At 39.1% G+C, this 144,179-nt stretch overlaps 3 protein-coding genes and 1 long non-coding RNA gene across 7 annotated transcripts; 1 reads left to right on the forward strand and 3 right to left on the reverse strand.

The window, feature by feature from the left end:
• Window positions 1-8,453: 8,453 nt before the first annotated feature.
• Window positions 8,454-28,997, reverse strand: slc6a2 (solute carrier family 6 member 2). 3 transcript variants are annotated; one of them, XM_077228849.1, is made up of 15 exons: window positions 28,745-28,997; window positions 28,000-28,473; window positions 26,491-26,622; window positions 25,884-26,121; window positions 16,114-16,252; window positions 15,799-15,933; window positions 15,569-15,672; window positions 14,609-14,733; window positions 14,295-14,407; window positions 13,908-14,036; window positions 13,322-13,421; window positions 11,930-12,030; window positions 11,302-11,469; window positions 10,551-10,622; window positions 8,454-10,417 (listed from the first exon to the last, which is right to left on the reverse strand). In XM_077228849.1, exons 2-15 carry the CDS (start codon window positions 28,295-28,297, stop codon window positions 10,394-10,396), a joined length of 1,878 nt encoding a protein of 625 aa, XP_077084964.1. In that variant the 5' UTR covers window positions 28,298-28,473; window positions 28,745-28,997; the 3' UTR covers window positions 8,454-10,393. The 3 variants fall into 3 exon arrangements, with proteins under 3 accessions (XP_077084964.1, XP_077084966.1, XP_077084965.1); XM_077228851.1 differs by having other exon boundaries at window positions 28,633-28,972; XM_077228850.1 differs by having other exon boundaries at window positions 28,668-28,948.
• Window positions 28,998-41,014: 12,017 nt separating this feature from the next.
• Window positions 41,015-51,101, reverse strand: lpcat2 (lysophosphatidylcholine acyltransferase 2). The gene is made up of 14 exons (XM_077228853.1): window positions 50,426-51,101; window positions 49,452-49,594; window positions 48,476-48,693; window positions 46,966-47,078; window positions 46,502-46,562; window positions 45,640-45,698; window positions 45,256-45,290; window positions 44,820-44,874; window positions 44,543-44,625; window positions 44,286-44,411; window positions 43,667-43,820; window positions 43,341-43,439; window positions 42,951-43,092; window positions 41,015-42,017 (listed from the first exon to the last, which is right to left on the reverse strand). The coding sequence occupies exons 1-14, from the start codon at window positions 50,534-50,536 to the stop codon at window positions 41,830-41,832; spliced, it is 1,587 nt and encodes a 528-aa protein (XP_077084968.1). The 5' UTR covers window positions 50,537-51,101; the 3' UTR covers window positions 41,015-41,829.
• Window positions 51,102-51,666: 565 nt separating this feature from the next.
• On the reverse strand, window positions 51,667-71,761 carry mmp2 (matrix metallopeptidase 2). Its single transcript, XM_077228852.1, has 13 exons — window positions 71,307-71,761; window positions 70,614-70,840; window positions 68,275-68,423; window positions 67,466-67,594; window positions 67,204-67,377; window positions 66,842-67,015; window positions 65,372-65,545; window positions 64,995-65,150; window positions 64,695-64,821; window positions 60,996-61,132; window positions 55,181-55,340; window positions 54,133-54,242; window positions 51,667-52,672 (listed from the first exon to the last, which is right to left on the reverse strand). The coding sequence occupies exons 1-13, from the start codon at window positions 71,457-71,459 to the stop codon at window positions 52,569-52,571; spliced, it is 1,974 nt and encodes a 657-aa protein (XP_077084967.1). The 5' UTR covers window positions 71,460-71,761; the 3' UTR covers window positions 51,667-52,568.
• Window positions 71,762-109,504: 37,743 nt separating this feature from the next.
• LOC143737448 (uncharacterized) lies at window positions 109,505-124,496 on the forward strand. 2 transcript variants are annotated; one of them, XR_013203655.1, is made up of 3 exons: window positions 109,505-109,634; window positions 109,774-109,869; window positions 124,142-124,496. It is a non-coding gene; the product is annotated as an uncharacterized LOC143737448 (long non-coding RNA). The 2 variants fall into 2 exon arrangements; XR_013203656.1 differs by lacking the exon at window positions 124,142-124,496 and adding an exon at window positions 119,490-120,865.
• The last annotated feature ends 19,683 nt before the right edge of the window (window positions 124,497-144,179 follow it).

Below are 144,179 nucleotides of genomic sequence, written 5' to 3' on the forward strand. Positions count from 1 at the left end.
CCTTTTTAAGCCTCAGTGGGAGTCTATTTGATGACAAGTGTGTTTTTGTACTGTTGTGTGTTATTAGGGTAGAAAAGCAACTTTGATTGAGTGTACTTCTCCATTAATGTAACAAAAACACCCACCTTATATGTTCACAACTTCATTTAGGCCTGTGTGTTCATGAACATGGGTGTCTCAATTTTGTACATCAAGATTTGACAAATCTCTGTCTCTCTTTCTGCTGTCTCTTTCTATTATTGCTAAATTTGATCCTTTTTTCTACCAGTTTACAACTGCCAATTACTTACACACCAGGGAGTCCTTGAGTTAGGAAAATTCCCACAGCAGTACAGGGGTTTTGATGTTATCAGTTGGAGCTTACATCTTTGTTGTGAAAAATCTGTCTTCTGTCTCTGCTCATAACTTTCATTATCTCTTCTCTGCCTCTGCTCTGATCCCCTACTCTCTCCAGGAACCACCGATTGCATCCTCATATGGATAGAGTAATATTCTAATATTATTGCAGCTTTCTTTCAGCAGGTATTCAAACTTTGTGAGAGCAATTTTTCAAATATGCAAATGTATTACAACAACAACAAAAAAAAACTTATCCAAATGTGTCTTCTGTAGATATTTTAATTTGCACAGGGTTATTATTGCTAACTCAAATAAATTAAAAACCATGAAAAACGTTATTACTTGAAGTTAAATAAACATTAACTGAAATAAAAATAAAATAAAACTTAAACTTATTTTATTTCAGCAAAGAAAATACTTCTCATTTTTTTTAATGATAGTACTAAAATGACTAAAATGTCTCAGGTTATGTTCGTAGGGGAATGAGACGTTGTGTCATGGCTTTGATGCTATGGAACTCTTTCTGTCTAATTTACACAACAAAGAAATGTGTAATAAATAAAATGAATGTTGTCACATTATGAAATAAATGTTTTTCTACAAAACACGTTGGCCACAATTATTGGCACCCCTAGAATTTTTAAAATATAATATTTAGTCAAATATCTCTGAAGTATATTCCCATTAATATTTACCTTTTTTAGCACATCAGGGTGACTAGGAAAATGAAATTGTATAGCTATGACTTCTTGTTTCGCAGTTGTTTAAATATGAGGAAACACAAAGGCCAAATGCCATCCATCACAATGAGTAAAACCAAAGAATATAGTTCTGATGTGCATAAAAAAATTGTTGAGCATTACAAAATAGAAAGGGGCTGTAATAAAATAACTAAAGCCCATATAGCTAAGCTAATTAGCCCATTTTGACCATCGGGGCAATAATTAAGAAGTTCCAATCAACTAAAGATTTTACGAATCTGCCAGGAAGAGGACATGTGTCTATATTGTCTTAATGCACAGTGAGGAGGAAAGTTTGAGTGGCCAAAGGCTCTCCAAGGATCACAGATGGAGAATTGCGGCGATTACTTGAGTCTTGGGGGTCAGAAAGCCTTAAAATATATATAAAACAACCCCTACATCACCACATGTTGTTTGGGAGGGTTTCAAGAAAAATCCTCCTCGCTCCTCCAAAAACAAACTCCACAATATTCAGTTGTCAGACACGACTGGAACTTCAAAAGGGACTGGATTTTATGGTCAGATGAAACAAAAGAATTTTTTTTTGCAGCAAACCTACCAGATGTGTTTGGTGCAAACAGGGATAAAAAGTACCCCATGCCTACGGTTAAATATACTGCTGGATCTTATATGTTGTGGGCCTATTTTATTTATTTTTTTGCTGGAGGTCTTGGACATCTTGTTCAGATATATAGTATTATTTAGTCTAGCAAATACCAACAGATAAAAAATCAAAAACTTACTGCCATCTTGGCAAAAGGAAGTTGCAAAAAGTATTTAATAACAGGGAGCCAATTATTATGACCAGCGTGTTTTGGAGAAAAGCGTTTATGTCATAATGTGATATACCCCCCACTTTCAATTCTTTCACTTCAATGAAAGGTTCGATTTGTGCTAATTTTTTGAATGAAAGATTGAAAGGATAAACAATGCAGATTTATTTTTTACAGACATTTTTCATCGTATTTACCAGGGGTGCCATTCATTCTGACTACCACTGTATATAACCAAAACTTCTTTAGCAAGGTTGCAATAAAAAAAGCCTTTGGTGACATTAAATAAAAATCTCATGCACCTACAAAAACATCAGAGGTAGACATAAACATGGCAATATAGAAAAGTACCTCATCCCTGCTGTAAAGTATGGGGGTGGGTATTTAATGCTGTGGGGCTAATTGTCTTCCAAAGACCCTGGGCTATTTGTTGGGATTGTTGGGAACTCAATCCAGTACCAGCACAAATTAAATCAACACCTGACAGACCCTGTCAGGAAGCTTAAACTGGGCCATAGCTGGATCTTCTAGAAATACAATGATCCAAAGCAAATCTAAAAATAAATAACAGAGTTGTTCACTGGCCACATGTGGTTTTGTCATGGACATAGCAGACCACTGACCCTAACCCCATAAGAAAACTCTGGGATTAGCTGAAGAAAAGAGTCCACAAGCATGGCCCTCTGAATCTGAAGGATCTGTAGAGAATCCTTCAGATTGGGTCCTGAATACTATCTATAAATATCTGGAATTTAGCTTTAGGATCCAGAATGGGGTCCTCTGAGTTAGCGGAGAGTCTCATCCGTCTCAAACCCTGCCTCCATTTACATTCATTTAGCAGACACTTTTATCCAAAGCGACCTACCAATGAGACAACAGAAGCAGTTAAACTAACAGTAGGACAACAGTATGCAAGTGCTATGACCCTTCTCAGTTTAATCTAACGCAGTATATGTAATTTTTTTTTTTTAGAGAAAGTTTTTTATTAATGAATCAAGTATTGCTGAAAAAGATGCGTTTTCAGCCGTTTCTTGAAAATGGCTACGGACTCAGCAGCTCTGGTTGAGTTTGGCAGATCATTCCACCAGCAGGTAACAGTCATGATAAAGGTCCGAGAAAGAAATTTTGTGCCTCTTTGAAATGGCACCACACGATGATGGCACATACGTCTGAAGTAATGAGTTTAGGTAAAGGGAGCAGAGCCCGTGGTTGTTCCGTAGGCAAACGTCAGTGATTTGAATTTGATGCGAGCAGCAGCTGGCAACCAGTGCAATTTTTTGAGGAGAGGAGTGACTTGCTCTCTTCGACTCGTTAAAGACCACTCTAGCTGCAGCATTTTGGATCAGTTGCAGAGGTTTGACAGTGCAGTCTGGAAGACCAGCCAGGAGAGCATTACAATAGTCCAGTCTGGATAGAACAAGCGCTTGACAAGGAGTTGTGTAGCATGCTTTGATAGGAAGGGCCTGATCCTCCTTATGTTGTACAAGGCAAAACTGCAGGACCGGGCAGTTCTAGCAATGTGGTCTGTGAAGTTCAATTTAGTTGAAAGTGGTGGTCCTTCATTCAGCCAGACATGTCTGTCAGGCAGGCTGAGATGCGAGCAGCTACGGTCGGATCATCAGGCCTCCACCAACTCAACCTGCAAATATTTTTTCAAATAATTGTACAGTAAAACATTTGTCAATTGTATGTAGAGTTGGTAATTATAATTTCTGTCCATCAAAAATCTCTTTATTTAATTCAATTATTTAGATTATCAGACATAGAAAACAATTCAGAATATGCAGTTCTACTTGTGTATAGTTTACTTTTAAGTGTCTCAAACACACTATGGGTATCTCCTGTTTGCTTGGTGAGAAATAGGCATTGGGCGATCAATGACGTCTACAGGGTCTACGGGGTGCCATATGAGGCTGAAACTAAGCCACAGCTGGCAGTGAATGAAGCAGATGATTTGTTTGTATGCTAACTGAATGCCTACCATCTCCTTTACAGAACTTTCTTAAAAAATAAAAACCTCCAATTGTGTAATATTATTATTATTTTATGATGTACAAAATGCATATAAGAAAAATATAGCACATAAAGAACCTAAAATCCACACTGATGCCCTTTCACTAGAAGTTTGAGCACTTGGATGGCTGTCTGAAGTCACAAAAGTTGTGGTGTCTGAGGGAGTAAACAGGAAACACAGTTGAACATCACCACCAATCTTTGTTCAAGAGAGTGGAACAGAATCATGGCAGGAGGGAATGGTTGGTAATTAAAAGCACCCTCAGTGGCCACAATCGCTTTTACTGTAAATTCCTCAGTGCGCAACGGCCACAGCATGTGCTGATCCAGTCAGAATGTTTTCTTCTGGCCAGCTGAAGACCCATCAGCCCTGCATTAGCTGCTCATTTTCAACAATCAGATATAATGTTAAGGCTCTCAAGCATATCTGAATCACTGAAATGAACCATACAATATTTATTAAAGTCTGAGCAGCATTTTATGTATCCTAAATAAATAAGTGATTTTAATACATTTTTTAAAATAGATTTATTAATTAAAAAAAATAACATGATTTTGATTAATTATTTTTAATAAAATAACAATTTTATTTTATTTGTAATTCTATTTAATAATACTAATACTAATTATAATAATTTAAAATCATCTTCATTTGTATTAATAAAAATCAACCCCTGGCACATAAAAAGTTAGTAATCTTTAGTGCTGAAAGTTGAATTATTGTTTGAATTTACAATTTTTCAGGAGTCAAAATGTATCACATTCAGACTGTAAAGTGCTTCATACATATTTAGCTTTTCCTTTTTTCTTTCTTTCTTTTTTTAAATGCAGGCTTCATGGAAAAAGTAATAGTGCATCCATTGTTTTGAATTTCTCCAGACAACAACATGGCTTATCTGGGAGCTGCAGTACTGCTACACATGCAGCATGTTTGGCCCACCTCACTGGAAACTAAATGGAATATTAGCATCTACCGGAAAAACAAAATTCCATATCCCTCATTTTCGCCAAAATCAGTTATCTGCACTCAACCTTGCAAAGGTAACTGACTGATCCACCCCAGGAATTTGGGTCCATACTTTTACTTTCTGGCACAGCCTAACAAAAATAACCACTGGAATTATTTACTCTACTGAAGAAGACCATTGATTCCTGGCTTCCTCTGTTACACCCAAATAGTCCCCTTTAAGGGAGCAAATGCCCTACAGTGACCCTGTTTTCTAACTTTTAGAGATGCAGTCCTCTTATGAAAGGCCATTGCATTGGCAGATGTCATTCCATAGGGAAAACCAAACGGTAATGCAATTTTGTTGATCCTAGAACAACATTCCAATCAACCAATCAGATTTGAGGGACATGTTTACAGATATGTCAAGTTTAAGCTTACAACGAGGGTAAGGTGCTTCCACATCTGTGTTATTCATCAATTCCCTCTGATAGGGTTAGGGTTAAGTTTAGGGGTTCCCTCTGATATGGTTAGGATTACATTTTCAGACAGGACTGTTGTTTCAGAATTAACAAAATATTTTGACCCAGGAAAGCGTCTAGCTCGCCAAAATCAGGACGTGCAAAGTAGACTGCTAATACTAAGCTCCTCTGAACCTGTGGCCTACTATATGATGGTAGAAATGAAGTAACAAATATATCACTTATCAGTAAGGTGAACCTGGATTATCATACAGCATCTTATTATTTTATTTATTTTATTTTTTATTCAATTTAACAAACCTCAGTTTCTTGCAGTGTCAGATGCTCATACTCCATGCCATATTGTTTACCCATTCAGAGGGTAGAGATTCTGAGTGCTGCATGTTAAGGTCATTTGTTAGTGGTGCTTAAATCGGAAATTTATTTACAGTCTTTTTTGGGAAATTAGAATCTGTGCAATTAAAAATAATGAGAGGAATTATCGGGAGATGATTTACCGCTATGGAACGTTTCTTGTCAGCAGGGTTTTTCATTTTGGCTTTTGCTAAATGTTGAATTAATCTTCTTCGGACAACAACACACTCTCTGTCTCATTTGGCGGATTTAGGTCTTCTCTGGCTGTCGACAGAAAGTATAGATTTTATCAATGCGGTCACATGGATTAATCTTCAGCAATTGGATTACAAGGAGAGAACAAGGCCCTCAATATTAACACAACCAAAAAAACTCTTTAATTGCATTACTGCTGCAGAGAGTCTGCAATTAGACGGCTGTCTGTGAAGAGCCGGTTTGACTTTTATTGGCTAAGCAAATCTGATGAAAGTTTGTGGTTTTGACCTTTTTGGTGCATTAAGCAAGAACGCAGGGCAGACCACAGCAGATAAGATGAAAAAGAGTTGGGCAGAGAAGAGAGAGAAAGACATAAGCATAAGGAAAGAGGCAGGAGGAAGTGTTATCAGCACTGAATATCTGTATCAGGAGCGCTGGGAGAACAGAGTGCGTAAATTCAGAACAGGTCATCTCTCTCTCATCAGTGGAGGATACACAGACTGGAATAACTGAGTTTAGGAGGATGTCCAAAACACAAATAAAATAAAATATAAGATATCCTGCAGCTGAATTCATATAATTCATCCTGAGTTTAAATAGTCTTATCCTGGGAAACACAAGACATTATAAAGATCTGCGATTGGCCATAGTCTCCACTATTAAAGTTTCTCTAAACAGCTTTATTCAAATCAATTATAGTTAACAGAAATTTGTCAAATACATTTGTTTGTTGTTTGGTCTTACCATTCACGTCTCCTTCAACCATCAGCATAATCCTAAAAAATGTACAGGGAAAGATGGGCTTTATTTTATTTATCAGAAATACTGACAATTAACGCAATTCAAACAATTAATTACTTTAAATGCAAAAAAGTCCTGATTGTGCTCATAGCAAACACATTCAAAGTGATTGTTAATTAATGATTAACTTGAAATCACTCCTAAGGAATGTTAATCTTTTTTTGCAATTACCACGTACATTTTCAATTACTGCTGCACGATGCAATTCTGACTCACACAGTTTAAATTATAAATCAGTGTAAGTCTTGCTACTGTTTGCCTAATGTGTTTTTGAAAATCTGTATTGAAAAGCAATTATACAGTAATCTGACTCCAGCGCCTCATTTATGCACACAGACACTCTGCAGGGGAGAGTTGAAGCATTGGTGACCCATTATACCTTGAGGACACATTACTGTAAGCAGAGATGGAGAGATCTTTCACCTCCAGGCTCCCTGATTTGTGGCATTTGAGTAGTTTACAGTTCATTTGTATTAGTAATAGTACATGCTGGAATTTCTACTTTAAACACATTCTGTCATGCACCACCGGACACTCTCATGTTGGTTGTCTTTGAGTTTTCTTCATGTTTTTCTTTATGCAATGTTCTCCCTGTCTCTTCCAGTCTGCGTTCATCTCTCAGTTGCAAAGCTTGTCATTTTCTCTTCTTCATTCATTATTTTCTGTCCCAAGATTAGACAAAATGAAGCAGAATAAAGCCTCTAATCTCCTTTCAGGCACTTAATTCCTGCTGTCTCCTGCTCATGTCTGTTTGTCTTTCAGACTAATTGGTGTCGTTCCCACTTTTTTTTCTTCATAAACAAATCATTAAAACCTTGTAATTTCTCAATACAAGGTCAAGGGGACATTGTCTCATTTGTCCTGTAAGATTATACTGTGTGCATGAGTGTCTGAGAAAAGAGAGAAAGAATCAGGACCCTTCAGTCATTCTAGAAACTTTGCTCTAAAACTCCCTAACATGCATAGATAACCCTGTAAAGCCTAAGTCAGTCACAGTCAGAAAAATCTTCTTCTTTTAAATGATGGAAAACCATGGAACCGTGAAAATTTTTTTTTGAACGGTTAATTGACCCTTTAGACAAAATATAAAATAAATGTTTTTTTTAAGTTTGCAAAAGAATTTGTTGAGCATCATACATCAGGCTTTTATGGCTCCTATGATATAGGATAATAGCTCATATAATAGCTCAAAATAGATGTTTTTATGGCAAAAAATGAAGATGACATTCTGATAGCTTTTAATGTAAATCAATGAGATCTTCAGCAGATTACTTACATAAAATACATAATATCTGAGGAATATGTCTTAGTAAGATTATATTTAAATTAAGTTTTATAATCAAAGCTCTGTAGTTTTTACTAGTTTATAAAAATACTTGATTTAATGTATTTATTGCAAAACCTAATTGTTCAAAACAGTTTAACTGTGTTACACTGTTCAGTGGATATTATGAGTACCACAATGGATCAGTCAATCCATCTGGCACTAACCTTCATTGAGGAGGAGAATCTTCTAGGTTATGAATTACAGTGAAGGCTCAGGGGCATTGTGTGGCACACGCTCGGCCTCTGTCTAGCTGAGGTTTGGCTTTCATCCGGCAAAAGACGGGTAAACAGAACACACACAAAAAGTAGAATGCTATTGAGAGACAGAAAACAGCGCTGTAAGCCTATGCTCAGCAGGACATTAACACTGTTGTAGTCTCTCATCAATATTACCAAGGGCCACAAAAGATGACGACTGTCATGTGTGTGGTCAAAACAAAACAACAACAGGAAATGCTCCATTAAGAAGACAAAACACTCTTACTTTATTTGTGTACTGGAAATGACTTTATTGTTATAATGTGCATATTTTGACTTCATATATATTTGTCAATCACAATCAAAAGGACAAGTTTGTAGTTGTACACATTATTCTGTAAGCATCACTCAGAAATGCCAGAGCTGCTCCGTTTACAATCATGTGGCTATGTCACCCCCGGTTACAAGGAATAATACATTTCTGAATATTTATATCTTCACCGACATCACACAGCATGATATAACAGTAGACACTTTGCTTAAAATGTTTTACATTCACATTTTATAAAGAATTTGATACATACAATATTAGATATATGACAAAAGAATATATTTTTATCTCTTTATATTTCATAATCCACATATGTTGCTTGTTTCCTACCAGAGATCATGTTTTCTGTCTTTATTTTTTTGTATGCAAAATTATCCTACACAAATAAATAAAACACAAACAAACATGACGGGAGTTAATTTTGGCACTTAAAAATGTTAAACCATTGAAAACCTAAGAAACCTAATCTGTTATCTATACTCTCACGTGGACACACACACACACACACAACCCATAAAAGGCTTGAAATGTTCAAAGAGACCATTTGATAATGGGACTGTACCACAAGAGCTCAATTGATAGAATTGTAAGTGTTAATAGATTTTCAATGAAACTTTTGTCAAATCAAACACAATTCGAACTAAATGAGCTAAACCACTGCCAAGCGTGTCCAAACACCAGTAAGCTTTACATGGTCCGGTGGACTTCAACAAGTCCTTAAGTTCAAAATATAATGTTTTATGAGTTCTTTGTTATATGTTTCAAAAAAAATGTTGACACACAATAAGCTAATAGGTCCTAATGATAATTGTTGCTCTAATCCAAGTTCATAATAAAAGCTTAAAATATTGATCCAAAAAACTAAAAATCCCTTTTCCTTTATATATAAATATAACAACAGAAGAGCTCTACTTGAGGCATATCATTGGATCTCAGTTTATTCTGAAAACTGCAATTATAAATTTCCCTTGGCATGGAGTTAATTGAGACTCTTTCTCAATGAGATGTTTTAGTTATAAAGAACGTCCCTGCACTCTCTTCACGAGGATGAGAGGCTTAATGACAGGAAGTTTATGGCTAGATAAGGCACTGACACATTGGTGTATGTCTGCTTTGTGAGGTGTGTCAAAAAGGGAAAAGATGTGCTTGAGATAATTCTTGGTGGACCCTTGATGTAAGCCAGCTGTTGCAAAATCAAACCATTCTTGGGAAACAAGGTAAAATGTGAGAAACTCACAGCTGCATGCTAACATATACTGTACTGTAAACTCAGAACGATCCAAGCCTGTTATACGACGTGGAAGATTTCCTGGAATATCAAGGAGGTTTCCTTTTCTCAGTGTGTCACCTACAGTAAACCTTAAATCTGGGGTGTAAGTTAACCTGTCACACCCACTTATTCCATATACAGACACATTCAACTGCCCAGCCATAGAGGATAATATAGCTTCAGTGTGTTTTACATTTTCACCAACATTGACCTATAACCATCACAGAAATGCAATTCTAGAACCAAAAAATTATTTATAAAAAGAAAAAACATCTTAAAATGTTTTGAAATGCAAAAATGAACTGTTTTTGAGGTCTTTTGAGAGGTGTTCGGCATAACACATAAGGGTATGATTTAAAAAAAAAAAAAAAAGTACAGGCACAACATTTATTTTGCCCAACAATATAAAAAAGCCAAGTCAACCACTGAACACAAATGGAGCAGACTGGACAGTAACTGTACTGGATGAGAAACGCACAAAGCCATGGCTTTATTCTGTCCTTTTCTCAGGCGACACTTTTCATTCAGTAACAGACCTTTGCAGAAACCTTTCTCGCTCACACACACCATTTCTTCTCCAGCATTCAAGTAGCATTTGAGAGGGAAATCCCACCTGACCCCTTCATCAGATGGATAACCAATGTCTGAGCTGGAAAAACAAGACAAAAAGGACAATCTTTTTTTTGTTTAAGGATGTTTGTTTTGCAAAAGGGCTAGGCTCTCTTTGCTAAATATTGGTAAACTGTTCATTGTAAATGGTACCTTTAGCATTGTGCCCTTACCTTGAACTGTCTGACATTACCCTCAGCCACCATGTGATGTTCATGTTCTGGAGTAATGCAGTACGCTATCCTCTGCAATGGAAGACATTCAAAGCACAAAGTGAACTAGCAGGCATAAATACACAGCAAAAATGAACCACAAATCTAAACAAAAACTCAATTATCTGCTTCGACATATGGCAATGTGGCATTTTATTCTTCATGTGTTAGATGATCTCTGAAACCATTTAAGGTAGAAAGCCGCTTGTGGAAAATATGAGTGTGAAAGCACTGAGCCAGATGCCAGTGGCATGTTTGTGGCTTTGGGAAGTGACGCATTTACAGATGAAAATATCTCACAGTTCTAGGACCACACAAAGTTATGAAGCAGATGAAAGTCAAGGACAGATTTATTGAGGACATTGAACACATGATGGGAATCAAACAAGGAATCTACTGGAGGCTCTGCTGGAAGTTTGTTTATCCAGCGTTCTTACTAGTGAGTGAAAATAAAGGGGTGTACTAATGTAAAACCTACTGTAATCTGATTTGGTGTGTGTGTGTGTGTGTGTGTGTGTGTGTGTGTGTGTGTGTGTGTGTGTGTGTGTGTGTGTGTGTGTGTGTGTGTGTGTGTGTGTAAAATTGTAAAAATCTATTAAGTTTTCTGTTATGATTAGGATGTGGGTTCTATAACTTGCTGTATGTAAAAACAATAGAAATGTATGTGCCCATTTGGATAGCTAAGTAAACATGAGTGTATGTGTTTGCTTACCTCTTTAAATGTGCCTGGCATACTAAGGAATTTGTAGATGGCGTAGATAGGTACAAACAGCATGGAGGACAAGGCTATGGACCAGCCCACAGTATTGGACCAGTAAGGGAAAGTATAATCATCATATTTCAGGTCACCGGAGGTAACAATGCTGGCGATCACCACAAACTGCACAGAAAATAGATGTTAGGAAGTACAGAAACATTAAAAAGTAATTTACTATTCTGTACAAAAGAATCAGATTTGTCTGCATAAGAAAATAAATCAAGTTATTGTTTGGTTGAAACTATTTGATTGTATCAGCTGTATTTCAATTCCAAATGAGGTGCTTGTTTTATCTGAACAATGACCAAAAATGTTACCATCTAGCCTGTAAGAACTGCTTTGGTAGGTTAGGGTACATCCCAGAAGGAATACATCACCTCTACTCATATCAGAAAATATTACAGACATGCGTAGTATTATTCGCTTTACTTGTGTAAAACCACATAATTGATGATACCAGATAAAGTACATTTTTAGGTTATCCGAGAAAACTGGTTTAAAGTGTAATCTAACAGGGGGCAGAGAAAGGACATTATATTCCTAAAACTCACATCAGGTCTTATGTTCGTTCTTTTTCACTCACCAATAAGAATGCTGGACTGACAAACTTCCAGCAGAGCCTCCAGTAGATCCCTGGTTTGAAGCCCATCATGCGTTCAATGTCCTCACTAAATCTGTCCACGCCTAAGAGGCAAACACACAAAGAAATTAGCAGCATCTGGACATCATGTTAAGATAAAGGAACCAGAGAACTTTCTCTGAATTGTGGCTTCTCTTCTTACAATATCAATGATGATCTGAACTCTCTGTACTGTAATCTTAGACAGAACTGTGTTCAAAAGTTATGTAATGTAATTTAAAGGAGATATGAGAAGTGTTGGATGTCAGGAAGCGATGTCACGGAAGGCAGTGCTGATAATCTTGACATTTTTTTAATCCTGAGGCATTGAACTATTTGTACATGTTTGCTCTGGGGGGAGTAACTGATCCTTATATTTATGAAGTAGCCAAGGATCTTTCATGAGTTATTGTCAAAATAATATTACCGATAACAATCTGAAAGTAAACAAACAATTTTAAAAATTCAAACATAGTAGGACTATAATAAATGTCCTCCCATTCCTTACATGGGTTGTCTACCGCAACAAGAACTACATATGCTTTGGAATAATATTAATATACTGTATATATACACACATTAATGAGATAGATTTTTGTGTTTCTCAATCCTGCTGGAAGATGCAAAAATTACATCTGGGGGCAGACTAGTGGTGGGGGATATGGCAAAAATATAATTTTCAGGAAAATCACAATTCACAATGTTATCAAAATGTATGTTTATGTAAACTTCACTTCACTGTTTATGTAAACATTCAGTGTATTTGACAGTTTAAGTGCAATAAAACGCAAAAGATAAATTAGTATACTGTAGTACTCGCATTGGTTGTCAAGCTTTTAGTGTGCGCTTTGGGTGTACGCACACAGAAAAGCACATCAGAACAGTGTGCGAATAAAACGTTTAACAGGCAAGACTTTAAAATACATTCAAATAATCAACTTTTGTGGTTGTGAATAAATGCAAAGAAAAATTATAGTGGATATATTTGTCTACATATACAGCTACTTTTGAATGGTTGTCTGTGGAGAAAGATGCCCCCAGAATCCTGAACCAGCCATCTAGCTAAACTGCCAAAATCTAAAATGAATGATGCTGAGGAATCCCTGGGAGTAAGACTGAGAAGCAGATACAGGAAGGCTATAGCACACAACACCACACACACTGCAAACCACAATAATTTTACTAAATGTAAGAAATTATGTTATCAATTTGGGAAAACATGAATGAACATACAGATTACATGGAAGGATCATCATTATATGGTTTATGCAACGTTCATGTAAATGTGAATTAGTTTGGGTCAGTAGTGGAAGATGGTCTATAAACATTAATGTATGTATGTATCACCATGCTCACCATAGAACCAAGATACTCCAATGGCCTCAATCAGCACCCCAAATAGAATGGATGTCCCTGCAGCATACTTGTCCAACAAGGTCAACACATAGATCCCACCCTGTCATGACCGAGATACAAGACAAATGCTACTGAATAAAGGACCTTTATTGATTAATTCATCATCATATTGTTTGCATGTAATTTTGTATTGTGGATTTTGCCTGCTCATGATGTAATCATATACAATTTTTGCCTGCTCATGATGTAAATAATCATATTAAAATTTATTCACAAAACACTATGCTAATTTCTTATTTTGACTGTAAGCCAATGCATGTTGAAATCATCCACAGTGTGGCTTCAATTGATGCAATCACATGGATGACATCACTGACTCTAAAGACAAGGAATAAATGTTATGCAGTAAAAACAGCACAATATTTACAATCCAAATGTACAATTTTGGAAATTTCATATTTATAATGTAACAAAAAACAAATATCGACAAGTGTATTTTCATATTGTGATACTGCCTAAACACTTGGAAATTGACTCAAGCAATTGTTAGATGCAAAATTAAATGACACAGAACCAACAGACTTACATTTGTGACACAGAGAAGGGCAACTAGGAATGTCCCAAATACTGTAGCAAACGTAAATATCTTTCTATTCCTCTTGAGGATTTTGAAGTCATCTGAGAGCCCAGTGATTACTGCTTCCATGCCACCCATCTAAACAGTACATTACATCAAAAAAAGGAATATATTTTACTCTTAAAGATAGGCAATATATATAGCAAACCTTTTTTCTAGTTGTAGTATTAATTAGTGTTTTATGTATTATTATTATTTTTTTGTCTATTCAATTTCATGCGAGATGGCGCTGGCAAGTAAAAAGATGTTTAACAAAAAGACCTCTTAGCATGCCCTTTACCATACAAATACAAAATCATCTGAACCTAGACAATAGCAAGATTCATTAATACTCACAGAGCTGTCAATTCCAAGAGTCAAAAGCATAATGAAAAAGACTATCGCAAAGAATTTAGATCCAGGTAGAGTTGAAATCGCTTCTGGATAGATAATAAACACCAGTCCAGCTCCTGCACACAGATATAAACAATTGAAAACACATATCAGCAGAAAGACACTGCACTACTCCCCCAAAAAAGAGTTTGTTTAGGGTCACACTCTGGTTAACCCCAAAAGAAGAAAGAAAAGTACACAGTGTAAAACTGAGAAACATGAAAAGGTTGAGCAATACATAAAAAAGACAGGACAGTGAAGATGTGGGAGTAACAAACCCTCGGTGGCCACATCCTTTATGTTGACACCGTGCTGTTTAGCCATATACCCCAGTACTGAGAAGATGGCAAACCCTGAGAAGAAACTGGTTATGCAGTTTATTGTGCTGGTCAGAAGAGCGTCCCTGCAACAAAGCACAAAATGAAAGTTTACATTACATCTTAAGTCTCAAAACTGCTGAGAAGACACATAAACACTTAAAACCCAAAGTGAGGCGATGCCAAAGCTGTTGTTAAAACCCATTGTGGATCCGCTCAAATCTCTATCAAGACTCATTTAGATGGTGTCTGTGCAAAGGACAAACTGAAGTTTCAGGTTTGCCATTTTATTTTAAAACCTTGTTTCCATGTTCCCACAATGTTTGCCAGTTTCAACGACTAGACATTACAATAGCCTAATTCATAACCAAACAAAAGGTCTAAGGAGGATTATAACAAATCATGTCTGATTTTAAACATTTCAAAGTATGTGAACTAGGGAGGAACCATTTAGTGTAGTCTGTGAAGAAGCACATAAATCTGAGCAGCCATCTGCTTGCAGCATTATGTCCTTTTTTTTTTAAATAACTGTAGATGCTGGGTCTTAGTTTTAATGTAATTGAGTATTATGAGGTTACATCCTCAGTGCACAACCGATTGAGTGGTGAAACATCTTGACCTCCTGAAAATCGTAACAGACTGTTATCCACAAAGCCTTGTCTGTGGAAACAGCATGCTGGATTTCCATGAGAACTTCAACCCATAAGCAAGCAAAGCCAGAGCTTCACAGTCTCAGTGGACTACCATTGTTGAGCTGCAGTGTGAAATGGACATGGGCTAACAGATCAAGCATTAAATCAACATAAGCCTTTATGTACGAATATTTTGCTCACGTTGGAACCTGTTTTTAGCGACCGCTAAGGAAGAATTGGAAAAGTTATTTTTAGAGAACTTACCACTTGTATCAAAGACTTGTCGTACCTGTAGCAGTTATTGTCAAATTTATTGTAGCTAGCGAAGGCAATAAGGACTCCAAATCCAGCTCCTAGAGAATAGAAAATCTGCGTAGCTGCATCAATCCATACCTGCAGCAAACAAAAATGAGTGACAATCCACAATCCAGAAGTCATTGTGACTATTTTTTTGAGGTCCATGATATATATCTGGAATTAGTTCATCAAATAGGTTGAGCCCTGTTGGCATGAACTTACTTGAGGGTTATTGAGCTTCTTTAGGTCAATGTGGAGATATGCCCTAATTCCATTCATTGCACCAGGGAGAGTTATGCCTCGAATCAGCAACACCAACAAAACTATGTAGGGCATAGTAGCTGTAATATACACCACCTAAACACACACAAATAAAGCTTTGTCCATTTTTGCCCATTGATTTGAGATCACTTTACAATGAAAAGTGCTACTGTATATAAATTGAAAATATTATTATAAAATAGAGAGAGAAAAGTATTAGGAACGGACAAAATCAAACAACTATATACTGCAATTATCATTTGAGAGTTTTTGCACCTTTCCAGAGGATTTGACTCCCTTCCACAGGCTGAAGTAGAGGATAAAGACGACCACAATAAGGCAGAGGCAGAGCTCCCAGCGAGGAAGTCCCAGGTCATTGATGCCTTTACTCTCATGTATGTGCAGCACTCCACGCCTGGAGGACGAGAAATGGTATGGAAAATGGAAAAGTACTGCCCTAATGTGAAATTTTGCCATAAAAGCAGTTTCACTGTATATGGCATATTTTACATATTAAAAAAATATATATATTTTGGAATAATATAACATCCTTTTAAGAGAAATGTAGAGTGGTGCGTCTTGTTCAAAGGCTCTACAGTAGTAAAGGAAGTGTCTTGGCCACAATCCTTTTGATTGTTTTCCTCATCAGATTATGGATAAATCTTATCAATGTATCTCCAACAAATAAAACATCCATTATTATAACTTGCTCTATTTCAAGTCATACTCCAAGAGAATAGTGTAAAAATATGAATCTTCACACAAAAATTGGTTTTGAAAATATACTGTACAGGTCTACTTGTGTAAAGAACACATGGTTGTGGGGGGCCTCATTCAGTTACAAACCACTGAAATTCTGGGAGGATGTAGGAGTTGCTTGTTACTTGATGTCACTGCTCTTATGATACTTGGAAATGGGGGTTTTAAGTATCCCTTTTGAATGTATTAAGTAGAAAGGGATGTTCTCCCAAGTCATTGTATAATAAAACCTTGTCCTGAAAATTGAATAACCTATAAATAATCTACAACTACAAAGATTTTATTCCATGTCAACTCTGTCTAGGGAACTATATCTTGTTTTTATAGCACATTCTTACACCGTTTTATGTGCTTTATGTTATTTTTACGTTCACTCACGTTTTACGGTAGTTTCCTCAAGACAGTCCTCTCTGTCCTGATGTTTATTTTATACTAACATCAACCTAATCTTGACAGAAGCTTTTATAGATTTGATTAAAAACATTATTTAGCCAAATTATGAGCCTTTCAATTATATGATATTAAAAAAAATTGTCTCTCACTAGAGCAACAATGATATCTCAGAAAATATGTACTGTAGCACTGGATCCAAATGCAGTGTCTGAAATTATATAATATAGAAGGAACAGAGAAACAGAATTAAGCTCATCAAACAATACACCCGTGAGACCTGACAAAGAACACTGGAAACGCAAAGGCTTACAGTATATACACAAGGGCTAATTGGTAACAAGACACAGGTAAGAACAATCAGGGAATAACAAGGAGACAAGAAACCAGGTAGAACCACAAACTAAAAGTCCACACAACAAAAACAGTCAGACATACAACCATTACAGTTAATATAGCCAGACTAGTACAAACACACGCATTTTCAGTCTATGTCACACAATGTGTTTCTTCAATCGTTTCAAAGGTTTTTCCAGATCGTAAATTACCCATACACCCCTGTTCCCCTCATGTTCTAGCTCCCCAAGAGGGATGACCTATTTTTCTAACATTTTTATGGCTGCATAAATAAAAAAATAATATTAAAAATGTATATTATTGCTGGTTTCTAGAAAAAATATCTGGATACACCGGACCCCATAAAAAGAGTCTCTGTAGAATGTGATCTGAATGATTCCTGTGCTGCACTTCCCAGTGAGGTTCAAAGAGGAGAAACAGTACAGGCCATTGTTCTTATATTATAAATAAACCCATATAGCACAGCCAGAACATTTCTGTAGCTTTTCCTTCTGAAGGCGGTATCTTGTAGAGGAAAAACAAATTCTGCCCTGTTTGAATACACTTTGTTTAGTTCCAACTTTAATAGCCATGATACGGAAAGAAGCAGACTTGATTCATCTCTATTTTACCTTTAAAACTTTGAAAACTCAGAATATTAGCCTTAGGACAGTTGTCAAGTGGCAAAATTGTCTTTAAAAGCAACACTTTAAATTTTAAGTTTAATTTGGTAATTTGGTCATGCAATAAGGGGATAAACATGAGTGTGATGTCTACAGAAACACAGATGATGAAGCCACCAAGGCTGAGTTAATGAGGAAAAGGAAAGCCAGACAAACCCTCTAGCCTCAAGAGAAAGGTGACGTCCAATCCCTCTCCACTCATTCAAAAGTGTTTGAAGTTTCCAATTTGCGTCATCATTGCCAATGACATCACACTAGAATTTGTCAATCCACCTGTCCTGCAACAGCTTGACCTTCAATCACTCTCTGTGATTTGACCCCTGGATCTTTAACATACTTACACGCTATACAAATCTATTTGATTAGATCAATGATTCCAAGTCTTTTTTTTTTTTGGCTTGCTCACCAGGGGTATTAAGGCACTATGTTATGTAAAGCTGCTTCCTGAAAAATTTTTACAAAACTAAAGCAGACAAGACTTGACTTGTGCAGTAGACTCCAGGTACAGTAAAAAATGGCCAGGAATTTACAGGATTAAAGAGTATTATTTTACAACAAATTACTGTAGTCAAAAAATGAACAGCGAAATTAATGCATGCTGGGCCATTTTCTAACAAATTATTGTTAATCAACAGCAAAATGATGCTGACGTCCCAGTAATTAGGGCCCGAGCACCGATGGTGAGAGGACCCTATTTGAATTGCTCCGTTTATTAACTCTTGTTTTACTGTGAATTCACATTATAAAGTTTTCTTTAACCATGCCACTGCAAGAAATTATATTGTTTAGTACTGTAATTGTTTTGAAGCCACTAAAACGGTGATTCATCAGTCGTGTTTCATTTGCTTGGGACCTTGTATATTCATATTCACATTTCTGATATAGCCAAGTCAGAGGTGTGACAAATGAAAAGATTTTTTAAAACAATGACAAGCTAGAATATAAAATAAGTTAATTAGCTGATTTTAAGTTAGCCAAACTATTCTATTATTATCAGCATAAAGATTAGCCTGTATCTAATTTCAATGGATATTTCACAATAGTAAAGCAGCTGCTGATATTTATATTTGAAAGGTGTGACATCATCTTGCAACACAAGAATTTTTTTTTCAAATCACCTAATGATGCACATACATCAATACTCAACATACAAAACACAACAATGTGACACTCAACAAATAATAATAATAATAATTAAAAAGATAAATTCTGAACATTACAAAATAAACTAACAACACAAACTGCTAAAACTGAAACAAAAATAAGTTCAGCAGTACAGGTAAAACCAACAAGAATCCAGAGACTACACAGCATAATCTATTCATGCCACACTGCTTGCTGGATACCTTCAGAGTACATATGCACTGTAGAAATACAGTATGATATCCCAAGAGTGCAGTTAGATACAAGAGAAGTCCTACTGTGGAAATATTGAGAAAGTCAATTATTAAATCCAATTATTAACCTGGAATATACTGTAATTTCACACTAAACATTTAAGTGTATAACAAAACATTGCATGTGACATCATTTTTATTTTTATTCTTTTTTGCTCATGCTTGTTGAAAAGTTAATTATATACACAATTATATTTTCAACAAGCAAAAAATAATAATTAAAAGTAATAAGGCTAAATCATCATGCTCACCTTTTGTTCATTCTTTGACCTTGGACTTTCGCATGCACTTTTATGCTGCCTTTTAAAGGATCCCTTGATTTGTTATTTATAGCAAATGACAATCTCAAATCATTGTGTTACACTATGACAAAAAGCAACAGTCATAATTTATAGTCCAAGAACACACAAACAGAAAAACTGTCCTGAATAATCTTCCTAACTTCAAAAACAGACCACGCTTTTTTATTTTGTGGCAGCAGATCTGGAGCTTCAAATCAAAGTCTGTGTGACAGCAGTTTGGTCAGACCAGAACAGATGTGAACCTCCCCTAATTGAATAATTGCATTAGATTGGTGAGTATCTTGGCAAGTGTTTCCTCTGGAGTTCTTAATTCGTCTGATGTCCTGTCCTTGCCAAGCTAAATCCAAACACCTATGATTTCAACATATCATATCCTCAGCTATGTACTCTAAGCCAGAAAATGGCCAAAGAAGAGATTTCTGATGGCATGTGGGGTCTCATCACAGCTTGCTTAACTCTGGAGCAAATTATATTTGTTTTCATAACAGGCAACAGAATGTCCTAATATGTGCTTGTGAAACTGCATATTCAATGTGGTTATGGACCTCTCGGGCTGACACGAGTTCAGGGTTGTTTATATATTTTTTTATATTTCCTTCCTTTATATTTTTGTAATTAATTAAATCAAGCATTGCAAATAAATAGCATTTTTAGACGATAACCTTCATATCACATCACATGTATAAGAGTATTTACCCCATGGCATTTGTTTTCATGATAAAAAAAAAAATCAAACAAGCACATTATAATTAGTGGTCGTGTAACAAGTATAATTAGGTACTGCGCCTTTAAGATGGAACGTACTCTGTTACTCCATCACTCAGAGTTTGCAGTCGATATGAGAACCGCGAGCTGTGAACATCGCATGTAGGCTATGCGTGCAAGCCATAGACTGTAAAAAAAGATGGACGACGCCCCTTCGCTCTCTCTTCCATTGGCGAGAAGTGAAGCCGCCATTGTCACGATATGGCGCTGACATATTGGGACTTGAGTCTGCGCAGTTGCGATTTAGGGACCAGACACAAGCAGTAGAGAGCAGGAAGCTTAAGCCGCGAAATCAACGCCCCACACTCACTCTCGCTGAATCAATCGCAAGCACGTGCCTCTGCTGCAGAACAACCCATTATGACGGTGTGAAATAACTAATTATAGAAATTTAGATATTAAATTTAAAGCTCCAATCTCCTCAGTCCTACAAAAATCAAGAAAAAAAGTCTGTTGTTGCTTCAGTGACTACTTCGCTCATAGAACCTGTCAATCACAGCTGTCAATCATGACGCCACAGCGCCGTTTTTATAGCATCAAATAACTAACTAAAAACAAACTTATTTTAAAAACAAACACTTGAAATTACATCAATGTGATAAAAACTACAGTAAATGACAGAAACCTTCTTTGGAAAATATATATATGTGAAGTGTAATTTAATTGTTTAGTTGGTCTCACGTCCCGTTGAATAACATGGGGAGGCGGGGTTTTTGAGCTATACTAGGACCGGTCACCGGGGGGCGATCGAGACGCTTTGGCTTCACTTTTCAGGGCTTGTGCAGCACGCTTGGTGCAAGCCCGTTTTATAGTTATGTTGTTCTTATTCTGCTTTTATTTCTATTCAGTAACGCAGTTGTTGTTGGCGGTGTGTTTTGCAAACTGCCCATGTGTGCGTGGGACTGACAACGACGCTGATAATAAATCACCACGGGGAATATCAATTACGTCTTGTGAGCAGGGGTGTAGTACCAAATTTTGGGCCCTGGGTACAAACCATCTCGCTGGGCCCCCCGCCACGTACTTTCGATTTGAGCGCGGCGACTTCTCCAACGGGGGGGGGGGGGGGGGGGGGGGACGATGGGTGAACGTACTTTTGACTTCAGCTCGGCGTCTTCTAAGGGCCCCCCCCCCACCTCGGGCCCTGGGTACCATTTTCCCCCCCGCTACCACGCCCCTGCTTGTGAGTCTTTGCTTACACCTGACTACAACCATTTAGGCAAGCTATCCGGCCCCTTTTTATTAAAAGCGTTACAGTCCTTTAGGCATTATTTTAAATATCGGCATCGGCCGATTAGTTTTTCTGATCGGCCGATGTGTTGGAAGCGGTACTTTCATTTTGACGGCGCTCCGGACAGGCGGCGCCTACGGCAGCGCCTGATCACACAGCGCACTCACATTCTGTCGCCTTCATTAGTTTACAATCTCTGTCAGTCATATCTAATACTTTATTATACAGAACTGGTAAACAAAGAAAGTAAATAATATGCGAAAAAGCGTTTGCTTTTATATTATTTGTAACAGAAAAGGCAAACAATCAGGCTAGAATACTTTCTCATATAACATTCAGCAAATGCACATCTACAATTTAAACAAATGTCTGAATATCTAAGAAACATTTAATTTCACAAAACTTGCAGATTTAATCAAATCCACCTGTGATATATTGTGAAGTGTGTATTTGTAGCTTGCATAAACGTGTTACTGCGAGTGACGTTCGGTCCGTGCGAAGTGAGAGAATGCGAACAGAACATCAGCTTCACAAGAGACGCGATCGAAAAACTTTAAATCCCAATTTTTAAATATGCTGTGGTATATCCAGTTGCCCCCTGTGTCATATTCATATCTTTTCACTTTGTGCTGTATGTAAAATTAGCGACCTTGTCTTTATTTGAAAAAATATGATTACCAGTGCACACGAAATTACCAGATTACTGAGTGCCCTGTTTACTTCCTTTTTATCCACATTTTAATATATTTTTAAACAGTTACTTTATTTGTGAAAAATACTGTAATAGGATTGTAGATTCAAGAAGTTGCCATCTAAAGTAGCCTAGGCTATAAGCATGTTTATTTTAAAGATTTGTTTTCTAATTGATTTAATATTGATTAAAATAAATATAAAGGCAATATATATATATATATATATATATATATATATATATATATATATATATATATATATATATATATACATATATATATATATATATATATATATATATAAACAATATTGGTCGACCACAAATTATAATGAACCTATATTCTAAAAGTTTATTATGAGCTTGCTTATTATTTGATCAATTTTCATTGATTCTTATTTAAAGGTACAATAAGTATTTTACAAATCTCTGTCTTGGCTTTCCAAATGATTATATGTTTTCCTCAAAATCCACTATTTCTGTCTTCATGACATCAGTCGGGTGTTAAATCTGAGACTGTGTGTGATAAGACAAGATTTCAGTAATGACGGAATAATTAGATTTAGGACACCCGCTGTGTAAAACAATACAATGGAGCAGTAACGGTTCATTATTCTCAACAAACAGTGATTGACTCGAACATTTCAAGATCGGCAGAGACAGCATAGTGAAAGGATATGTGGGTGGCGCACAAGATGATGAAATTCGCTTTGTTGAGCTTGTCATGTTTTGCTTTTGTCTGGTTGTCGGTTGTTTTAGAAAGATGTGTAGCACGAGGGTTAGTGTAAGACCAATGAATTTGACTGGGTTTTATCTGGGGCGTCTGGATTGATAGCTACTGGTTCAACAGCTTTTTCTGTGATTGGTTTGTAGCTATTCTGAGCAAAACACTGCTTAATCTAATATTTAGTGTATGACACACCTGCTGAGCATGTGAGTCTGCTGTATGGGTGAAGGTAATGAATATTCTCTAGTGCCCTGTGTGCTGTCCCATGATGGCAGGATTACTGGTGGCCGAAAACTATTATAATGGAGCGGCATGAGGGGGAAGAGCGGAGGAAATGACAGCTTTCCACATCCCCTCACATACAGAAGACAGCTGGGGAAATGACACTTCAAAGCACTGCTGGGTGGGAAACCAGTCCAAAAGAGGGTAAGAGCACAGGAGAGGGAGAAAGTGAGAAAAACAGCTAGACAGACTGAGAACGAGACAAGCAGTAAGTTCAAGAAGTAGATCACCAGGAAAGACAGGAAAAGAAGTAGAAGAAACAAGGAAGAAACAAGTTGAGGGTTGGAAGAATTACAATATGTTATATGTTAAATATATATATATATATATATATATATATATATATATGACACTGATTCATAGCGTGGATGTTCATCTATATATATATATATATATATATATATAGATGAACATCCACGCTATGAATCAGTGTCATTTCAGGGCAAATCAAATTTGTTATCCTTATCCAGGATACTTTCTAGAAAAAATATCAAAACATTTTAAGCTAATTTAAAAGCTTTGTAATCATTTAAAATGAATAAATGTTTGCTTCAGCTAAAGTTTGTGTCTGTATTTGGAGCTGAAACATCTATATTTCTGTGTATTATACTTTGAAAGATAATTGGCAACAATTTATTTTACAGTGTTTGTTACACACAGTTACTGTAATTACTATAAATTACATGCAACTAACCTAAACCACACTCTAACCCTACAGTACATGTAGTTATTTCTTATTACTTTTAAATTTATTTAAATGTATAATTACATCATAAAATAAAGTGTGACCTAATTTTCACAGTTAATGTGCATCAGAGAAGCTCTACCAGTGATGTTAGACTCTTTAAGAATTTCTGAATATGGGCTACAAACAGCATCAGATTTAAGCAATAAACTGAAGGAATGAACACACAGTGACACTCACAAGAATCTGATGACTTGTCTATGATTTTGCGCGAGTGATGTGGGTTCTTCATTGTTCCATGCATTCTTCTGGTTTCCCCAGTAAATGATGACAATTTTAATTTGTTGTTGAACTTTCCTTTTAAAGATGAAAGATCTCATGAATGCTCAGTTCCCAGATTTATTTCCTCAAAGGCTTTCTAAGTTTGAAATAACTCTGAAATGTGGCAATATTACTGAATAAATGCAGACTGAAAACATTTTTCTTTGCATTCCTCAGTGATCACTAAACCAACAAACTTATCCAAATGGGTGCCCTCTGATACATATGCATCTAATGTCTGACAAAAAACAAAACAGGTTTTGTAGCTTCAATGTTCTAGAAGATATTACAACAACTGCTTTTAAAATTTCCTTCAGCAAGGATTCGAATTCTCATCTAGCCACAAAATTATGATAGCTGCTAGAATGGCCGGAAATCAACCCGTCTTCTACTAGTAAACTAGCAATGGTACACCTCACCGGTTTAGTCTTTCATAGCTTACTCCTCATTCAACTACGTATTATAAGGGCTGCATTTATGCATTCTAGGCACATGACTAGGTGGAGATATACATTTTTTTTCATAATTATTTCACTCTAATGCTAAAATTCTATAAGACAACATCTAGATAATTTTAAATATCGGCCAGAATATTCACAATTGTTTTGTTGCCTAAATCATTACTATTGGTCTCATTTTACGTCTGTCTGTGGATTTTTTAAAATATTTAATCAATGAAAAGTATTAAAAAGAGCTTCAGACTAAACCTCGTATCCCCTTGGATCCTCAAACTGTCAGTGAAACCTCATAACTCCACCCCGCCTCTATCGTGAATGAAGTGCTGCACGCAGTTTAAACCGTTTGCAAGGGTAAATAAAGATTTGATTCTTTGAATAAGTACAGTTTTATTTACTCAAGAAATACTATATATATAAATTATTAAGTTGTAAGTTGATGGAAACGTAATGCGATACACTTACTGTCTCAGGTGCAGCAGTTCTAATGATGAACAAAACATTCGCTGGTCAAAAACTTTGAAACTCTTTGAGACTTTGAAACATTTAAGCTTGATTTTGGTAAAATGTTTATAATATAATAACACAGGCAAGTGTTTGACTAAATATAAAGCCACAATATCAAATTTGAATACAGTGGCCCAAAATGTATTTTGCCTATGTATGCCACAATATGAGGTAAATCAGGCCCTGGTTAGCAGTAATGATTAAGCCCAAAACCCTTCTTCAACACAACCTGACAGAGACACAGGCACAGGACAGGTTTGAAAAGGTTTTTTTTTTTCATCTTTTCCTGTCTGATCTAAAAGATATCTATGTGTTTGGAACACCTGATAAAATAAAATAAAAGAGTTTTTTTTAATAAGCATGGTAGAAATCTCAAGCTGATTGCGGTCATTTAAATAGTGAGCCTTCACACCTAAAACTTTGTTTGCTTTTATGCTACTGTAAATAAGCTTGTGCAATAATACACAACTCAATTGCAACTGCAAAGCTACAGAGCAAAAGATTTTTGGACTCACTCATAGAACTCTGCAGCCGGTGTGTTCTTGTACTTGGCATAGGAAGTTCCATTACCCAAGAAGGTGCCATTGATGAGATTTGGATTTGTGCAGTTGGGGCTGTTCCACGAGTTATTACAACTGAGCCAGGGCAGCTCACTCGTCAATGAAGCAAATAAGTAATACAGAGACCAGGCTATGATGACGTTGTAGTAAAAGCCCACATACAATGCAATGACGATCACAGTGTAGCCCACGCCTGAGGAGGAAAGTCACAAATATTTTGTTAGTATATGGGCAAAAGTTTTGCTTTATCTGTTTCAGACCTCTGTTGGCTTTAATACATTAAGTTGAAAGTATGCCCATTGACTTCAACGTCACATCAGAGCCAATGTATAACCTTGTTCACTGCCCCAACAAACACCGTTTGGCTTTTGTTGGATCAGTGAGTTAACCGGTTTGTGTTCGCCAGGTCAGTGTGAAAATGAAACATCCAAAAAGCTATTTTAGAACATTTGTTTTGCCATTCATTGGGTAGTGAACTAGCAATATATGTTGCAACTCACAGTGTTTTGATAACATGGTTCATTTCATCTCAACATCTTTTGTTTACAAATTTTCAACGTACCTTTAAATACAGGGCAGATCTTCCAAAGAGTGGCTGCTCCCTCTCTGTTATACTGGCCCAGGGCAAGTTCCATGTAAAACAGAGGCATCCCAGCAATAAACAGGAACAGAATGTATGGGATCAAAAAGGCACCTGGAGGACACATTATAGAATTTTACATTTGATTGCTGACAGAATTCTACAGATGGCCAAAGAATAAATGACAACTGAACAATAGACATTTGTCATTGTAGCTGCTAATGTAGTGAATGGTCAATCTACAGTGGATTTAGAATCGGTTTGATATAATCAGTTCTTAACTCTGACTTTGCGTAGTTTGCATTATAATATGTTCAGATGGGAAAAATGATTCATGGTGTAGCCATTACATTAGAGGTAAATTGTATCATGTCAAATGTTACCTTCCCATGAAACTGCCTGACCCCTGACCCATGATGTTTTCAAAATCAGAGATGTTAGCAACCTACCCTGCTCTATTTGTCTTTGCAAAAGCCGGTTTCAATATTATAGTTTTAATTTTATAATTGGTGCTTTGTTTATCACGCACAAGGAAACATTTCGTTTAGTTTACTAAAAGGCCAGTGATTGTCATGATGCATTTAAATGAATACACTTTTGCAAAAGTCTCAAACCTTACCTACATGCCTAAAGAGTGAAAATTATATATTTAGTTACTCATACAAAGTGCTAGCAGGTTGTTCAGAGAAACAACTGGTTCATAATCTTGAATGATTTATGTCATAATGATTGGAATAGATTGGCATCATGCAATTAACTTTTTTCATATATTTGGTCAAAACCTCTTGTGCCTAGCATGATTTTTAACGTCTAAACAACAAACACTAAAAAAACGCTTCTTTTTTATTTGTTTCACTTAAAAAAAGGTTACATTTACAGTACAAACTTGCAGTTGTAGTTAACTTCATCTTAAAAATTCAGAGATGCCGTAACAAGCATTCTAGGACGATATCTCTGTGACTGCACATGTAACAGTTATTAATGTGTCATTCAATGATATTATGTTGATATGCTAACCTAACATTTATAGTTTAAAAGTATAAGTATTGCTTTGTTAAATGTAAATACAATAAAAATATAAATAAAAAAGATATTCTCCATAAAGTATAGGGTAATTCATACTTTTTCTGAAAATGTAAAAACTTTAAAAAGTAAAATGTTTAATCTTTTAAAAAACATTCTAAAACAGCAGTTAACAAATGGACAGATTTGACTAGCATTTTAATTGCATTTTTCATTTATTTTAAGATCATATCATCAGAACAGCAATACATTTATTTAACTCAAATCTATTTCTGAAACACAGGATGTGTCTTAGAAACAGTTTGAGACAGTGTGTCTGTTATACAAATATGCAATTCAAATGAATTTCAAAGGCAAAACCTAATAGTGTGTAAGCTGCTCCACCAAATTGTAGTTTATTACGAATTACGCATAATAATTAGCCAGTATGTAAAGTAAAGGGTGACCTTCAAAATAAATAAATCTTACCTCCTCCATTTTTATAACACAGGTAGGGGAATCTCCAGACATTGGCCAGGTCCACAGCAAAGCCTATTACGGAGAGTAGAAAGTCCAGTTTCTTGCCCCATGTCTCCCTTTCCACATCCTCACCGGAGCCTGGTGTGCAGCCGTGGGAGCTCGGAGAGGCCACAACAGAGGAGTTCGTGTACTGGACCCCGTTCTGCTCCTTCACCAGGATCAGCTCCACTTCCCGTTTCTCCACGTTAAACTGTTTCAACGGGGCCACCGAGGACAGTTTGTGCTCAGGTAGGACTTGGATGTTCATCTTTGCGCCCTGGCGCACTCGTGGCCCCGAGGATGTGGAGCAAGTGAGATGCGTGCCGCTCGCACTGACGATGATGATGCTGCTGCTGAGGATGATGATGATGATGATGATGAATAGAAAATGCTACAGCAGTAGCTCTCCCGGTGAGGTAGAGATCCTTGCCCAGCTTTCACCAGCTGAAAGAGAGGAGAAATTAAAGTTCACGGTTACTGTGAGACATTAAAGCATTCCATGCACCATTAAAACTGTTAAACAACGGAGCGCGCAAAACGATTTACAATCAATGAATGTTCGAAAGCGTTGTGTTACGGTTAACGAAGAAAAGAAAACTTTACAGTGACAATCACTCGAAATTTCCTGTTGGACGCACCACACTTCATGGAATAACTGTATGTCTGCATAAAGTTTCTCTTGTGGAGTCTGGAATACTTAAAGATGAGTCTGTACTTGTCAACATGAGGGGGTCCCTCCATGATCCGTCCCTCCTGCTTGATCCAGAAAATAAGAGACTGCTGCTTCTCATGGAAGTTTTTACTCTCCCCTCCCTTCCAGTTGGAGGCTTTAAATTGCGATCATTTAAACAAACATCCAGATTTTCCACACGTGATATTTTCTGTATGATCATCATCACCGTCGTCAAATTGTTAGTATTTTTGAAGCTTCCCCTCCACCCCCGAAAGCCACACTCATCTACAAACATGCGGTGCGCCACCGCTGGACTTAAAAAATAAGCACCTTACCAGAATTTTTTTTTTCTATAGTCTTCTATAGGAGTTTGAAAACATATCCTCCAGGAATAGACTTTTTTCCACTGTATTGGACATTATATTTTAGTGAATTTCTCTGACATCATATATGTCTCAGTGTTTTTAGACATAGCCTACCAAATGTTTGGAGGCCAAATGTATGGAAAATGATAATATTGTGTAATTATCATTTAAATTACTCATTTTCAAATTGTTTTTCATAAAGCAAAATCTCGGGAAAATGTTATCGGTTTTCTAAGCAAGATATGACTTTCTGTTACAAAACTATTGTTTATATGTCCACTGTAGAGGACAACAGGAGTTCTAACATGTTTATCAGGCATTTTGGGAGACACAACAAGTGAATAGGGAAAGAAATTATATATCAATATTCCTTTGAAATATTAGATATTATTACAAAAATGTTGCCAATTATTACTACAAATTATTACACATCTTATTTTATTACGTGTTGCCCCTAGAACACATTAATATGCAAATTAGATACAGTGTAGAGAAATTGTATTGAATGGGACTTCCCATTTATGGCCCTTTTATATTGCATTTAGAGTGAAATGGTAAATCAATGAATTCTGTTATATTACATTTGAGAATTATCTTTATACAAAGCTTATCACATATTTCAATGTAATGTCATGAAAAAATACTAAATTAAAAAAAAATCTGTTTTTGCCGGAGGATATATGGTGATTAAAGCTTTGCTTATAATTTAGAGTTTTTTTAATTAAGCCAAGAGTGCAGTATAATATTTTTAAAAAGTTAGTAAAGAAATATAAAATTAGCATGCAAATCATGACACCCCTAGCACCTTTATAACTAACAGTCGACTTAAAAAACTTTTACTAAAACACTTTTTCGTGGTATATAGGCTATAATAAATAATACCCTAAATGACTTAGGGGCCATTCACAGAGAAACTGCAGAGCCAAAGCTCTAATTAATACAAAAGGCAGGGTATTAAGACAAGTTTTAAGTTTAACCTGTTTTAATTTGTTACGTTTTAAAAACACGGCGCTCATGCACAAGACGCTAAAACAAAACAGTGGACGCGGAACAACCGTCAAATGGTCAAAAGAGTGAAGGCGTTTGAACATTGAACTTTTTTTGGCACAAGCTTCAAAGTCGAATGTCACATTACTATTGTGCAATGTGGCACCTGGAAATGCCTCAAAATCAAACAGCATGTACTACATGTTGAGCCCCCATGTGGCGATCTGCTCCAAGTAAAATAAAACAGCTTTATGTTCTATGAATTAAATGTATGTGCGCATGAATGCCTTTAAACACATGTTCAGAAAATACTGCTCACTTCCCCATATAGTAAGGTCAAATCCCCCCAAATCCCTCTCTTAATTCACACTTGAGTCATTTGTCAAGAAGATATACATAAAAAATGAATTACAACTGTATTTGATCCATCTCCCATCTCTACTACAGTTTTAGTCTGTTTTTATTCCACCCTTGAGTTGCCTGTTTCTTCTCTCTTCTTCTACATAGATTCAATTAGTTGTTTTCTAAGAAGCAGTAAAAGCATTGTGTTCCACATGTAATCTAATTCCACACCCGCTTTAGCCAAAGGCGACGATTTCTATTAGATATGGGCAATCAGTTCATCCCATTAAAGTCAATGAATGTCCCCTTAAAGCTCTCCAGCGTTTCTTTTATGAAACCTTTAGAGGCCTGTTTTTCTGCAGTTTTGTACATATTCTGGTTCAGATTAGATAATAAAAGTAAGAAACAGGGTTTTAGAGGCTAATTTATTTTTTCCTTAACTCACATTCGTCTTCCAAAGGAGCTGGAACCTCTCATTTCTATTTCAGGATGTTGCCATACATGTGGGAAAGGGTGATGCTAAAGAAGGTCACCTTTAGAACAAAGCAAACTTTCCCTGAAGCATGATTGATATTTGCATAACATGCATCAATATTGCAATTCTCCATTTTACAGGAGTTAGCACGGGTATTATCAGATATATGAGCCACTACCATAATCTCAGGGCATCGTATAACAAGTCAGTCATGTTATAAACACACTCCTTAACCTTTGACCTGTCAGTCTCACATAGACTGTAAAACTTCAGAACACGAATTACAACCACTTTTATCTATCATTTAGACCCACTCAATTTCTAGAAAGGATTTTGTATAGTAAAGCTTCTAGTTCTAGGTCACATGTATTTAGATAAAACCCAAACCAGTGGTTTCCCATATACATTGCCAGGGCTCACAGCAAAATCTCACGTATTGCACCAGGTAAGGACCTTGATATCAAGACATTAGTATTCTTGACTTCCCCTAATTATGCAGTTTCCAGTTCTGTGACAGTTCAATATCACAAATATAGGGTCATGTGTGTCATTCAGTTCAAGACTGATGAGATAGGATCAGTTTTGCCCTTTTTGTTTTCTAATGATTGTATTTACATGTACTTTGGATATAATCTTGCATCAATAGACTTAGACAATATTTAATCGGCAGTGTTTTGCAAAGCATTAACCATTAAACGCATATTAACATTCACATTAACTGAGAGAGAATAGTTCATCAAATGGACAATAGAAACATTGATCATGTCAAGAAGGTTTTGGTAATTTTGATTTTAATAAGGAAATCCAGTATATTATGATTTAAAAGGAGTCAGTGGCATTCTAATCCTTACTAATCATGTAGCCAGATTAAAATTAAGGTTTGTTACAGTGTGTTAAACAGATACATTAAGTCCTTATTTTTAAATCCCATTCCTTAGAGTGTTATGCATGCCATTAATGCAGCCTATAGAGTTAGAAAAAGAATTCCTACATCACCACAAAACCATCACTCCATCACCTAATGTTGGCTAAATCGACCCTGACTCAACATCACTCTTCTGTGTATATCAGCATGAGATCAATGTTGATCCCAATGTTGATGTACTGTACATTCCTTCTCATTACGGGTCTATAATTACACAAGTTTATCAGCTTTCAGACTTATTGACAGGTGTTTGAAAACCAACTTTTCAGCATGACTCTTAAGTTAGGAGTAATCATTTTTTCAGTAAGAGTTTCGGGCAGAATGAACAGTGAACCTACGCCTACAAGACCCAGCAGCATGCAGCTTTCGATTTAACTAAACATCAATATTAATTGATCCATATTTCACAACTGTCAATAGTTGTACAAGTAAAGAACTTCCTTCTAATTTCCTCATCATCAAAACTGAATTGAAATTAAATTAGCGTGAATGAACAATTAAATGTGTTTTCTAACAAATGCTGTTCTTCTGTTTATCAAAGAATTGTGGGGAAAAATAGCATTTCCACAAAATATTTAGCAGCACAACTGTTTTCAACGAGCATAAAAAAATATCAATAATGCACTATGACAATATACAATAAAATCACAATATTACTGTTTTTACTCTATTTGTGATGAATGCAGCCTTGGTGAACATAAGAGACTTCTTTTTTAAACTTATTAACAAATTAGTGACTCAGTGTCAACCAGTCACAAGCCATCTAAGGGCATCAGACATCATCGTTTTCTGAACAACAAATGCAAAAAACAAAACCAAGAGCAAGAACAGGTGTGGTGATGATATGCATGAAATTGAATGTTGTGCTTAGCTTGTCCTGACTGAGAGTTGAGTACATTAGCATGAGTTCATCCAGCGGTTTGCGCAAGGATAGTGCATGGTTTCTATGTGCACTCACTGAGAGGAACTTTCAGATGCACCTTGCCAAGGTCAGGCCCTCCTGCTTTGTGTGTGTGTGCGAGAGTGAGTGAGTGAGTGAGTGAGTGAGAGAGAGTGAGAGAGAGAGAGAGAGAGAGAGAGAGAGAGAGAGAGAGAGAGAGAGAGAGAGAGAGAGAGAGAGAGAGAGAGAGAGAGAGAGAGAGAGAGAGAGATTTTTTTTGAGAATTCACAAAGCTTTTATTTACAAAAATTCATCTTGTTACAATTATATAGCCTCCAAAATAAAAAAAACAGCAAAAACAAAACTTAATATAAATCAGTAAAGTGTGAAAATTAATTCATCTTCAAAAATAGCACATAGAGCATCATTACAGCTCAAAATATTTTCAAAGGAAAGCAAATCACCAATAAATTTATAATAATAAAAATCAATTAAGATTCTAGATTGTACCAAGTTAAAAAACAATACAAAAATGTTTTGTACTACATCCTGTTCAATTTTTTTTTCTCCTGCTCAAATAGATGGCCATTTTTGCTTGTCCCACCACAAAATTAAGCAGTTGACACACAACCTTTTTCTTTAAGACATATTTACATCCTAAAATAAAAATCTCTTGTGAGAATACCTCATTGCATTTTTTAAAAACATCTTTTAGAACAGCAAACAATGGTTCGAGTCTATAGCAGTTTTAAAAAGCATGAAAAATAATTTCTCTGTCATCACAAAAAGGACACGTATCAGTGCTTTCAGGATTTAAAACAGAAGTAAAAGCATTGACTGCAATAACACCATGAACAATTCTCCATTTTAGATCTCCTGTCTTTTTGGTCAATGGCGGTTTGTAAAAAACTCTCCATTCTGGTTTTTTGTCTTCATTCAACTTGAAAAAACCACTCCAAGGTGTATCTATCCTATTATTTAACTTTACCCTGTTAAAAACAATTACACAATATTTATACAAAAGCTTTCTGTCACAGGAAAAAAAATCAACACTTAAAGAATCAGCTTTTTCAATATAACAACCAGAGCACCCATCCAATTTAAGAGCAAACCTCAAACCTGGAAAAAACTCTTCCGAGTCTGGATTACACAATTCGTTTTTATAATCCAATAACAAAAGTCTCTCTTGATCACTTAAAGCAGATTCCCATTTCTGAAGAAGTTGACCTATAACACGAGTAGAATTGATTCCAAGACGTCAAGATGTTGCTTCCTTGTTTTTAAAATCAAGTCCAGCTACTTCCAGCAAACGGCCAAGAGTCACTATTTTGTTGTCAATAAGTGCTTTGTTTAGTCCGGGAAGGAAAAAATTGTTCGTTGAGTCCAAACGCTTACCATGGATTAAAGGTTCTTCTAATAACCAGTAAAGAGATTTTGAGTCCTCCATTTTTTGAAAAGTTAAAAGATTCCACACTTTGAAAACATTCTTATAAAAAACAGGTAATGTAGGAAAACTTAATTTCAGTGGATCCATAAAAAAAGTGTCCTGCCCACATTAAAATTACCCAACCTATTCAAAATCAATCTTGCTACAGAATTCCAATAAAAAAACATCTGAGACAGTTAAAAGTCTTTGCAAAAATTGTAATCTAAAAGCAGCTATTCTAATTTGTAGATGTATCAATCCCTGAACACCTTTTTCTTTGGACAGAAATAAGACACTTTGTGGGACCCAATGCAGCTTATCCCAAAAAAAGTCCACAAGCAGTGCCTGTAGTTTTGTTAACAAAGCTAACGGGGGATCTAGACAAGCAAACTTGTGCCACAGCGAAGAAGCCACCAAATTATTAGCAATTAAAACTCACCCTCTAAATGACATTTTTGGAATCAGCCATTTCCATTTCCCAAGTCGACCTTTAACTTTCTCAATTATACCCTCCCAATTTTTTTGTGTAACTACTTCATCTCCAATAAAAACTCCTAAATATTTAAAACCAATTTTTCCCCACTCCAGGCCCATAGGAAGTTTTGGTTTATTATGTTTCCAATCCCCTATTAAAAAAGCTTCACTTTTTCCCCAGTTTATATTAGCAGAAGATATTTTTTTAAAAAGCTTTCAACAAATTTAACAAAGCCTGAATATCACTTTGTCCATTGATACACACAGTCACATCATCTGCATATGCCGACAGGATGAATTTATTCCTACATTCTGGTAAAATTACACCTTGAAGTTTACACCTTATCTGATTTAACAAAGGCTCAATTGCTAAAGAATATAACATACCAGATAATGCACAACCCTGTCTTATGCCTCTAAAAACTGTAAAAGGAGTACATAAACCACCATTGACCTTTAAAATACTCTCCACATCATTATAAAGGACTTTAATGTAGTTAATAAGACTCTCACTAAAGCCAAACGCATTTAAAACCTTCCATAAAAAACTATGTTCTATCCGATCAAAAGCTTTCTCTTGATCTAACGAAATGAAACCACAATTTAGGTTTAGCATCTTGGAGACTTCAATAAGATCACGAATAAAAGAAATGTTGTCAAATATTGATCTACCTGGGACACAGTAGGTTTGATCAGGATGAATAACACTGTCCATTACATTAGCCAGTCTGTTAGCTAAGACCTTCGATAAAAGCTTGTAGTCGCTGCAGAGCAAAGAAACTGGACGCCAACACCTTATGTCTCCAAGATCTCCTTTTTTCGGTAGGAGGGTCAACACAGCTCTTCGGCAACTTTGAGGCAGCTTACCCCTTGCCAGACTGGTATTCAACACTTCTAGGAGATCATCTCCTATTGTTGACCAAAAAGACTTGTAAAAGTCCACTGGTATACCATCGATTCCTGGTGTTTTTCCAGACACCATCCCTTGAAATGCCTTCTGTAGCTCACTCATACTCAGAGGGCCAGAAATTCCAGTGTTGATGCTTTCAGGCACCTGAGGTAAGTTTTCAAAGAAGAACTCACCCTCATTTTCTAGCTCTACAGCAACTTCACTTTTATATAAATTCTCATAAAAACCAACTGCCCTCTGGCGAATATCCGAAGGATCTGTCAAAAGAATTCCAGATTCAGATCGTAAAGCATGAATTGTTCTACTTTGACCATCCTTTTTTTCTAAATTAAAAAAGAATTTAGTTGAAGCATCCATTTGATTGATATTTTGAAATCTCGACCTGACCAAGGCTGTCCTGGAACCAAGTAGATCAGCTAATTGTTTTTTTTTTATCTAAAAGTAAATCTGAGAAACCTCTTGTACCAGTAGACTCTGCCCATTCTTGGAGTTTTAAAATATCAGCCTCCAAGATGGTCATTCTAAAATTAGTCTCTGTAGTGATGTTTCGAGTAAACTGTAAACAAAGTTGCTTAATTTGGGCTTTTCCTACATCCCACAATTGTTGTCCAGAGTTATACAAACCTTTCTTAGTTTCAAAATCCTCCCAAAAAAAATTAAAACACTCTTTAAAATGTGTGTCACTTAATAAGGCAGTGTGTGTCACTTAATAAGGCAGTGTTGAATTGCCAATACGCACTTTGAGGTTTTAAAAGATTTATAAAACCTGAACATTTTACCATACAATGGTCAGAAAAACTAACAGGTACAATGTGACAATTCCTTATAATATTATAATGGTGTTTTAAAATGTAAAATCGGTCCAATCTTGCCATAGAAATAATTCTATCATGCACATGAGTCCAAGTATACTGTTTTTGTATGCCCATTAATCGTCTCCAAACATCACACAGTTCATGCATCTTAAGAAATTGAATCAATCGATTTCTAGAAAGTATATGAGGTTCTAAATGATTCCTGTCTAGATTAGATTCAGTGCAGTTGAAATCACCTCCCAAAACAAAAACTCTTCTTGATTACATTTTTGTAATACAGAACACAATATATTTAAAAACACCATTCTCTCTATTGCGGAGACAGGACAGTACACACAAATAAAATCAATAACATTCTTGTCATAGTTTGCTCTTACTTTTAAAAGTCTACCTTTTACTATTTCTTCTACTTGAAAAGAATGTGGGTTAAAATTCTTCGCAAAAAGAATGGCTACTCCACCACTAAGTGAAGTATTATGACTTAAAAACGAAAGACCATCCCACTCTCTAGCCCAATCAGAAGCATTTTTTAGATCACTATGAGTTAACTTATTTTGTTTCACAAATTCATAAATTCCCATTCTTTTCTTAATATCTCTTGCTCCATTTATATTCAAGGAAGCAATATTAATTTCATTCATTTTTAAAAGAAAAGAAGAAAATAAAAAACAAGCGAAAGCTGATAAAAACAAAACTAGAAACCCATGTGTCACGTTTGGCTTTTTAGCTATTATCATTTACAAGATCAGGGTTTAAAATTCTTACAATTTTCTTTAACCGATAGATTTCCTTGTTTGTAAATAAGCTTTCCGCCATGAACATTTTGGTTTTGTCAACAAATTGTTTGATGTCTGGAAAATATTCACAGACACGTACTCCTCTCTTATTTTTCGTTGCTTTGAGGAATATTTTAATGTCTTCTACCTCATAATCACGACTGGATGAAGCTCTTTGAGAAAAACTGAAATTTGAATCCGAAGACTCATTGCCACTTTCCATCGCTTCTTGGTCATCATCATCAACTACATTTGTTTTTTTCTGTTTAACACTTTCAACTTCACTTGAACTTTTCCTTTTACCTGGAATTTTAAACTCAGTTGTATCTGATTCTAGATCAACATCATCACACAGTTCGATTGATTGAACCTTCACATTGCTTTTATCCTTTGTCAAAACTGACTCTGTAATGACATCGCTGACTCCTACACTCACAGTAGCTTTCAACTCACCTTCCTGCAAAGACACTACTGGTTCAGTGATATCATCAGAAACTACATTCTGAGCCTCAGAAACACCCTTATTCTCTCAACAGTCACATTTTTCACACTCAGAATGGGAGCATTAGAAGGCCCTGCTTCAACCCTTTCCTCAACATCACTATTTAGACTAGCCTCCATCGTGCTTTGCACATCAGTCGTTGAATGATCTTTATTTCTTTTGGGGCAAGTCCGAATCAGATGGCCTACCCCACCTCAGTTGTAGCATAGAAAACATAATCAAAAGTGTCAACCTTAATGTTAAAAGTCAAATCCAGTTCTTCGCTGTCTTTCAAAATCATGTAGGCAAATCTTCTAAAAGAAACTACAGGTTTTAACAGTGGTGAAGCAGTACCAATGAGGATTTTCTTAAGCGGTGAAACCAGCTTTCCATAACGGGACAAGATCTTAATCTTGTCAGTATCATCAGAAACAAAAGGTGGAATATTACAAAATATTGTCATGGCCAACAACTTCTCCCATTGCCAAACAACAATCTTCAACACTCACCGCGGACGCCACTTTAACACCGTGACGCCGCGTGAGATTCTTTAGAACACCAATTCGTGAGTCCGCCATGGCCACGCAAGGGGAAAAACCCCACGCGACCCCAAAAAACAAACAAACGTAACCAATCCAAAATAAATAAAAAAATAGTGATAAATAAGAAAAAAAAGAAAAGAGAAAGAGAGAAAAAAACTCACGACGCTCCACACTCACGATGCTCCAAACGCTCACACTCACAGCGGAAACGAGAGAGAGAGAGAGAGAGAGAGAGAGAGAGAGAGAGAGAGAGAGAGAGAGAGAGAGAGAGAGAGAGAGAGAGAGAGAGAGAGAGAGAGAGAGAGAGAGAGATAAAACACAATGATTTAAAGCCATATTCTGAAGAGGAAATTTGAAGTTAAGGTCTAGGGGAGAGAGAAGAAAAGGGAAATTGAAGTATGCCTTCTAAGGGAAAATTATTTGCTGTAGCCTATACATTGTCTACACATGCAATGGGAATGAAGGGCTTGTGATTTGCAGCTATTTTTGCAACCCGTCAATGAGCAGTGTTGCCTGTCGGCACTGACCTTTCCAGGTGAGCCCCTGATCAGCCCCCTCATCTGTTCCAGCCAAAGCCCTAACAGCTAACTCTTGTTTGGTGTTGTGCAAATAAAACCCGATTACTTGGGTTGATTGTCCACAATTTGACTAGGCAGACTCACCTCAGGCTGAAATAAAAATGAATGCTGCAATATTGTGGGCAAAACAAAGGAGAAAGGGAGAGCATGAAAGAGAGAGAAAAACAGAGGGAGTGAGAGAAAGAAACAGTAACAAAATTGTGACTTAATTGATTCCACGAAATCTCATCAATTGTGATTAAAATGAAATGCCCCCCTCATGTTTGAAAAGGTTAAAACAAATTGACGGTGGAAATCACAGCTGGTTATCACAGCGTGCGGAACAGAAAGACTTTAATGAAGTGAGTGCAATTCCATCCTTCATCCTGCGGTATCAGACAAGAGAGAGAAAGAGAGAGAACATTAGCTGGTCATAAGACATCATTGTCCCTGATCTTCCCTCTGATGATATTATTGACAAAAGCACTCTAAGTCACTCGCAGAGTACGTTTACTGATTGACTTGGTTTTGATATACTGCAGCTCAGCACAACAGAGGTACATTATGAAACCACTTAATGCTGAACTTTCTCCTTTAACAATCTTCTTCATAATATTAAAAGGACTTATTTCTGATGAGAGGCATTGCAGATGTTGTTTGATTTGCTGTGTTTTTGCATTAGGACGAACCAATGTACTCCATCAGGCCCTGTTCCAAATGACAGACTGACGGACTTGCAATGGCCGCCACATACATGTGCCCATGAAGTCCATGGGGACATTAGGTCACTCCTACGTGTGTATGATCCCTCCAGCCAACTAAAGTCACTTTCGATGAACGCGTCTGCTAAATGCATAAATGTAAATGTGGCTGTGTCCAAAAGCTGAAAAATACTGCATCCACAGGCAGTTAGGAGTTAGAAAGGATGTCCAAATTCTATGATCGAATCACATTCTGTCCACTGGGATACCTTCATCTGATCAATATTTGAAGGCAGAATAGATTTATTCTTCACTGCCTATGATATCCCACTTAAAGTTGTGGTTGGTGGTCACTTAGTTATCAGCAAAACTCTGTTTTGTTGTAGATCATTATTTGCTGCCTCATGAAGTCTGTCTGAAATTAGTGTCAGGTGCTACCTTCATGCTCAAACACTGCCTGTGAAGTCATTGCCCAATAGGGCAGAGAGGCAACACGTCAGCAGCCTAAACTTTCGGTGCAGGCAGGGTGTCTCACTAGTCATTTTGATGAAAATTTTAAATGGCAAAGACTCTTTATGACAAGGGTTCCCCAGGGAGGCCACAGTCCTGCAGAGTTTAGTTCCAACCCGGCTCCAACACACATACCTGTAGTTCTCTCTTTCTGCAAGACTGTGGCCTTTTTAGTCTAAACTTTTTAGACTGTGGAGTTTAGTACCCCTGCTTTATGCCCACTACGCTCCCTAAATATGGGTTATGCACAACAAAGTGATCGCATCGTTTCTGGTCCAGGTCTTTTGAATGTGCTTTGTTAAATATAGAGCTATTTTACTCATTGTGTCTTTAAAGGAGCTTCTAAGGATGAACATTATCTGATATCCATCACATATGCAGATTGAAATCTAAAAGTTTTTTCAAATTCTCAATAAAATTCAGATATTAAAATTGATTAAAATGTCAACAATTAAAATAACTTGCATGTTTAACTTTTTACTTTAAATGTCCATAGATATTGCTGTCAGTTCATACAGCTGTTAACACTTTCTCCAATGAGTAGATGTGATGAAACCTGTTTTCCTGTTTGTTCATGTGATGTTCAGCATAAAGCCTATACACACTTTCGGTGAGCCTGCACAGATTCTGACTCCACATCGGACTTCTACCTGACAGTCAATGTGGCATTACATCACCAAACTGTGAACTCAGACTGCAAGGGCGTATACCGCTATTAGGAACAGGGTAAACTTAGAGCACAGAAAGTGAAACGTGATTTTTGACCTCAATGTAAAATTATATTTTATAATCATTTGTGACCATAGAGAAGTGACAAAGGGGATTTATTATTTTATATTTTGCACACATCCATCTCAGAAACTCGTATCCACACTCTCATTGGCATAAAAGCAGGACTACTGTATATCCACTATTATGGAACCACATTTACATTGTTGTTCACTGAAGGTTTGGATTCATTTCTTTAGGAACGGTTTATGCAGACGATCTAATATACTGGGAGTTGCTGTCACCTAGTGGATATTTTCAGTATAAAAAGTATTTGTTAATCAGCAGTTTTTTCTTCCATATCTCCTAATTCACAAGTGTACAACTCTTCAAACAAGTGTTCACGCACTCAAACATAAAAGGGAAAACATATGCTAGTTCAAATTCAAAGGATTTTTTTAATGGCAAAAAAGCTGACTTTGCTTGTTAACAAAACTGCATTGCTAAATAAATACCACTGCAGTGGGATAATTTGGAACCAAGCCCTCTGGTGCGAGCTACTGAGGGCGTGTTGTGTTGCCTGTTTGCTCACAAATTGGCCTATTTTCAGTGGATGCAACAGAGTATTAGTCTGAACAAGCAGCAGGGACAGAACGCTAACTCAGCAACATTTCCCCTCAATGGGAATGCAAATAAAAACAAGATGCAAAGCAAAATCTTTGATTAAAACTCACTTTCTGTACCAAAGTCCCCGAGCACAAAAAACAAAAGAAAGTTTTTATTTGTATAAGACACTCTTCTGTAATATATTCATTCAAAAAACAAACAAAAAAATCCTTTTTCCATAAAGGGAGACCTGTGTACATGATCTCCATGAATTTAATCAGAAAAGCACTTTTTTTCCTCAATTAGATTTAAGCAAATAATATTTTAGTCTAAAAAGACTGAAAAACTGAGGTGGGAGTACAAGCTTCATGTGTAGAATAATAAAATCAAATTTTTCAATCAGCTGCAACAGAATAAGTGTTTTAGCATGCTTATACATGTTAACATTTTGTAAACATTGTTCTGAAAGCCTTTAAATAAATTATTGAATAGTTTATGAAATACTTGGTGGTGTAACAGAAAACCAAATTTGCTGATAGGGCATTTCCTTGTGTATAAAAACACTCCACCTGAGCTAAAGGCAAGTGCTCAAATGGTATGGCAGAGTAAAAACCTCATGGCTGTATGCTTCATATTCTTCAACTGTGTCAGTCATCTTTCTTGTCAGAGGTACTGTCTTCTTGGTGGCTGTCATGAGAATCAGTACAGAAGTAAGGCAAAGTGGGGTCACAGTCTGGGTCCCCCCCCTGGAGACCCTGGTAACGCTGTAGCTCAATGTAGGTGGTGAAGAGTTTGGCATACTCCGGGTGTGTGAGAGCGAAGGAACGAAACTCATCTGAGAGAGAAAACGAGATGGGAAAGTTACTACAAATTCAAACTAATCAAGTGAGGTAACTGACGGGCATTAATGAAATTATGTAAATATGCCATGGTAAATAGTATATTTACATTAGGCGCTGTGCAAAAACAAGCCTTAAAGCCTTATTAATTTTTAACACGCAGATATTTTTCAAGGCGTTCACAAACACAGCATGGAATCATGTGCTGCTGACTGAGATGCATTCATAATACAACAAAGTCAAGGTTCACTTTAGATAAGTTAAAGAAAAGATCTCTGGACGGTGATGAACATTGGATTGGTATAGTATAGTTAAAAGCAGCTTCATGGCAAAATATTACTCTAATAATGAAGTACTCATTGATCAGTTGTATTTAAATGTTAATCGGAAGAATTATGCCCTCAATAAATTCAAAAAGTGTAATAACGATGATGTTAATACAATGCAATTCAGAATTGAGAATTCAGCTTAACACACCCTAAACTGGCACCCAATGTTAATGTTGCCAGTGTTAGGTCTGAGTGTGAAGTTCAGTTTAGACTCACAAGCATAGATGTGGTTTTACAACTTTCAGAAAATCAAAATTAATCTCATCACCTAATCTAATTCGCCAAACTAGACAACCACTGTCACAGTTCCTGTGATTTGAGTGTCTATGTACAGAATATCATTATGAAAGTACTAAATGGCATGTTGAAAAACATTTTCCCACAGAATATATAACCAAAAATATAAATAGCTTGACAGCCCACAGAACCCTTGGTTACAAGTGCAATTATAAATGGTGAGTTGTTTTGTTTGCTAAATTTCATACAATTCATGTTTGAAAAAAATAAAAATAAAAATAGTATTCTCTGAATGATAGCATTTCTAATATGCCTGACAGTCTTATCTCACTGTAGTAGTTGCTATACAGTTGACATACAGACCATAAGTTATGTGTCCTGATCCATCTGCATCAATTTCTGTGAAGAGGCTGTTGACATCAAGATCACACACTCCAAGAGCAGAACGTATCAAACAGCTAAACTCATCTTGTGTGATACAGTTGTCCTCATCAATGTCAAATAGCTGCAAAAAGAGTTCACATACACAACGAGAGTAATCCATCTATATGCTCTAACTACATGACAAAAATATTTTTCAACAGTAGTGATTTTTGAAAGCCACCTTGAGGTGCTAACAACCACTGACACATCAGTACCTGTATGTTTTACCTGCATAACCACATCTTCTTTAAAACTTCTTTACAAGATTAAATCTTCAGTAGTTTGACAATGCATAGACAATACCATAACTGCAATCTGTAATACCATTACCTTAAAAGCAGTCTGAATGACTTCCTCATTATTAGCTGGTCGGCACAGAACTGTGACACCAATGACATACTCTCTGAAATCAATGGTGCCATCCCCATCCTACAAAGAGACACAGAAAACAAATGCTTTAAATAGGCCACTGAATAAAATAAAATGCTGTTTGTTTCATCCAGTTCCAGAGAATTATATTGGTTGCGGGCTGAAAATAAAGCAGATTTTTAAAGCAGATATCTGAGAGTATTTCATACATTCAACTTATTTTCTGTATCTTAGTGGGACTCCTATCCATATCTTCATTCCACGTGGTTAGTTGTGGACACACTCACCCTGTCAAACAGAGCGAAGAGCTCCTCTAGAGCTGGGCTGATGGGTAGTTTGAGGAAGCTGGCAAACTCCTCAACTGTGATCCTCCCACCTTTGCAAGAACAGGCTATGTTGGCAAAACTCTCCAATTCCTTCTTCACATTGTCCCATTTTAATCTGAATTTAAACAGAAAAACAGAGATTTCGACCTTGAAGTTGACATGAAACAAAAGTTATGATAGTCTTTTCTTCCCTATTGTGATGTATATCCAAGTGAAACGGCTTGAATGCGACTTGATTGGATGGTTGGATCGTTGTGGTTTACTATTGCTGTGATCTCATTTGAGTGACAGGTTGTTCCGCTCTCGTAGCAGTAAACACATCATCAGAGAAGAAAAGACATGTCGTTGCAAGAGGGAGGGGAAGTTATTATGATAAAAGATATTTGATATTTAAATAATTAAAAATGAATACTGCAATATTCATTAAATCCGTTTTAAAAAATTCATGATTTCATGGTGACTTTAAACTACTATAATTATTTTTTAATTCGGTGTAATCATGTGGGCTACGAGTATCACAATATCTAATGATAACAAGGTTATGCACTTTTTAAAATATTTTTTATAATAACAGTCATACTCCAATTTCCTGCTGATCTTGGTAAACTCCACGAGACCTGCCTCCATAGGCAAGGTAAGTTCTCCAGCTGCAATCATCAGACGGCAATCTTCATAAGTGTGGTCTGTGACCGGCAGGCCCAGAGATCTAATAACAGAGTCCGAAATTGTGATACAATTCATAAGACTGAAATATTGTATTGTGCACACATTGTAAATGTCCACCATATATAATCTTATAAAGACATGGAAGAATAAATAACAACATGACATGCTTACACAGCCATGACAGATCTCACTGACTGAGCAAACTTGATAGGACACTTTTTCTCCATCTCAGTGGGAACTTGAGGGGGCAGAAACTAAAACACAGACACAATAAATAGAATCGTACAAATAATATATAAGATTTCTGAAGATTAGCTATATTTGAGATTAAGTTGGTCATTTGTATTAACATCACAGCTTCTTGATGCTCTTTTGACACACGTGTATACATTAAACGTGCAAATAGCAGAGGATATTAATATGAATTATGCAAATCTTTCTTACAAACCTCAACTTCCACTGTAGTATAGAGCTGACAGAGTGTGAGCAGAAGTAGTCTGGCCCTAAAACAGGAACTGGTGGTGAGGTTCCAAACCAACAGCATTTCAGGAAGCATTGCTCTCTATATATGCATGACTGTGTAAAAGGGTCTGAAGACCAAGCTTATCTAAGAAAGTGATCTACAAGACTGCACATGCAGATATGCAGAGAGGAGAAAGATGTCAATTTACTCAGACAGCAGGCTCTCATCCTTTTTTATTTGATTATAAAATGTAGCTCCATTTTTCTTACCAGTGTTTCTTGCAGCATTTAATACATTATCCTGGCGTTTGAATTTGAAGTCTGATGACTTTTTTGTTGTAAGAGTGATTGGAAAAGGCCTAGTTGCAGAAGCATTTTGTCAGTTGTGTAAAAGCTTTTTGTTTATGTTTAATATTACTTACGATTTTGGCCCCTGCCATGTCCATGTGACTGTGTCCTGTAAGACCAAAAAAAAGTTTAGCAAGAAATCTTCTATTTTAAAATAGAAACGTAAAACAAAAAGAAAAAGGCTTGAACCCTGAGCTATTCACAGCTCGAGCTCGACGACAGACTTTTAATCGCTGTGTGTCATTTTGCCAGGTTGCCTAATTCAAATGCATGCTATTTTATGGTCGATTTACTTCAGTCCTCTCTACTTGGCTATTATGGTTATTTATGGATTTGTATTTTACATAATATTCTATTTATATTTTTTGTGATACTCCATTGTGTTTGTCAGACAAGTTTTTCACCAGAAACTGAGGCGTCATGAAATAATACGAGACTTCTGTTGAATTTATACTGACCAACTTATTTGGGTATCTGATAAGAACAGGCTGTACTGGGACCCCTGGGACAAAGGCACCTATGGAGGTAAAAAGAAAAGCAAATAAGACCTTTTCATTCATCCTCTGTTCTTTAAGCTACATTCATACATACCTCCTAAAAACTGTTTAGTACCACTGTCCCACCTGTTTTCCTTATGGAGACATATATTTCAGAATGAAGTTAAATCCCTGTCTGGCACTCCATTGATCACACCATACCCTACGTATCAGGATACAGCTATTTGACTGGTTCTCAATTGGACAATTAATGATTAACAATGAAGTAAACACTATCCAAATGATATGACCTGAATGTAGAAAATATCTATAGGTCTTACATAATACAACAAATATCACTCTTATCAGCTAAATGAATTAAGCCTACTGCAAAAAGATTTTGTTTTTGTAATTTATTTAAATAAATGTCACTCAAAGGGATAAAGTCTTAGTGGTGTGTGGATAATACCTACTCATAGACAACTCTCACTCTCTTTTATGTGCTGCTGGTTTTGCTGGCCTCAGCAGACTTCATTCTAGTTTCTTTAGTACACCAAAACAAACTGTCGGCATTGGAAACCCTGAATTACGTGAAAGTTGATCTTCCCCTTTACTTATATACATTTGCATTAGGGAAATTAGTTATCTGATAACAGACAACAAGATTTTCATATGGTGCAGTTAATACACAACTTTCATTATCTACTGAGTTATGGACATTTGCTACAGTAAACTGTATCTGTAACATCTTAACTGGATCTTAATATTTAATCTACATTATTATGTTGTCCAATATCATAATTGTCATTTCTATATTACAAACAAAAAAACACAATCTGCTAACCTTGTTTGAAGGTAATGAGACATGATCTGTTTGTACATGTTCCTTCAGGAAAAATGAGCACCTAAAAAAGAAAATAACACCAGTATTATTTTCAGTGGTATCGTAGCTATCACGTGACTCAATTTGGATGCAAATACTAAGCTATTAACTAACATACAGTTTCAAATACACAGTTTGTTAGATAAAAAGAAGACTTCTCAATAATAAAATTGGTAAAACTAATTAAACATCCACAATGTTGAAACTGGACATTGTTTAGGAACAGGACATCCTGTATTCGAGCTGAGGAAGTACGGGTCTAAAAGTAATTTCCTGCTTTAAAAAGCTGGAACACATATTATTTGGCTTCACGTTGTGAAATTCAAGTTTAAACGTTTTTAAACTTTGTTTTATTTTTGACCATTTTAAAGTCACATATGATCAAAACTAAAACTAAAATAAAATAAAATAGTGGAGGCACTCACCTGTGGCCAGTGTCCCCCTGACTTTGCTCTCCGCTCAATCTCAAGTATAGTGTTTCTACGAGAGTCTGGATCTTTGCGTGAAACAAGCACTGGCTGCACACAGCGCAAAAACCCTGCGGAACATAAAATAATAAAACAATATTAAAGTAATAATAATAGCAATAATAATAACACATGCAAAACTGACATCAATAATGGATATTTAAAAACAAGGTTTTTTTTTTCTTTGGTGGAGAAATTCCACATTAAGTAGGATAAGTAGCAGTGGTGGCCACTCAATGACACATTAAGTCTGCTTTTCTGATTTGTTTCTTTGTGCTGACTGGGGTATTTGCAGTAATTCACAATTTTGGAGTAATACCAAAACTGATCAGTGTTGCCAGATTCGGTCGACGATTTACAGCCTGATTTAGATTTACAAGCCATTTTTGGATCTAAAATACTATTGTCGTGACAACCAAGGTGTATAAGTACCATTTACCTCCTTAAAATCAAAGAATGATGACAAAATGAAATTATAAAAATTGATCAATTCTCCTGCCAGAAGAAAAATTCAACAGGGAAACAGATCAAAACATGGCAAATACAGTAAAAGAAAATGAGCATATGACAAAAATGTTTTTACCCAAACAGATAGACACTGTCAAAGACTTAGTTCACCCAAAAATAACATTTCTCTCATTAATTTCTCAAACTCATGTCGTTTCAAACCCATAAGACATTTTTTCATCTTCAGAACACAAATGAAGATATTCATTTCTTCCCTGTTCAGGCCAGTTTGCACATGCAATGGGCACGATAGATGTTTAAAAACTGCCAAACTGACCCCAAACCAACTCAAATTTTGTCTCCCGACCAAACCAATTTTTACCGGGTACAATCAAATTCTCAAAGGTTTGCCCACTTTTGAGTTTAACTTGGAGTGAGAAGGGTAGGCTACTGTTTTTATTAGTGCTTGACACAAATTTAACAATGTCAATTCATTGGCTTGAGACACTATTCCGATATTGATTCATTTGGATAAATATCAGGTACATTAGCTACATGTTAATTGTTCTCAAGGATAAATTCTCAACTAATGCTATAAATATACAGGGAGCCTTGTCAGCTGGTATTATTATTAAAGGTTAAAATCTGCTTTGTGTTCTCAAATACTATGTTTCACAATGCTATTTCACCATTCACGGTGAGGGGAAAATGTGATTGGCACAGCTTTCCAATTGCTCAGGCGATTCTTGATGTCATACGTCAAACGATGGCGTGAGATTTACTTGGGCAGCGTGAGAGAATGATACAGAGCCTTATGGCATGAGTCTCACGCCAAATGCATAGGAGTTAGCAACCCTCCAACTGTGCAGTAAAACCTGCACAATCTGGCAACACTGAAACTGATCAACAACGTGAATATATTCAAAAGCGAAAACGTTATCAAATGTTTTTGCCATTGCATTTGCTTTTTGTGTTCCTTTTTGTATAAACCATTATTGATGTAAATAACCACACTGCTTACTGCCAAAGATTGGTGCTTCCAGGGACTCGGAGCGAGATACAGTAGAAGGCAGACCAGCTTCAATACAGGCGATGGCATCAAAGAAAGAAGAGTGAGGGGCCACAGCTAGAATGGGGGCATCTGCACTGCTGGCCTTCTTCCCCTTCACCACCACCCTGAAACCCATCCCGAAGAAATACATCTGGCCAAGAAAGGTCACCACTTTTTTGTGCAAGAACCTGCCCACAAACACATATACAAGCACACCAAACATCAGGAATCATAGTGGGTAATGACTTTGATTAATTAAACATACTGACACATGCACACACACATAAGTACAAAAAGCTTGCTTATACGGCTTTGACACGGTGTGCTCATCAGCATGTTGCTGCATCATTTAAGAGAATAACCACATCCCTCCAACAGCCGCGCTGCCACCTACGCAAAGTCTTAATTAATCTGATCAGTGTGGTCAGTCCAAGTAGAAACGAGATACAGCTAAATGAGCAATTTCTCAAGAAACCACGTGGTCTGTTTGACAAAGAAGCATGAATTAAACAGAATGGAAGGCATCTGTAATTTACAACATATTTGCAACAGCTGATATGCAAACCACACATTTTACATTACCAACTCGCACTTTTATTATTGATGCAGGGGAAGCAAACACACACAACAACAGACTCCCATGCACACAAGACCTAACAAATCACTATTAGCTTACATATAACAGTTCCTTTCTAGCATGTAGCAAAATATACAAATCAGGAACTAAGACAAAATCAGTTTGTAAGTGTTTAAATTGTAAGTGGTAGTGTTATCTGTAAGGTTAATGTTTAAGGGGCTGTGCTGTCACGTTTAGTTAGCAAGCCAGAAGTGTTTTATAATGGTTTAAACAAGCTGTAACATTAAAAAGGTCTATTTTAATCTTGGGCTGTAATGTAGGAGGTGGAGTATCTGTGTGTAACGTGGGTGTAAAAGGAGTAGTATGTACCTTCTCCAGCCAGTCATGGGCTCCACCGCTCCAGACAGAGACTGTCTGAATGTTATCATGACAGAAACTGGCCACATGACCATTAGAACAAGAAGCAAGAAAATGGCACGGAGCGGCACAAGGATGATTCCCAGAAGAAAACACTACACACAGACATAAGAGGAAAAATAGACACAATCACACAATAAATGTCAAAGAAATCTACACAATGCAAATGACTTTCTATGTTTCTATTCAAGGCATCTGCTAACATGGGAGCAGTGATTCAACCTCACAGATGTTTCTAGGGGACCTTTTAATACTGTGATGTTGGCTAATCGGTTTGAGGGGGAAAGGAATTAATGTATGAAACAAACTTTAAAATAATTTAAAATTTCTACAGTACTACTGTTCTTGAAAAGTCTGGAATCACAAAATGAATCATAGTTAATTCATTTAATATACAAATACTGCCAATTTCTGTTTCTAAACATTGATTGAAAAAAGCATATTTGTCACAATTACAGCAAAAAATACCAAAAATATCTTTAATGTTTAAAGATTTTTTAAAATGTTTTTTTTAATTAAGTAAAAACTCATTTTAATGACTGTAATACATTCATAAATGTAAATACTCTTGTTTCTCATGTTTACAATACCACATTCTGTACTCGACTCTTGTTACTGTAGATATTCTGCTTAAATTTGTAACAAAATGTAACATCTTTTTGACTCTTTCTACAGCAAAGGGAATTTTTATTTATTTAGTAATAAACATTTCCTAAATTTTCACAAATTGTCGACAGCATTTGCCAACCCTGTTCCCCTAGTTATTGCAAGACTTTAAATAAAAGAGACGTAAAATAAGAGAGCTCATCTCAGAGGGAAACATATTAAGCAAATCAAATAAGACGTTGACACATTAAAAGGATAAAGAGCTGAAGAATGAAGAATAATATTGACAGACAGGTCATAAATGGAGATTATAGACTCACTTTGATTTTATCGGCCTTAGTTAACTTAAGGTCGTGCACGAATGGGTTGATGACGGCGGGCAGCAGCAGGGAATGCTGTCTGGGCAGCGCGAACACTCTCTGCGAAGACATCTTTACTCATCAGTCATCACAACAGTCTTCATGTGTCAAACCTCTGAACGTACGACGCGCATCTTCCTCATTTTCACAAGCGCGAACTTATGACACTCGAGCCCTGGCGGTCAGCGGATGTGTTTCACAATCAGATGGAATACATCATAACTAACGGCAAGTTTGTGCATTCCAGACGAGTTTAGAGTCAGAGCAGAGTTTCTGTGCGAGCACTAGCTGACTCAAAATATGCATAATGTCCTAAATGCTTTCATAGTTGGTTTAGAGACAAGCCCCACCTCTTATGGACATAATCCTATTTAGACCTGTAGCCACTAGGGCTAAAGGTGCCCTAGCTGTTTTTCTCTACAGGTTAACCGTTTGAACAAGTGTCGTCGCGACTCTTTTTACCGGACAGGACACACGTCCCAATAAAATCTTCCTGATAAATCATTGCGAGGAAGTGTACCGAGCTGAGAAACTTTTTCTCTGAGTCTGACCATATATCTGCGAATTCGTGTGTCCAGCAGTATTTTTTCCGGCGGTCTAGAATCGGAATAGTGGTCTACTCGAGAAGGAATCACTCGTTTGAGTCGATTCTTCTTGTTCTGTGTTGTGAACAGTTCTGACATGCACCGAATTGTTTGAAGCGGTTCTTATAACTCAGCACAACAGTAACAGAGTAGGCCTATTTAATAACCAAAATGACGTAAATTGAAGTACATTTACCTACAATCCATTGAAAACAAAACGGGATCTATATATTTTTTGAGTTCAACCCGTGCAGTTTTAAAAGAATCTGCAATGCAGTAACATTTTCCAACCAAAAAAGTGTTAAAACGCTAACAAAAAAAAGCATTTAAAGAACTAAAGAATTACAATCACATATATGTTTTACTCAAGGATATTACGAGTTAAATACAAGGCACATAAACATGATAGAGATGTGATTATTATACAATGGAACTGCTAGATGTCGCTGTTTGTCTAGTTATGAGATCCGAGTAATTTTGTAAAATAGGAGTAGCTACTAATGTGTGAACCATAGCTATTGTTTTTTGATGTGAAAATCAAAAGCATAATCACTAGGATGCAGTAAAATGCTTTCCAAAAACTAATGTTAAAAGGGAAAAGTTGAATGATAAATTCCATTTAAAGGATAATTCATATTTATTTTGAGACAGTGACAAAGTGCATAAAGCATATAGAAAATAATAAAAAATAAACCATTACAAATATAAACAGATTGCATACGTCAATTCAAAAACTACAAAAAAATAAAGAGTACAAATGATAATCAGTATTCTCATGATACTCGCTTGACATGAGTCCATCATGCAACAAACCCTATACAGTCTTCAGGCAACCCGTGCCGTGAATCTCCCTGTACCATGATACAAAAAAGCAAACAAGACTAACAAAAAAATGATGTGCTTTGACAGTTGTTTGGTCTCTGTGTTTGTACACAATTATCATGTATAAAATGTGTCCTTTTATTAAAGCAGGAATTTTTATTGGATAGTATTTACTACAAAACAAAACATGAATTAAGTCCTTAATCTAGTCCTTAAAATCAGTATTAGCAAAATATTACATTTGTGCTTTTTACATACTGCCTGGATGGATTTATTTTGTGCAATTTAAAAAAAAAGAAAAGAAAGGGGGTACATCTAACAGACACCACTGCCACATTTACATGTAAATGGGAAATGTTAGAAGTCCTCTGATGATATACATGTTGGTTATATTAAGGGGTAGGAGCTGCATTAAACCCTTTCATGATTAAAAATAAACAAGAAATATCACACGTTATGACAAAACAGCAAAAATTGCGGTCTTGTTTGCCTATGCCTGGCATGCAGAAATGGTCCAGGCAGTGAAGCTTACCAGGCCTCTCTAGTTAGCTAAGGATGGGTTATAATCAAAGAGGCTCGGACTAACCAAGAGGGGCAGAATGGTAAATTTGAGTGCTGTCGTTTGGCACGATAACGCTGGCCTTATCTAGTGATGAAGGTCATCCCAGAGTACCAGGGGCTGAATGTTGTGCATCAGTTCAGCAGCGTAGCCAGTCCTTTTTGACCTCCCCTACTTTGACAATTTTCAGAGTGCTGTCATCCATTTTGAGATAGTGGGAGTCTTTGAAGAAGTAGCTGTGACCTGAAAACATTTAATAAGTGTAAATGCCAAATGAAAAATGAACAGTTAAAAGTTAAATGCAAATTTACTAATTTCACTACAATAAACAAACAAACAAACAAATAAACCATTTAAAGGTTTGGGGCTTGTAATATTTTTAAAATATCTATCTTATGCTCATCAAGGCTGCATTTATTTGATCAAAAATACAGTAAAACTGTAATTTTGTAAAACATTACAAGTTAAAATAACTGTTACTATTTTAATATAATTTAAAATTTTAATTAATTCCTGTGATTGCAAAGCTGAATTTTCAGCAACATATTATCCAGTCTTCAGTATCACATGATCGTTTGGAAAAAATTATAATATGCTGATTTACTGTTTCTTAATATTTTTGTGGAAGCCATGATACATTATTTGTTCAGGATTTGTTGATGACTAAAAAGGTAAAAAAGAACAGCATTTATTTAAAATAGATTTAGCCTACGGATTTTTTTTTTACAACATAAAATACTTCACTGTCACTTTTGACCACTTGTGACCATGTGTACTTGCTGAATAAAAGTATTAATTTCTTAAAAAATGGAAATTCTTAGTGACTTAGTGATAAAAAAGCACATTATAACAGTATAACTGATGTGTCTATTTAATACAGCTTGGTTAACCAATGGCTCTATGCAAGTGATCAATTTATCTGTAAAATGTTGGAGTGTGTGGTCTAATTCACAACCTAGAGAAGTTGTTTTTGCTTAATTCAGCTCCAAACAGCCTAATTACAAACACACACACACACACACACACACACACACACACACACACACACACACACACACACACACACACACACACACACACACACACACACACACACACACACACACACACACACACACACACACACACACACACACACACACAGAGAAACCTTTCAGACACCACACGAGCCAGCTTTATGAAGTGTGTACATGTGTTTCTGTGTATACCTGTATGAGTGAAAATGTGTGTTGGTGACAGCGAGTTGAGTGGTTGAAAAAGCATGTATGTTAAGTAAATTCCCGTAAATCTAAACAAAACCAGAGCACCTTGCGTAAAACCGTTATAAATCCTTTACCCCTCTCTTTTTTAAGCTTTTCTCTCATTGAGAGTTTGTAGCCTATGTGCTTTTCAGACAGTGGCTGTTACTGGAAAAAACGTATAATGTTAAGCAGGGGGCAAACATATAGCTGGGTTTTTTGTTGTTGTTGTTGTTGAAGGCCTAATGCCAGCAGTAATCGGGTTGGAGTGTCTACCAGGAGTGTAGACACTACACTCCAAAAGGTTATGTAAAAAAATATGTGAGGGCTAACAGAATGTGGGTAAGGGAGAGGAACGGATTGCGATGAAAGGTTAATTCAGGTTAGAGGTTACATTTTACTTCTCTGCTGAGGAATACCATAGACAAAGCTGGATCTGAAACCAAGCAATTTTTAATCTCTTACCATCACTAACAAGGCTGAGGGCGGCATCTATGTCATCGGGAACAGCACTCCAAGAATCCGCGATAAGTTTAGGGAAGCCTGGATCCATCTTTTTCTTGGCTTCATTGTACCTGAGAAGTCATGGAAAAAAGTGAGCATCTACACTAGGTGTGGCCGATATGGCAAAAATATATCAAAGTTTTTTCCCCCAGGAAAATCACGATTAATGATTTTATCACGATTCTTTTTCATGTTGGTTTTACTATTTTGCAAGTGACTGCCAAACAAAATGTCCCTATTTTTAAAAACAAAGCCTTACAAGGTAACAACATATAAAATAAAAAAGAATGGAAGACATTTGGGCCAAAGTGATGAAGATAAAAATCTTTGTCATTATCTTAGTTATTAAAAAATAAGTACAAAGATACACATTACATATACTGCCAGGGCTTGACATTAACTTTTTTGCTCACCAGCTACTGTGGCTAGTGGTTACCCGCAAAGTTACTAGCCATTTTCACTGGACATTTGGCAGCAGTTTAAGAACTGACACATGGATCAATTATACGGTTACACATGCATTTTCTTTCTCAATGGTTTAGGTTCACTAAAAACATAATTGACTGTGTTTACATGAATACTTGCTAAGACTGGCATTTTGATATTATTTTGTGTGTATTTGTTAAAGCACAATAAGCAGTGAAAAAGAACTAATTTTAGTACTGAAAGGTGGCTTTATGCGTGCACACTTTGGGTAGGAGTGCAAAATCTGCATGAATTAGTAAAAGTATGCGCAGGTGTTAATGTCAAGCCCTGTATATAACTTTATCCTTATTATGTCCAGTATCATTTGGCTATACTTTAGTGGGGAAACAAAGGCTTCAAAAGAACTTTGATAGTCTGCTTTTTTCTCCAATAATTTCTACATTTGTAGAATTTAGGGAAAACAACTCCCTGCGTCTACTATACTGTAGGATCTTAAAGAACAAGTGCATTTTGGTCATTAATCACAGTGAACGCATACTTTATTAAGCCCACATATGTTGAGAAATATTTTAAAAAGGATTACCTCCAGAACTTGTTGCCAGCAAATAAGTAAGTCTTCTTGCTCTTGTGGAACGAGTAGGCCGCATCAATTCTATGCAAATCTGAAGGAAGACCCATACTGGAGATCTTCTTGGGATAGTCTCTCTCCAGAGTACTGGCAGAATATACCCACATCTCATCATCTAGTCAAACAATTAAAATATTTTTAAAATACAAATTTTGTTTGGAGGACACACAAACGATGAAAAACCCACATGTACCATATTTTTTCACCAATAAAAAAAAAAAAATCAATGTATTTTTAAATCAAAAATACAGTAAAAAAAATGTAATATTGTGAAATATTATTACGATTTGAAATAACTTGTGTTCTATTTTAATATATTTTAAAATGTTATTAACTCTTTTGATGTCAAGTCAGCATCATCACTCCAATCTTCAATGTCACATGATCCTTCAGAAATCATTTTAATATGTGTCAGGGTTCTGTCACTTATGTCTAGTCTATTTCTTGGTTTTGTGACAGAGCCCTGACACTCCTGTTTTGTCTTGTACTGTGTAGCACACAGCTTGGGTGCTTCTCAATATCCCTCCTCGTCTCCTCGTTCCTCTGTCCTCCATCCTATGACCCGGAAACCGATCGAGCTCAGCCATCTTGAAGGACAGGCGAGGAGGCGAGGATCGAGGAGTGAGGAGGCTTTCAGAGGAGTCATGAGCGAGGATACACAGGTGTATCCTATGCGGAAGTGTTTTATTGACTAAACGTGACGCACGTATACATTCTCCTCCCCCTTCACATCGGTCACAATCTGTTTTAAAGTATACTTTACCTTTGCAGTTTATATAAACCACACATTACACATATTTCAACAGTGTATCTTTCTTTATTATTATTTATTATGAATTTCTTAAATAAACAAACTTCAACAACATGAGGGCAGATCCTTTGAGCGCTGCTGATGACGCAGTGAAGTGACGCTCGAGTGATCAAGTATTCCAATTTATAAAAAAAGCTTTCATTCGATTCCTCCGTCCTCATTTTCTTTCCTTGCGTCCTTCCCTCAAAACCTACAGGGGGAGGAGCTGAGACGCTAGGAAAGGAAGCGAGGAAAGGAAACGAGGATGCACAAATAAGAAATGAGAAGCACCCCTTGTGTTTTACACTAGCTGTGTGCTTTCATGTTGTCATGTTTTGTGTGAACACGTGGCTTATGAGTGTTCTCATTGGCTGGGTGTTCTCATTGGCTGCGTGTTCTCATTGGCTGCGTGTTCAAGTCTCGTTTTGTGTTAGTACATGGCTTGTGATTTGTTTTACTGGCCATGTGCTTGTGTTTTAGTCATGTTTGGTGTGAGCGCATGGCTTGTCATGTGTGTTTCCCTGTGCCATGTGCTCTCTTGTCGATTGTCTAACCCAGCCCATCTTGTTACCTGATTATTGATTGATTTGCCCCACCTGTCCTCCTCGTTACCCTCTTTTGTTTGCTTCCCTATTTATTCTCGTGTTTTCAGTCCGGTGCTGGTTCGTCGTCTAACCTAGTCTGTCATCGTCTCGTGTTCCTGCCAAGTCCAGCCGGTGAAGTCTTCAGTCCTGTCTTGTTTCCCGTCCTGTTTCCCCCTCACGGGGTAGTTTTTGTTTGCTTTAGTTTCATTTTTATAATTAATAAAAGCCCGTTGACCTGCATTTGAGTCCCTGCTACTTTCCACAACCCAAACCCTGACAGAACGAACCAGCCAACTGAGGACTCCGCAAACAATGAGTATCTTCCTTTTTCCATCTCCCTGCCCCTCCGCTCATCAGATGGTGGACAAACGTAGCTCCTTTCTCTTCGGCAAGGGGAGAACAGTGTGAAGGAGCTTGCTTACCAGTTCCTGTATTTAGCAGAGGGGCTCAACATCGATGACACAGTGCTAAAGTACACATAAACAACAGCCTTAATTAGCCTGTCCGTGCCTGGGAGATGGGAATGCTGGGGATACTGTCATTCTGGCAGTTTGTGGGGTATTTTTACAATCACGGAGAGGATGACCTTCTGCCTCTTGGCCCACCTCCCATTCACCTCACAAACTGCCAAGTCCCTGGTCCTCCGATGACCCCTTCGGGGAGAGGGAGGAGGAAGAATAGGTTTGCCTCATCTGCCTCCTATCCAGTGGTGGCTGAAGAAGCTGCAGCGGCCCCAGAGGCGGTTATTCCCACACCACCTCATCCTTGCAAGCGCAGGAAGAGGAGGGCTCCTGTCGCTTCCCTTTGGCAGAAGGTCCAGGAGGACCAGACATAAGGGGTCTCAAGTCCGGTGGTCCAGGAGGACCCAACTTCGGTTGTCCCAGAGCTATCCACTCTCCCTGTCGCGCCCCCAGTGGTGGCCGAAGAGGCTGCAGCACCGCTGTGCTCTCATAAACGGAGGAGGAAGGCTTCCTCAGTCCCACAAGGTCTGGAGGCCATGCCCAAGCTCCTTGCCCAGGTCGACGCCGCCCAAGCTCCTTGCCCTGCCGGCTCCGTCCATGCTGCCTGTCATGCCGGCTCTGCTCAAGCTCCTAGAGGACGCCCTTCTGGAGTCTCGTCGTGGCCGCCCATCCGGAGCTTCGTCACATCAGGGCTGCCGAGCCTGAGCAGCGTCACGTCAGGCCCGCCGAGCCAGAGACCGCTCACGGCTGCCGAGGCAGAGACTGTTCTCGTCACATCAGGCCTGTCTTCGGACAAGATGGCCGCCTCTGTCGCTGAAGCGCCGGATCCGCCCTGGCACCCTGAAGTGTCGGCTCTGCCCTGGACGCCTGCTCCGTCTTAGACGCCTGACTTCCTGGACTGTCATGCTGGCTCTGTCTTGGCTCCCCTCCCTCCCCTCTTTGTCTGTGTTTTGACGTTCCCGTCTTGTTGTCTATTGGTGAGTTGTCGTCATGTTCCCGTCTTGTTTTGTGGTGTTTCTTGCCAGGTGGCGTCCCTTTAGAGGAGGGGTAGTGTCAGGGTTCTGTCACTTCTGTCTAGTCTATTTCTCTATTTTGTGACAGAGCCCTGACACTCCTGTTTTGTCTTGTACTGTGTAGCACACAGCTTGTGTTTTACACTAGCCGTGTGCTTTCATGTTGTCATGTTTTGTGTGAACTCGTGGCTTCATTGGCTGGGTGTTCATGTTTCGTTTTGTGTTAGCACATGGTTTGTGATTTGTTTTACTGGCCATGTGCTTGTTTTAGTCATGTTTGATAAGCACATGGCTTGTCATGCGTTTCTCAATTCATGCGTTGCCATGTGCTCTTCTGTCGACTGTCTAACCCCGCCCATCTTGTTACCTGGTTGATTTGCCCCACCTGTCCTCCCTCGTTACCCTCTTTTGTTTGCTTCCCTATTTATTCTCCTTGTGTTTTCAGTCCTGTGCTGGTTTGTCGTCTAACCTTGTCTGTCATCGCCTCTTGCTTCGTGTTCCTGCCAAGTCAAGTCGGTGAAGTCTTGAGTTCTGTCTTGTCCGCCCCTCTCCCCCACGGGGTAGTTTTTGTTTGCTTTAGTTTCACTTTCATAATTAATAAAAACCCATTGTCCTGCATTTGTGTCCTCGCTATTTTCCTCAACCCAAACCCTGACAATATACTGATTTGGTGCTCAAGAAACATTTTTAAATAATTATCAATGTTGAAAACAGTTGTGATGTATTAGTGTGGTAACCGTGAAACATTTTTAAGGATTCTTTAATGAAGAAAAAGTTCAAAAGAACCACAAACTCAAATGGTTTATTACATAAACCGAAATAAACTTTTTGGTACCATTATGAATGTCTTCACTGTCACTTTTGATCAATTTAATGCATCCTTGCTGAATAAATGTATTAAACCCTTCAAAACCTGAGCCCATTGGCTTTTTTTTATAACACTAGTAATGACATGCATGGCTAACCGACTAGACAATAAGAGCAGTAAGCTTTTTATTTTTAGCTTATAAACTAATTTATGGTCACATTAACTTATTATAACATTATTATAATCTTAATAGTATCAAGTGACAATATTCAAAGTTAATTTTAAACCTCTTTCAGAGTTGTATAACACAAATGATTTCCATTACATGAGAGTAGATGTTAAAACTTCATGCTGATTTGTACTCGGCTTTCGCCAAGATAAGCACCAACTAAGACGTAGCTTTACAGTAACCTATGCTTCTCCCATTTATGCTTTTTTGAAAATGTCTATTGCAATGGACATCAGATTTGAAAGATATCAAGAACCTCAAAACTTAGTTGTGTGCCAGGTTGGGAAGTTTGTGCAAGCAGTTAAGAGCTAAATTACAAATTCTAATGTTAATGTAGTAATGTTTACAATTTGGGAGCACTAATATGCATTATTATATATGCTCTGTTAGAGAGTCCTTAGGTGGACACAGTATGTCAAGTCTGTTTTTAGTTTGGTTTCACAATGTTCCATCCCTGTGTCCCAATGTCCATACTATCCAGCCTAAATAGTATGTGAGATTAAAATGAGTGTGTCCCAAAGCATAGTATGTTGAAAAGAGTATGTCAGAAGTCCCCAGATGGCCTACTGTTTTCGGTAGTTTTTGAGGAGGTAAAAAGGGTGTTGTTTTTACACAACCATTGAGGAATTTTAACCAAAGTATATTACAAACTTTACATGAACACCCTAAAGAATCATACCAACTTGTGGAAAATGGCCGATGACCCCTTTACAATATGTCAGTGCCATTGTTTTGTCTCAAGATGCATACCAGTAATGTTTGTTTATTCTAAGGCAGGTTTATAAAAGCTACTTACAAGGCTCTCTGGACCTGGAATGTGTACACAACGAATTCAGTTTAGTAGCCTAACCACCATTAACATCAAATAGCAAGCTCCATGTTCTGTTACTTTCGATAATAAGCAAGCTGTATTCTTCAAATTCTGACTATTTGATCACAAAAATCAAACAATAAATGCCGTTTTGGCACTCTTTGATGTGGCGTGACAGATCACTGTACTAGCTACTCATTTCAAGTGGCAGCGCAGAGCGAGTAAACGCGATCATCTCTTCCTCAGTTACAGAATACACATGAATGGACACCTGAAGGTATGTTGAAAAATACAGTATACTTACTGAAAGGCATCATAACTCGTGTAATCGCTCAATCAGTGTTTCAGCAGCGGAAAGACGTCAATAAAACTGCATAGCTTGTTACTAGCATTATATTTACCTCAGCAGGCAAGTGATTCAGTGTCCACAACTTGTTGGTTCCTAGAGAAATGAACTCTTGCACTAAATAATTGAACTATGTTAGCCTATATATTATATTTTACTTAACCTGTTAATTATATCTTGATTATTTAATGTACGTTTAAAATATCTTTCATGAAAATGCCCGCAACTGTGTAAATTATTATATTTCAATAACAAATTAGAGTAGAGTTAATGCAAAAACTGCCTTATGTTCAGTTTACATGTTTTCATACAATGTATTGGGTGTTGATTATTATATCTAAAAAATAAATAGCATCTGAATTTAGGCTAAAAGTCTAGGCTCTGTTGTTAACCTTTAATGTTATAGTAATGTGCGGCTCCCTATATAGTTTACAGCATTAGCAGATTTTTAATCCTTGCAAAACGTTTAATTGTAATTGAATTAATTTAAAGACAAAGACACAATTTTTTCATTAAACCACTGTTTAAAAAAATGTTTTAGCTTTCTAAACCGAACCGAACCGAGACGTCAAAACCGTGGGAAAACCAAACCGTCAGTTTTGTGTATCGTTACACCCCTAGCTGGTAGTCATAAATATAGCGGATGAGTCTTAAAGTCAAATGACTGTATGGGTCACCTGGTTCTTTTATTCTGCCCTTAGGAAACAAGTGTAAATGTTCTGCATTACCTGCAAAGAAGACAGTCTTCTCCTCCAGAGGATTCTCATAAGCTGCATCAATCTTCTCTGGAAGTTCACTCCAGAATGTAGCCACCAGCATGGGGCCTGTCGGCTTCTTTCTGACATCAGCCGACCTGAAGAGGAATCTGTAACAGGAGAGTTTAGAGTTAGACAAAGAAGAGAAAGAAAAAGAAAATGGCAACACTATATTTGTGCACATAAAAAAAGGTAAAAAGAAAAAGTAATTGAGGGAGAGACGGGAGACGAGATGAGAATGAGATAAGCAAGAAAGATGGAAAGAAGAGCCTACGCCACACTCTAGCTACAATGAGGTGATTCACTGAGCAGATGTTTCTTATTATGTTTGAAGAGTGAGTTAAGAGGCAGTTGGACATGTCCAAACTTGCCTGCTGCCCCAGAATAAACCACAAAAACAATACCAACCAACCCAGAACTCTTTCCACTGACCTATTTTTCAAAAGGCCAAAACATTTCAGCCCCAGAAGAGAAGACAGAGAACTCAGGACTCAGGGACTACATCTCACTAGAGTGAAGTGACGCTTCTGTGAGAAGCACACAGCCTCTGTCTGGCAGTAATTATTTTACAGTATGTTAAACTTATGTAACTTTTGGCCCTCTAGCAGTTAAAAAACAAAATGCCTTTTGTGGAAGAACTTTGTTTTGGTTGCAAATGAATTTGCGCCCATTTGTGCGCTGGTCTGAAAACGAGGTGTGTTCAGGCGCATTGTTGGCGCGTTGCTATTTTGAGCCAACTTAAATAGACTGCGACATTGACCGACAAAAACCTGGTCTAAAGTCAATGGAGCAATATTTTTTTTGTAATTTAAAGAGCGCGTTAGTAATGTCCGGGGTCCACAATGTGCATCCACTTTGCTTATTACACACACAGGGTAAAATTACACATAGAAACATAGAAAAGGCACATAGAAAAAGCAGCAGCACACAAACATGCCAAATATTAAAAATAAAAGGATTACAATGTAAAAGATTAATATTGTGTACATAAAGATATGATGGAATGGAATAGATGGTCTGCTTCCGCGTTTTAACCTCACGTACGAGCAGATCCGTTTGCGCTCTGGAACCGCGTTCAGTTTTTCCGCTTGAAAATAGCAATCTGCCATGGCGCAAGCTCAACTGGCTTTTAAAGGGAATGGGAGATGAGACTCTGGTTGGTTTATTTCACGTTACGCCCAAAACACACCCATCACTCATTAAGAGAATAGTGACAAACCTTTTAGACCATGCGCCGTGCGCGCCGACCATTTTTCCCGTCATGAAACTAGCAAAAGTGGATTTGGATACACCCTAAGTGAACTTTAGACCATGCGCTTAGACCGTTAAAATAGGTCCCGTAGTGCATCTTTAAGATCACAGCACTAGGTTAGAGTTGAACTGTAATCAAACATTTAGCCCCAAAGCTTTACTTCTTCAGCTGCGAACACTTCTAAACATCCCTCCTTTCTCCGTCTATGAATTTAAACATGTTATAACAGACCACTCTTGTAGTTAAAACACTAGTTGAGTTCTGCTCATGTTTTAAGCTCTCCTATGAACGAAACAATTCATTTTACCAAATTCCCCAGATGTGGCACATAAATCTGAGCCAAAGATTAGATAAAATAAAGATTTTCTGGTGCAGCTGAATAAACAAAACATTAGTGAACCTTATGGGGGTGCGCTCTCTGGCCTTACTCTCTTCTCTCTTTTCCTCCCTCTTTCTCTGTTGAATGGCTTAAACAGCTGTCACACTTATCCAGCTGGGTGAATATCTGAGATCTCAAGTCATCTTGCCCACATAGTAAAGTGAGACTTTCAGCTCCAGGGATCCTCAGATTCACAGAATTACCCTCTAATTTAATCATAACTCTATAATAATGACATTTCCACTGCTGAACTGTTTGACTCCTAGCTTGCACAGACATATTCATCAGCGAATATATGGAGAGAGGTTCAGACATTTGGGGAAGATTGATTTTTAGGTTGAATTCCCATAGGCAGAAACCACCAGAAATCACAAAATACAATACCATATCAATAATTGGATTGTGTATTTTACTATGAATGAGACTTTTACTTTTTTTTTGCATTTTTTTTAAATATAAATCTAGAAGACTTAAAATTCAAATAATAATTTATGTTACAATAAACTCTAACATTTAGATACTATTTGTTTAAAATAAATACACAAACAAATAGTAAAATTAATAAATGTAAACATTGTGATATGAGGAAAAAATATAGAGAATATTACATTTTCCCCTCATCTCCAATTACTGCCTTAGAAAGAAATAGGACTATAAAGATAACGGAAACTCATAAGTGTATTACTGTATATTATACATGTTGTTTTATGCATGGAAGATACATAAAGAGTTCTTTAATGAATTACAATAATCTAATGAAAATGCTTTATTTAGATTTATGGAATTAACATCTGGATCCTTTGGATTAGTTTTTCAGGATCTTGCTTAGAGGCAATACGAGCTCACTGAGTTCTATACAGACATACACTCATACCCATACTATGCGTGTGTGGTCCTGTGATCTCTGTGAATGCATAGCAGGCAGCTTTAAAACTGGAGGTGTGCGTAGGATAGTGGGTGGCTCTTTTTCGTTCCAGAGGTCCTGATCCATGAGCATGTTAATGAAAATCTATGACAGCACTCTTTATATTCTCCATATATTTGCTTTGGACACCCCTCCACAATGTTATAATTTATGATGCTTACCTCTGATTATCTGAGTAGTAAGTGTAGAGAATGAATTGAAAAGTTATAAATTAGCTTTAAAGCAAATCAAACAGTAAATTATACTTAAATGCATGTAATACATGTGTGTGAATTTATTTTGGTTGTTTCTTAGGCACCCAATCAATAAAAGGGTTAACCCAAAAAACTTAAATGCTGTTTAAATACTGTTAAATACTTGCCAAGTTTTATGTATCCTAAAGAAAAACGAATAAAATAAAGTGAGTACATATGTCTGTAGTCAGAAATATGGAAACTGTCATTATCATGTAATACATTAAAGCAGTCAGCAATTTTAGGAATATATGGTAGGACCCATGATATGGTATTATTTGTGCTGAGGTATTTTGACTTTGGGATGTGGGATCAGATCTGTGGACTTTCCCTTTTCTATCCAGTCTCACCACCACCACACTTACTTTGTTTGAATTCTGAACTAACAATGTGGCTAAAGCATCAGCATGATTATTCTCCTGTTTAAATCGTCATCCTGTTATTCCAACCACTATGAAGACATTACTCCTATCCATATTGATTATAAAAAGATATGCTGAAGTTTTTTTTAATAGGCAGATAAACTGGGTCATGAAGTTTTCTCCAGATGGCCCTGGGGCCATTTCCTGTGCATGCAAGTAGGACGATTTTGAAACCACTGAAAACAGATGAATTGAGCATTCCATGCCAAATGAAACACTTAAATGAAATAACTGCTACCCACAGTTGTGTGCCTGATATTTGCTGCTGTGAATCATGAGGTTCTCTTTGACCGGTCAAATTATTGCATAGATGTTTTGTGGACAAAAAGCCAAAAGCAAGCAGTATTGTGATCCTGCCTGAATATTCCAAAATGTGCTTTCCTTTTTATTTTCTGTTATTAGGTTAATGTGAAAATTCTATTTCAAGAATCTCTTTGAATTGGGTGCCCTTAATTAATTACCTGTCCTTAAAGAAGAAGATCTCTCCTCTGATCTGGGCTACAGCATCAAATATGATGTTTTCATTACATACATCCATTGGCGTGACCGGTGGGATGTGAGGGGGCAATGGTTTGTCTGTTGGCTCACCTGTACAGAGAGAAGTGTTAAACTGAATAAAGAAGAAAACGATAATCTTTCAAATTCGATTATAACTATCACAAAATCAGAAGAAAATTTATTACGAACATTATGCAAGTAATAAAATACATGATTAGTTGCAGCTGATCATATGATTATCATCTTCGACACTGGCCACTCACCATAGAGCTCCTGGATGCCTTTAACGTCATCATCAGACAAACTTAAAGTTTTGGTGAATGTGTAGATAGGAGCCATGAGAGCTCCAGGGTCCTCAGAGTGCTCCAAACCAAGGGCATGACCAAACTCATGGGCCGCCACCAGGAATAGACTGTAGCCTGAGAAAAAAAAAGGGAGATTTATCAATCTGGCCATAAAAAGTATAGCATCACAACATGACTCAGTAAGGCACAGAAAAGAAAGAGACAGAGGCAGGAAGTGACTGGGTTTGAAAGCAAAAAAAGTTTATCTTTGTGCCATCACAAGAACAGAATAATTTTGGCGACCTAGACATTATATAAATAATGACACACAAGGATCAAAAATATCTCAATGCCACCTTGGTCAGGACAGAAACCCCACTTGCGGTCGTCATCAAAGCTTTTGGTCACGGCGCACCACATCTTCCCATCACTGCGTCCCGACGTGGTACAGGAGTCGTATGTGTTGCCCAGAAATTTAAAGGGGAAGACACAGGGTGCACCTTCTGAATTCCCTCCGACTGTTGACATTGCTGTGTCATTAAAATAAATACAACATGGAGGGTTTAAAAAGTACGATTCACAGTTGGTTTAAAGCATTCTAAACATTTAAAAAAGCCTGAGTTTGTGACAGCTCTTGATTGGAAGTAACTAACTAACTAACTAACTAACTAACTAACTAACTAACTAACTAAAAATAACAACAGTGCTAAACAATAACAACTGAGATAAAAAGAGAGGCAAAAAAAGCATAGATAGCTGTTGCCATTATGTATGTATCTGTTTTTCAAATATGATGTCACAAGCTATAACACAAGCTTCAACTAGTGGTAAACCCACATATTAGATCATGGCTTTTGAACCTAAAGAAAAAATACAGGACTGGAGCTTAGAGAAGCATTAGGGAGGAGTCTGTCTCAATTACACAGACTCAACAGTCTGAATCACACTGACTTAACACACTCAAAATGAAGGTCACACCAGTTTCATGGCATAAACAGAGCTGTGTTTTGTTAAAGTTCAGCTAAAGTATGTGACTGTGGTCCAAAGCTCCAATTTAAAGTGATGGCTTGCATCACACTGGACTTGTTTTTCTGACTCTTTTATTCAGCGCACACACTCATATACAAATAGGAAGAGAGGACTGCATTCCCAGGGAATTACAACCAGATGAGGATTTCTGTGCTTCTGGCTTGCTTATGCCAGATCAGTAACACAATGGAAAATATCCCGTAATAAGAAGATAAACTTTTAGTCTTCTGGAAACTAAAGAGACTAACCTTAAAAACCAAATACATAAACTAATACATCACTGATTTGAAGTCTCTGCAATATCATTGTGTGTCATCTTGGATGAATGGTGAAACATCTTGAGCAACATCTAAACATCTGTTATTTTACATTAGTGTTTTTCTTTGCCACTGTCCCATTAGGCTTGCTTACTGTGCGGTTTGTAAGGCACTATTCTTTGTAAAGCTGTTTTTACAAAATTGAATTGCACTTTACACATTTAATTGAACAGAAACAAACAAAAACAACAACAAGACTAGAACATATGACATGGGCAACTTTAAATCTTCACATGTATACAGTGTCACCTACTTTACTGACATAACATACACTACCATTCAGTAAGATTTTAAAAATGTTTTTGAACCAAGTTTGCATTTGACCATCCATACAGTAAAAACAGTAACATTGTGAAATATCATTTCAATTTAAAATGACCATTTTATTTTAATGCAATAAAATGTTATTTGTTTCTGTGATGAAAAAAAAAAAAATGAAATACAGACCCCCAAACTTTTGACCGGTAGAGTAAGACTGACCTGTCTCAGGACAGAATCCATAAGACTTGTCACGATCATAATCTTCAGTGGTGGCACACCAACGGTACCCATCATCCCTGCCTGAGGTGGTGCAACTATCATATTTATCTCCCTGGAAAGTGAAGGGGAACTTACAAGGTGCTCCATCTGCATTTCCACCCAATGTGAACAAGACTGCAACACAGGAAAGGACACAATACTCAAGGAGTCATTGATTGTGACATCCAGTATTACAGTCATGCTATGTGTAATTTCTTCCTCAAATTATATCTGAGCAGTAACTGCCTGAACTTTGAATCACTTTCGATGGGAACAGCCTCACATTTTACTGTAACGTAAAACTTAGCGCAAAAGGTACTCACGCTCATGAGGACAGAAGCCATACTTTCCATCTTCATCAAAGTTGTATGTGGTAGAGCACCAAAGGAACCCATCATCTCGACCCTGAGAGGTGCAGCTGGTGTACTCTTTATCCATGAACAAGAATGGAAACTTACAAAACTCCCCCTCAGCATTACCATACTTCACCTTTACCACTACATCAAGAGGGAGAGAGAGGAAAGAGCTCATTATTCTTATGACATTTGATGAACAAATTCAGTATTTTTTTTCCAATTGAGATACCTTGTCCTTCTCCTAATGTCCACAGCTCATCATCATCAAAGTGAGAATCTCCTCCAATACCAGGCCCAGGGGCGAAGGCATGAGCCAGCAGACCATCCTTGCCATCAAATGGGTAACCATCACCATGTTCTACAGAAAATGCAACACATTTAAAAGGTTTAGTTCACCTCCCCACACACCACAAAAAAAGACAAAATTTAATCTGTTTATCAAATACAGCAATTGTGTCTCTTCAGACAATTTGGACTAAACTGCTCGATTCATATGGATTAGTTTTACAATCTATTTATGAACTTTTTGAAGTGTCAAAAGTAGTAGTTGCATGGACTGTCAGTGGAGGGACAGAAATCTTGTTTTCGAAGATGAAAGAAATTGTTACGGGTTTGGAACAACATGAGGGTGAGTAAATGATGACAGAATTTCCATTTTGGGTAAACTAACCATTTAACGCAAATATCGGTTTAAATCAAATACACCAGGGTTAGTAATAAGGGTCTCAAGTTGTTTAATTTTCTTGTCACAATTTGTCATTTAGAGCCTTCTCAGAAAACATTTACATTGTGACAATTTTCATACTGCTGGTCTTTTTTAGTAATTGCCTTGTGCAGTTATGACAGCATTTCCAAAGACCATAATGTTAAATCAATCTCCGTTCTAAGAAGCTTCATACTAAAGATTTTCCAGAGTGACTGTGGTTAGTATGTGACTTAGTATTTAAAAAATTTAAGAGCTTTCAATCCTCTGTGATTAAGGAGAAAATTCCCACCACAGTAGTTTAGAAACTTTTATACAGAAACTTTATGGAATACCATTTCGGCCAAAATTAATCATGATGTCAGCTTCTCCATCCATGATCCTGGTGAAGTTCAGAGGTGTGACATCACTCCAGACTTTAAATGCACGATAAAAAGCATCATCAATTGTTTCCTCATCCAGATCCGGGGTGTGCCCTAATATCCTGTAGAAGAAGAAAACAATATTGTCTTCTTTTTTAACTATACTCCCAATTAATTATTCCATATTTTCTAGAAATACATTATGCATTTAATAATCTACATCTATTTATCATTGCCCATTTATGCAATATTTGAATATCTAAGTTATTAATTTACAGAACTAATTATCATATTATTATTATAGTAGGTCTGCGGGTCCTGTATTTGCCTTTTGACCTCAGAGTGGCTCAAGAATGCATCAGGTTATAAGAACAGACAAAAACTCTCAGAAGTTATGTTGTGTTCAACAATGGCATTGTCAAACTCAAGTAAGTATTATATGAGGTAAACCTTTGAATGCATGGAGAGAAATGTTTCCTACGCTTATTTTTTCCCCCATTATAAAATAGACAAAATTGGTCTGCCGCCAACTTTTTCTTCATCACAAAGAAACATGAGGATGCTGAGGATCCAACCATTAGAGCCAGCTCAATACCATAATCATCAAGCTATTACGGATAACTCACACACAGCGATCAGGGGACAGCAGGTTACACTGATCACCCACTGGTTTGCAGCATGGTCTGGTCTCTCTCTTAAGGAGGAAGCTCCGCTTCAAACCAAAACCAGGACTGTCAAATCCAAACCTGTTCTGGCATTACAAGGCAGCTTGAAATGGTCCCTACAGAAAAATGGAGCACCATCAAACAAATCTGGCAAGTGCAAAAAACCCTAAAAAGGCTATCTACTAAAAATCAGTAGGAGAGTCTTCATATCTCTCCGATAGTCCCAGAACAGCATGGGGCGAAACACAATTATGCTGACCACCCTGGAAGACACTGGCACTGACAGAAAGCCATTTAAATTGTACAATGACAGCAAGGAATCTTCCACGCAGCCTTCATAAAAAAATAAAAAAATAAAATAAAATAAAAAAATGAGAAAATCAACAAAAGCACAAGGCAGAACTCTTGCCATAGTTTGGGAGCCTAGGTTGAATATTTAAATAAACTTCATTAATGTTCTTTGGAGGTGCACACTTATCAAAGTGTTTGTGGTGATTATCTCAAACATATTTAGTACTAAATTATGCTATTTTCTAGTGCCAAACCAGGGCACAATCTACAAGGACACTACAGCAACTGGCAAAATAGTGCAGCTATGGACCTTAGTCAGAATAGGCCTTGTTTAATTTTACATGAATGAAAAGGAAACTATAAGGGATAGACGTAAAGTCTGTTCAGCTGATGAAACACTGAAAATATGTTCTTGCAAAAAAAAAAAAGAAAAGAAAATTCTGGAAACCATGAGATATGAAATTTAGCCATGATCTTAATACAGCATGACATGTTGAACACTGACATACTGAAGGGAACATCCAGAGTTTTGAAACTGAAAATCAACTGTAACAGAGTCAGTTTATTACAGTGTTTACAAGTAGGTTGTAAGTTGTAACGGTTCACATAGTGTATAGAACGGCAAACCATTATGCAATGATGTAATGTCTGTGATGCAATTTTTATAACAATTATTATTGACATTAATTGTGTTGCTTAATATTAATTATTGCTTATAGTAAACCTAGCCTCTTAATACATTTCTCTAAAGATGGTGACTAAGGCTCAAAATACTAAATCTAAATATCTGTTAAATTAGCAAAGCTGATGCAGGCAGAAAATCTAAATCTGAAAACAACATAGTTGTGGTCATGACTGATTCAACAGAAACACTGTCAGGACATGTAGGCCAGTAAAAATCCTCAAGATCCCAAATCAGTCCTTTTTGTTACAATGAACTGTAGAGCACTTGTATTATTTCTGATTACTGGCCAATTCCTTCAGTGATAGCAAGTATTCAAGCAAAGGCCAAACTTTTCTCGCATTTCCTGTAGTCAGCACAACTTTATAAGCAAATAAATTTAGATTTGTTGTTCCACCTCCAACATAGCCACAAAGGTCCCGCTGGGAACATTCTTTAAAGATATGTTGATTTTGCTCTCTGTATTTTTACCTGGCTTCCTGACCTGAAAAAAATCCTTACTGTACAAAAATGGTTTCTTTTTAACATCTTTTTAGTAAGCACTCTCACACGGACTCTCATGTTAATGCTCATTGAATAACTGGTCTTGAAAGAATAGTGATTTTTTTTAAAGGGTTAGAGTGACTGACAAAGAGTGGGGAGCAATCGCTCAGCACTGTCTGAAGTAAACACACCTGTAAGTAACGTTTTTCTGTCCCCACTTGGGCTTCCTGTGAAAGAAATTGTAATTGGCCACATCAGGAACTCCACATCGTGGTTTCTTCATGATCTCTACTGTCTTCTGATCAATATCCCCTGTCTCTGGTAAAGCAAAAAACTTCTGCATCTTCTTCAGTGTGTCCTTCAACACCATCAGATTACACCTGTCTTTTGGGCAGCCATAGAACTTATTTAAGTAATGCTGTGAAAAGGTTGAAGGAGGGTACAGTGAAAGATGGAGATGGAGAGAGAGAGAGAGAGAGAGAGAGAGAGAGAGAGAGAGAGAGAGAGAGAGAGAGAGAGAGAGAGAGAGAGAGAGAGAGTCAACTTAACTGGAATGGTTTACCACATTCCACATTTTCCAACTACTATGTCAAACTATGTCCTTGTGTTTTAAATTTTTCACATATTCCAACAGTAAAAAATGCTAAAGGTTAAATGCTGCACAAATACTTCAAATAGTAAAATTGTGTTAATATTAGTAAAGTTCTAAGGGAAAATTACAAACAAAAAAATATTAATATATTTCAATTGTAAGTCTCCTAAATGTTTCTTTTGTCCAGGAAAATAATTTGTATAGGCCTGTCCATAACAAATAATAAACTTCAGCTACTGCCAACGAAATTCTAACTCCTTTAATTCTTGCAGTGAAGCAAAAGTACACTCACCAGGGCCACTTCTTTGTCTGTGTGAGAAGTATCATCGCCTGGGAACTTTATGATGGGTGAGGGCGCAGCAAAAGATTGCAGGGAAGCAAGAAACTGCACGAGGAAAACTTTAAGGACAACATGCCTACAGCTGAAAAACTTAAAGCACGTCATTTTGGTCCGGTTCCTTGGTGTTCTTTTGTCGAAAATAAGGTGGCGAACAGGACTTTACGACGTGTTCTCCAAGCTCCAAGTTTCTCCGACTGCACTGCAAATTTTCTTTCTTTTCCTCAGCGACACATCCTGCTTTCGTGGTCTGTGGAGTAGGTTCTGCTTGCACACGCACTTTTCTGATGATGGGGCTTGAGCTGACTGCGCAGCCTCCATATCCAAGAATTTGAGAGACCAGTGAAATAGGAGACGTCAGCGAGAAGGAGCGAGCAAGAGATGTTTGTGCGCGCACCCTGGAAACACTCAGGGTTGAGAGGCTTGACGTTGAAAATCTAGGTTTAATTTTTACCATTTGGTTCTAAACACTTCGAATTGGGTTCTTAACCCTGAAATACACCGTTTACATTTGATCAAATTGGGTTCTTAATCCTGAAATACACCGTTTACATTTTAATCCTGGTTAATTATTAACCCTTTGGTTATCCTCAAGAGACACGTAACCGAGTCTTATTGATATATTTATGAGGTCAACATTGGACGAATAGTCGCGATGGGCACGCAGCATGCGACCGGTTTTAATAACAAAGAGTTATAGTTTATTTAATAATAATAATAATAATAATGATAATAATAAGAAACTGTTAAGTGATGTTCATCCCTGTTCTGAAGGGGCGTTCATACCGATTTACGACTACACATTCACTGCAGATGTTTCTCGAGCAGCAAATCAGCATATTAGAATGTTCTCTTACGAGAGGTTCTCTCGTATTGCGTAAGTTTAGCTTACGCTACGGGAAAGATTCATCTTCTCGAGATACTGAAGCCAAAAATTATCCTTAATTTTTTATAACTTGTCAACGCAGTGCAGCAGCTAGCAGACCTAGAGCAGGCCATCTCGCGTGCTCATTGGCTGCCCTGCGGGCAACTGCTGCAGCCTACCAGTGCGCCCGGCGTGACGTCACGCCCAATGAGGGGCGCCCGCGCCTTTATAGCGTCACAGCCCGCCAGATAGGCGTGGCTTAGCATATAAAAAAGGGGCTGTAGGCTGAATTCTCAGATTTTTCGACTCTGCTTGCATCGCTGGATTTGAGAGAAGCCACCGCCGCCGTCGAACAGCGAACAGCCAGCCTAGGACAGCGCTGAGGAAGCCGGCCGTCTTCGCCACCTTCAGCCATCCGTGCGAGCTACGCTATCCGGCGACGTATTCTTTTTTTTCTATTATTCTAAAAGAGCAGCGAGCGTCTTTTTAAAGATGCCTCGCACTTCCTGCGGCTCGTGTAAAGCCCCGCTCAGCGCCGGAGACCGCCGCCTGATCTGCGCTCTCTGCCTGGGCCTGGAACACGCAGAGCTCGCCCTCGCGTCTGGGGGCTGCGAGCTCTGCGAGGAGCTTCCGCTGTCGACCCTGCGGGCTCGACTCGAAGCATTCAACACCACAGCAGTCACTCCGCCTCCTGTGGGACCGCGCAGAAAGAAGCGCCGTTCCCTGAGACAGCCGGAACCTGTGGCCACAGCGACGCGCTCGCCGGAGAACCTCCCTCGAGCCTCGCTCTCGCCTTCCCCACCTCTCCTCACCGACGCGCAGCTGCCGCTTACGAGCCTCACTGCCGTCACTTCGGAGGATGAGTCCGTGGGACATGTCACAAAAGACTGCTGCTCTATCCTGGCATCAGACAGCGAGGAAAGGTCGCTTCACTCCGCCTCCTCGTCAATCCAGGAATCCGCCCGTACCCGCGCTGGAGCTGACGCGGAACTTATGCGCCTGCTGACGCAAGCGGTTGACCGTCTCGGGCTCGAGTGGTCGCTGCCGAAGGAACCCGCGCCGAACAGGCTCGACGGCTGCTTCCTTCAAAGTCGCCGCCGCGCAGTTTAGGAAACCAGGCCCGCTCCATTCCTGCCGGAACTTCATGCGGAGCTGACGAAGTCGTGGAATTCACCGTTTTCTGCTAGACTTCAGTCACAGGCCTCCGCGTCGCTCTCCCGAGTGGACGGCGCCGCAGAGAAAGGGTACACAGCGATTCCCCCTGTGGAAGAGGCGGTCGCAGCGCACCTTTGCCCGCCCTCCGCGAGATGGCGGTCACGGTCAGCCCTCCCGTCTAAAGCCTGCAGAGCCACTTCCGCCTTGGTCGGCCGCGCTTATGCCGCCTCCGGCCAGGCCGCGTCTGCTCTACACTCGATGGCTGTGCTTCAGATCCTGCAAGCCGACCTCCTCCGTGAATGGGATGAGAAAGGCCGGGACCCAGCTGCGGTTACGGATTTGAGAAGCGCTACGGATCTCTCTCTCCGCGCCACCAAAGCCGCAGCCCAAGCCATCGGACGAGCCATGGCCGCGTTAACCGTGACGGAGAGGCACCTCTGGTTAACGCTCGCGGATATGAGGGAAACTGAGCGAGCCACCTTTCTAAACGCGCCGCTTTCCCCCACTGGTCTCTTCGGCCCAGCGGTGAACGGGATCGTTGACCGCTTCTCTATGGTGCAAAAGACCACGCAGGCCATGAACCTCTTCCTGCCGCGACGCTCGAGTTCCGCCACAGGCCGCTCTCGCGAGAGACAAAGCCAGCCTCCTGTGCGAACCAGCACCCAGCGTCCAGCACAGCCTCCGCATCAGCCTTCGCAGCGACATCAGGGCGGCCGCCCTAGATCGCGCTCAGACAGCCGTCGCAGACCGCCGCCCCCCAGAGGGCCTCGGCAGAGACTCACGCTGAAGTCTGAGCACGCGAAGCCCTCCTAACAGCGGGAGAGAAAAGACGCGCGTGTCCCGCTGCGGCCGGACCGCCGTCAAAGTTCATTTCCCTGTCAGTCCCCTTCGAACAGGCTACTGCAGTGGTTCAACTAGCAGCCAACGAGCCGGTTTATTCACCCTCTCGCCTGCACACAAACGCCGTTTTCACGGCGACCCAGAGAATTCTCAAAAAGAGTATAATGTCTGGTCCGGCTCACGCCGTCAGTGTTTTAAGTGTAGTGAATGTGCCCACGCCCCAGTGTTCACCCCTACACATAAGCACTCCAAACCCCGTGTCACTCACAGAGCACACTCTCATAAAGCGCAGAAAAGCCGCTCGAGTGTTGAATGTAAGAAATGTGTCCACAGGTCTGTGCCCACTATCTGCCCGCTCTGTTACACGATCAAAGAAGCAGGTTATGAACGTAAGTCTCGTGCCCGCCAGAGAGCGCTCACGCTTGCTAACACAAACCTCCCCCCGGGCCCCGCCTGTGCGTTTAAGTGGTATCACAAAACACAGGGCGTTAATAAAGCGCTCCCCATCTACTATGATCGGGGCGTCAGATACAGTTGTAAGTCTCGTGCCCGCGTGCGCGCGCTCACGCTTACAGAAAGCTCTCCCGCCCAGAGCGCTGCTCGCGCGTCAAAGTGTGGTAAAAGTATGTTCCCCATCCCTTATGCGCGCGCGCTCTCGGCTCCGGTTCAGTTTCACGAGCCCGCAAATGGCGGCGGTCTGAACCCGGAGGCCATTCGCCCCCTGGCGGCTCACATAGCTGCGTGGGAAACTATCCCAGGGATTTCAGAATGGGTGTTGAGCACAATAAAGCAGGGCTATGCACTTCAATTCATTCGCCGTCCCCCGCGCTTTCAAGCCCGGACCGCGACGACAGTGAATGCGGAAGTAGCACACCTACTTTATTTTATTACACCGTCCTGCCGTTCGGCCTGTCCCTGGCACCCCGTACATTTACAAAGTGCATGGACGCGGCGCTCGCCCCCCTGAGAAGTCAGGGGCTGCGCATAATGAACTATCTGGACGATTGGCTGATATTGGCACAGTCAGAGACAGAACTACTATCTCACAGAACAGTGCTTCTCAGTCATCTGGAAAGCTTGGGTCTCACGGTCAACTGGACCAAGAGCTCATTATTGCCCAGCCAGTCAATTTCCTTTTTAGGAATAGAACTGGACTCGGAGATCATGACGGCTCGTTTATCGACACAGCGCGCGCCCCGTGTTCGCCACATAGCCGCATCTTTCCAGAAGGGCAGCTTTCTCCCTTTGAAAACATTTCAAAGGATGTTGGGCTGTATGGCATCAGCTGCAGTGGTGCTCCAGCTGGGCCTACTGCGCATGCGCCCGCTCCAACGCTGGTTGAACGCTCGCGCGCCTCGCCGAGCCTGGGTGTCTGGCGGCCAGAAAATCAGAGTGACTCAGACCTGCATAACAGCTCTGCAGCCCTGGTTAGTGTCCGACTGGTACCAGCAGGGAGTAATGATGGGAACCATCTCTTATCGGAAGGTCATCTCGACAGACGCGTCCAACTCGGGTTGGGGCGCGCTGTTCGAGGGCAGACCGGCCTTTGGCCAGTGGTCAGACCAGGAGAAGGGTTTTCACATAAACTGTCTGGAAATGATAGCGGTCGAGAACGCGCTGAAGTGCTTCCTCCCGTTCATAAAGGGCCAGCATGTTCTTGTCCGCTCGGACAACACATCTGTGGTATCCTATGTAAACCGTCAGGGCGGTGTCAGATCCAGAAATCTCTGCAATCTGGCGGAACGCCTCCTTATTTGGTCACAGACGAACCTGCGCTCGCTGAGGGCGGCGCATGTGCCTGGCCATTTGAACGACGGCCCAGACAGACTGTCCAGGGACAATGTTCCCCCAGGGGAATGGTCCCTGCACCCCCAAACGGTCCAGAAACTGTGGCGCCTATTCGGTAGAGCGGAAGTCGACCTGTTTGCGTCAAAAGACAACGCTCAGTGCCCGACGTTCTTCTCGAAGGACGAGGACGCGCTGGCCCAGGTTTGGCCCCGCCTCCCGCTATATGCTTTCCCTCCGGTCTCTCTGTTGCCACAGGTGATCAAGAGGATCAGGGAAACGCGCCACTCGGTGCTCCTCATAGCCCCGCGTTGGGAGAATCAGACTTGGTTCCCGGAACTGGCACGGCTGTCACATACAGCTCCGTGGCCGATTCCGGTGAGGGCAGATCTCCTCTCTCAAGCTCGCGGCACGATCTGGCATCCCCATCCAGAGCGCTGGTCTCTGCATGCATGGTTGATCAACGGGTACTCGTTGCCCTGCCAGAAGGAGTGATGAACACGATCACGCAGTCTAGAGCCCCTTCCACGAGAAGGCTCTACGCGTCTAAATGGTCGGTGTTCTCTGGATGGTGCACCGACAGAGGTCTGGACCCGCGGACATGCGGGGTGGCGCATCTGCTCACCTTCCTACAAGAGCTGTTGGATAAGGGAAGATCCCCATCCACGCTCAAAGTATACGTGGCGGCCGTAGCAGCATTCGCGGAATCGACGCACGGCCAGTCACTGGGAAGACATGAGTTGGTCATCCGCTTCCTTAGAGGAGCTAGAAGGATGAATCCGCCGCGCCCCCCGTCGGTTCCCATGTGGGATCTTTCACTGGTCCTCGAGGCCCTGAAAGCTTTTCCATTTGAACCACTAGACTCCGTGGAGTTGAAATATCTATCACTAAAAAACTTTTTTCTGACTGCAGTGTCGTCAGTAAAACGTGTAGGGGATCTGCACGCGCTGTCTGTCAGCGCGTCGTGTCTTGAGTTCGGACCAAATGACTCTAAAGTCATCCTCAGACCTAGACATGGTTATGTCCCTAAAGTGATGGGCACTCCATTCAGAGCGCAAGTTATTTCGCTGTCAGCTCTCCCAGCATCTGACAGCGAAAGTGATGTGAATCTCCTCTGCCCTGTCAGAGCGCTGAGGTTTTACATTACGCGCTCCGCCTCCTTCAGGCGTTCGGAACAGCTTTTCGTTTCGTTTGGTGGGCGCGCCAAGGGGCTTGCCTCCTCGAAACAGAGCCTGTCCAGATGGATAGTGGACGCTATAGCGGCAGCTTACGCGTCAAAAGGTCTGCAATGCCCTCTGGGCATCAGGGCTCATTCCACGAGAGGCGTGGCCTCGTCGTGGGCATGGTCCAGTGGAATTTCTATCCATGACATATGTGTAGCGGCGGGCTGGGGCTCCCCGTCTACCTTTGTCAGGTTTTATAACCTAGAAGTTCCTGCCTTGCAGGCTAAACTATTGTCAGTTTGAAAAAGAGGTGTATTCTGCCCAGATCTCCTGCTCAGATCACGTTCATGACTCAGCTCTCCTGGTTGAGCTGCACTAGTAGGGTATGTGCCATATGACTATACAGACCGGCGCGCTGCTCTGTATTCCCTATGTGTGCTTATGTACAAGTGATGGCCCACGTGGCTGGCCACCTTATTTTTTCCACTTATGGGGTTCCCCTCAAGCTCGGGGTTCTCATGTGGATGCTTGGTGCGCACGGCGTTGACAAAGTGTTCCCGTAGCGTAAGCTAAACTTACGCAATACGAGAGAACCTCTCGTAAGAGAACGATACTCGGTTACTAACGTAACCTCGGTTCTCTCTAGAGAGGGAACGAGTATTGCGTAACCGGCCGTGCTCGCGCCACGAGCGACTTCGCTTCAGTCGTCGAAAAACCAGAGAATTCAGCCTACAGCCCCTATTTTATATGCTAAGCCACTCCTATCTGGCGGGCTGTGACGCTATAAAGGCGCGGGCGCCCCTCATTGGGCGTGACGTCACGCCGGGCGCACTGGTAGGCTGCAGCAGCTGCCCGCAGGGCAGCCAATGAGCATGCGAGATGGCCTGCTCTAGGTCTGCTAGCGTTATACAAAATTAAGGATAATTTTTGGCTTCAGTATCTCGAGAAGATGAATCTTTCCCGTAGCGTAAGCTAAACTTACGCAATACTCGTTCCCTCTCTAGAGAGAACCGAGGTTACGTTAGTAACCGAGTATCGATTTCTGAACTGAAGTCTGAAGCGGAAAATTCAGTTTAGATCACAAGAATAAATTACCCTTTACAATAAATTCACATAGAAAACAGCTATTTTAAATTGTAATTGGCTACTATTTCACAATATTACTGTTTTAATGTATTTTTGATTAAATAAATGTAGTCTTGGTGAGCAGAAGATAGGCTAATTCTTTCAAAAACAGTTTCCAAACTTTTGATTCTGTATATTTTCTGCCTTATTCTGTGATCATTTTTTTACGCTGTATAAAAAACTATGAGAACTTCATGCTCAAGAGTTTGTAGTACAAACCAATCATAAAATTGTCAAAATATAGTAAAAAAAAAAAATCAGATATTAATGGTTATTGTTCAGCGGTGTATTTGAATTTTTTTTTTTTTTTTTTTTTTTTTTTTTACAGAATTAAAACCAAGAGAGGAGATTAAATAAAAACAGGTATTACACTTGACATGTCTGTCCCCCTCACTTCTAAAATCATGGCTATATGCACTTTGATTTCTTTTGGCCACTGATGATGGACTGTGCAGAAAAAAATGAAAATTACATTAAAAACATGTACATGTATGTCTCTGTAAGTCGTTTATTTGCTAGACAAGCTGTTGGTTTGGAATGCAGTTTAAAAAAAAGGGATGGGTGTTTATAGTTTATACAAGTTTAGAGAGAGAGAGATTTTCATTTCCTTAAGTAAACACACACCTTTATGAGATGCAAGTTAAAGAGAACTTGGTAAAGACAGAGTATGATAAAACCCACATTAAGTGGACATAAATTTGAGTCCAGATCAGTAATCTAAAAAAATGTATATTAAGATAGATAATTAGATCATCTAATTCAAGAAACAACTCAAACCAAAATCCACATTCAAACCATATGGAACCAAAGTTTTTAATGTGGGTTTTTATCATGCATGACGCCAGAAAAATACAAATATTTAAGTGAGTGTGTAGTTCAACTCTTTACTTAGAGAGATAGATTTATATGCATACATCTACCCTTAGTTAATCGTTTATAAATAATAAATGTTGCATCATTGCTAAACAACAATAACTTTAGCAAATTACTGTACAGCCTCCCCCTACTGGACGCATTAGTAACAACAGGGGCATAAAACTGCCTGGGCCGTATATCTACTGACTCCAGGTCTGCAGCCTCCCCCTACTCACTATTGGAAACAGTAGGAAACAGCTGTAGCTAGGAAAAAAAACAGTACAACGACCTCCAGTGATTTAATTGCTGTAAATCCATTCATACAAAGCACAATCGAAATGTCTTGGTCTAGTCACATTTAATGTGTTTGCCATCACTGTTGAAAATTATTTTTTTTCTGTCAGGTGCTAAAACTAAACAGCGTGTAAAAGGCTACGCTCAGGCTATGTTCCCACTGTCGGTCCAAATCAGATTATTTGTGTATCCGATTGGAATCTGATCAAAAATAATTGACATCCACAGAGTGTATCTGTCAGGGTTTTGTGCAGGTAGATGATGATGAGAAGGCTGAAGGTTCAAATCCAAGTTTTATTTACAAGTACTCACAGATGTAGCAGGTCGGTCACACAAAACTTTAAACTGACGAGAACGGACCAAGACTGACTGAACAGAGGGAACTAAATACAGAGACTAATGAACAGAAGACAGGTGACAGAGATGACGATGATTAACGAAACAGGTGAGACAACTGAAGACAAACGAGGAGTGGGAAAACTGAACAAGGAAGACATGTGAAAGATGCTGAAGACAAACAGAAGAACTAAACAGCACAGACCGACACCAACATGACATGACCCCCTCCTGGTAGGCATGGCCTCACACCGTAGAACAACAGGGGTGGGGGGGTGGGCGCCCTGAGGGGGTGGGCGCCCTGACGGCTGAACAGGGACTGGACTCACAGGATCGGGGAAGCCTCCAGGGCGGAGCAGGACCCTTCGGGCGGCCACGGCGGTGAGGACCCTTTGGGCGGCCACGGCGGTGAGGACCCTTCGGGCGGCCACGGCGGAGAAGCCCCTTTTGGCGGCCATGGCGGAGAAGCCCCTTTTGGCGGCCATGGCGGAGAAGCCCCTTTTGGCGGCCATGGCGGAGATGATTCTTCGGGTGACTGTGGGCCCTTGGGCGCCCACGGCGAGGGCCTACTGCCCCCCCCCCAAAAAAAATACTTGGGGTGAGTGACACCGGACCCAGCGGTGAAGAGGTTTTATCTGGATCTGGGCTTATGGCAGTCTTGTCCACTACATGCCCCAGGAATTTCACTTGTTGTTGAAGAAACTGACACTTGTCCACTCAACTTCAGTCAATACTATGACAGCCGCTGGAACACCTGCTCCAAATGACTACAATGTAGTCTCTTAAGCACTACTGTATTAATCTCTGAAATGTAGCTGTTCCATTGCAAAGGCCAAACAGCATACACTGAAATTAGAACAGCCCCTAGGGAGTTGTAAACAAAGTCTTTGGATGATCGTCAGGATGCACCCCCACTTGCCAATAGCCACTGGCCAAATACAGTGTGCTAAACCATTCGGCTCGAGTTAAGGTGGTCAGAGTCTCTTCTTTTTGAGGAAGAGGGAACGCATCCTTATGTGTAATTGCATTCAGCTTCCTATTATCAACGCAAAAGTGCCAACTTCCAGCTTTCTTCTTGACCATAACTACTGGGGCTGCCGATGGGCTATTACTCTCAGAAATTACTCCTCTTTCCAACATATCTGCCAAAAAAAATTTAATCTCTTTATGTATCATTGGGGGTAGGGGGCGAAACCGTTCCTGGACAGGGGGGCATTACCAGTATAAATCCTGCCCTTGACAGTCTCAGTAAAGCCAAAATCATCCTTATTCTTAGCAAATACCCCACCCCACTTTCTCAAAAGTGCATCAAAAGCTTGACGTTGTTGTCAGTTAAATCAGATCCGAGCATTAATGGACTCACCCCAACAGCAGTTACCTCCTTTTCGGAGCTTTCAGCTTCCACCCCTTTCAGGAATCCATATCTTGTGGTGACTTTGCTGGACACACGTAGCAACCCATCATATTGAGTACGAGCCAGAATGCGTTGCCATGTTGCCATGGCCTGTTTCCACAATCGCTGTTCTGCAGGGCTCAGAAACAGGAAAGACTTAGATGGGCCCTGGAAAAGGGCACTCCAACATTTTGAGATAACATTCATTCCAATAATTAAAGGGTCAGTGGAAAATTCATCTTTCACAATAACACCTCTTTCCTGAAGTCGGACGCCTGCCACTGCAAAGTCCAATACGGCATACCCAACGGGGAATGTCCAGACCATTTGCGGCTCTCAGAGTCAACAGGGGGGGTCACCCAATTTATAGGAAAATAGCATACTCTGACGCATTGAGGTTACATGTGACACCGTATCAAACATGCCTATATACAGGGAACATTCTCGATCAAAACATCTACAATAGGGCAGACAGCAATAAAGGAGTGCACGGTCCCTTGGTTATCAATTGGGGTACTTAACAAATGAAGATTTGAAATTATATTCAAATCGGTCTGGCTGCTCTGATCGGATTTCGCGTGGTGGTTCATGTGACTTTCTCACGCCACGTAAAACGTTTACGTCAGACGTTGTTATAGGAAACCTGCTGAAAGTCACTGCTGAAACAAGGTTGTGTTGTTGTAAAGTGCTGGATGAGCAGCAAATGAAAATATAACAGAGACATGTTTTGAAACCAAGGGAGACGACAGCACGGAATAAAGGCGCACATACCAGCCTCCTACGTCTCTGCCGCTGCCTCCATAAATTTAGGAAACGCAGTTGTCCAGCGTGGCGGCTACACATTGTCATGTGGTAATATATAAGACAACATCTGAAGGGTATTCCAGAAAGCAGGTTATGTGACATACCCGGGTATGTTTAAGGGTAAGTAAGCCGATGACCTCAAGTTTTGGTTCCAAAAACGGAGGTAACTTCATGTAAGTAGCCATAGCAACCTACTCTCTGAAAGTAACCTGCTCCGGAGCAGGTTCTGTCCAGGGTTAGTTTCCTCAGTGCATGCGTTCCCTATTGATATGGCTCCAGTGGGCTTGACAGATTGCGCACAATATTATAGTTATATCAATATATAAATCGCTATTAAAACAACGAAATGTTAATTTTATTATAATATACAGCTATTTACTTCTAATCTCACAAATCATTAATCTTATTCAGACTTTTTAATTTTTGCAACAGGAGGTTTTCTATGCTATAATGTATTTCTATAATAAAATATATGATCTTTGATATGACATGATATATGATATATCTATGACTAAACAAAAAATAAACTTATACAACTATATCTTTGCAAGCGCAGACTGTATTTAGCCTAGTTCAAGCAGTCTTTTTTGTATTATATAATTAGCATCAAACAAACGTTATAGTTATTATTCACAGTGATTAAAGATTATTACACGAAAAGATTGAAAAATTATTGCACAACCACCAAAAAGGTGGCGATATGCACTAAGTATGTAAATCAGCATTTAACAAAAGAAGAAGAAAGGAGCATTGGTATGGCGCTTTTTCTTAGCTCCGTTTCCATGGTGACGCATCTATTCGTCGCTCTGTTGAGAATGTCTGGTGTGTTAACCAGTTGGATGGAAAAACTCCCGACGCGTTTTTGGAACCCAGCATACATCGAGTAAGCAAGGTTTGGGTTAATCAGAGAATGTCTAATATGGGGAGAAGTTTCACTGGCACTAAACTTCCGGGTTCTGAACTGGTTGCAGTTCCACTCTGGCTCCATATGAGGGCGCTCACAGGACGAGTGCAGAATGAATGGAGGTCTATGGAGCTATACCCCTAAAAATCCACTTTTCTAAGGATATCATTTTTTGTCTAGTAATTTGAATGTTGTTTTCGAAAGGAGATGCAAATAAATTACAGTTTACAGATTACCAGAGAACTGCTTTACGGTAATCCTTCAGTCACTTTGGTGCTTTCGCGATCTGCACTTTCTTTTCTCTCGAGGCATCGACAACACCGCTGACACAGGTAAATACACGTGCTAGACGAGTTTTTTTGTTGTTGTTTTAAAAGACCACGCCGAAAATACTTCGGATGCCACGATGCCATCAAGCGGTATCTCTGGACGTAATCAGTCCTTCACTGACAAGTCCATTAGCAGAATGCTAGCGTGTTATGGGCAACCACAACTCAACCTGTAAGAAATCGAAAGGACATAAGTACTTGTTCATTCAACTTTGGACCTATAACCCATGTTGAACTTGCAAAATCTACATTCAAATCTGAGATTTCTCAACGGCAATCGGGTGAAAGAGACAAATTTAGCCGTCTAGCCCCATAGACTCCCATTCATTTTGCTCTTGGACGCCAGTGGAACTCTGGTGGAACTACAACCAAAATTCGGTTCAATAGGGCTTAATAGGGAGTGGCCAGGCTTTCCTTAGACGACTTTGGGTTAATCAACCGAGAGTTCAGTTTATGTTTGACGGTAAGATAACCTTGCTTTCTGGAATACACCCAATTGACCCTTAACAGGGAGTTTGATTGACAGGTGATCTGACCAATCATAATCCGCCATGTTGTCCGACAAAGCAGTCAGGAGAGTTAGAAAACGTCGGAGGATTTAAATAATATTACGCAGTTAAAATAATATTACTGCTTGTTCATTCATGTTTATTTGATGCTATTAACTAGAAGGAAGAGATGATCAGTTGACGAGCAGCTTTAACTGAGGCTTCTACAGCGATCTGTCAGACACATTAAAGAGCCACAAAACGGTATTTATTGTTTAAATTTCTTTAAAAAATGACCAAATTTGAAAGTTGAGACTTTGTTTAATTTAGTTTCAAAAGTAACCTGGTCTGGTCTGTCCTGTTAGTGGTGGGCAGATCGAGGCTTCGTGAAGCAATGAAACAGTTGAACCAAATGTGCCATATTGTGTTGAGGCTTCGAATCAATCCGACACCCGTCTCAACTGTGACACCTAGTGGTCACTTGCAGGTGTTGATCTGAAACAACATTGACAACGAGCCATTAAAAAATTTTTTTTTTGATTATTGTAGCTATTTTTCTAATATGAAGCTTGTAACCTGTAGGTCCTGAAAAATTAATAGTAATAAAATACATCAAGCCACATGTCGTACTTTTTTAGAGATTCTTATGAAAAATATTAATTTCTCTTCTTTGGAAGGACTTAGCCTACTTTTTTAACAGATAATTTCTCCAGTCTTTGAAAAAAATCCTCTCACAAAAACCCACAAGGTCAAGATGAGTTGACTTCACTTTTTATACAGATGTACGATTGTGTGGTTTGTTCCCGACCCTGTCTATCAAATGCTGAATCGGCGGAGCACGCCACTTGTCGAAACACTCAGAAGCTTCATTTAGCCGTAGTCACGTGACATGGGTGTTTTGAATCACGCTTAGGATCAGTGTTTCGAAACATCTGCGCTTCAGGATCTCGCAAAGCTTCGGAACGACTGTTTCGCGTCAGCCATCTCTATGTCCTGTATGTCAGCGCCTTGTCAGTGTCCTCTGCTCTGCGGTGTATTTTTCATTGTGTGAGAATTCATGGTGTGTGGCGAGAGAGCAGCGTGGCTTGTCGGACATAGCATCAGTGGGGTGGGTCTTTGCGAACGGTCAATCGCAAAGTTCCCTACTAGGAGGAGTGATCCGTCTCATCTCCCACCAGCCACGGTTTGGGGAGCCCGCGGTTGCCCATTTCCCCGCAAGTGACCTCACAGACGTCTTCAGTTGAAGCGGTCCAACAAACCGGCCGCTCCAGCTTCCTCAAGCCGTTCCTGACCTTCTGGTCAGAAAAAGGAGAGCTCCACTCCATCTACGTGGTTGGGACAGACCGCTTAAGCGTTTCTGCCCGCCTCTATCCCGCTCTCCTTTTCCTACCCTGTCACCTTCGCCACCCAGCGTGCTTCGAAGTGCAGTCCCTATTTTACCTTTTTCACTCAGTCCGGCGCGGGAGGAAGGAGACGCAGTTTGCTCTCTACCCTCACCCCCAAAGCATTCTATACCTGCCGTTCGCATCCTCGGAGGCACATTTCGTTTTCCTCAGGAGCAGGCAGATCCAGTCACTCTGATCCAGGCAGTGGTACCTCCCATCACATGTCAGGACGCCAGGTGCTCTCCTCCACGACCAACCATGCCAACCCACGGGAATCAGCGGGACACCCTGACTCAGGTATTCCTCTGCACTGCAGCACCCCTCTTCCTCTATCACATTTCTCTCAAGAATGGAGCGCCTACCAGGGGTATCGCCTTGGATCCTTCGCACAGTTCGACTCGGCTACACGCTTCAGTTTTGTCGCAACCCCCCGTTGTTTCAATGGGGTCTTGCCTACTGTAGTCGACAGTGCCGCAGAGGCTTCTGTACTACAGCAGGAGATGTTATCCCTTCTACTCAAAGGGGCGATAGAGGAAGTTCCTTTGGTGGAAATCGAACATGGCTTCTACAGCCGTTATTTTCTAGTCCCGAAGAAGGGCGGCGGCCTGCGACCCATAATAGACCTCCGCCGACTAAATTTCTCCCTTTACAAAGGGAAATTCAAGATGTTGACGCTGAAAGCTATCATATCTCAAATTCAGTTGGGAGATTGTTTCATGACAGTACACCTCAAGGATGCATATTTTCACTTCCAGGTCGTACAACGACACAGGAGGTTTCTCAGGTTCGCCTTTGGAGAAAGAGCGTACCAATACAAAGTCCTCCCCTTTGGCCTCGCTCTAGCACAGAGGATGTTCACGAAGTGTATGGATGCTGCTCTGGCCCCGTTGCGGCTCTAGGGCATCGTATTCTCAATTACCTGGACGATTGGCTCCTTTTAGCCCACTCCAGGTAGTTAATGACTCACCAAAGGGACATTGTCCTTCGTCATATTCAGTCTCTCGGTTTTAGGTTAAATATGGAGAAGAGTGTTCTTACCCCAGCTCAACACACAGATTTCTTAGGGGTGCACATGGATTCCGTTCTTATGCAGGCCCGCTTGGCTCCTGCGCGGATTTCAAGTTTGGTGACATGTTTGGCCCGCTTCACGCTAGGCCATCATGTTTCTGTGGGCACTTGCCGCAGGCTTCTGGGCCTCATGGCCGCAGCCTCCCCTGTACTACCCTTAGGTCTGCTCCACATGAGGCCTTTTCTGTGGTGGATGAAGCTCTCAGGGGTTCAGCCCACGGGTCCAGCCCTTTGCCTATTGAAGGCTCCCAGTTGCTTCCGTGCCCTGTCAATTTGGCGGGACCCCCTCTTCCTTCGGAAAGGGGTCAGCATGGGTGCGTAATTCCGTCGCCAGATGCATACGACAGATGCCTCTGACCGGCTGGGGAGCGGTTTTCGAAGGCAGACCAGCATGTGGGATCTGGACTGGCAGACCCTCTCTTGGCACATTAACAGCTTGGAGCTGAGAGCCATCTTCCTGGCTCTGCATCACTTTCTCCCTTTTCTCAAAGGACTCCATGTCATTGTCAGAACAGACAATATGGCGGTAGTGTCCCATGTAAACCAACAGGGGGGATCACGGTCGTGCACCCTGGACAGGCATGCGTGTCACCTCCTCCTGTGGTCCCAGGGCAAGTTCAGCTCTCTGAGAGCAGTTCATGTTCTTGGGATTCTGAACCTCGCAGCAGATTTCCTGTCGAGGCAGAAGCTCAGGTCAGGGGAATGGATGTTGGAACGCCAGACGGTGGCCCTGATCTGGGAGGTGTTCGGGGAAGCGGAAGTGGACCTCTTTGCATCTCAGGTGTCGTCCCAATGCCCGCTCTGGTTCTCCCTGAGTCACCAGCTCCGTTGGGGATAGATGCATTCGCCCACCCATGGCCGATGCGGAAACTCTATGCCTTCCCACCTATCAAGTTGATCAAGGCGGTTCTGTCTAGAGTGAGGGAGAGAGGAGTCATCCTCCTTCTTTGAGCCCCATTCTGGCCGTCCCAGCCGTGGTTTTCGGAGCTTATTCCTCTGCTGGAATCCTCCCCTGGGAGATCCCGGTCAGGGAGGATCTACTTTCCCAACTACAGGGCAGGATATGGCATCCTCGCCCAGACATTTGGAAGCTGTACGTTTGGCCCATCAGAGGCCGCTAGCTTTAAGCTTTGGTCTCCCAGCTGATGTTCTGGAGACCATCGCAAGTGTGAGAGCCCCTTCTATGAGGAAGCTGTATTCCTCCAAGTGGAGTGTGTTTGAGTCAGAGTGCTCAGCACATGCTAGGAACCCAGTTGGCTCAGTGCCTGTAAGAAAAAATTCCTGTAAGAAAAGTTTGCTTCTGGAGCGGCCGCTACCACTCTCAGAGTATACGTTGCGGATATTGCCGCTCATAGAGAGTCGGACGAGATTCCCCTGGGTAAACTTAGGTTCGTTTCGGCCTTTATGCGTGGGGTTAGGCGCCTAAAACTGGCACGCTCCCCTGGAATTCCCTCGTGGGACCTATCAGTCGTCCTGGAGATCTTGACAGAGGCTCCCATCGAGCCCTTGGAGTCAGCCCCTGAGCGGATTCTGACTCTTAAGGTTACTTAAGCAGAGGATTTCCCACAGGCTTATGGATGCTATTTCACTGGCTTATGTGAAATTATCGAATCCACTGTGAAACACCAATGTGTCCCTGAGCAAGACACTTAACCCCTAGTTGCTCCAGAGGCGTGCGACCTCTGAAATATAGCAATTGTAAGTCGCTTTGGATAAAAGCGTCAGCTAAATGAATAAATGTAAATGTAAATGTATTGGTTCTTGCTGAAGTTCAAACGTGCTGCGTAACAAGAATTAACCTCATTGGTTCTTGCTGAAGCTTAAACGTGCTGCGTAACACAGGAATGAACCTCATTGGTTGTTGCGGAAGCTCAAACGTGCTGTGTAACATGAGAATGAACCTCATTGGTTCTAGCAGAAGCTCAAACTGCTGCTTAACACGAGAATGAACCTCACTGGTTCTAGCTAAAGCTCAAACGTGCTGTGTAACAAGAATGAACCTCATTGGTTCTTACGGAAGCTCAAATGTGCTGCGTAACACGAGAATAAACCTCATTGGTTCTTGTGGAAGCTCAAATGGGTTGCGTAAAACTAGAATGAACCTCATTGGTTTTTGCGGAAGCTCAAACGTGCTGTGTAACACGAGAATTAACCTCATTGGCTCTTGCGGAAGCTCAAACGTGCTGGGTAACACGAGAATGAACCTCATTGGTTCTTGCGGAAGCTCAAACGTGCTGCATAACACGAGAATGAACCTTATTGGTTCTCGCTGAAACTCAAACTTGCTCCGTAACACGAGAATGAACCTCATTGGTTCTTGCTAAAGCTCAAACGTGCTGTGTAACACAAGAAAGAACCTCATTAGTTTTTTTCAGTATTATTTTTTTTTCCGCATTGACAAAATAAAACCACTTCTGCGGATCTTGTTGACTTTCATGCTTGATTTTCAGTCACAATTTCTTCAACAAACAATGGCCTTTGACTCTAGAAGCAACATGGTCAGGTGGTGTAACTGGTATGTCCTGCCAAATATTGCAAAAACACGCCAACGGCCCTATAGGTCTGCACTACATGACGTCACCAAAGTGTGGACTCTGAGGAAGTCCATAAGTCCGGAGTGTGCCATTTGGGACAGGGTCCTGTTGCGGAGGTTGATGTTTTTGGCGTTCCTATGATGCCTACCAATGCAACGTCATTACCATAGAAACCAATGCAGGTATTCCGGAAAAAGAAAGAGCGGCATGGACACACAAATCGTATCTGAACAGTTGCGATACACAATATGTAGATTAGATTCCAATCAGATACACAAATAATCGAATTTATCCCTCTGATTGTACAAAGCACAATGGAATTTAATGAGGTAAGATTGGTCAATAGTTGTCTGTTGCTCAACAACTGGGTTGTAACATTGCATCAAAGCATTGTTTTGCCCTGACATAGGCCTTAAATGGTTAGTTCATCCAAAAAATTTAAATACTATCATTAATTACTCACCCTCATGTCTTTCCAAATCTGTAACAATTTCGCTTACCTTCATAACACAAATGAAGACCTTTAATGAAATCTGAGAGCTTTCTGTCCTGGTGACAGCTATGCAACTTCCACTTTCAAGTCCCAGAAAGGTAGTAAAAATCATCATGAAAATAACGTTAATCCAAGTGTGTCCAGTGTTTTAACCTCTACCTTAAGCGAAGCGAGTGCTTTCTTAGCTAAAATAACCTATTTTTTTTAGGGACTTGCAAAAAGAAAGTCCCTACAGATGAACAAAAGTCTTATGTTTTGGATCTAGGCACAAGAGAGTGAGTAAAAGATGACAGAATTTAAATGTTTGGGTGAACTAATCCTTAAGTCGACTTCTGCTTTCATGTTCTGATTGGCACAGAGGACCGTGGGGTAAGATGTGTCAGTGGATGTGGCCGCCTCAATCTAGCACATCTTTTATATTTTTTTGTAAACCGAAACTTTAATGTAGGTGTCTCGTGTACTTCATATTCTTATTGGTTGATCATCTTGATTGTTCACAGGTGTTTCTTGTTAGTCACTAGTCTTGGTGTATTAAGCTCTCATGTTTCCATTGTATCTTGTCTAGTTTTGTTTGTGTAACTGCTGTTGGTGAGTCTCATGTAGCCAAGTCAAATTCATGTTTTTTGTCGTTGGCCGTGCTGGTGTCCGTGTTGGTGTGCTTGTGTCGGTTTGCCTGTGTTGGTGCCGGTGTCCGTGACGGTGTCCGTGCCGGTGTCCGTGCCGGTGTCTGTATCCATGTCTGTGTCCTTGTTGGTGTCCGTGTCGGTGCCGGTGTTGGTGTCCCTGCTGGTGTCCTTGCCGGTGTTCATGTTCGTTACGGTTTGTCCATGTCAGTGCATCCGTGCCGGTGCCCATGCCGGTGCCGGATTTTCGTGCCGGTACGGGTTTGTGATATCACGATTTTTGATTGTGGATGATTAAAATGTCTCCACGATCTGCTTTTTAAGAAATATCGTAGTATCGTGGTACAGCCAAGCGGCAACCTCCCGGTCTCTCTCTTGAAACCAACAAGAACGTGAATTAAAAAGCAAATCACCGAGTGGCCGCTTGAGGCTGGCTGCAAAAGTGAGGTAAATCTGTATCTCCCCCATGTTAATATAACCAACTTTACAGCAGAAAACAAATGTTTACAGCCTGGTGGTGCAAAAAGTGGTTTTGGTCTATATAGCTAATTTTGCCCTTCATGAAAACTGTGAAGGGGGTGATTTTTTTTATTTTATAACTCATCCGTTTAAATCATATTAAGCCTTAAAATAATGCATAATCAAGGGCGTGGCCACTTGAGTGACCGGTGGATTGCCGCTGCTGTCACTAGCCGTTTGTCTGCTCTCTGTTAGCCATCACGTCACCTCAGCTGATTCCAGCAGCTGAACTTGCCATCTCTACCGTGTTTAATACTTTTTTCGGGATTATTTCATAAATTTTAATACACGCCTTATAACTTCACCCACGCCGTTGGATTCCGTCGTGGTCGAGTATCGAAAGAACAATCAGCACTGTTTTTCCGTTGTTTTCCTCTGTGAACATGCACTCATGGATGTCTGACAATTTCTTTGCTTTTATGAGTTCAGATTTAAAAACGTCTAAGATATAGAGGCTACACTCGTACTGCGGTACTGTTGATCTTATGGAACAGATAGAGTATAATATTCTTATTTTTTAGTGTTAAATAAAAAGTACGGTCAGATGAAATCCTGCAGGTGTCGGTGCTTTCTCTCCGTCCCTTAAATGAGCGCGGATTTCAAGTGCAATTACTTGAACTTCTTAGGTAATATCTATCAGAATTTAAAATGGACTGAATAAAGCTCTCTACGAACTGGACATGCAATACCGCGCTGACTGACATGTATGCACATGAATCGCTGTCACACACACGCTCAGAGCAAATATTGTAAGTTACTTTATGATAATACATTTTTATCTAGCAGAATAATAATGCATCACAATACACATAGTCTCACGTTTAGTTATGTCTCTTAACTAGAATTTCAAAGGGCAAAAACATGTTTAAGAAGCCTACTTCTTCAAGTCAGCTGTCACTTTTGCGCGAGGCCAGTAGCACATTAGCTCCTTAGCCTGAGCAAACTCGATCACGTCGAGCTAGGCGGGCGTAGTTTCAACACCCAGGAACCTCAACTCCACCCAAAACCTGCCTTTTTGCCCATTTTCGTTTATCCGGGAGTGACGCGCGGTGACGCCTTACCAAGATGGCAACGATTGACTCTGCCCACTTTAGGCTTCAAAAACTCTCTTCAGAAACCTACGGGTGACGTCATAGAAACTACGTCCATATTTTTTTACAGTCTATGGCTACAGCGTATTCTATTAGTTGCAGTTCTGGTGCCTCCGTCCCAACATACTGTACAATGCGACGTATTCACAACACATGGTGACTCAGAGATCAAGCTACACTCATGGGATACTGCAATTTAAAAAAGTTAATTATTTGCATGTGCTTTAAAGCCTTGCCAGTTACACATTTCATTCACGTGTTTTGATGCGCTTTTCTATGCGTTGACATGCACTTGAAAGCCTGTCAAACAGTGCCTGGTTACTGGACTAAGTTAGTTTCCAAGTCTTATTGGGTTGTGAAATACACACAAGGTTTACATGAACACAGGTTACGCCTAAAGTGAAAGCAAACATTCGAGAGAAAAAACAAGTGCGTGTATACTCGAGGCGTTCTGGTCTTAAAGTGACAGTATCCTAATAGTAAACATGCTGCCGCTTGTCCTTAAATGGATGGTTTACCCAAAAATTCTTTCATTATTTACTCTAATGTTGTTCCAAACCTTAATTAATTTCTTTCTTGTGCTGAACACAAAAGAAGATATTTTGAAGAATGTGGCTAACCAAACAGTTGTTGGTCCCCATTGATTTCCATAGTAGGAAAATATACTATGGAAGTCACTGGGGACCAGCAACTTTTTGGTTAGCCACATTGTTCAAAATAACTTTTATTTTCATCAGAAGAAAGAAACATATTTGGGTTTAAAACAACTTGAGAGTAGCCTGGCTAACGTCAGACCCAAGTCTCATTGAGACTTGGGTCTGGGAACCACATGTTCTTTTTATCGTATTTGTGGCGTGGTTTACGAATGCCCAGAGCGTTTATTGGGTGCTAAGAATGTCTATCAAATGCGCCTGTACGTAGCTCATAGCCAATCGTTTCAATTATACCAGATGACGTATTTAGAGCGACAGAAATTAGACTAGGAAGACGACGATGTGTCAGAGATTTATGTGTACACGATGGCGTGTATCTAACGGCCGTTTCACACCACATGCGTGAGCGGAGCGCATTTCTTTCGGCGTGCATGTTAATCAGTGAGTGCATTCACACTTTTGCTGCACTCCTTACGCTAAATTAAAGTGAAAGCACACTTTTGATGGACAAAAATAAATATTTCACACAAAAAGTGCCCAAAATGCACAGAATAAGCATGTCTAGTGAGTTTTAACTTGAACTTGAGTAGGCAAATTAAAGAAAATCAAGACTCAAAAATATTTATAGGTAAAAACGAGTTTTTAATTATTCAGTTTAGGTGAAAGTTGTGTATTATATATAAAAAACAAAACTAGCCAGAAAATATTATATATAAACAGTCTTTTAGTTTATGTAACAGACAGCTACATAGGCTAGCACAACCCAAATCAACCCGGAGTGTGTGGTTTATTTGTGTGTTTTGTATCCGTGGAGTTTGCAGTCTTGTAATCGAAAGTATGACTGAAACTAATAGATTAAAGCCATTTTCTGGTTTGTTTTGTTGTTTAACATTTATATGCAAACAATGTACACCTCCCCATAATAACAAACTTTCAAGACTATCAATGTTATAAATGACCAACTTCTAAAAACAAATGTATAGTTGTCTTTGTAAAGAATTGCTCGCTTATATATGCAGCTTTGGAGCCGCTGCTGTGACACTGTACAAACGCTTCCAGTGTGAATACCATAGACATCATATAGATAGACGCCCTATCGACCACTACTGCCTATTGGCGCGGACGAGCCGTGGGGCCTCCATCTTAAACCGGTCACCCGCTCCGCTCAGTGTAATCTGTTTGGCATGTGCAATAAGCTGCCAGCGCATTTAATTAATCATATCTCACTGAATACCGAACTGATTTTAGCGTGGGTTTTTTGCTGCAAAGGTCATACACGTAGCTACGATACAGGACACATTGAATATTTTACTCACAAAATACAAACAATAGTACGGTAATGTTAAATCTTACTTGTGAAAAGTAATCCCCGAGTGATGGTCTGCCGATTTCAGCAGGAATATGCTGCACAGTGCTCTGGCATCTACTGCTGCTATGCAACGCAAATAGGAGTATGACCGGTTTAAGATGGCAGCCGCATTTCTTGCGCCACAGCGGCCAATAGGGCATCTAGTCTCTATATGATATCTATGATCCAGACTGCCTGAATAAAATCACTCCCGGATAAATGAAAATGGGCAAAAAGGTGGGACGTGGGTGGAGTTGAGTACAATAATAGTTAAAAGACAAAACCGGGATATTAGCAATAACCCGGTCACGCACGGCCATGTAAACACCGGCAAAACCCAGAATTTGCTCATATCCCGGATTTTAAAAACCGGGATATGTACCTGGGGTACCTTTTCTAGCCCGAATTTTTGGTCATGTAAACGTGTATTGGCATAGCCCCATAATGATTTGTGTCCTGCGCATGTTCTATTCGCAAGGAATCTTGGTCTTTTGAGTAGAGGAACTTCTCGGCGCATACAAAAACCCGCATGCAGTATACCGAAAGTAAACATGGCGAGATGCAGCACAGCATACATTTGAAGCGAGGTCAGTACCAGCACCAAAGCGCAAACAAAGGTGATCACTATCTGCCCCGAACTATTCATTATCCGCGTGTTGCTGTTGTTGTCGTCTTTGGATACAGGAAGAAGAATCGGAAATGACGCATATTGCGTCTTAAGGTTCTCCGTACGTCCAGACGCTAACCGTGCGTCGCCGTTTACATAATACGGGATATTGCAATTCCATGTATACAGGAGTAACTCTCTCTGCTCACGCATATAAACGGGTTATTCCTAAGGTTCCAGAAACCCGAATAGTGACCTTAACCCGACCACAACCCGAAAATTGGCTGCATGTAAACGTAGTCATTGGTTCATGCGTAGGCCTACACATGTCAGTCAGCGCCGCATCGCACGTCAAGTTCGTTGAGAGCTTTATTCAGTCCATTTAAAATTCTGATAGATATTAACGTTACCTAAGAAGTTCAAGTAATGCACTAGAAATCCAAGCTCATTTAAGGGACGGAGAGAGCACTGGCAACCTGCAAGATTTCATCTGACGGTACTTTTTATTTAACACTAAAAAGTTAAATAAGCATATTATAGTCTATCTGTTCCGTAAGATCAACGAATGTGAACGAGTGTGGCCTCTATATCTTAGACGTTTTTAAATCTGAATTCCAAAAGCAACAAAATTGTCAGTCATCCATGAGTGCATGTTCACAGAGGAAAACAACTGAAGAACAGCGCTGGTCTTTCGATACTCGACAACGGCGTGGGCGAAGGTAAGGCGTGTATTAAATTGTATTAAATAATCCCGGAAAAAGTACAAACACGGCAGAGATGGCAAGTTAACATAACAGAGCAGACAAACGGCTAACAGCAGCGGCAATCCACCCGTCCCTCAAGTGGCCACGTCCTTGATTATACAGCATTTTAAGGCTTAATATAATTTAAACGGATGAGTTCCAAAAAAATTCACCCCCCTCACAGTTGTCACGAAGGGCAAAATTAGCTGTATAGACCAAAACAACTTAAGACACCAGGCTGTAAACATATTTGTTTCTGCGGTAAAGTTGAGCATTTTAAGATACAGATTTGAATCACTTTTGCTGCCAGCCTCAAGCGGCCAGGCCATGAATTGCAGTTTAATTCACTTCCGTGTTGGTTTAAAGAGAGAGACAGGGAGGTTGCCGCTTGGTGAATACTCTCGCGCGTCTGCAGCTGCAGTGACGATGTAGTTACGCTGACACGCTGCTCAAGTGCCGCTCACGCTTGCGGTGTGAAGCGGCCGTAAGACTGCATCGAAAGGAAATTTCGCGTCTGCTGCCATGTTGGATCCATAGATATAAACAAACTGCTTCGGTGTGTCGCATAGACGTCGTCATCGTCTTACTGCTCCCTCGCGTTCTGTGATTGGTTCGCTAGATGAGGCGAAAATCTGGTCCATGGAATCCAGACCATAGACATCATACACGGCACTTTTCCACTGCATGGTACGGCTCAGTACGGCTCAGTACGGTTCGGCTCGCTTCGCTTTTCCACTGCGTGGTACGACTCGGCACGGCACGGCTCAGTTCGGTTTAGCTCGGTTGCTTTTCCACTGCAGTTAGTACCGCTTCAAAATGGGTGGGATTATGACTGATCGTTATAGTTTATCCGCTCCTCGGCAACTAACAAGAGGAACGCCTGCGCTTCTCGTCCACTGACCACGATTCAGCCATTTCTTTTTTGGAAGTTTTTTTTCTTCAAGCAAGTCAAGCAAGTAGTTTTAAAACATTGGAGGCTGTTACTGGCTATTTAAATCTAGCGGGTTTGATGTCTCGCAAAATACAATGACGCTGGTAGTGACGATTCTGTCTGTCTGACCAAAAAGTGATCTACAGTGCTTCCACGTCACATTTTAGTATCGGTACGGTACGCTTGGAACCTCAACAGAGGTGGTACCATTTAAAGCGAGCCGAAGCGAGCCGTTCCGTACTGTACCTTGCAGTGGAAAAGCATTACAAATGAGCTGTGCCGAGCCGAGCCGTACCGTACCATGCAGTGGAAAAGCGCCAAAGCGTGCCGTACCGAACCGAACCGTACCGTACTATGCAGTGGAAAAGCGCCAAAAGCGAGCCGGAGCGAGCCGTACCGTACCATACCATGCAGTGGAAAAGCACCACAAGTGAGCCGTGCCGAGCCGAGCCGTACCGTACCATGCAGTGGAAAAGCACCAAAGCGTGCCGTACCGAACCGTACCGTACTATGCAGTGCAAAAGCGTCAATAGATAGACGCCCTTTCGACCGCTACTGCCTATTGACGTGGACGAGCCGTGGGCCCGCCATCTTAAACCGGTCGCCCGCTCCGCTCAGTGTAATCTGTTTGGCAGGTGCAATGAGCTGTCAGCGCATTTAATTAATCATATCTCACTGAATACCGAACTGATTTTCACGTGGGTTTTTTTGCTGCAAGTGAGGTCATGCATGTAGCTACGATACAGGACACATTGAAAATTTTGTTCACAAAATACAACCAATAGTACGGTAATGTTAAATCTTACTTGTGAAAAGTAATCCCCGAGTGATGGTCTGCCGATTTCAGCAGGAATATGCTGCACAGTGCTCTGGCATCTACTGCTGCTATGCAACGCAAATAGGAGTATGACCGGTTTAAGATGGCAGCCGCATTTCTTGCGCCACAGCGGCCAATAGGGCATCTAGTCTCTATATGATATCTATGATCCAGACTGCCTGAATAAAATCGTGCTGCGGCAAAGCAGCATGGGGCAACCCAGGCTAACTTGAGAGAGTAAATGATGACAATTTTCATTTTGGGGGCAACTATCCCTTTAATGTTAATAAAACAACAAAAAACAAAGAGAAATCACTCACTGGTCTAAGAACTTTAATAGTAGCTTTAATAAATATTATTGTATTATTTATACAGTGAAGTCTGTGTAGTGTTTTATTTTGATATTTGTTCATTTAATTTATTTCTCGAATGCTTCTGTTAAATAAACCTACTGTAGCTGAAAAAATAAAGCACTGTTTATTTTATTTGTAAATTGTATGTCGTGTATATGTAATGTGTATCTTTTTTCTTTTTTTTAATAACAAAGGAAATAATAACGATTTTTACCTTCGCCACTTTGGCCTTATGTCTGCCATTCTTTTTTATTTTATATTTTGTTACCTTCTAAGGCTTTGTTTTTAAAATAGGGACATTAGTTTGCCTGTAATGCTCAGTTATTTGCAAAATAATAAAACCAACATGAAAAAGAATTGTGATAAAATTATGATATGATATTTTTGCCATATCGCCAACCCCCTCTTCAATGTCATGATTTTGACAGTCTTGACAAAGTCTAATGACTCAAAGAAAAGGAAAGGTCTTCCCTCTAGTGGTGTAGTCATGAAAATACATGATACATTTAAAAGCATTTTTCAGCTCAACACTATGGCAGAATGTTCTATTTTATCATAGCAGGCTTATGGCCTCTCTTAATTGCTACTGACACAGTTAGATACTCTCTCTGACCATTTTTTTCTTTGTGACCTTTAAGAATGTGTAAAAGAGCTGTAATTTTGAGCTGTTTGTTGCAAGTTTTTGTGTATAGTAACTTTTATATATTTATAGTGTGTCTGATACTGCAGCACACTAATTTGCACAACATTCATAGATAGTAAGAAACTTGTGCAATTTATGGATGACCACAAACTGCAAACTGAATAAAAAATGCTAATCTTACGAGATTAACATTGTTTTCAATATTTCCAAATTGAGGTGTGCGGGATTTGTATTTACATACATGGAGCTCATACGAATAGCTAAATTAAAAATGTGGCAGCTTCATATATTACAATCTTTTTGTGAATATTTTGTATTTATATTGTGATTATGATGAGAACGATAAGAAATCCACTGAAAATACTGCAGATTAAAATATATTAGCATCTATCTGCATATTTGAAATTAATAAACTTTAGTGAGTGTGCCCTCTGGTGGTAGACATAAGCCTTCACATAATTTGATGTGTCCTCAGTAGGGTATATTGAGCTTCAGTAGGCCTGCAGTTCACCCCTGGATTTCTTCTAACTCCTCTTGACGTCTCTCTTTTCCTCCAGTGTAGGGATTAAAGTCGGCAGTATATTGATGTAGGCTCTTTATAGGAGAAAGCTGGAAGACTTAGCATTGAAATCGAACGGGCTGAACGCTCTCAAAAAGGGTTTCTACCGCATATCTCACCTTTCAATTCTCCTTGCACTGAGAGGAGTTAATTTTTTATCGCAGAGTGTTTGCAGATGGAAAGAGAGAGCGTTGTTCATTGGGCTGCGATGTGTTTATCTCATTTCATGCTCAGGACCGTAAACGGAAAGAAAAGCATTTTTTCGCTTGTCTCGTTCTCTCTTCCTTTCTCTCTGTCTTCTGGCTGTGCCTATATGTTTAGCCTGTATTATTGAATAGAGGTGTCCTGTTCACTCAGGGCTTTGAATGCATAGATCTGTGCTTATTAATGCACAACAGGCATAGGGAGACTGAGATGATAAACTTTGATTTGTATGCAAATTGTTTCTTTTGTTCTGCATTTGTTGGCTGCCAGAGATCTTTTACTTATAGCTTGTTCTCTCCTTTTCTGTGTCTCTTTTGCTGATGCTCCCCCCCAACCCCCTCCCTCACCTCACAACTGATTCATCTGTTGGTTGATAAAACATTTAATCAACATCCTTGGCAGAGTTTAAAACTAAATAGGCTACATTCGTAAGATGACTCTGTAGGAGTCGTAAAATCCTTTGACAAAGTGAAAACATCATATTTCACTCTGTCTGGCAGTTCTCTCTAGTTAGTTCCTCTGGGCCAGTCAGTGTGTCTGTTCCAGGGCCATCTTGCTCTCTTTTCCTCTCACATTCTCCATGTTGTCACTAGTGTAAGGGGAATGCTACATGAGGCTGGTGACTGTCCTCTTCCTCTCTTTCTCTCACATCCAGCTGGCCCTTGCTTCTCCTCTTGAACCACCAGTGTGATTCTTGACTCCAGAAGTCCCAGCTGCTTGAATCAGGCCAGTCAACAGGCCCAGTTGATGCTTGGGTACAGCAGGGTGTTGGGGATTCATTTGGGTCATGTCAGAAGATCTGTCAACACATCAGTCCATTTGGGACATGTTCTGACTGTGTTTATTTGTGCCACTGAGCTGTGACCTATTGCTACTTCGGTCACTTATGGTCCTGATCCAATTTGGATGCAAAAGTGTACAAGTGCTCACAACAGAGTGAATACATTTTTCGATGAAGGGCAAGTGTACAAGTCTGACATATAGGGCCCTATTTTAACGATGTGAAACGCAAGTGTCGAAGAGCAAAGCGCAAGTAACTTTGTGGGCGGATCCCGGCGCTGTTGCTATTTTCCCGGCGGGATAAATGACTCTTGCGCTCGACGCAAATCTAAGAGGTGTTGGTCTGAAGTAGCTTCATTATTCATAGGTGTGGTTTGGGCGTAATGGGAGACAAACCAATAAGAGCTTTATATCACATTCCCTTTAAAAGCATGATGAACGAGGTGCGCTTGTTCCATGGCGCAATACTATTATAACGGCGCATTTACCAGGCGCGCTTCAGAATCGGTTCTCAGCCGAGGAGATCGATGTTCTCGTCAGGGCCGTAAAAGAAAGAGAAGTGACATTGGGGTTGGGACAAACCCACCCAAATTAGCTTCGGTTAAACATGCATGTAATAATTTGGGTAAATGTGTAAGCTTTATGCCTATTTTCCCCATCGTCATGGACACAACAATGATTTCCCTCGTGTTATAATATTCTTCCTTATAATAATGTATAATTTAAAAAAACTTAAATGCATCTGTGTAGATGAGAGAATCATCTAAAGTGTATGCGCGTTGTTCACACTCTGTATTATGGCCAAGCATGCGCGCTTAAAATGGCATCTGAATGTACGCGCAACGCGCCATTGACTTTGGACAAGTTTTTTTCTGGTCAGTGGCGCAATTGTTTTATAGAACAGCAAAATAGCATGAGGGAAAGTTTGCGCCGGAACACGCCTCCTCTTTGCGCTGAACCGCCCCGGGGAGCGCAACTGTATTTCTTTGTTAACCAACGTGTGTCTGTGGAGGGAAAAGTCCGCTTTGCGCGGGTACAAAATAGGAATGATACATGCGTCAGTGTACAAAGTCATTTGCGCCGGGTGCAAGATAGGGCCAATAAAGTGAATTTCAGCGCATTTCACTCACAAATCACGTCAATTTGGACAGGGTTTTGTGCACTAGGAAGGACTTGAACACTTCCTCAATTGAATGGGCATTTCAAGTGAAAAATGCCATTTTTACACTGCAAAGGTGCATTTGAAGCTGCATATATACCACAATATTTTACATGTACGCATGATGTTTCTCCTGGACAGAGGCGGCATAAAGCATTCACCTTTTCTCAAATGGTTTTGATGGCAAGACTCCCCATTATTTAAAGACAGCTTTGAATACCTTACTAGACATTTGTGATTATCTAGATTAAAAATATTTCTACACACAATTTCTAGTGTTTAATGTTCTGTAATGTTGGAATTTAAAACATTTTCTGTTATGTCGTGGGTGTAAGTCTTTTTGCTATAGTTACATTAACACGCGCATGTGTGCTATTGTTAGCGCAAGAATTTTGAGTTAATGTTGTTAAGTTTATTAGGGTGTTTGATATACTAAAAATGGATAAGCTTCCTTTGTGTTTTTCGCGTACAGACAACAATGGTGTCAAAATAATCCGCCTGAACGACCAAAAACGCTGTATTTTTATTATGCATGCCAGGCCAGTAGTAGCACAAAGAAACACTAGTACGTGGCTATAGACCTTGTTCACAGCAGCGCCATCTTTGATTTTTTACAGGAATGTAAGTGAGGCTGTGAGGGATAGACATGCATCTCTTCAGTGGATTGTACAGTTATTAATGTGTTTTTGGATTGTTCTGCTTACGAAACACTGCAAACATATCTTTTCAAGGAATGCTAGTAGACAAAAAACTCCAGACAACATGAGCTTTATACAGCTTTCTATAGCGGATACCATTGGAAAAACGGTAAGTCTATCCCTCACAGCCTCACTGTCATACCTGTCATGGCACTGCTCTGAACAAGGTCTATAGACTGAACATGTAGTACGCATGATGTCACCGGGTTTTTTTTTCTCTCGTTTTTTTCCAAATTCGCGTTTTTGTAGTTTACACAGAGACAACAATGGTATAGTTTTCAAATACTTGCACTTTCAGCTTTCGTTTTCAGGCCCCCAAAACACTGTCATGTAAATGAACGGCCAAAGCGCATACAGAAATTTTAACTAGGGGGTCAGGCCAACTAGGCCCTCAGCAAACTTCTATGGGGGTCTCAAGATGATTTCAAATAAGACGAAAAAGCTAAAACGGCTAAAAATGAATAGGTCTATATTTAATATTTGAATTCCCCCTTCTTCTTTAAGGATTCACACATTTTTGGAAAATCTATGAGGTAGAAAAGTTTCTAGACTTGGAAAAATAAATAGAATCTAAAATACATGCATGGACATTTTTATAAATTATGATTTTTCTAGCTATGCCAAGCTCTTAAATATGTTTTAGGTACGCTGTAAAACCCAACAAATTAGGATAATTTACATTGAAGAAACTGACTGCCTAATCAATTTAAGTTTAGAAACTAGTAGTTATAAATAAATGTTAACTAATTTCATGTGAATTCACTAAAAAAAGAATATTGCTTAATATTCATACAGGCCTACTATAATACTTTGTTTAGCTGAAACTCCACGTTATTGATTTAGGGGCCGTCTACACAACACCGTTTTCAGCATTTAACATTTGAATTAAACTCTTTCAGTACATCTTTTATGTGGCATTTATGTGTCTTTATATAGAATTTGAAGCAACAAAGAGTCACCTCAGAGCAGCCTAAACTTGTCTGTGTGAAAGATGCTTTTTCGTTAAGAAAATAGGTTGCCTAAAAAGGATTCAGGCTTGTTTTGTTAAGTAGGCTACCTTTGTCAAGCTAATTTCGAGAAGTACATGCCGCTACATTAACATGACACATATTATAGCGCAGTGATGGAAATACTAGGATGAATTATTGATCATAAACCCATTATCTCTAGCATAATTTATTTATGAGTGCATTAACAAGACTCAAACGCTTCAGAATGATTGTTTCTCTATTGTTGTTGCTATTTTACTCAGCATGATGATTCCATGGGCTTTCGTTTGATTGGCGTTTTGTACATGAAAAGGGCCCAGAACAGCATTTGTTGTATTATTTTGATTTACCGTTTTTTTTTTTCAGCAATCTTGTAAACACTGATGGAATAACGCGTTCCATAATGATGAAGTGGGCGCGCAGAGTGTCTCCTGTGTCATCTCTCCGTCTCAATAATAGGTCAACAGCTGTATTTAAAAAATTAATCACATTTCTTGGCAGTCGTAAAGGTTAGCACGTCGCTTTTGGAGATGCAGTCGGAGCACTCTGATCGGTGGAAACTCTCGGTGGAGATGAGCGGTCTCGGAGCTGCCTTTGATGAGACGAGCATGTAAATGATTTGAGTCTTTATAGAAACCGTGAGCGCGCTCGGCGGGCGCGTGGAAACAAGGTTGATTGATTGCTTTGCTTTGAGTTTGCAGTGAATGCATTTCCTCGGAACACACAACATGCACACATATAGTTACATCACAGAGCAATCAGACCGGAAATGACACTTCATCTAAACATTTTCATTCTGGGTGCGGATGGTGCTGTGAATGAGTTTACTGTCCCAAATCATATAGGCCTGTTTACCTGTAGCCTATAAACTGTTTACCCTTTACCAGCTTCATACAAATGGCAAAATTAAAAGATATCAAGAAATGTGTGAACATTCAGGTAAAATATTCATGGGAAGGCTACCTTGAATTGATTTGTTACTTTAAAATATTCAAAAAAAAAATCCTGACAGAGGCTGAAATAGTGACTCCTGTTCATGCTCATTTTAGTCCATTTTCATATAAAGATTAATTGTGTAAAGCAATAACTATTATGTTGTAGATAACAGGCAATAAAATGTGTCAGAAATCGGCCCGAACGCAATGATATGATGTGTCCCTGCTTGGAGTTTCTCCCGATTTACGAGATGGCACCCCGTGACGTTCTACCTTGGAGCTGTTCACGTTCTCAGACTGGGATTTATGCATTTTATGTCAACACTATCAAGTGGTACAAGTAAGAGCTCTGTAAGTTTTTTTTTTTTACGTTCATTATTATTGTAATGTTATGTGCTTTGAGACCAAGATAATTTAACACCATCTCTGACACTTTGCAGAATCTTCTGTGTGCGTTCATGTTTTGAAGAAATTGTTGGAGAGGCTCTGAAGGAAGGGTGGGATCTCGCTTTAAAGGTGCCTTGTGTCATGTCCGCCAAAAAAATCAATTCATACTCCACATTCCATACCAGATGGGGGCAGTATACCTCCAGAAAGTGAGTTGGTCTACTCTAGAGTAACAAACGAGAAACGGCATAGTCTCTCTCTATGCTCCGCCCCTACCTTCACAACCATAGACATCATATAGATAGACGCCCTATCGACCGCTACTGCCTACCGGCGCGGACGAGCCGTGGGGCCACCATCTTAAACCGGTCACCCGCTCCGCTCAGTGTAATCTGTTTAGCAGGTGCAATGAGCTGTCGGCGCATTTAATTAATCATATCTCACTGAATACCGAACTGATTTTCACGCAGAGTTTTTTGCTGCAAAGGTCATACATGTAGCTACGATACAGGACACATTGAAAATTTTGTTCACAAAATACAACCAATAGTACGGTAATGTTAAATGTTAAATCTTACTTGTGGAAAGTAATCCCCGAGTGATGGTCCGCCGATTTCAGCAGGAATATGCTGCACAGTGCTCTGGGATCTACTGCTGATATGCAATGCAAATAGGAGTATGACCGGTTTAAGATGGCGGCCGCATTTCATGGGCCACAGCGGCCAATAGGGCATCTAGTCTCTATATGATATCTATGTTCACAACCACCCTAGAGCCATAGCCGAAGCCGAGCCAACTCCTAATAGAGATCGCTAAGACATGTGACCAACTGGGCGGCAACGTCATCAGAACGCAAAGAATGATGGGTATGTTTGGCCCGTTTACGTCTCTATATGATATCTATGGTTTACATGGGCTGGCATAGCAGGTTAGTGTTCTGGCCTATTTTTTTACGGTCTATGGTTCTGGCATGAAAAAAAAAATAGCGTGAAAAACAGAATATAATCCTACAAAATGCAGCGGGCTAAAGAAAACATTGTCGGACCATACCAGAAAACTGTCGTCCGTTCAAAAGTATTCTAATGTTTTAAGCACCACACTCCTCGCTCTCTATCATCTATCTGCATGCAGTCAGAATTGACCCTGCGCTATGCCACGCCCGAAAACCGTCACTGGCCAATCGTGTCTTAGCAACCGTAACTAGGCGCGGGAGGTCTGGCAAGCTTTCGAGCGAGGGAAACATGCCGAAGCGTTGTGCGTATGGATTGTGCAAATCTGATACCCGGTATCCTAAAAGTTTGGACGGGGGAGTGTAATTTTTTTCCTTCCTGAAAATCTAAAAGCCAAGGGGAGAAATGATGTGCGTGGATCAAGCAGTGTGGGAGAACCCAATTCACAACTAAATGTCGACAGGATTAACAAAAACACATATTGCTTGGAAGTTGGAAATAGTTACGGTTCTTTGTTCATAATGCACATGTTTTAACGTAAAATAAGACGTTTAAAGACAAGACGGAGGCACACTGACATACTTTAAAATATATTTCAGCATTTTGTTAATCGACGGCCTACTACCCCGACTGAGTAACTTTAACCCAATCCGATCGCGGCTCTCCCGGTGTTAGTGTTATTCCACAAGATTTATGGATAAACTGTTTGATTTATAATTATTAGATTATTTTCACATTTCACTTACCCTGCTGTGCACGAACATAGCTGTCCCTCGATTTGTGTGTTTCCCATTTGAATGGTCAGTGTATGAGGCGCTGCTGCTGCGACTATAACGTTAGGCTTTAGCTTCAATTTTTATTAAATTATTCTCTAATCGGTTGCATATTATGTCGTGGATATATCCCTCGAATGCATACTGCAGTCCCTTTTGTCTTACTCTCTCAGATATTTCACATGTTCGCCAAAAATTACTAATTATCTCATTGGGAATGTCTGACACCGGTGCATACACACTGTAATAGATGTGCTAGACGCGAAAGCTTGACAGGCGTAGCAACAGTAACTAAGGAGGGCGGGGCTTAGCGAAGGGTCAATTCATGTCAAGATTGCAATGCATGCTGGAGTGTGTGTGCGTGTGCGCGCGCGCGCGCGAGAGAGAGAGGCGTGGGCGCGATCGAACTGTGTGTGTGAGAGAGAGAGAGAGAGAGAGAGAGAGAGAGAGAGAGAGAGAGACAGAGAGACACGCGATCGAACGCGTGTTTGTGTGTGTGTGTGAGAGAGAGAGAGAGAGAGAGAGAGACGCGATCGAACTGTGTGTGTGTGAGAGAGAGAGAGAGAGAGAGAGAGAGAGAGAGATAGACGCGATCGAACTGTGTGTGTGTGTGTGTGTGTGTGTGTGAGAGAGAGGCGCGGGCGCGATCGAACAGTTGAAACATAAAAACATACTCCGTTATTTTGTTCATAGAGGTTATCATTAAAACTGCAAAGTGTTTACTTATATCTGTGTAACTTACACTCGCAATAAAACACAACATTGCGCTTTTGTCACACAACTCAAGCTGTAACCTACAACTGTCACCCAACCAAACACATACAGTTTTAAAAGCAACATATTTATCCAACCCCATTTAAAAAAAGTCTGTGGGTTACATCTTTTGGACATTAATCATATTGCATTGGTTTTCATTTCTTTTGTTCAGAGCAGTTACATATTCTACATTGATTAAAAAAGAAAATCAAATGTGTTTTTAATGGTAGTATTATTTTATGCGAAAATCAATTATTTACCATTCAGATGAGAATAAAGTTAGGGTTCATTAAAATTAAGGAAAACAAATATATTGATCCGTTCTTAAAGGATAATTCAGGTATTTAGCACTTTGAGTCTATTTTCTAGTTAGTTTTGGATGAACTAAGCTAGAGTGGTGGGTAGAATTTTGACGATAGGTCCTGTCTCGACTTTCTGAATCTTTTAGAATCGCCTCTGACCGCTTCAGAGTGGCTGTCTACGAGCATACACAAACATGTTCTTAAAACAACCCTTAACATTCGTTTTCAAAACTGTGCAAGAAGGACTATTGCAGTTTATAACACAGCAGGTAGACGGCATCTTAAACACTGCGTTCTTCCCTCCATGCAATCAAGTCTGGCGCCTTCTGTTTGTGGCGCGGATTCCCAAAATGCTTTGCGTTCACCACTGGTAATACGTCACAATGACGTCACATTAGCAATCTCTATAGAGGACTCCAGAGGAAGGTTGGTTGATGTCAAGTGATTTTTAAATATGACATCTTCAAGCTACTCCCCTTCACCTTTACGAGTGAATATGTTCATATTCGTTTTGTTCATATTACATTTTTATTGCTAGTTATAATTACATTAATTTGACAGACAGCATTCGCTGATGTTGACCAAGCTAGCGCCATTCAGAGCTGCCAACTCTCACGAATTCACCGTAAGACACACACAATTGACACTTTTCACACACTCTCAGTCACGTCACACATCAATTTTGTCACGCACAGAAAAATCGCAAAGCAAAGAGGACACGGAGACCGACATACTAGACAGAGCAGGTTAGTTATGATATAAAAAAATCTCAGCTCTCAGATTCTGTCAATTTTATTACGCAATTCAAACAATAAATACCGTTTTGGTGCTTGTAAATGTTACACGATCCCTAGCGCACGTGAACCGACCATCTCTACTAGCTAATAGTAAAAAAACACGAACACTGTTGAAAGATGCAGTAGGCTACAACTTACCAAAAGGTATTCCTCATACATAATATCCACCAATCATTTTTTTTAATCAGCGTACAGAGGTCAATAACATAGCTGGAGAATATGTCAGATTTACCTCAGGAAACAATTTAATAAACATAATATAATTAGCTAATGTTACATTTTATCATCAGCTTGGTAGAGGCGGGCTCTGGTAGATAACAGGTGAAAACCGGATCGGATCTGTGGGTAGAGCTAACTATCAAACACATCAGGTTCAAGTACGCCCACAAGTCGTGCGAGTTATTCGTGTATTGCAGTTTGGCTGGTGTTGCCCGCATACCGCCTCCCATGGCCGAAACTGGTATTATGACACCTGTCGGGCCGTGGCTAGTAATTTAGCATGCTAATTCAGGTTGATATCTCTTCAGTACTATAACTTGTCATTTTTTTAATGACATCATCGCCCTTATTTCTTCTCATTCTTTTGATGCAAATTTTTTGATATTTTTACCTCAATTCTTACACATGGCACCTTTAAAGCTAGCTTGCTATTGCTAGCCACTCCGAAATTGCCTTCCAGTATTTATTATAAATATTATAAATATTTTTATTTTATTTTTGCGTCTGAATGTGTTGATAAGGAAGACCTGAACCGCAACCTAAAACTAAAAAAAAAACTAAAAAACTAATCTAGCATTTCGAGATTAAAGTCGAAATATTTCGAGATTAAAGTAAAAATTACGAGAAGTCTTCCATAGAAGTTTTTTGTGAGTGTGTGTGTAAAGAAATGCGCTCGTAGTGCATTTTGTTGAAAGCCCAGATAAAAGTAAAAAACTATTATATTTAGATCCATCAGAAGCAGTTCGAGCGCATGTTTTTTTTAATTTTTTTTTTACAAAAAATAATTAAATAAGAACTTCTATGGAAGACTGTATTCATGTAACTTTATTCTCAAAATATTTCGACTTTAATCTCGAAATGCTATTTTTTTATTATACTTTTTTTTTTTTACTCTGCGGTTCGGTTCTTGGCTTCCGTAATAAAAACGTGTTAGATATGTGACTGTTAAACAGAGACCCTGAAGTTTAAACTAATGAAGACGGATAATATTCTTTTCGAATGTTACTTTCTTTGATTAACAGTTCTATCTAATAACATATTAGATGACTGTTAAACAGAGACCAATGAAGACGTTCTCAGCGCCGCCCGTCAAAATAAAAGTCCCCCTTATAACACCTCTACCAATGACAAAAACTTAGCCAATATTTTAAACAATAAAGAATATCGGCCGACCACTAATTTAAATGCATTTATTTATTTATTTTACATTTTTATCTACTGTAAATCAGTAACTACAACTCAGGAAATGATGACAGGATTAAACACAAAATTGCGTGTTCATACTGTCATTTAAGTTCCATTAAAGTGTTTTTAGATGTACCCTGCTTGCCTTGTAAGTTGCTTATAAAGAACTATATGTCTTTGTGCATAACTCACATACAATGGGTAAAGTGCCACTAAGTAAGCAGTAGAGATTTAAGTAGGCTACAATACAATTTTTAACCTAAGTTTTAGAACTCATACAGTACATAAATAGACATATGGTGCGTTCAAGTCATCTCGTAAAGATCGTATTTACGATTTAAACGCACATGAACGCCACCACAATGTCGTGAATACAAGTGGGAAGCTGTGGATTTTCTTTAAGCACCGATCTTTACGAGTTGGGGGCATGCCGGTGAGAAACATGGCGGAATACCACAATACTTAAAGGTATTTAGCTATGATATTGTCAGGCTTTTTGATTTACAGCGAAATAAGCTAATTGCCGGCATTGATGGCATTATAATATAACAATATAATAATATTATGTAACGATAACGTTTTGCAACTTGGCTTTATAAATGAATTAAAAACATAAAAAAGCAAAGCACACCTGATGCACATTTCTTTGTTCTTAATTTTCTAGAACAAGAGTTTAAAAACCTTAATTGCTGTATTTTTGTGTAATTAATTAAGAGAAAGTAAAGCGCCATCTTACTTCGACGAAAGTGACTTGAAGGCACCTGCCGTCGTAAACACGACTTCCCACATCGTAAATACGAACTTCCCAGGAGGACTTCAACACACCAATAGTAACTGTTGATCATCTTGATGAAATAAACAAAGCAACTGAAGCAAAAAAAAAAAGTTACAAATATTTGGATTGTAAGAACTACAGAAATATGCAACCTACATTTGATTTAACAAAACAAATTGATAGAAAGAAAGAAAATTTATTTTACAGATTTGAGTTATAACAGTTGATTTTTGTGCCCTGTGTGTTTTTCTTCATCACATTTGATCTGTCACATGTTGGTCTCTGGTTGGCAAGTCAAAAGTTATTGAATGAGAGTGCTGCCCCCTAGCGACAATCTAAATACATATTTTCATTTCTGTTTCCTGGAAGTTTCTTATTTTTTCACTTTATTAGGCAGATTTTTTGTACTAGGACTGGATTAAGTTCTTGTTCCATATCCAGCCCAAAGTAGTTTAGGGGTTTATGTTACAGAACAGACAGAGTCAGTCATGCTTGTGGTTTTCTCATGAATATGTGGACTGAAAACAGCAACGTAGCGTCTGTGTTGCTGCATAAAACTAGCACCTCTGTTGTGATGTGTGTAGGGAGTTAAGATGTTGATTATACGGGTGCAGACGTCTTGCCTCCCCTCATTCCTGTTGCCTGTGATCTAAATGGCCTCTTCTCTTTTTGTAAGCACTACCTGGCACGCCATATCTCTCCTTTCCTTTCCCTCTCTCTCCTTTCCTTTGCTTTCCCTCTCTCTCTCTCTTGAATTCTATGTCTTTCTCACTTACTCATACCCTTCTCTACCCTCTCCTCTCTTTTCAGGATATTGAGAAGGACCTTTGTCAGGAAGTAGAGGCCCATGGGGTGTTGGGGCGGTAGAGAGACACAAAGAAAGACTAGAGGATCACCTTTCAGAATGTAGGTAAAACAGATGCACTTTTAACTTTTCGGACCGTGGCTATCAAAGACCTTTGGGTGAAAGAGTGCTGATGGAGTGGCTTTGAAATGAGTGTAATGAGAGGTATTTTATTGCTTTGACTTTGATGGTGTTTATATGAACATGAAATTTGTGAGGTCAGTGCCTTTGAGAACCTTAAGTATAAATTATAATTTATGTGAGATGATCAGTGATTGCTAAAGTCTTTTTTTTTTTCAAATTGGTGCCACAAGGGTTTGCTAAGGGGTCCACACACACACACACACGCACGCACAACCATTTGGGATACACTTATTATTGGGATGTAAACACTGATGTGTACGGTAGGGAACAAAATAGAGGATATCACGCTATGAAAGTAATGTGATGCTTCAAATAAAGATTGTATCAATTACATCGTTACACCTGTAGGTGGCGACAAATGACTGTTAAAACCATGTATGCCGATTTGTCATTGAATCATTCATTCAAGAGATTCATGCCGTAATGAAACAAGTGAATTATTTATCTAGCTTGCTCAGTTTTCATTATTTAAAAAATTCTTTGGAATATTTTTATATTAGATTACTGGATATTACTGTGCAAAGTGACACACACACACACACACACACAAACACACATATATCTATTCAAATATCAAATATCTAATCAGCCAGTCACATGGCAGCACCTCAATGCATTTAGCCATATAGACAAGGGCTGCGTCCAAAAGCTTAACCATTGTGCATCAATTAAAAAAAAGTTACACATAGGTCCATAGTGGACAAAAATGTCAAAAAACTGTCATATAAATTTGAAGCTTGGGAGTACAGACTTAAGTTTGGTCTCGTTTTAAAGAAGACCCTGGCAGATTATTGTTGAAGTAAAAAAAAAGTTATATGGTTTAAGTTTGGCAAAATTGTTTTACATACAACTTATATTTTATGAAACATGTTGAACTCTAAAACTGCTAGAAAATCAAAGCCATAAAACTAAACTAGATGTGTTCCAAATTTGAGGTTGATATCTAAAAAAATGAGCTTTCAGTTTTTTTCCATTGGATGTCAGCAAAACCCCACTGGTGCACTCAGTGGTTGGATTTTAGAATTTTTGGGGATTTACAGTTTTTCTCTGTAAAATATTACAAGCGCGCACACACACACATTTTTTTTTATTAAACGCATACAAACCAAACTCTGACATGCCAACACACCCACACAATTATCGCTGCATAATTGATCCAATTGGCTCTATGATATGCAGAAGCAGGAATCAGGAATAAAGCCAGAATCTGCTTTATAGGCCAAACCTGAAAAAATGGCACCATTGCATCATTTTATAGTTAAAGAGCAACATGCAGGTTGGACACCCCTATATAGCATAGTGTATGTTGATGATAGAACAACTGATTTTCTTAACTGGAGTAATATATATTTAGAAATTAACGATATTTTGAGATAAATTGTGATAAAATAACTTCCGCGTCTGTAAAGCGCTAACCGGAAGTGACGATCGGCGAGGGAGTCTAAACTCAGATTACAATGGATGCGAATGAAGAAACCGAGTTCTCCGATGTGGACGAACATGCTTATGATGGCCCACAGGCCTATAATTATGAGCCTCCTAGGCCAGATAGTAGTCAGGGGGAGATCAGGGGGGGGGGGAACAATGGGCAGAGGAGAGAAGTAGAGTTGTGGTGTCAAGAAAACCAGTGGCGAATAGGGCAAGTGACTTGGTGAGTTCATGTAAGTTAGCACCGTGGCTAACGCTGGTTCATCTACTCTGTATGGCTAGTACCTTGTTGTTTTGCAATAAATCTGCTTTAGCAAACATACGTTTGACCTTGTTCTTGATTAAACATCCATTTAGATTGTCTTAATTTAAGCCAGCAACGTTTTGTCTTCTCATATTCTACGCTGACAGTGATTATGCAGTCCATCCAAGCTGGTTAGCACTATCTACATTGACTAAATACAATGCCATAACAACAAATTAATAATGACAATACCTAAGCTACAATAGCAACAGTCTAATGGCGCTTATCCAATGCATGGTACGGCTCAGTACGGTTCTGCTCGCTTCGCTTTTCCACTGCGTGGTACGACTCAGCTTTAGCTCGGTTTGCTTTTCAACTGCAGTTAGTGATACCATTTAAAGCGAGGCGTACCGTACCATGCAGTGGAAAAGCGCCAGAACAGTCATATCTGTATAAAATCTGTATAAACACAAACAACCGAGTGTGTGGTAACAGACGCGGCAGTGAAGTCTGCTCTCTTCACCTGCACAAAACGCACCCAAGACCAAAAAGCCTTGTTTTTCCTAGAAGGAAAATGATGAACACGATGTCCTGACAGGCTGGAATTCGTGCAACTAGCACAAACACAATAATTTACCATTATGGCTTCTCTAAAACTCGATCTAAAACTTTCTGTCTCTCAATACTGCTCTAACTACACCAACACCCAACAATGAGAAAGCTGACCGCGAGCTCTTTTATTTACCTCGGCCTACGTCATATGATGCGTTGCTATAGCGGGAAAGGCGTATTCCAGAGCCTAGTACATTTTCATCAAAATCTCAATATCAAATGAGATTTCATTAGTAATTTCTACATATGTGTTTTTAAAAATACCTCTGCAGACAATTTAAAGTATTAATTCAGAAATAAATTCAACCTGCATGTTGCTCTTTAAATGGCCCTGGGATTAAAAATTGCAGTTTTAATGGGTTTCAATTGGGACGTTTTTGTCCAAAAGGTGCTGAGAGGAACTATTTTGTGTACTTAGTGCAAAATAGATTTTTTAAAGGAAATGGGTGTGAAATAGTAAAATTTCAATAAAATACACACCTGTGCCAAAATGTATGCTGTTGGCATTAACACAGGCAAAATGATACAAAAAACAAAACTGAAAAAGACAAAAATGTCCGTAAGGATGCACAAGGGTTAAAAATGCTGCCTTCGATGGATGGTAGTTCAGGACCTTCGTCCAAGGTAGGAAGCCATCATGGCATGTTCAAATGTTAGCTTCACTTCCTGTCTCCTGAGGTACTTTCATCTTATCGATTTTTGAACGCACGATAGGTGTATTCTTCGCTGATTTTGATATCCCACAATCCTGTGTTTTCCATTCTTTGACAGTTGAGCTAAAAAAATAAAGACGATGCCTGAAAGTTGCAGTTGGTGATCAGTTTGTGTGTAAACTGACCAACTGCCTAAGTTTTTGGATCCAGTGATGGTCAAGATGATCTGATGAAGTTCAAACTGAGCATTAGAATGGGGAAGAAATGTATTTAAGGGACTGAGCTTGGCATGTTTGTTGGTGCAGGATGGGCTGGTCTGAATATTTCAGTAACTGCTGATTTAATGTTATTTTCACGCAAAACCATCTATAGGGGTTACAGAGAAAATATCCAGTGAGCTGCAGTTCTGTGGGTGAAAATGCCTGGTTGATGCCAGAGATCAGAGGAGAATGGCCAGACTGGTTCGAGCTGATAGAAAGAATAGAGCACCTTTGGGATGTGGTGGATCTGGAGATTCGCATCATGGATGTGCAGCCGACAAATCTGCTGCAACTGTGTGATGCTGTCATGTCAATTTTATGGACCAAAATCTCTGAGGAATGTTTCCAGCACCTTGTTGAATCTATGGATCAATGAATTAAGGCAAAAGTGTGTCCAGCTGGTACTAAAGGTGTACCTAATAAAGTGGCCGTTGAGTGTAATATCCCACTTAAATTTTTTTTTCTCACACACATACATGACGGAATGTACTGTAGCTGCCTTTATATTTCATGAAGGGGGGCTCCTCACTTGGGGATCATCATATTTTTGGGTCCTTGGCTTCACAAAGTTTGAAAACAATTTCGTATTCTCTAATACTATAGGTGCTCCAATGAGAAGGTACTTCAATAAATCAGTTCTCTGTGATTCTCCACTGATAAGACACAGTAAGCAATACCAGTAGATCAGTATCACTGCAGCATCTTCGATTTATATCAGTAAAGTAAAAGGAGATCGGTACTTCAACTGTAATCTTCAATTAGAAGTAGAATAAAGACCCAAGTTGAAAAAGACCCCTGTTATGGGCTGTGTAGGGTGTCTCCGGCATTAAAGGTGTGTGTGTTTCTGTGTTGAATAAATAAATGTTGTGTTCTGAGCTGTCAGATGTTTGTGTGGCAGCTGCACAACGATCTGACAGCCTATGAATCAAAAGCAGCCCTGCACCAGCAGCCATTAATATGCAAAAAGAGAAGACGGCTTAAGTTTAATTTATATAATATTCCCCAAAGAATCATTATTATTCTAGGGATCTTGCCAGCAACATTTGGCCTATAAAGAAATTAACTTTGTCTCCTTGTTAAGTACACCAATGCATCAAGCTATAATCTCTGCAATAGATGAATCATATTTCATATTATACAAGATGAATGTATTCATATTTCATATTTTTCTAATTTTTCCTGTCTGACCATCTGTATGTATTAAGTCTCAGTAAGATTAATCTCTTGATCCTATTGGAGTAGGAGGCAGGTGTTTTTCCTAATACATCTATGAGTAAATAAGGCCTAGTATCAGGACATAATCCCATGCATTATTTTTAAATCTCACACCAATGTCACAATTTCTATTGTGTGTGCGTGTGTATGTGAACGGTGGGGGTAGCATATGCCCAGACATTTCGTAAGAGCAGCATGTGAATATCAGTGGTGTATGAAATTGCTTGGAATGTCTCTGGATCATAGTGCTAAATCATTTAAAAGCTCCTTCCCCTTGAAACGGTATCCATCTTGACAGGAAAGTATGCATACATCTATGTGTGCATGTGTAAGAAATGGGGGAACTGGAGGTGTGTTAAAAGAGAGAATGCAAGGGTCAATGCAATTGTGACCTCTATCTATTGCTGCATTACCAGGTCCTTTGTGATTATCAAATCAGCTTCTCATTCATAACATAAAGTGATCGAGCATCAGCATAAGTCTGTCGTCAGTCATATCTGTTAAAGCCGGGTCTCTTGTTTGGTGGCTTGTGTGTATCCTAATATAGTATGTATTCTCATTGCAGTGCACAGCTCTCGCAGATATAAATATCTCTTCGGAGGCACTTTAGGCATACTGATTGGGATGGCCATTTGCAATATGAAAATGAATTCTTAAGCCCTTCGGTTGCCTTCATCTGGGACTGATCTTAGGTCAGCCCCCACAAGGCTCATGCACGCTGCGTAATTCATCCCTCCGTATTATCTCAATAATGATAAATTCTTTTCCTTATGAGTAGAGATGTATCCGCTGATGGCTGCTTTGGCTGTTATTTAGGAAGGGGTTTGGATCACTTTTGCCCTCTAATCCTACAGATAATGAGGGGGGCTGGCTGTCACCATCACAGAATTGTATTGTAATTGTTAAGAGCAATTTACGGTACATGTAAGAAATATAACTGATTATGTAGTGCAATCTTTGCATTGTTTTTAGGTCTGTCCAGGGAGGTAGTAACTAATTTACATTGATTTTTGATTTGTTTTGTATTTGGTCTTGTGCTTTTTTAGGTTGTATGAATTTGTTATATCCTGTTACCTGTATATAAAGCACTTTGGACAACGTGTTGTTTTTAAATGTGTTATATAAATAAATGTGATTGATTGAACAGAAACAGATGAGTGTCTAATTTGTCATGAATTATACCGTATAATAATATACGGTATAATTCATGACAAATTAGACATTCTCATCTGTTTCTGTTCAATCAATCACATTTATTTATATAACACATTTAAAAACAACACGTTGTCCAAAGTGCTTTATATACAGGTAACAGGATATAACAAATTCATACAACCTAAAAAAGCACAAGACCAAATACAAAACAAATCAAAAATCAATGTAAATTAGACACAATCGAATACAAGTGAAATAAATGGGTCTTTAAGTGTGATTTAAAAACATAAAGAGAGGTACAGAATCTAATATGGACAATGCACAAGGACTTTATTTTGAATGTAGAATAGTATTAATGTCCTTATAGGCTTGTTGGAATTTTTATAATATCTATTAAGGTTATCAAACCTCTTTAGGAACAGTCTGTGTTAGTCTGTCTTTCTTAGCTTGTGTGCGTGTTTAAGTTTAGATCTGGCCTGTCAGGCTAATTGATGACTACTGGGTGCATTTCGGAAGCCAAGGGCACGGAAACTCCTCGGGAAAGTCCCTGTTGAGTGTCTCTTGGGCCTCTCATTGAACATTGAAAGACTGGCAGGGACACTTCAACCCTGCATGAAGTGGCTGGGTTACACCCACCCTCCTTCCTTCCTCCCAGCATGCATGTGGCCTCCTTACCAGCAACAAGGTTAACATTCGTGTCTGGGGAGTGGCAGTGCCTGCTTTCTGTCTGTCTTGATACATGCTTGAATCATATGTTTGTGTCTTTGTTTCTTTCTCTCGCCTCTATCGTTTGGAAATCAGAGTAAAGACCGTAATCTAGTTTTCTTCTTGTTCCTTGTAATACGTTTTTAATTATGAGCCTTCGGGGCCTTAATTTTCATACAGACTTCATGGTAAAGTGTTTGTTCAAACATATACAAGCGCACACACTTGTGCACGAATCGTGACTCCCGGCTGGCATTCATTAGGGCTTGTAATTGATTGCACATGGCGGCTGAATATGTGATATGTGTATGTTCCCTCACACGAGAGGTGTAGAGGGGAATTGCCTGGTCGTAGCATTGTTAGCCGTCTCCTGGGGGGACAGATTTCCTGTGCTTGCTTTGCACGCGTGGCATGCTGTTGGCCAAAGCGATGGGCCAGTGGTGAGGGAAATGCCACATGCCAGAAGATTTAATCAAGGCTGACAGTTAAGGCATGTAAGAAATGGGCACCATCTAAGAGAGAATAAGAGAAAACTTTCACTTGCTATCTACCCATACTTTCTCATAACTATAAAAGGAAAAAAAAAAGAAAAGAAAAAAAAGTAGAAAAGATTTAAAAAAAAACAAGAACAATGTTTTTTCAGAGAGAGGCCTAACTGCTCATACTGGACATGTGTATGCAATTACACCATGATGTACACAAACTCTTTGTTGTCTGTGAGATGACGGATGGCTGCAAGTAATCGCCACACCTGAAATTTGATAATCTAGAGTTCTTTTGAAACCACATCTAATATGTATGTCAAGTGACTAAAGATATCATCAATTTCACAGACGTGTTTGTTGGTCATATTAGATATTAATGTAATGGCTCTGTAGAAAACTATAATCTTTAGTAAAAAAACAAGAAATGTCAATAATAGCAAACCTGCAAAATATTTTTATGTTGTAAAGAAACTGAGAAATAGTTTAATATTTACCTTTATAATTTAAAAAGACACAATTTTAGAATTCGTTCACACAACTTCCATAATGTCATTTCCATAACAGTTCATTGTGTCCTAAAGCTTTTGTCAAAAACGAGCATACAAAACATATTCTTATTATTCATATAATCATTCATATAATCATATTATTATTATTATTATTACGTTATTTGCATGTTTGTTGATGTCACATAAACATCATTGATTCTACGTAAGTTAATCACTACAAAACAAACCAGTGTTCGCCGGCACTTTAAAATTCCCGCTTGTCAAATTCTGGAGTGTTATTTTTAAACAACTGTTTCTCTGTGCAAATTGCTTTCATGATGTAACCGTATTCTAAAATCTTTTTCACTTTCACAATCATCACTAAAACAGTGTAATGATTAGTCTTTGCTTTATTATGACTTAAAACACTGTTTATGTGGATGGGATGCTACAGTGCAGAGAAATATTGTATTGTGGATGGGGCCTAAATTATACTGTGAATGTGGCATGATAAATGTTTGCACAAACTCAAGAAATTATATTAAACCCAAATGAATATGAAAATGAAACGTTTGGATGTCTGTGTGTGTGATCTCCATACCCTAGGTGAGAAAGAAAAGTTTTCAGAACCTGTAACCTCTCTTCCCCTGCCAGTAATCTCCTCAGAACCCTGTAATCCTGGGCGCGTGCAGATGCCGCGACGGGAATATTGCTGTTCATATTCTTAATCTGCTCTCAAATGCCTTTCTGTTCCCCTGACGAAGCGCCCCTGCTCACCTTGTTCTGTGGGGAATTAAGTGTACTTCACAGGATTCATGCAGAGGTAGAGATTCTGGTCGCGATGGAGCTTTAAGGAACACCCGTGCTCACGCAATATCTCCAATGGCGCATTTCTTATAAACAGAGCAAGTGAAAGTGTGGAGGTATAGAGGAGAGAAAGACGAGGAAACTGAAAGCACTGGCATGATGAGTGCCTGCATTTGAAATCTAAGGAGGAGTAAAGCTGGTTTAAGTTGGCCTGGTTAATCTGTGTGCCCGTTTCATGTGACAGAGATAGACAAGCCTGCACACCTCATTGAGAGGCTGAATTTTATGCATTAAAGGCTTCGGCAGACAGGTAGACAGATAGAAAGATTGAAGCAGGCAACATGCAGGGCATCATATCAATGGATATCACGACACAGCCTGTAGAGCTTTGAGTCTGTTTGAGGACCTTTCCTTTAATCACCCTAATGATTCTCATGACATATTATAATATCATGCACGTTAAAATGTTAACAACATGACTTATAATAACCTGTCTGATTCATATTCTTAGTATGGATTATTTGTTTCTGAAAGCTTGTGAAAATGCTTTAAATTCGTATAAATTCGTATAATCTCATAAAGCTTTTTTAGCCTTGTTTGCCTTACTGTACATGTTGCAGGCAGATTGTTGCAGATTATCTACCCTCTAGTAGTATAAATGGTACATTATAAATTCTAAACAAATAGATAATTTATACTATGATACTTTATTTTCTATTATTCTCTTTTTATGGATTGAGTATGCCAGTCAATTGGTTGTGTGTGTGTGTGCGTGCGCGTGTGTGTGCGTGTGTGTGTGAGTGAGAGAGCAGGTGAGTCCTGTGTGCCAGCGGAGTGTAAAATGTGGCACTTGGATTGACACCCGAATGACAGACACCAGTGAAACTCACTCTCGCTTCAGACACCTGAGATTATTCTCAGGGAGCTGAAGCTATAAACAAAACACTGTCAATGGCTGCACTCGTGGATTGCCGTCCTGTTTTTTTTCTTTTGTGTTGCCATATCTGCCCCACCCCCTGTTATTCAATAAAACATGGACGAAGGCTAAAATGTAGTGAAGAGAATTTGTTCTTTTTGTACTGTTTCTAGAAGAAACACTCCCTCAATTATAAATGTATTGAGAGGAGCCTGTCCAACTCACTGAGCGGAACTAGGGGGCGATGGTGTGTGATGGAAATTCATTCTTTTGAAACGACATGCTGTACATTTGCATGTGATTCTTCTGTCTGAAGTGGGTGTTTGTGTTAATTCTTCTTCCCCCCAAAAAGCATCCCATGTCACAATCCTCAGCCCTGCAGAGTTAGTGAACAGTGAATGGAATACGGTTGGTTTGATTCGCATATGTGTTTTATGTTTATATTGGATGAGTTTTTCCACTCACGGCTTCGAGCCACACTTCTGTGCATCCACTTATTTTTCTCTGTCCCAATTTCAGCGCCTCCCATGGAAAATGCTGATTAGTCTTACTCTCTATCCCCTTCTTCAGGTCACCTTGTAAGGAGGGTCGTCTGGCGGTTGGGTGCGTGGAGGGGGAGGCAGCGAAGTGCCACACACACACTCCTTAAGACTTATGAGTGCATCATAACCTTGACCAAGACAATCTGTTCAACGACACTTAGCGAAGATTCCTCATGATGTCCCTCAGAGCCGCTGGGACTCGACTCTTCTGTTCTTTCTGTGCGCTATCAGCTCAGCGCCAGATCGCCGCTCTTACCGTTCAACGGCCATTACTTCATTTGCAAGATAAATCTGGACCACCGTGTCAAATCAATCACAACTGTCATTTCATCCACTCAGACCACAGCACTAAATTGAAGCCTTTTTTGCCCATATGCATTCCAAATAGTCATCAATTCTCCGCGGTACATTTATTGTTTGCTTTGACAGCTGCAGGCAGGTAACGAATGATAGGTAGTTTAATTTTGGGTCGGCTTGGACGCTAGGCGGCAGTTGCTTGCGTCCTTTTTCTGTACTGCAATTGTATGTCTCATGCGGTGTACACTCCATCTTCCCCTTCTTGGTGAGAGGGAACGCCATTATATCACATTTTCCCTTTTTTTTTTTGCATGGCTGTCGTACATGTGTCGACATTGTCTGTTAGCAAGTGTCTGAAATGTATATCTGGGTAAATATTTGTGTCACCAAGGACGTGGGTAAGAACAAACAAGTGTTCCTGTAGGCCTTTGGTGAGGGACCCTACAGGCTTACAGCATGTCTACAGTGTGAATACAGCATGAAAACAGTCGTTCTGTTCTCAGGCCACGGTTCTGATCCCTGTCCTCCTCCTTGTTAGTCTGTAATAAACATGGCTTGTCCACTAAAAGATGACATGGAAAGGAAGATTTAGTCAGCAGCTGCGGGCTTTATTTTTTTTTTATCATTTGAATGTGTTATTTCTTTTTGACATTGGATTAGGGATGTTAGTTTAAATAACATGCATTTTCAGCCGATTGGGGTCACCGTGGACTGCGTGGCAGACGTAATTTTTGGGATGTTGGGGAAAATTCCACAAATGTTGGCGATTGGTAGTTGAAACGATTTTTTCCTTCTATCAAACATATTGTAAACAGCAGATAGCACAACATATTTTGTAAACACATCCTGACACTGGAAGATAATCCTCACCCATGTGACTCATTTACAAGTGCTGTTGGTTTAGCTAATGTAAAAACAAGGATCACTTTACTTTCACTGCCAGATTTTTGCCTCGATCACACTCTTTTTGACTCACCTTGCCAAATGTGCTATTGTGTTCTGCACAGATGAGAAATGAGGGGCTTTCTGTGCTGCTGATACCTGTTATTTGATATCACAGCCTTGCAACAATTCATCCTAATGTGCTGTTTAAAGGATTTGTTGGCTCATAATGCACTGATATTAGTTTAAAATATTGCTACTTTGCAAAGCAGCGCAGATGGGCCGGGCTGATGCAGCAGGCGTGAGGGAACGGGCTGAAACTCTCAGATATGAGATGTATTAAATGCACGAGTGATTCTGATGCGTTTTACTGTAATTGATTCTTTTCAAAGGTGTCTTCTCACTTTTCACCACCTCGCTCGCTTGCTCTGCCGAACTCTCTCTCTCCCTCCTTCCCTCTCTCTATATCACTGGCACATTCTCTCTCGAGCATTTTTAAGAAGCACTGGAGTGTAACACTGTTTAATATTACTGTATAGATTTGCCTATTTCTTTAAGTCTTGACTTCTAATGGCTAGTTAAAATTAGCGTTTTGTAATCATTTACTCCCGCTGTCATTCCAAACCTGTGTAATGATCTTTCTTCTGTAAAATACAAAGGAAGACATTTTAAAAAATCTGTTTTTGCATAGACAAAAATACAAAATTACGTCTAGTGTTGGTTTAATTTGTATTTTAAAGAAGAAAGAATGTTATTGTTTGGAATGACATGAGGGTGAGTAAATAACTAAAGAATTTTTATTAACTAGCAGATTTAATATGAGCAGATTTATTGTATATCATGTGAATGATCTGGACAAATATTATTAACAAAGGCATCATTAGTGTAATAAGAGTAAGTTCTCCATCAGTCAGTGCTCCTTAAACTTTCTATCCCCTTACCCAAATACAACAATATTTCATTTTTATCTATGAGGGTTTTCGCTCACCAGCTCATTGTTGTTGTTAATTCTTTCAATTATTATTTTTTTTTTTTTGGTGTCAGCGCCAGGGCAGAAGTGGGTGTTGTCTGTATAGTGTAATAATGTGAAATGCAAAAAAATATCCACAGCCATTACCTACATGCACTGTATTCGTAAACAAGGCAAGTTATTTTAGAAATGAGGTAATTAAGCAGTTCCAAAATGAACCCAGCCCCCGCTCTGAGCGTTGTCATTTGCATGCCTTTGAATATACTGCTTGTCTCTAAGGAGGTTTCCTGCTGATGAGATTCTCAACGCCATGCCGTCTTTGTTTTAAACACCGCAAATAAGCAAACAAAAGCATCCTGAATGCCAGACTGCTTTCTTTCTTTTTCCTTCTTTCTTTCTTTCTTTCGTTCTTTCGTTCTTTCTTTCTTTCTTTCTTTCTTTCTTTCTTTCTTTCGTTCTTTCGTTCTTTCGTTCTTTCTTTCTTTCTTTCGTTCTTTCGTTCTTTCGTTCTTTCGTTCTTTCGTTCTTTCGTTCTTTCTTTCTTTCTTTCTTTCTTTCTTTCTTTCTTTCTTTCTTTCTTTCTTTCTTTCTTTCTTTCTTTCTTTCTTTCTTTCTTTCAACCCCGATCCTGCCTAAAAAGGACGTTTCCCTGGCCGGACAAAAGGAAAGAAAAACATGCTCATGGTGATTAGAAAAGAGACAGAGGAAAAACAAGAGAAGTTGAGTCACAGATCTTTTCTTTTGGTCTTAATTAAAAAGACCATACATCAGCGAGGCAGTGCCTCTATTCATCCAGCTGATTGGGGACATGACAAATGAATGAGGGAATAAACAGGGTGTCAGCAGGGAGAGGGAGAGATGGATGACTTTTGGTCTGAAGAGAATGGAGAGGTACAGTTAACCCTGGCTCTGGGCCAAGGCCTGTAGTCTCCTTTCCTCTCACCTCACCCTTCGGGCCTAACTCAAGCCGACACACCCTGCCCCAGCTCCTGACCCTGCCTCCACTTCTATTTATTAGGAAATCAACACCCTTAAAGGGAGACACACACATACCTTCATCACTATGCATCGCTGTACCTCCGACCGCTGCCTCGTTTAGCAAATGGGCAAACGAAATAATAATAGGACCATTTTCAAGGTATTTTAAAGATTGATTTAATTAATGTTTTTGGACCTCTGCTGGATGTAATGCTCAGAGCTCAGATGAATGAGTGCAAGAGAATGTGTAGCACTTGTTGTGAAGATGTAATTATGAATTAGACACGGTGAAAACAGCTGCCGTATTTGAAGAGAGTCGATTAAAAGCCGAAAGCGCACAATGCTCCGTTAAATTCAACCCGGGTCCTTTCAGTATTAGAGCCGGCCAGACTAATGGGTTCATTCAAGTGTTTCACCGCGAATTGAAAGAACCAGTGAGTGAGAAAGAGAGAGAGAAAAGGAGGTGGAAAGATTGTGAGATCATAGAATTACAAACTATTAAAGGCCACAAAGGAGATATCATTTAAGATGGCTCTTTTTTTTCTTCCTCTGAAAACTGGGTTCAAACTGGATGCAGGGCTGAATGGTGTTGCGAAGATAAATTGTTCATTTTTCTTTGTATTTTTACAAAGATTAATGTGGTTCTCCTCATCACCTTTCATTTATCCACCCACTATTCAAGCAGACATTGTCTTTCATTAGAAAATGGATAAATAAATTAATAAAAGACTGAATTGGTTTTTCAATTACTGGAGTCGAGTCGCATGCTGGCTAAACAAAGATATTCAGGCAGGAACCAACCAGACAAGCGGAGATTATACATTACCTTAGTATGTGATTTAATAACTCACATTTTCTTTTATTGTTTTTCTATTTTCATTCTACTCCTTGCCGGAGCTTAGGCGCGCACTGACTGTTTAATAGTCAGAGAAAGATGCGTTTCTTTCCACAGTCAGTGTTAACAAAGACGTCCAGAATGAGGTCGGTGTGCTAGCTGCAATACAGAGAATCCTCAATCAGAAGACTTGAAATTGGATTCATAGTTCACTTCATGGAAAGCAGCAGAAAATATTAAATCATTTTCTTTATTGGATTAAATTAATTATGGAGAGACTGCATATTAGATGGGCTAAAAGAGCTTTTAATGTGCTCAATAAGAGCCTTCAGCCTTTCTTGGAATAGGCATAAATCTATCTCTGCTGCTTATTACATTCTGTTCCCTTCCACTGCCTGCCTTTATTTAAAGTATTAGTCATTTTTTCAACACAATAAATGCCCTTCAAATTCCTAATCTAGCTTCCGCTGTTCTCCAAACACAGACATATATAAGCAGGCAAATGTACACACACACACACACACACACACACACACACACACACACACACACCTACACATTTTTCTTTGTTTACGTGTTGGGCTTTAAACTGAAGGTACAGTATGGGTGGTCACACTTGTCACTGACCATTCTTCATGTTCTATTGATGTTTCTTATCTATTTCTCAAGCAAATCAGTTTCTTTTTTGTTTGCACTGACCATATCATCTTTGATGTAGGACTTTACGAAGCTTGAAGTGAAAATCTCATACTTGGGGATTTGTCAATGATGTCATCACAATTCGGTTGCTGAGAGATGATTGACGAGCATAACAGTCTGTGCAGGAAATTAAAATGCCAGTCACACTTAACCAGCAAGAAGAAAAGGGGAAAGAAGGATTTTAGCTGAAACAACATCCAACCAAAGGGATTGACTCTTTCAAAGTGAATCTCACTTTCAGAGATAGATGACACCTTGTGTAGATGTGTGTTATAAAGGAAGAGAGGGGGAAAGCAGTCTTTAGTTTCGGTATCATCCCACCTGATATCATACTATTAAACTCTCAGTATGCACATTCTAGAGATGCATTTAAAAGAACGAATGTTCGGTTTTGGCCCTCGGCAGCAGTACATTTTAACCTTGCAGACAGTGAACACAGAAAACATTTTTTGAAACAAAGGAGAGGAGGAAGATACACTGACTAATTGATTCTAATTTTTTATTACACTGTAGTCAAAGTTGCACACACACATACACGGAGACACACACAATCACTATGGAAGTCAGATTAAGGTACTGAGGCAGGGCAAAATAAGGGAATTGATATAAATCTGTCATTTGGATATTCCCCATGGTGCTTTGCTTCTTAGTGCAACTAAATAACCTCTAAGCCCTCTGAGGTTAAGACCTAAACATGTTTAAGTTTTTGAGGCAATCAAGGCTTATTTTCTGAATTTTTCCTTCTGGAGAAGCAAATTCGAGAGGACATCTGTTCCGTTATGAATTTCACATAAATCTTAAGCTTTCCAATGCTTCAAATGAGGCTTCATTCAAGCCAAATGAATGAAACATGATGGTAAACCCCTCACGCGCTGGAGGTTGTCATGCAATATTGAGTTGCGTATAATCACTGTGTAATCTGTCTGTGTGCCAGGGGAGGGTGGAGCGAAATCCCCTTATACAACAATATCACGCCAAGATCACAAACTCTTTCTACTCTCTTTGGTAATGAAAAGCTGAGAGATTCTTCTGTGAATGTCAAGCCATTGCTCCTGCAGATGAAGACAGAATTGAAAGTGTGATGTTTGGAGTACAGTTCGTCCGTTTAGTTGTTGTGATCATAATGTTTGATTGTGGTTTTGTTTGAAGCGACTTTTCACATTTGTCTCTTGCCATTCTGACATCTTTAAAAACTTAATTGGTGTGACCGGTGAAGTTTTGAAGTATGTATCACTGTTTTTGAGAGTTTTGAGTGTTGGATAGGCTGTGTATTCACTTGTTTCAGGCATGTATTAAATATGTTTTTGGTGGTTTTACTCACTGGAGTAGCACTGTATAAAAGATCCTGTTAAATTTATAATAAAAAACAGGCAATTTTAGTTGCTAGAAGAAAATTTTGTGACAATGTTTTAGATATTACAGAATGGCATACTGATGCCTGTATATTATAAACTTATAACCATTTATTTCATTCAGTGCGTGATATAATGTTAATATAAAGAACCAAAATCTGCTTTTTACCTTAAAATATATTTATAACCACCATATTATACAGGTGGTATGTAGAAAAATATTTTCAAACCATTTACCATGATTTTAAACCATTTACAATTTACCTTTACATTTACAAGGTAATGTTAACTGTAGAATTTTTAGTCTTTTTCTCTAAAAAATTACAAACTTTTTTGTGTGTGTATGCATGTTGGCTTTGTTACAACTTAATACCAAGATCCCACTAGCTAATATTAGGTACAGCCCTGTTTTCTGCCAAGGGTATTTGTTCCAACATCTATTTAAAGATGTTTCAAGAAGCTTTTCTGTTCTCTGAGTACTGCCTTCCGTGTGTTGGTCGAATGTTGTGAAGGATCTGCCATGTGCCTTAGCAAATCACAACAAAAATTTGTCCATCGCCACAAAACAGGGAGCAAGTAGTCTTCAATTGTGATGGTTTATTAAATCTTGCTTACACAAGAAAAAAAGGTGATCAAGCCTCAGTAGAGAGGAAAAAGGTGGAAACCATTGTAACAGTTAAAAACAAGAAGGTCCAAAAATTGTACTCCATTCAGATTACATCACAGGAAACATCCAGTAGTCAAAAAGGACATAATCGGGCTTGAACCTCTCAAATTGACAGAGGACAAATTTCAACACCACCTTTCCCAGGGTACAATAGGGAAAAAAAACCCTCTACACAAAACATACACTGAATTTATAAGAGATGGCCCACACCATGAAAACAAAGAAGAGGAAACATAACCATACACATTTTCACAACATCAACAACCCAAACCCTGGAATGAAGACCATACATTTAACTAAATTTAAAGCCATGGATACATTTTAGTTAATGCAAAAGAATCCTATTAAACAAACATCACATTGATCAAAACATCACATTTTCCTATGTCCCCTCTAATACATCAAAGTTGGTACGGTTTCATTTCCTTTAGAATTCCCATAAAACAGATCAACTTCCTGTTTGAATCTCTTTGTCACTAGGCTGGTCCATACCACAACACATCAGGTACTAAACATTTCAAGTCATCTTAATTACAAAATGAACTAACAATTTGAACCATGTTTTTATAAATCACAGTTTAGCCAAAGAGGAATTTTAGCTGATTTTAATGTTTTAACCTTAAACCGAATAACTAAGCCTGTGCACTGACTCAGTACAATGACAAATAAAGATCTTAAACCAAACCATAGTAATGTCCTTTTATTTATAGATCAAATGCAAATATGAATAGATAAACTTGTGTGGCTTAAATACTGGCCATCACAAATGTGTATCAAATACGAAGACTATGAAAGAGAGCAGGTCGTATTGTATCACCCTTCAATGTAAGCTAACAATGAATAATTACATTTTTCATTTGACTGCATTTATTAATTTAGGTTAAATGTTATATATATATATATATATATATATATTAGTATTTAATGTATGTTTGTTCATAATATACAGTATTAATGTTAATGTTTAAATGTTAAAATTTAGAAATATGTGGAAATTAACATTACATCATTTAACAATTTAAATTAAAAGTATTGTTCATTGTTCAAAACATTTGTTTGTAGTTTAGTTAGTTATATAGCTAACTAAATACTTATTAGCTAAGTCATGGCCATTTCATCTGTACTGTTGGTCGCCGCTCTACCTTTATGAGAATACTAGGGTTTGTGTGCTCTAATGTGTGTTCTGGACTGTTTACCTCTGTCATATTTACGTGGTAACACTGTAAATTCATTTGTACCATTAAATAACTTTTGGTCTAGATCCCAGATCTGTCCTGGTTCAGAAAATGAGCCATCTAGAAAAGTGTACAACAGCATCTCAGCTTTGTGATGTCTTGAGAGAGATCTCCACTCTTCTCTTTTTTTGTTTTTGTTTTTATGCAAAGCACTGAGATGGGAGGAGTGACACACAAACACATTTAAAATGGGGAAAGACCTCAGTCAGTATTGTACTGCCTCACCCATGGCCTAATTAAAATTCACACAGAGATCGTCTCGCTTTTGTTCCCTTAGTAGAGCAGTATTGTTCCCGAGGAGTGAGCGGCTCCACAAGCGCTATACTAACCCTGCTAGCATTGCGCAGCTGCCCTCTTCTCTGGAGATTTAGCCTACTTTAGCCTTAGACTGACAGAAATAGGTTGTTTCTTTCAAAATAGGGAACTATCTTCATGACTCTATTGAATGGAGTAGCCTGTTGGTATACACACACACACACACACACACACACACACACACACACACACACACACACACACACACCGCCTTGAATCAGTTTTTGTCTCCTGCCAAAAAGGTGTCATATCCACAGAAATCCCTGGAATTGGACTATGTGGGTTAATTGCCTGCCATTTCCTCAAAGAAAGCTGTTAATATTCAAGTTTGAGAGTATAGGAGATTTCTCACTTTCTCTTTCTCTCACTTTGTCTTTCTTGTCAGATAATCCTGATTCTCCAAGGCTTTTTTTGGTTTTGTGTATGTTAGTGGGAGAGCGGAGTGGAGGTGGGTTAAGAATGAATCTTTCGTCTGAAGTGGTCTTGCCTTTACCGCTTGATTCTCATTCACCTCTGCAGATCCACGTCAAAACAAACCGACCTTTTGAAAGCCTCTGCTGGCTTTGAAGTGATTGAATCGCTTTCTATCTCCCTCTCTTTCCCTTCGCCTTTCTCTCACTCTACGAAATTAACAGCTATATTGCCTGTAGGCCTCTTTGATGTCTACTGATTTTTTCCTGTTATCTTAGTTATATTGGACAATGTGTACTGCTGCTCACAGATTTTCGCACATTATCTTTTAGCGGCATTCCATGGAAGCCCAATTCTATCTCAGCGTAAAAAAGAAGAAAAAAGAGGAATTTACATCTGCAACTTCATTTTTCTATGTATTTAATCATTCCTTATTGTATTTATCAAATTTTTGTTAATATTTATTTATTTATTTTATATCTCAAAATGCACTCAATGTGATTTTGTATGACACAATTGAAACTTTGTTTCTTACAAATCACAATTATTTGTATAGCTTTTGGATAATGTAGAATAAATACTTCCTGTGTTGTTGGAAAAAGGACTATTGTCTGTTAGCATTAATGGCCTACATCATTAAACCTATCCTAATTTTTGGAGTCTTATTTAAGTGCTGTCATATTTATTCAAAGTGTAACGAAACATTTCAAATTAAGATGATGCACATGTGCACATGTGCACAGGCCTGTTTGTCTCAATTACCGGGGGGTTATGTTCCATATCACTGTGGTCCCTGTAAGGGGAGCTATTTCTAAACAAATGGAGAAAATCTGACAGAGAAGGATGTATAGAAACAGATATCCTTATTGAATCTAATCAGGAATATTAATCACACACTAATACCAAGCTCTTCCCCTTTATGTAACCTGCCCTAATTGTGGGTTTGTGTGACTTTGATTAAAAGAGAAGGGGGGGCACCAGATCACTAAACCCAGGGGAGAGACCCTCATTTTATCCCAGTGGCCTCCTGTGACCCCCGCCACACTCACGGAGCATCAGGCTGGTGACTCCAGACGGAAAGTTTCAAATCCTTGGCAGGACTGTTAATCCTTGTGCGAGTGTCTTTTCCTTTTCTTCATCCTCTTCTTTTACTTTGCCACTTTCACTTCATTTCAGCAGATTGTGGAGATGACTGCTATTTTAGGGTCAGCGTGTAAAAGAGCAGCTGAGATGCTGTGTGGCGAAGGACAGACATTTCCATAGAAATGCCTGAGGCCTTAAAAAACATTCAAGATCCACCAAAGTGTGTTGCTTTAATATTTAACAAAACCTCAATCCAACCTGGGATGTTGAACTAGAACTAGAATCTCATCTCCAAGTGTACAGCTATTAAAGGGACTGTTCCCCCCAAAATGACTCCCCCTCATGTCGTTCCAAACCTGTATGACTTTCTTTCTTCTGTAGGGCACAAAATGTGAACTTTTTTTAGAATATTGTTGCCAGTTTTTTCAATATAATGAAAGATAGGGGCTGTTAAATTTCAAAATGACAGTTAAAACCACCATAAATGTGGAAAAGAATGTCTCATCTCTTCTGAAGCCAATAGCTTTATCTGATGAACATGACAACATTTAAGCATGTCTATTTAAGTGCATTTAAAACTATTTAAATTAAATGTGCTTTTTCAGAACGGTACAGGCGGGCTAGCTTATAATATGCTTTGCTGTGTGTGTGTATGTGTGTGTGTGTGTGTGTGTGTGTGTGTGTGTGTGTGTGTGGCCTGTTAAACCCACATTATGAGGACAAAATGTCCCCACAAAGATGGCAATATCCGAAATCCTGACATCCGAAATGGGGACATTTTTTTGATCCCCATGAGGAAAACAGCTTATTAAACATACTAAGTAATGTTTTTTGAAAATGTAAAAATATAGAAAGTTTTCTGTGATCAGTAGGTTTAGGGATAGGGTTGTGTAAAGGGATAGAATATACAGTTTTACAGTATAAAAATCATTATGTCTATGGAAAGTCCCCATTAAACATGAAAACACAACGTGTGTGTGTGTGTTTGGTGTTTGGCCTTATTCCAAAGACTGGCCATGATATTCTTAAAAAAATGTACCTTTTGTGTGTCACTGAGGAAAGAATGTTATACAGGTGAGTAAATGATGATAGAGCTTTCATTTTGGGTGAAATATTAATTTAATTCGCTGTCATTCAGCATCTCCACCTCTGTGTGCATGGGAAACCTGAGCACTGAGAGACATGTTCATCTTGTCTCTCGCAGAGAAAATTCCCTTTCTTCCTCCTCAGAGGAATCATTTTTGTCTACTGCACTGTCTTGTCTTTCAGTAACCATTCACCAAGAAAAGTGTCGCGTTTAGCAAAGCTTTGTCCTTGTTTGCCTGGAGGAGGGAGTTCAGTGCTATCACAGGACACCTTTCACATGCTCTCTGACTGCAGTCAGTCAAATCAGTGGGTGCATGTGTGTATTTGCATGTGTGTGTATGTTTGTGCTTTACATTTGCATAGATGTTTTTGAGGCTGTCCTTTCAGAAGACAGGGAACAAGTAACCGAGAATGAAGAGGTTAAGAGTCAAACTATTAGCATTGCAGTATCAGGTACATGGGGTCACCTGTGCTCTTTTTCATATGAAATCCAAAATATCTAACTGTGATGATCTGGTGTTTTATGCTGATACCAATTTTTAAGCAGTTCATTTAGTTTAATTTCTTCTATTTTTTTTTTTTTTTACATTTAGATTACATTTGCTGTACGTCATCTGACGCAAAATTACATTTAATCTTTAAAACACTAATAATTGAATAACGCGATAAAAATGTAATCTTTCGGATATCTGAAAGTTAATATGTATATTTCATAATGTACATTATAATGTGATTCCTAAATTCACTTGTAGTATTTAAAACGATTGATTTTAGTGTTTTGTTTTTTATTATCAGTGTAAACAATTATAAGTTGGCAAAATTTCAATACCATTCTGCACATCGACACAAGTTTGTTTTTAATGCTTGTTTTTTGGTTGTTTAGTCGCATCAGATTTCGTGTAAACAGGTCTTGAACAGACTCAGATTGAGGGCCCACGGCACAATGCACTTTTCCATCTTTTCACACTCTTGTTTACCCATGCATATTCACCATGTTCATAACACTGCAGGTTGTCCTGCCCAAAATAAGCATCAATCAGACTTTGTCTCAGTCATACATCTATAGCTTGAGTGTAGAATGTCTGTACTAAATGTCAACGTAAATAAGTTTGACTGCTTCATGTGTGCGAGCCCAGCAAAATAAATCAATTTATCCCTTGAGCCTTGTAAAGGCTGCAATACAGGGCTCGCTGCTTAATTAAGAACTTTTTCTTGAATTCATTTTCATGAATATCGTCTGACATACTCCATAGCAGCTGTTAAAAAGGATTTATCTTGATCGGGAAATCTTAGTACTTTGTTTCAGCATTAAGATATTTCTAATCCCTGCTTTAATTATTTCTAATTACAGCCAAAATGGTCAATGGTCACAGACGATCAAGGCCAAGACCAGCTTAAGATTCTCTGTTGTTTTGGCCTCTTTTAAGATTTGCTGAATTTTATTTTAACAACTGACCTTGTGTTTTAAGCTGCCAATCATTTGATTCCAGCTTATTTACATAGCATTTTTTATTTAAGAAACTTGGTTCAATTGATATTATAAGAAATTATGTCCCATGAACTGTTGTTATTATTACACCCTGATATGTTGTTTATCCAAGAAGAATACTTTGGATATACACGAGAAAGGAAAATATAACCTCACTTGCAGAGTTTGTAGGTTAGTTAGTCCAGATTTATGTGTTTGCTGAGCAAATAAAATAAGGAGTGAAGTAATGTAATTTAAGACTAAATGAAAATGACCAGGGTTTGGCTCTGAGTTATATGTGCAGAATAGGGAATGAGTCAGGACAGACTTCTCTGAATGAGCAGTGCATGCAACTGTTTACATAAATACAATTATGAAGAGGATTTCAAGAGGATCTGATAGTGTGCCGACTGATCAATGCCACAAATATGTCATTAAGAATATGTTCTGAGAAATTCAATTGGGCTCAAGTAGTTAATCTTGGCTGCAAAGACACACACACACACACACACACACACACACACACACACACACACACACACACACACACACACACACACACACACACACACACACACACACACACGCATGCAGAGGTATAGATATATGAAGATTATATTCACTCAGGCCTCAAGTTTTGTCCATCTGTACCTGCAGTCCTTTATCAGATAACCTCTTAATTGTTTGCAAATGTCTAATCAGAACCATTGTCCCTCATTTACTATGATTTCCTCCCCATTTTAAGTCCCTTTCTCTTCTTCCAGAACACCCGCCTCTCTTTAATGTTTGTCGGGAATTGTTGCTGTAAACATGTTGACAAATGGCCCTTTGAAAGCCCAGATACAAATGACTTTTATTCAGCAACAAAGCAGTTATTTGAGTGGCCTCCCTGGGCTTGCTTTACACCCACTCTAGTGATCAGCTGTCTCATGGCCAAGCACCTCAGGCTCTCGGCCCACCCATGACGGCGGTTTCATGAAGGACCTTATTTAAAAATGCAGCTGAGGTGAGCTATTCAAGAAGCACTGCTCCCACATCCCTTTTCCTGCTAATGATGACTTGCTGGCATTGGCTACTGTTCCACCATAACATGTAAATACAATTTGTGTTGGCGTTTCGAAGTATTTAAAACTAAAAAACAAACTTGAAATTGGCACAGCGTGGAGGTTTGAGTGCAATATATATATAAAAAAAAATTCCATACAAAAATTTCACCAAAAACGAAGGCTTGGAAGAAAAGTTATTGTTAATATATTGTGTCTTTTTGTCTGGGTGAGTCGAGTTTAATTATTGATTGGCTTTTGAATTAATTTAGCAATTAATCAGATCAGTTTGTTTGTTTGTTTGTTTGTTTGTTTGTTTGTTTGTTTGAGTAAGTTAAGGTAGTATCCGTAGAAAGACTGCATTAAATGTATTGTATGCAACTCCATCCGAGTGTGTTGAGACCAGCTTTGTCAGTCTGTTTGATGGAATCCAGTGTTGGTAAAGACAGGTGTGTGTGTGTGTGTGTGTGTGTGTGTGTGTGTGTGTGTGTGTGTGTGTGTGTGTGTGTGTGTGTGTGTGTGTGTGTGTGTGTGTGTGTGTGTGTGTGTGTGTGTGTGTGTGTGGAAATTGGAGATTCAGTCGGTAAGTGTAAGTGTGTCTTAGAAGCTTCAGTGAATCTGTTTGTGTGTAGAGTGGATATACTTTCACTAAGTGTATGTGTGTGTGTGTGTGTGTGTGTGTGTGTGCTTGAGGAGATTTGGTGACTGTGTGAAGCCCCTCTTTAGTGGAGCATAGCCTGTGCGTGGAGTTTGGTCGTAGTGGATGGCTAGTCTGGGACAGAACAGCCTTTCATTCACACCCAGAGTGGGGCTCCAACCTGCAATAAATGAACATTCGATCTCCTTGAGTTTCTACTGCGCTCTCACTTTGATTTTCTTTCTCGCTCTCTCTCTCTCCAATTACCCACTTTGTTCAGGATTCAGGTCAGATGTCCATGCATGACCTGGCGTGTGGATGGAGAGAGAAGAACGAAAGGGAGGAGAAGGAAAGTGAGGAATTCAGAAAAAAGTGCATTCTGCAGAAAACACTAAATTTGGACTTTTAGCAAGCTTTTGAGTCAATGGTACTTTTTAAAAGCTTAATTGAAGCACAACTCTATTTGTTAGTTTTGTGTAGCGAGAGGGAGTAGCTTCAAAAGCAGTGTAAAACAGTTGGTTGTCTATCTCTGATTATCCCTGCATAGAACAAGCAAAAGTTTGTTTGTCCCGAGGCAGAATCATCCTGTATTTTTACCGTGTGTGTGTGTGTGAAAATTAGCAATTGCTTGTGTTTTTTACCTTCTGATTAAGGCGCTTTGTATTTTTCAATTAGTAGATGCTTTTATCCAATATAATGTAAGTGGAAAAAAGTGTAGGGGAAATATAGACAGATCATATTATTATAATTATCATACACATGTTTTTCACAAATTCATATGATGTATAGATAACTCATCAATAATTATGCTTTAAATATGGGGATGCATGATGCTAAATTGATAATTGGCCAATATTAGGGATTTTTTTAATATATCTATCAATATTATTTTTTATGTGCATGCTCATTTTAACATTTAGATGACATTTTAGATTATCTAGATTCTAGAGAATCATTAACAAATCTTAAAATGAATAATCATTTTTCATTACTGCACATTATACTTTTTAATTCTTAAATTCACTTGTAGCAACATGAAAACTATTATTGGGTTATTGGCCAGAATTTTAGTCTAAAAAAAGTTACTTTTTTCTTTTATTGTGTGCTGACAGATTTGATGAGCTTTGCTTTTTCATCATCCTCTTCTAACAGTGTGAGTCTGTGTAAGTGAAAGTCTGTGGCAGCTTTTATGTTCCAGTCTTGTCCGTTCTTTATCTTCCTATTCTTGGAACTGACATGATACTAGCATACAGTGATGCAGAAAGCGTATATAAGTGTTTATGCAAAGTGCACAAATGCACTCTGACAGGGAAAATGAAAGAGAATATTGATCCCATGCCAGGCTCAGTTGCCTGGCACCCTGTTGTGCTGCCTGTTAAGACCCTCTGTTCCCCTTTGACACTCAAGCAAAATGCTGGCAGGATGTTTGTTGAATACTGAGGAAACTGTTCTTGAGGTGGCCCCATTAAAAGTGTGTCAAACGAGTGTGTGTGTGTGTGTGTGTGAACAGAACCGGCTGTTCCCGTGGCAACGATCCTATTCGAGTCTGGCCTCCTGGTTTTTGGATCCGTACGTGGATGTTTCTTCCATGTTCTATGTTCCTTGATGGAATGCCAGGACTCACAAACATGCAGACTGTGTCCCGTCTGTGTCCCGGCTTGTTCAGGCCTTAGCCCAAATCTATCTGTTTGTTCCACCGGATAGGATCAAACTGTGGTCTCTCCATAATCAGCTGTTGACCATTAAAATGTGGGGTCCCCCCCCCCCACCTCACAAGAGATGCAAATCGAAAAGGGACTCCCAGAAGAAACTTTACAGGACTAATTTCCTGTTATCACTGTCCTTGTTTGTTTCTGTTAAGCCATATACTGTAAAACTTCATTACAGCATCAGAAGTCCATTTCTAAATCAAACCTTCACATTTACAAATGCCATTTTTTAACTTTTTATTGGCATCAGTCGGCATCAGACCGGCCGACTGAGTCATATATCTTTGTATCAAAATTAGGTTGGGAAAATGGTGACTTTTAATTAGAATTTTGGAATTTTGATGTTTGGGTGAACTACCCCTTTATGCCAATCAATTCTGAGAACAGCCTGACTCAATCTTTTGAGGCTGTGACACACTAAGCAGACGGTGACTGTGTTGTTGCCTTGCGTCGGCTGTGTCTGGGCCAAAAGGTTGAGCTTCAACACACCGCAAAGACTACAGCCAACTGCTAACCAGCACACGTATTCTGCATCTGTGTGTAATAAATAACTGTCTGTATCAGCAGGTCCCAATAGTCTATTTTCATCATTCAAAAAGATAAACCAAAACTAGGACTGCAGATATAGCTACAAACCATAAACAAAGCAGCGCTTGATTACAAATCTGAATATCTATCATGTTGATCACTTTTTTTCATTCCAGGTAACTCATGTTAAGAAAATATTTGTGTATTGGAATGCTCAGGTAAGATGGTGTAAGATTAGATCAGCCTTCTGTCTGAGCCAATCAGTGCGATTTCTCTCACTGACGGCCCCAATGCTCTTGTAGGGTCATGTGTCGTGAAGTTCATGATTTCACAGCATTTTTGGAACACTGATGATAAGTTGATGGCAAAATGGAAGAAGACGATTAAATAGAGTTAAATAAGTTAATATTTTAACTTTTATAGTTCCTTTTTTTGTACCTTGCATAATTCATAGTGATGTGTTGTAGAGCTGCATGATTAATCATAAAAAGGTTGCGATCTCTGCTTCTTTCCTTAAGGATTCGCCTGTCTATTAAACCTTTGACAAAAAATCATTCCAGGACATTCAAATCTACGTTGGTGCTGCCGCTGACCCAGAGAGAACAGTTATCATGTATAGGTATAGCTTCATAAACAGTCTTGTCAAACCACACAGTATCATTATTTCTTTCTGCGTCTCAAATATTCAAATGATCACAGAAATACTTGAATAAAAGTTTACAGTTTGCATATAAACACTGATGGCGACGATCAAAATAGGGCAAACAACTTTTGAAAGTTTACTTGACAAAAAAGATTGTACCGATTACATTGTTTCGACACCAGGTGTCAACAAGTGACTGTTAAAAAATGTATTTGTCATTGAATCATTCATTCTAGAGATTCATTCAAAAATGCTGATTCATCCATCAATAAAACAAGTGGAGTATTTATGTGTGAGTCATTGAATCATTCAAACATAATAATTAATTTAAAATCAGTTAAACACTTTTAAATAGACTGCAGCAATTAATATTTTGTCAGAACCTCCAGTAAATTACATGTTATTACTTGTCTTTCAGAGTAGGTGAATTATGTTTTATTGTGGTGGTTAGGAAGGAGTGTTAAATAAAAAAAGAGTTTTCTTACGACATTGTTGTGAAATATACGCCCCACAACTGTAGGGGGAGCTCGTTGAGAAAACATGCAACAACAAAAGTGAAAGTCAGCGAAGAAATGGCTAGAGTTGCCGAGTGCCCCTTTAAGTAAAAAACTGTCTTTACAACTTTCACTTGTAATGGAGTAATATTTGACCAGAAGTATCTGTACTTTCACTCTAATAATAAAGTTGTGTACTTTTTCCATCTCTGCAGATGCTCAGCAACGGCCGACCAATGGCTTGGTGTATCTCGGCACTTACATGAAAAATTGGGCTTCCAGAAGACCAACTGGAGAGGTGCCATAACTAAATTTCTAAAAACAGTTCACTTAATGCACTGGCGACTGCATCTTGAATGGGTTCCTGCAGATTTCTGCACTCCACGCTTGTCTCTCGACGTTTAACCGTTTTCTCACCATCAATCTTTTTAATATCTCTGTCCTTATCTCGGGATGAAGAGCTTTTGGATGTGCTCCTATGTTGTTCTTGAGAAGTTAAAAGCTTTTAATATGGACCATGTTCAATTATCAGGTGAGGAAATGTTGGAAGACTTGTGAAATGTATAAGAAATGAACTTGTGGATCTGGTTTGCACATCATCTCTCTGTCTGTCATGTTTATGGCAGTGTACTCAATTTTATTGAAAATTTACCTCACAATCACTGTTATTCACCTTTAAGTGTTTTTCTAATGCCTTTCCTCAAAGAAGAGTTTAGAAATACACACTAATACACGGATTCAGGCAGTATGATTTGTCTTGCTTGTTTAGCTGTGTGGCAGGGTTCTTTCACAAGTTGTGACATTTCCTAAACAACATCCCAAACTGCTGACATATGGCTTTTTTGTTAACTTATACATTTATTGAAGGTAATTCAATATATTTTCTTTTTCCATGGACATTCTTTTTCCATTTTCCAGGACGTGTGTGTGTGTGTGTGTGTGTGTGTGTGTGTGTGTGTGTGTGTGTGTGTGTGTGTGTGTGTGTGTGTGTGTGTGTGTGTGTGTGTGTGTGTGTGTGTGTGTGTGTTTTCGTAATTAGTCCAGTGGGCTGTTTTGAGGGCGAGCAAAGGTACCAGATGGACTTGGGGAGGGGGACTGGCATTAAGACAAGCAAACAAAACCAGAAAAAAAAAGCAAAGACTGAGAAGGAAGAGAAGTGTAGAGGCGACAAACAACCAAGCGCCTCACTGTCAGGATGTGCCACCTCCCTCCTCCTGTCATCCTCTAATCCTTTATCACGTCATCACACTCGTTCAGATGAATCTGGATATTTAGCAGAAGAAATGCCAGTTACACTTGTGCTAAAGTCAGTTAGTGTTCTTTTGTGGGAGAGAGCCGTAATCCCCTATTAAGCCTCAGAGCCTGTGTTTGACCCAACTATAAACACCGCTCACACTCCCCCTCCAATAAATATCCAAGTAAAGAGGCTTAAGAAAGAATAAAGAAATGAATTACTTTGTGTCTTATGAACACATTTAATGTTGTTTTTTTAGTCCTCATATGCTGCTTGATTTGATTTGCCGCTGTTGTTATTTTTGCACTTAATCTCCATGGATTTCAAGGCTTGAGGATAAATGTATTTTTTGACTGTGACTATTTGGCTAAAGTACTTTGTGGCTACTTTGTTGTGGTGTAATCACAATATTACTTTTTTATTCCACGTGTTATTCTTATTTAAACTACAGTTGTTTTTCTCAAAGACAAAGTAGCTTAAACTGTGAAAAATATTTTGGTCTTTTGACTTTTGGTCTCTAAACAGAATATGTAGTTCTGACATACTTTCGCAAGGTCCTGCATCTGTACAGCTGTCCTAACCTGCACTTCTGATCTGTGGCCTGGGAAATACAACTGAGAGTAAGATTAGGTTTTAGGCGGGCATCTTTTTAAGATGTGTTGAGAGACAGTGAGAAAAAGGGATAAAAAGCAGATTTCCTCCGGAGAGATGCTGTGGAAATGTAGGAAGGCGTAGTGAGAAACAGGCAGGGAAGATAAAAAGAGTTCGGCTTGCTAGAAAGAAAGAAAGGAAGAAAGCATATAGGAGGGGTTTAGCTCCCCAGAAGACACCAGACTTTGACTCCTGCTTGACAGGCTGCTGGGTCTCAGACCATACGGGCCTGTCTCTTCCACTATCAGCCCAGCTGCACTCCCCCTCTGTCCCCACACCTGACACTTTGACACGGGCACAGCAGTGACAAATAGCTGGAGCTTTCACCTTCTGTCACCCTGTCTGGACTGTGCTAAATCAGCCCAGTGATACTGTAGCCTGGCCCCACTGACAGGTCCTCTGTCACAACACGGCACTGATCGGGGTCTCTATGGGTGGCTTAGTCCTGCAGAGGAGGGGGCTTTTTCTTCTCTACATAATGCACTGAAAGTCAGTTAAGCAGCTTGTCAGCTGGTGTGGTGGGGCATAGAACGGAGGCAAGAAAGAGAGCGAGCGAGCGAGAGAGTTTGCGTGATGTGGGTGCATTGAGTGGGCAAGAGTGTGTTTATGGGTTTACTTGGCTATATTTTGGGGACACAATTATAAAATTATCCCTGGAAGTTAGCTTAACCTGACAAAACCTCCTAAAAATTGGGCTTATCAATAACCCAATAATTATGTACTAACAATAGATGTTTATATGGGGTAAATGTGTTTATTTAGTTGATAGATAACTCAACATGTTTGTGGATGGGCGTGCACTGGTTGTATAAAGTATAGAGAATGATAAGAAATGTGAAGTGAATGTCTAAGCTGTGAAAACATTTTATTTTTTATTATAAATATATGTTTTGACATCTATCTATGCATATATTTATTTTTTAATCAAGTGCTCTCGTAATCTTTAATCAAAATTTCTTCTCTGATGATGTGTTTTTCGGCACGAGGCTGGGACAATAACCTCTCCCCTCTAGCAACCTGTCACTTACATGAGATCCCATCCAGTCAATTCCCTATGGACAAAATTAAGTCCCGTCCTACATTTTGTCTTGTTCGAGAAGCCGTTTCACTGGGATATACATCAAAATGAGGAAGTAAGGACTATCACAACTTCTGTGTCATGCCAACATTAAGCATGGATAATTAGTATTGTCATTTTGAGATTATTGGCCTTCACTTTAATCCACTAGGGCAAATAACTGTTTTTATCTCTACACTTTGTCAGTTCCATATTGTCATGCAGCAGCTTTAATTTAATTTATTTAACTATTGACTATAATTTCAAAACAGGACACATAGAAATCCACATCAACCTTATTTTTCATAAACATAAAACATTCATAAAACATTTGCTTTTTAGTTTTATGTATATGTCTAAGCAGTGTGTTTATGATTATTGTAATACATTAAAATAATAAGGCATTTTAGTTTTATGTATGTCATACCAGATAAAAAAAACAATGACGATGACAAAAAGGTATTTTTGGGTCTTTTGTATATTTGTCATATGTTCAAAGCACTCCTACTGGAACTGCTCTAATTCTTTTTGTGTTTAAATGCCTTTTTGGGGTTTACATCAGAAAAAAAATAAGTATAATATTTTAATGAGATTATTTGACTTCATTGTGCCAATAGTTTAAATTATGGACAATTGTGCTCTCATTTAATCTTTATTTAAACTTGGCTTGAGAATACCTGTAAAAAGGAGTCTGTAATGTGTGGTGAATCATGCTACAGTGGCATTATGATCAACCTGAAGACAGAGAGAAACCAACAAATAATAGATTATTTAATATCTTCTGAATGTAGGGCCCACCATTGCCCGCAGCACACTTGTTAAATTCATGTCCCTGTTTCTCTTTCTTTCTTTCTTTCTTTTTTTCATTCATATTTTCGCTGTCAGTCTGTTTCCCTCCCTCGATTCTTCTTCCTCCCCCCTCAGGCTTTAGGGGCCAGATGCATCTAACAGCACATTTAGCTAAACTACAGTATGCTGAGTTTTTTTCACCCCTTCCTTTCCTTTGCTCCTCTTCTCTTTTCTCTTTTCCTCTTATAAATCCCATCCCCCTCTCCCTTTCCTCCTTCCCTATCTCCCACAGCTGAAATGGAATTGGATCAAAGAAGGGAGGAGGAAAGGGGGATAGATAGATAGAGAGAAAACACTCTCATTGGGTTTTATTGAAATATTTATAGTTCAAGGTTGGCTGGCTAAATTGAATATCTATGCTGATCTCACTCGCCTGTTTAACTTGTGCTTAGGCAAATATGTTTCCTAGGTGATAACCTTTTTATGTACAGGTCTGACTTCATTGAAATGCATGAAGATAAAAACGTGTCACACTTCAGAGAGGCTCGGGTCTGCCACGCTGCTGCCTCGATTATTCAAATGATAATTGACCCCCACCTGTAGCTGGCTTATTTTCTCTCCTCCATCACTTCATTGACTTTTAAGATATGTAATAAAAACCATTTTTGTCATTTACATTACAAACCGCCACAGAATGTCAAGCACCTCTGGCAGGAGATGAGAAATATATGGGCAATTATTATTTCTAGTCGTGTTAATAATGTAAACAGTGCTGATACCGATGGTATACCTTAAGCATTCAGTGTTGTGCGGCCTCATTTTCTGCCACATAACAAATACGTTGATGCTTATCATCACTTATATGTATCATTTTTCAGCTGGAATGCTGTATAGCGGCTGGCTGTCAGCAGTGATTAATTGACATCTAGTGTCAAGCCACTGAACTGTGTGATTTAAAAGAGCTGTGTTATAATATATCACCCACTTTCTCAGGCTGAAAGGAAAGCTGTCAATTATTTGAATGTATTTGTCAAAAGCGTGTGCGAACAACCACACCTTCGTGCTCACCAGTCTGACTTTTGCTTTGCAATTTGTGCCAAGCATAAAGCCCTAATTTTTACTAGGCCAAAAAAAAGTGTTTACTTTATCACTCAGCATCCTCAAAGGACACTCGTTTTCAGATGAATTACATTTCGGATAATTTTAAATAACTCATTAAAGAGTAATACCTCCCCATTATTAAATGTGATTGACCGTACGCTTTGATAACCTTCTCCCTCTGCTGTACAAACAAATGGCCGCAGTTTAGCTCCTAATGAGCAGGAATGCTAAATGTCCTCTTGCTTCATTAGCGCATGCATTAACCAGAGCACTGATTTAAAAAGAGCTCTAATGAAAGGCGTCGAACGTTTCCCACTTCACTGCCGCTGCCTGTTTGCTCAGAGCCAACCAAAGCTCCAGAATTAGAAATGTTTAATTATGAAAATGGTTACTGTGGAGAATTTCAAACACACTGCCTCCCTAGATCATTAGTTATGGAGTGAGGTGAAAAGAATAATAAAAAGAGAAAAGAAATAAAGGAGAGAGAGAGAGAGCGAGAGAGGGTAAAAATTGAGAAGAAATGCTCTCAGCAATGAAGGGTTCATATTTCAAGCTTATAGCTGCTAAAAGGGTGTACTCAGAAAATCAATTTTATGAAAGTCCGCTCAGCACTAAAGGGAGCTCTGCAACCGAGCAATCTTAAACTAACGTCCAAAACGATGGCATAGGCTCTGATTCATGCTGGATATCATGAATGCATTCCCCTTGGCTTAGACATTATCCTCCAACTTGAGGTCAAAGGTTTCATCTTGGCTTAAATCAAGCCGTGTGTGTGTCTGTCTATTCAATTTTTTATTATTATTTATATAATATAAATATTAAATTTGTATGTATTTATTTAATAATTGTATTATTTCTATCTATCTATCTGTCTATCTGTCTGTCTGTCTATTTTGAAACAATTGGCTCGGCCTCTATATATTAACTAACTTTAAACATTTCTAAAAGACAAACAAAGAGAGCACAGATTAAATCAGCACGTATTTTGCTAATATTGGTTTTGATTAAATAAAAGGACAGAATGCCTTACATAAATGACACTCCGTGTGTACTGCAATCTCATTGGTTTCTGCCGTCAAAATGAAGACTAAACTGTCACTCACTCTACGCTGACTCATTCGCACACACACACACAGCTTTCTGTGGCTAAATAACATAGTCTGCTTTTTTATCTGTCTGTTTGATGGACCCCCTCTTGGAGACAGTCCTCTAGGGCGGATAAATGTGGCAGACTCATGTGGAGACCTTAGCTGAAACACTGTAGCTCAGAAACATTGACACGTTGCATGCGTTACAGTAGGTACTATGCTGCTGGACATAATTGAGTATGTGTGTGTCTGTTGTGCAATTTATTTATTTTTTTAGGTTAAATTACATTGTCTGAGATGTCTAGTCCGTGCTGTGTTTTGCAGTATGTCGTAGGGGGCTACTTTGGTCGTATACATGGTTATTGGGCGATTTGGTGTTTGCAAAGTTCTGTAATTATATATGTGTGTTTGTGTGTGTTTGTTTATGCAGGCATATGCTAGTATTTGTTATGTCATCAAGAATGAACTTTTGGACTTGTATATTTAGGCTGGGTGGGTGCATTTAGGTAAGAGCTTGGGAAATTACTCTATATATGTGTGTTTTTAAGCTGTGTTTTTAAGATTGTACAGCTGGGTAATTCTGCCCACACTCCTCACCAGGGATTCCCATTAGTTAGATTGATTGGTTCCTTTCCGTGCCCTTTGATTCATGCATTACACACGGCCCTAATCAGTACACTGCCTTATGGTGCCGTGCATCTGTGCATCTCTACATCTCTAAATTAACACACACACACACGCAAACACACGCAAACACACGCAAACACGCACACACGCACACACACACACACACACACACACACACACACACACACACACACACACACACACACACACACACACTTATTTTTTACTTGGCCATCTAAGTGAGGATGTAACTTATGGGTAATTATTTTATATGTAACTACTTATGGGTAATTACATTTTGAATAGACTAATAATACTACTAATAATATATATATATATATATATATATATATATATATATATATATATTAAACAACCATTAAATATGACACATTAATCCTGCCCATTTGGTTTCTGTTTGCGTATTTTTTGTGTGATTGATATTCTTTATCTTGAAATCTCATAACAACAGAAAATGTAAAGCTCATATATTAAGGCCTGGTGAAAAAGAGTTCTTGTGCCCTCCATATGGTTTAAACAGGCATAAGTCAGTACTTTAGCACAGAGTGTGTAAATTCATTTAAATGTATTTTATTATGTTTCCACTGGGGGGTAAGACTTTACTACTCCAACTAAATTTGTCCTTCATGGCTCTAGACACTTATATGTTTCCCATCTTGTTTTATCACATTTAAGGACTCGATGATGATGATAGCAGCAATGGTGTGACACTCTATAAAAAATGAAATACTTTAAAGTGATGAATAGTTTTGAATGAGATGCCACATGCTCCTCTGCAGACTAGGACTCTTGTGGAATATGTGATTTTAGAAGGCATT

Source organism: Siphateles boraxobius, unplaced genomic scaffold (genome assembly GCF_051911475.1).
Source record: "Siphateles boraxobius isolate OS27281-9 unplaced genomic scaffold, OSU_SipBor_1 130, whole genome shotgun sequence".
Classification (NCBI taxonomy): domain Eukaryota; kingdom Metazoa; phylum Chordata; class Actinopteri; order Cypriniformes; family Leuciscidae; genus Siphateles; species Siphateles boraxobius.

Coding starts and splice junctions, on each gene's coding strand:
- lpcat2 (XM_077228853.1), bottom strand. CDS start 50,536: ATGTCTTCGCAGAGAGTGTTCGCGCTGCCCAGACAGCATTCCCTGCTG. Junction 47,079..48,475: donor GGAAGCACCAATCTTTGGCA/GTAAGCAGTGTG, acceptor TATGTTCCGCAG/GGTTTTTGCGCTGTGTGCAG. Junction 43,440..43,666: donor TCTTCGCTCTGTTTGACAGG/GTGAGTGTGTCC, acceptor GTCTCTTTGTAG/GATGGGGATGGCACCATTGA.
- mmp2 (XM_077228852.1), bottom strand. CDS start 71,459: ATGACGTGCTTTAAGTTTTTCAGCTGTAGGCATGTTGTCCTTAAAGTT. Junction 67,595..68,274: donor GATTAATTTTGGCCGAAATG/GTATTCCATAAA, acceptor CATTTTCTGTAG/AACATGGTGATGGTTACCCA. Junction 65,546..66,841: donor TGGATTCTGTCCTGAGACAG/GTCAGTCTTACT, acceptor TTAATGACACAG/CAATGTCAACAGTCGGAGGG.
- slc6a2 (XM_077228849.1), bottom strand. CDS start 28,297: ATGAACATCCAAGTCCTACCTGAGCACAAACTGTCCTCGGTGGCCCCG. Junction 14,037..14,294: donor CTCTTGGAATTGACAGCTCT/GTGAGTATTAAT, acceptor TGTACTGTTTAG/ATGGGTGGCATGGAAGCAGT. Junction 11,470..11,929: donor TCAGTCCAGCATTCTTATTG/GTGAGTGAAAAA, acceptor TTTTCTGTGCAG/TTTGTGGTGATCGCCAGCAT.